Raw genomic sequence first — 118,717 nt, 5'->3', positions numbered from 1 at the left:
ACTCATTTTACCAACCTTGGAAGGATGGAAGGCTGAGTCAACCTTGAGCCGGCTGCTGGGATTGAACTCCCAGCCTCATGGGCAGGCAGCTTCAAACAGCATTTCTGCTGCCTTACCACCCTGCGCCACAAGAGTTGACTAGGAAGAGATTAACCGCCTTATCTGTGCTTTGTTAAACAAAGGCCAGGAGGAGAACTTTCGAGGGAAGGGAGAAAAATGCCGGCAAAAATGCATTATACAATTTATTTATATAACTACTATAAAATCTGCGAAAAGGAAGGGAGGGGGTGAGTGCATAAGATGAAAACATTTCGTCCCCAAAATCTTGTTTTGTGATAGCATCAGCAATTCGTGATTAGGTGCTAGCCCTTCGAGACACTGGGCAATTGTCCGGACGGGCAGAGCGAAAGGGGACAGCGGCCAGCGAAGACTCCGATCGGCTCTCCGTTCGGCTGCTCATACGATGTGGAAGGTTTTGAAGGCGGCCACGACCTGTTTCTCCCGTTCGTGTCTGTTCTGCAGAGACTCCAGAGATGAAATGGGAGGCAGATTCTCACCATTCAGAGTCCGGGCCAGAACTTTCTCATCTTTGGGCTCTTGTTCCGATGGTTTTGCTAGGACGATTTTTGGCTTAGGGATACCCCTGGCATATTCCAGGGCCTAAAAAGCAAAGACAAACAAACAAAAAAGGACAAAAGGAGGGCCGCAGGTAACAAATGGTGAACTTTCCCTGTAGAATCAGATCGACAAGGTGGTCATCTGCTCGGCCCACGTAAAGGCCGAATAACCTGATCCACCCCCCCACCATTCTTAGCTGGGACTGCCACACTGGACCTTTCCCACTTTTCCAAAACACCCTTGGGAGAAGGCCCTTTCATAGGAGGACTGATGGGCAACTTAAAATTCTCCAGGCCAGATTGGCCATAGATTGTGTGTGTGCATGTGTCTCCTTCTGGGCATAGAACAGAGGACACTGAGGGGATGGGGGGGGGGGGGTAGGTGATTGTGAATGTCCTGCCTAGTGCAGAGGGTTGGATTACATGATCCTGGGAATCTTTTCCAGCTCTAAATTCTTATGTTTCTAAACCATAGCAGCAGCAGCAAAGCCCTGTGGATTTTCATATGAGGGCTTCTGCCAATGATACCCCCACTCTGGTTATGTAGCAGCACCATTAATATGGAAAGGAGCAATCTGGGCTCATTACAGTCGCAGGGTGGTAGAAGAACTGTGTGCCATCACTGTATCTTAAGGCAGCAAGTCTTTCAAGCCAAGCACCCGTTGGGTAATATAGAGTTTCTTTTTGTCTATCTCAAAGCTCAGGTAGTGGTTAAGAGAGGTGGCCTCTAGTCTGGAGAACCGGGTTTGATTCCCCACTCCCTCTCCACAAGCAGCCAGCTAGGTTGTCTCTGGGCTAGTCACAGTTCTGTTAGAGCTGTTCTTGCAGAGCAGTTCTGTCAGAGCTCTCAGCCACACTTACCTCACAAGGTGTCTGTTACGGGGAGTGGAAGGGAAAGGTGTTTGTGAGATTTGTTGGGACTCCTTTGAGTAGTGAAAAGCAAGGTAAACAAACAACACTTCTGGTACTTAGGGAGAGGGAGAAAAGTTTCTGTCTAATTTTCGATGACCTCTGCTTCATTCTCATTTTTCTCGTTTTTGTATCCCTATTGCTTCGTTCCCGCCACCCCTTTCTGCACACATTTTCCTCCCTCTAGTGGTTGGTTTGATATTACACTGTTGTATGTCTGGCATGTAACCCTGTAAAACTGGATTTTTTTATGCTAGACGTACAGCGAGATAATGTTGGATTGGCCACCAGAGGGGGCAAAACATATGAGGAAAACTGACCCCACCGAAGCAATAGGCACACACAAGCAACAAAAACGAGACTGAGGAAGAGGCGTAATTTCCCAGGACTCTGCCAATCCCCCACCCCCTGGTTGCCTTTTCAGGGAACATCTGGCATGCCCGGCTGCCCCATACGTTGTTGTGGCATGTCCTACCTTCTGCCTGGACACCACCAACTTGTTCTCCGGTCTGGGCGGTGGTTTCCGGGCACTGATGATGTTCTTCAAGTTGTACTCCTTAATCTGCTTCGCGTATTCCTTTTGCTGCTTGATCGTCTCCGCCTGTCAGGAGAGATACTGCCATGGTTGGGGTCGGTGTGCAAGTCTGCTGTGGGGCCTGAACATCATGCAAAGGCAGCCTACACTCCGAATGTACTTAGCAAACAGAACACTCCCTCCTCAGCCTACCTTGCAAGGCTGTTGTGAGAATAACTGCTGTCTCTGTTAGCTGACTCGCCATCTCTCAGCCTAATCACCTTTGCAGAATTGTTCTGAGCTTAAACCTACGCTTCTTGAAGAACAGGCCAGGATATAAACATAAATTTGACCCATCATTTATTCCTCTGGTGCTTTGGCTAAGGGTGACTGGCAACTAATGAGCAGAATATCTGAAGAGAAGACTTTGTGGGTTTATCGTCCAAAGTAAACTGAGCTCCTTTTGGTTTCACAGTTTGCATGGGGGAGGGGGGAATGCACCTTTTACCTAGCCAGCCGTCAATTTCCCCCTCCTCCATAACTTCAAACAGGCTGCCACTGGGGTGGGGTGGGGAGCGGAAATGTTTAAATATTTGAATGTTTAAATGTCTAATTTGTATGACTGTTTAGTATTTGTTCTCAGCTGCTCTGAGCCAACCAGAGAAGGACAGGGTACAAATAAGAATGTACCACGTTAATATTTTGCCTTTTAAAAAACACCGGGACCCTTTTTAAGCCCGTCTGAAAATCATTCCAAACAGCATGGTCATGCAGAAAAGAGCAACAGTCAGTAGAACCTTCAAGGCTAACAAAATTTGTGACAGAATAGGAGCTTTCGTGCCTCACTGCTTACTTCCTCAGACTTCTTCAGTCCTGATGAAGTGAGCAGTGAGTCCAGGAAGCTCACAGCCTGCTCCAGATTCTGTTTGTCTTAGGTGCTCCTGGACATTTGCTCTTTTCTACTGCTGTAAGATGGTGACCCATCTGGATCTACAAACAGGATCTTGGAAAGAGCTGCCAAATCACAGCTGACTTATCCTGACCCCCTTAGGGGCTTCAAGGCAAGAGACTATCACTTGACTCTAAAATGTTCTATGGCAGGGGTAGTCAAACTGCGGCCCTCCAGATGTCCATGGACTACAATTCCCAGAAGCCCCTGCCAGCATTTGCTGGCAGGGGCTCCTGGGAATTGTAGTCCATGGACATCTGGAGGGCTGCAGTTCGACTACCCCTGTTCTATGGCCATTGCCCTATCAGTAGGGCAGAAGGACAGCCTGTACTACTTCGGATCACATGTCTGCTCAGAAGATCTAGGTTCGAATCCAGTAGCACCTTAGAGATTGACCAGAGTAACCGGGTCTGAACTTTTGAATATTTTCTATTACATTCTTTATTGAGGACACTGGATACCAATTTTCTAGCATCCTTCCTATGGTTTTTGCTTTCTCTGTGTAGTCCCCCCCCCTTTGGCCCCCTCTGAAAAATGCCTACTCACAGCATCTTGTGAAACCATGCCCAGTATTAAAGGGGGGGGGCAAGGGAAAGAAGCAGAGAGGGTTCTCCCCCCTAAGACCCTTTCTTGGATGATTGGTCTCATCTCTTCTTTGGTCCGGTAACACCTGATGTTTCTTAACAGGCCATAATGTGCATTCAGTTGCATTGGCGGGGCCGTGTTTACTTTCATTTCCCCTTCTGTGATAAAGCCAGGCCATCTGAATTTGCAGGGGCGGCTCAATCGCATCACAGTAATGCACACTTGAACCAGCCGGAAGAGAATAAACTTGGGTGTACTTATCTGCAATTGGAATTCTCGGCAGGTGAGCATCGACTAATGGATACCTCTGCGGAGGGACAAAGGGAACTGCGGCTGGAAAACATTATCTGCTTTGAATGCGCCGCAGGTTTCTGCGCGTCTATCTTTCCCCCATGAAGAAGAACACCGCTGGGAGAGAAAAGGTGCAGCAGGTCTTCTAGCTTGGCCCCCCTGGTCCCATGGAAGGATCCCCATTCTGACCCACAGTGACTAAGGTTGCCAGCTTTGGGTTGGGAGACACCCTGGATATTTTGGGGGTGGAGCCTGGGAGGGCGGAGTTTGGGGAGGGGAGGGACTTCACCGAGGCATAACGCCATAGCATCCACCCTCCAACGCGGCCATTTTCTCCAGGAGAACTGATCTTGGTTATCGATTGTAATACTGTGAGGCCTCATAATGCCACCTGGAGGTTAGCAACCCTAGTGATGACCCAATGAATTAATGACCTCCAAAATATCCTATCTTTAACAGCCTTGCTCAAGGTCTTGAAAACCTGAGCAAGCCTAATTCATCTCATGTTGGGTCGTCTTCTTTTCCTGCCACCTTCCACTTTTCCTTGCATTATTGTCTTTTCCAGTGATTCTTGTCTTCTCATACATTATCTGCATTTAAATGTGCATCCCCTGGGGGGGAAAACCCTTCAGAGAGGGCAGAGGACTGAATCAAAGGAGCATGGGTGAAATAACAGTGACTGGAATGGACAGCTCTTTTCGTATCAGAGAAGGTGTATTTTGTCGTCATCGTTGTACCCCCGGTTGCTTTCCACATTCTCGGATTTTATTCTAGTTTTAATATTAGTATTTTGAAAGAGGAGTTTTTTGAGAGAGGAGCATCCCCCATTTTTTCTTAATTTTCTAAACTCCTCTCAGAATCTTCCCTTTTCTACCACTCCTTTTAACTCCCAGCATTCCTTTCCAAAGTTGATGAAAAAGGCAGCGTTTTTGTCTTACTTTCTCCTTGATGGTCTCATAGTCAGCTCCGAGGCCGCCGAGCTTCACGTCCATCTTTAAGTAGCCTTTCGTCCTAGAACCCTAAACAGAGAGATGAATTATATTGAGGCGAGTAGCTGCGTAGCACTGTGTACAGAGTAGCTCTCTGTAGCAGCATAAAAGAGCAAGACTCTGGGGACACCTTAAAGACTAACAAAATTTGTAGCAAGGGATGAGCGTTCATGAGTCTTTTTCTTTCTTTTTCTCTCTCCCCCCTCCCTCCCTGCATTAATAAAAAAAACCCACCAAGGTTATTGCGTTACAACGCTGTTGCATTGTAACACAATAGACTCTACGCTTACCTTCCTGTTCTCTTTCTCCTTCCTTTCGTTTTGCTTCTCCCTCTGAAGCAGGTAGCCTTCGGAATTGCTGCGGCTCAGGCAAGGCTGGCTTTCTCTGCTGCTCTCCAAATTCAGCTGTGAGTCGCTTTCTCCCCTCTGCATCACGGGCGGGAGCATGCTGGCCAGGTGGTCATTGGCCAGCTGAGAGATCTCTTGGTGCTGCTGCTCAGCCGCCTGGATCAGCCACTCGGTTGGAGATGACAGAGCTCCTCTCAGGTTGTGGCCAAACGGCTGGGGTGGCCTCAAGAAAGGAACAGCAAACAGAGAAGGGGAGAAAGGGGGAAAAGATAACAAAGTGGAATCATTTGAGACCTACCTGGCTGGCCTAAGGGGAAACAGGGAAAGTATGCATGTGGGGGCCATACTCCTCGCAGCGTAGAGGTTGAGGAGGGGTGTCTGGTTGGACGTCACGTGATCCAGAAACTTTCCTGAAGCGCGACAGATCTGTTTCTGGCCACTGTCCAAACTGGAGGTATACTGGATGACTCCCCACAACCCATGTTCACCATCTTCTGTTCCATAATGGGTTGAACAAAATTTGAGTCTAACGGCATCTTTAAGACCACCAGAGTTTGATTCAAGGTATAAGCTTTCATGCGCAGACACACTCCTTAAGCTACTATTGCGCATGTACACAAAAGTGTGTCCCTTGAATCAAACTCTGATGGTCTTAAAGGTGCATCAGATTCCAACTTGGTTCTGCTACTTTAGACCAACACAATGACCCATCCGTGGTAGAAAGATGTTCGAAAACAAAACAAGCAGGCTTCTTCCGCTGTCTGCTGTCCACATCAGGGGTAGTCAAACTGCGGCCCTCCAGATGCCCATGGACTACAATTCCCAGAAGCCCCTGCCAGCATTCGCTGGCAGGGGCTCCTGGGAATTGTAGTCCATGGGCATCTGGAGGGCCGCAGTTTGACTACCCCTGGTCCACATGTTATGCCCTGCATGGAGATTCCACTTGGCTCACCCGGCTAATTGCCACTGATAATAAAAGCTATTGACAGACCCATCGCCATTAATCTTCAGTTTTTTAACAGGTCGTTACCTTTTTAGCCCTTTTACTGTGATATTTTGGTAGTGAAATGGCACATGCAACCTAGGGAATTCACTACCCCAAGGCAGAGTGATAGCCAGTAGCTCTGAATGGCTTGCAGGACCACTCTAAGTGGAGTCCCACGCTTCTCAGCCCACTGAAGGACTGCACTGTCAAAACGAACAAGAAGGATTAGACTGATGGGTGGAGAATAATACCGAAAGCTATTAAAATATTGTCGGTACATCAAACCTCCATGTTCAGAGGCAGTGTATCTTGGAAATCAGGGTCTGCGGAGGGGGATGAACTGCAGAATAGTTGTGTGCATAACTTGATTCAAATGTTTGGAAAGGAAAAAAATATCATAGCTTCCATTAATGGATGAGGGACACTGTGAGACTATTGTACAGAGAATCATGAACCATCTAGTTCAGGAGTGGCCAAACTGTGGCTCTCCAGAGGTCCATGGACTACAATTCCCATGAACCCCTGCCAGCATGTGGAAAGTTGCAATACCTGCAAAATGCTAACTGGGAAGACAACTTGGGAAGATGCCTGAACTGCATAAGCCACTCAAAGCAGTTTTAAGGTTGGACTCAAAAGAAAATGACCAGCTCTGACATACTGATGCTGAATCCAAGGACCCTTGGACTCTCTACTCAGCTGTCAGTGGCTCTCCAGGGTCTCAGATTGAGGTTTTTCGTATCACCTCTTGCCTGATCCGTGAATTGAACCCAGGACCCTCTGCCTGCCAAGCGGATGCTCTACCACTGAGGTACAGCCCCTTCCCCAAAGAAATCACCCTTAATTAAACACATCCTTACTCTGGGTCGCCAGAAACATGGCTGCTCCTGATGTCCTCCCTATAAATATTTCCGGAATTCCAAGATGAAAGTCCTTTGTTTACTCGCGGATGGATTCCAGGATCGCAAGCAGATGCGATCTTTTTGTCTTCTAAAGGGTTCCGATGCTTGCCATGTCCGGGGAGGGAACGGGGCTCCGAAAAGGCACACCGACGTGGGAAGCGTTGCTGGCACCCAGAAGAGTTCTGAGTATTCTGTTGGACTTCCTGGTGGTTTTCACCAGAACATGGCAAATGAAGCCCAGGGAGGTTCTGGTACGAACCCAGCAGAAGAGGATACCTAGCAAAGGTCAAGTTCATGGAAGCCTCCTTGCCATCTTGCAGCGCAAAGCTGACGCCCTTTGTGTGCGACCGGGTGTCCTGGGTCCCTGTGGCCACAGAAGGCCAGAGGAGAGCGGCAGGGAGACTGGGAGGTAACCCGCAAGGTAACAAACTTCTGATATCCTGCTCCAAATTGGGAACTCTGGACGAGCTGGAATTTGTCGGAGTGTTCTCAAATTCTAACTCATTGTGATGTCCAGCGGGCTGGTCCCTTAGTTCTACTTGAGCTCCTGCTGAGTCCTGAAGGGAGCTTTCCTTCAAGGGAGGGCCTAGACTCGGGTCCGTCCCTCTGGTCTCAGGCCCTTTGCTTTGATGAACCTAAAATAAATGGCAATTAAATTGACAGGGAAATTCAAAACAGGGAGATTATGAAAAGGGTGAGCAGAACCCACACAGCTCTTGTGATCTGACCCCAGTCTGAATGACAGCAAATGGGCAATTTTCCTTGTACCCTTTTTTGCCTCCAGTTCTCAGGGGATCAGTTGTAATTCGGAGAGAGCTAGAGCTTCCCACCTGCAGGGAGTAACCTTAGTCTCCTCCAAGGATTGGTTTGTCTTTAGACCCCTCTTTCACAGCACCAGGACTGACCCGGATAGCTTCAGAGTCAGACCTTGGAAGCTAAGCAAGGTGAACCCTGCCTAGTATTTGGATGGGAGGCCTCCAAGGGAAACCAGCGGCACGGTGCAGAGTCAGGCAATGGCAAACCAACTCTCAAGTCTCTTGCCTGCCTGTCAGACAACCCTAGGATCTCCTGCCTATATTACACACAGGCCATACGATCCACTGACTGACCGATAAATAAATAAACAAATAAATGCACAGCGTCAGTCAAGCAAGGGCATAGCGTCACAGAGGCAGGAGGCTAAGAACTGGGCCGGAGAGACATTTTTAAATTCCTGGGAGTGCTGTTTGTTTGGACAAAAAAAGCAAAACGTTCTTCATTGCTAGCCCAGTTACACGGAGAAGCTCTCTTTCAAAGCCCTACGAACGACTGCAAAACAGCTACTCTGGAAGGCTTCTGGCTTTCTGTCTCCCTAGCAACAAACCTTCCAATATGGTTAGAACTCTGCGTTTCTACCGGAGCAATAACTCTGTAGAGCGCGCGAACGGCACTGCAAATCTTCCATGCCCAACAGCTAGTGAGCGAACAGCCCTGTAGTACACTCCCATAGAATCCAAAGCAAGTCGCAGCTTTCTAAATCAACTCATGGCGCTCGATGGCTGCAGCTCCGCCGACGACTGCACTAGAATCATAGAATCATAGAGTTGGAAGGGGCCATACAGGCCATCTAGTCCAACCCCCTGATCAACGCAGGATTAGGCCTAAGCACTGTTGCAGAGAAATCCTAAGCAGGTCGACTCAGAACCTTACTGAAGTGCATCGATGGAAGGCAGGAGTCCCTAAAATGGGGCCTGTGAGCATTTGTCTGATCTTGTCATCTATATATCCATGCCATGGTTAACCTTGGGGCTAGACTACTGTAACTGACTGCACTTGGGTCCTCCCTTGAAGTCAGCTCGGAAATTCCAGTTGGTGCAGAACAGAGCAACGTGGTTTAAGGATTCACGGGGCCTGTAGCACCAGAGCTGGTTTAAGGATTCGCAGGGCCTTAGAAGAGTACAATGTTTCTGCCATGTTTGTGCCGGTTTTGTTTTATGGTTTGTCCCGTTTTTAATGGGTTTTACTGAGGTTTTATTGGACACTCTGTAACCCGCCACGAGCCGGTCTCAAGAGTGGCAGGAAAATAAATAATAATAACAACAACAACAACCACAATAATAATAAAAACCGGGCTGGGAGCAGCCAGACTAGGTGACAGAAAGGCCCCCCATAGTGGAAAGGGAGAAAGTGTCCTCCGAGTGTCCTTAAGAGGGAGAAAGGGAGAAAGGGAGAGGAGATATGCTACAGCCCTGATCCACTGTGCAGGGCCCCTAGACGCGTGGGGCCCACAGAACAGGGGTAGTCAACCTGTGGTCCTCCAGATGTCCATGGACTACAATTCCCATGAGCCCCTGCCAGCATTTGCTGGCAGGGGCTCATGGGAATTGTAGTCCATGGACATCTGGAGGACCACAGGTTGACTACCCCTGCCATAGAAGGTACTACATGGATAAACTGGCCCTGCCTTCAAAGGTCCTGTTTACATCTCCCCTGCCCCCTCTATTTTTTTTTTTAAAGATGAAGATTTAAATAAACAGGGACCAGTGCATACAGACATCCCAGCTCCATATTACCTGGAGAGGGTCGTGCATCTGCTGGCATGCAGGAAACTCCAGTTTGGATCCCCAACATCTCCAGTTAAAAGGACCAGGCGGGAAGTGATGGGAAAAACCTCCACCTGAGACTCCGCAGAGCCCCTTCCAGCCTGAGTAGCCGGTCCAGACCTTCACGGGCCAGGAGTCTGATTCAGTAGAAGGCGGCTTCGTGTGTCCGTGTGCCTGTTCATGCGCGGTGAAAGGGAGGGATGCGCACCCCGCTCTAATGCCACAGGTTAAAATATTTCCAGCCAGCAGGGTAAGTGTCTGAACGGGGTGTAAGAGTCGCCCCGGAGCCATGCCACGCTTGAAGCAGGCCTGTGTTTTGTTTAGTTAAGTCCCAGCTCCGCCGGCGTCCAGTTACGGGCTCAGGTGCCACTCCTCATGAGGTGAGACGTGGGCTCCCCAGAGGTAGCGCACAAAGCCGTTCTCCATCCATTTAATCTTTGTCAGCCGTGGGCTCCTCCATTTCACCTGCCCGTCTCACCAGGGCTTCTTTGTTAGCAACACTTCCATTTGAGGCCGAGTGTATGCACTCAGAGTAACTGCTTAATGGTAGGTATTAAGCCACACATCGAGCAGAAATGTTTTAGTGAAAGCTTTAGCGCTGGGGGACCTCGGCTCCCGGTGCCAAGATGATAACTTGTTAGCCAGACCTTTTCTGTAGTGATTAATGTTTGCATGTAGCGCGACTCGCATGTAACGGTTCTATGGTCTCGCTGCGAGCCACCACCGAGCCGCCAGCCAGCCGCTGCCTTACTTAGAGGAATTGAGTGGCAGCGGGGGGGGGGGGGGGGAGGAATAACAACCAACAACAACAAAAAAAACTTTTCCAGATGAAAACAGCCTCATTTCTTCAGCCCCGGCATAACGTTCCGCCTTGCGCCTTCTCCTCGGCTGGGAACAAAAAGCGATCTTCTCAAGAGACTCCGACTTAATTGCAAGTATAGCATCCAGCTCCAAAAGAAACAACGCTTACCAATGCAAGAGTTATCACTGTTATTGTTGCGGTTATTTTAAAGGGTCTGTGGTCCCTTTCCCCACATTGATCCTCACAATCACCCTTCTGAGGTAGATTGCAGGGGTAGTCAACCTGCGGTCCTCCAGATGTCCATGGAATACAATTCCCATGAGCCCCTGCCAGCATTTGCTGGCAGGGGCTCATGGGAATTGTAGTCCATGGACATCTGGAGGACCACAGGTTGACTACCCCTGGATTACAGGGCAAGCCTAAACTGACAATATTTGAGGCAGGTTAGGGGGAAAGTCAATTCGTTTGAACTCTGGTGCTGGAGAAGGCTTCTGTGGGTTCCGCAGACAGCAAAAGTCACAAACATGGAAACACGAGAGCACACAAAGCAAAAAACACAAAACTCCGGCTCACTTACTTTGGCCAGATCATGGGATCCAGTGCAATGAGGACAGCAATTATGCTAGGGCTGGTCGGTAGTAAAAGGAAACCAGGCCAACAGAACATGGTGGTTAGACACAATCAGAATGGACGCTGGCCAGAGCATTGCGCAACCAAAAGAAGTGGTGCAAGATCGAAAGACGTAGAGACAGTTGAGCCATAGGATGGCCAAGAGTCAGATTCAGCTTGGTGTAGGGGTTAGGAGGAGTGTGGATTTCTAATCTGGCGAGCTGGGTTTGATTCCCCGCTCCCCCACATATAGCCAGCTGGGTGACCTTGGGCTCGCCACAGCACTGATAAAGCTGCTCTCACTGAGCGGGAATATCTCTCAGTCTCACCCACCTCACAGGATGTCTGTTATGGGGAGAGGAAAGGGAAGGAGATTGTAAGCCACTTTGAGACTCCTTCGGGTAGAGCAAAGCAGCATATAAGAACCAACTCTTCTTCTGAACGGCTAATATCACCATCATAGTCTGTTTTGTCTGTTTTAACTTATGCAATCTGCTGTGTGTCTCCGGGAAAGGGCAGCATAAAAATGAATAAATCTCAGTCATTCAAAAAAGGAGAATTAAAACCCTGTCAAATAACCTGTCCTTGAACCTGAGTCCTAAAACCAAGCGATTTCTTGATTTACTTTGCTCATATCCCGCTCTTCTCTTCCGCTGGGGTCCCAAAGGTGCTTACACAGTTCTCCTGTCCTTAGTTTTATCCTCACAACAGCCCTGTGAGGTAGCTGAAGTTGAGTGTGTGTGACTGGCACAAGCTCAGCCAGCAAGGTCCCACGACACTGCTGGGATTCAAACCTGGGGTTTTCATGTTCTAGTCCAGGGGTAGTCAAACTGCGGCCCTCCAGATGTCCATGGACTACAATTCCCAGGAGCCCCTGCCAGCATTTGCTGGAAGGGGCTCCTGGGAATTGTAGTCCATGGACATCTGGAGGGCCGCAGTTTGACTACCTGTCACTTTAAGCATTACACCATGCTGGCTCTCTTTTCTTTCTCGAAATTCTTGCAAACCAAGACTTGAGGAAAGGAAGGAGGGATGAAGCAAGGCAGAAAAAGTCTTTCATTAAAAGGGGGAAAAATACTTCTTGCAGCTTTGGCTATTCTGGCTTCAGGAGGAACCGTAGCCTTAGGAAAGTGGCAACCGGACATTTCTCCTGCTCCGGTTCTCCCTTCCGGTGCTTCCCAATTCCTATCAAATGCACAAAACACCCTCAGCGAGATCCAGCTTAAGGTCAGGAAAATGTTGTGCGCACATTTGGGGAGATGTGCCAGTCCCTGGTCGCCTGGCCCTGTGTGCTTTCCCAGCCTTAACAAACTCCACGCTAAACTGGCATCGGGCATGCAGGAGGGGCCACCGCATCTGAAACTGAGCTCAACTCAAACTCATAGCCTTGAGCGAGACAGGGCTGATGTAATTAACGCTCCCACAGAGCCCCATCGATCCAAGTTCTAATTAACGACTGAGCCTATAAGCCCCCACAGAGCAAATATTAAGGAGCCCTCCCCCCCCTGAGCAAATGGAGATAGATGGATTTTCCAGCAGAAACATGCTTTGCTTTGTTTTCCCTGCTGGCGCCAGCATGGCTGCTTTTGCACTGGGCAGGTAGACCATCCTCCTGCATTATCTCTTTGAAAGAAGGACACAGGGACACAACTTCGGCCTGTTTCTTCTTCTCCTTCTTCTTCTTTTTTTTTGGTGGGGCGAACTGTTCTCTTAATGCCAATCAAATTGAGAAAATGATCAAATGAAATTGCATTTTGAGCATCGTAAGCTGTGTAATGTCTATTCTGTTAAATTGAGGCCCGTAATTGCTTCTCTGCTGAAAAGATACAACAAAGGCAGCAATCATGAGATGTCATTATCCCGGACTAGGAAACCGGCCTTTCCGGGGAAGACTTCAAAGGCTTGTGGTTCTCGAATTGCATTTGGCTGCTATTGTTGGAGCACAGGCAATCTTGATTAGGTGTTTACACGGAGGTAAGGCACGGTGCACAGAGAGCCTGAGTGCCTTGGTCTAGAGCCATTAAAAAATTGTACATTATGTTCCTCGCTTTGAAGTAAGGGGTCTGTAGGGAGGAAAGCAACTCGTATTGAGTACAGCCGAGCTAGACGGGGCCCACGGCCTCCGTCTCGTGCTCCCTTTTTCTGTCACTCTCAAAGAAACTCATCAGGTTCTTAGGGAATCAGGCAGCGCCACAAAAAAGAAGTTGATGCTTTAGAAAACCCTTTGCCAATCCATGGGGTTGTTTTGCTGCAGCCCCGGTTTGGACAGCCCCTGAGGCAGGTGGGTCCTCATTAAACCACGGAGATAACAAAGAGCATTTATGTCGCGTTTTCCTCTAAATGCCCCCCAAAAGCTTGCATGCTTGCTTTCAGGGCACTTAAGTATGCTATATATTTTGTTTTGTTTAAAGATACAGAAAGAGGGTCATCCAGCACTGGGGGTGGGGGGTGGGGATCAAAAGATCCAGGGCAGGATCCTGTTTAAAATGTCTGCGCAGGGAAGGGCTTTGGGGTAGTGCACTGCAATCTCCCCCACTCCTCAAAATATGCCCCAAATGTTGCTCTTGGGAGAATCAGGAAACCACTCCCCCCAGGTCATAGGGCTGCTAATTAAGTGCTTGGAAATTTTTGGAGATTTAGGGGCGGAGCTTGGAGAGGGCAGGGTCTTGGAAGGGCAGGAACCTCAACGGGGATATAATGCCATCGAGTCTGCCCTCCAAAGCAGCCATTTTCTCCGAGAGGAGGAAAAATAGCTGTTTTTTTGTACCTCGATTTTTACTACCCGCCTGTAAGTGGCTTACCTGATTCTGCATCTTAGCGTCCGCTGCTCTTAACCACTACACCTCATAGGATTTTACTTTTAAGAGTCTGTTCCTCAAAGCTTTTAAGGGCCTGTTTCTCCCCCACCAGCCATGTGCATGCTTGTCTGCAACCCCAGCTTTGCCCCTTGCGTGATACATGGGATCCTTTACAACAGCCCTGCGAGGTTGGCCAGTGTGGCTAGTCTCATATTATGGCTGGAGAGGCTGAGGTCAAAAAGTACAAGCTGCTGCATGAGTTCAGAAGGGCTGGTACCAAGGATTTCCGGACTCAACTCAGGGTTTCAACTGCTACAGGGCACCAGCTAGACTGTGGTTCTCCAGATGTCCATGAACTACAATTCCCAGGAGCCCCTGCTGCGCTGGCAGGGGCTCATGGGAATTGTAGTCCATGGACATCTGGAGAACCATAGTTTGGCCACTCCTGAGCTAGAGCAAGGACTTCCAATAAGGAAATTTCAATGACAAATACCTGGCAATCTTTCCTTTTTGTGTGGGTTTTGCTTAAAATAACATCATAAGCAGCAGCAGGTTTGACTAGGAAAGGTTCACAGGCTGAATAGTTTCAACACGCTGAGCTGCAATGCGCCACCAAGTCGGTGATGATGTTGTTATTGGCAGATACTGCTGGCTGATCAGCAGCTTCATTTGCTGTTTTTCTTGCTGCTCAAGTTATTTCAAACACCTGCCTAATTGCCACTTTGAATGCTGATTGCATCCGCCTGTTGTTCGCTGATCCTAATTGTCCGTAATATTTCCCCTATTTCTTTAGTGTCTTCACCTTCATTTTTTAATTGAAGCGGTTTAATCGTTAACCTTTTTCAACCTTTCAACCGTGGAGGAGCCCCTGAAATAAATTTCCAGGCTTTGAAGAGCCCCGGAAGTGATGTCAACTGGCCACGCCCCCTGCCACACCCCCAGAAGTGACATAAACACCTGCATCCTTAGCCTTCCTTTTGCTCTCTCCCCCTGCCTTTACTATTACTATGGTGGCTCTGCCTCATGTAGGATGGAAAGAACGGCAGGAGCTGAGAAGACCCCGGCCCCCCATTCCACATCATAACCGTTCCCCCCCCTTTGATTTTTACACCCATGGCCTGCCCATTGAGCCCTGTGGAGGGAGGCAGCCAGTTCCCTAGCTTGTGGCCAAGTCCACTAAGGCAGGAGGGGGAAAGGCTGCAGATCCCCTCTGGAGCTTCCACAGACTGGGAATCCCTGATTTATTGTATTGACAGATGTTTTAAAGCTGCAAAGCAGCCCTGAGTCTGACAAGGAAGAATCACAGAATCATAGAGTTGGAAGGGGCCATACAGGCCATCTAGTCCAACCCCCTGCTCAACGCAGGAGCAGCCCTAAGCATCCTTAGGGCATATAAATATAAATATAAATATAAATATATAAATATATAAATATATAAATATATAAATATATAAATATATAAATATAAATATAAATATAAATATAAATATAAATATAAATATAAATATAAATATTTTTAAAATCCTCTGATTTTATGCTTAGCCTAGCTTCAATCCCATTGGGCGATATTTATTGCTGGAATTAACTCCATATGCAAAAACGAACTTTCCTTTTCTTTCTGCTGACGGAAGATGTTGTCCCCTGATTATCGGGAAAGGCATTCGCCCGGCGCCCCCTAGCGTGTGTAGGTGTTCATACCAACAATATAATCAGAATAACTTTATGATGCTAGGAGCGGCGTCACTTAGGATAAATGGTTCATTCGAATGAGCGATGATCAAATTAGCTAGCGTCGACAGGAAATGGAATCCTTTCTGCCTTCCAGTGAGGAAGTTAATGCATGTTTATCTATGCATGCGGGGGATGCACAGAAACAGCCTCCCACATAATTTGCACTGCGCATGTTTCTGCCCACAACTCCCCCCTCCCTGCATTAGAGTACCCATTGCATTTTGGGTCCACGCCCTGACAAAAAAAGTTTCTTGTTTCTTTGCATGACTTGGCGATCTGCTCAGTGGAATCTGTTCTGTGCATCCCTACAACACTGAGAACTTGGGCTGCACTTTGTTGCTCCAAGGCAAAGTATTTCACTACTATGAGGGTGTTAAAAACACTGACCTGGGTTCAGTGACCACCTGTCAGCCCAATTAGATCTAGGTTCAATCCTAATAAGACTGTAACAATCGGAACTAAACAAGATCTGAAACATACTGCGGGGTGTAGCAGCCAGGTTATTGGACTAGGGTCCACTCTGCACATGTTGGATAATGCACTTTCAATGCACTTTAGAAGTAGATTATCCTGTTCCGCACTGGAAAATCCTACTGCAAAAGCACTTTGAAAGTCGCTATACAAGCTTTGAACAGGATGTGAAAACAGCATTTGGAGTACAAAAGGGGATGAGAAGAGATCAGGAAGCAGAGGACATAAAATTATGGGCAGAAAGGTGTTAGGGACTTCTGATGTTAGGGACCACTTGGTGGTGTTTTTTTGTTTGTTTGTTTGTTTTTTACAGTCTGAGTAGTTCAGCAGTGGAATTGGCTGCTTAAGGAGCTGGTGGATAAAGGAGCTGGTGGATCAAGCAGCAGCTGGATAAATGCTTGTCAGGGATGCTTGAGGCTGATCCAGCATTGAGTAGGGGGTTAGACTAGATTGCCTCTGGAATCCTTCCAGTTCTTTGATTTTGGGAGATGCCTGGAACTCTGTATATGAGCTCTCAGGTGTTTTCTCCCCTTTCAAAAAGGAGAGGGAGAGAAGTCCTATTCAGATAAGGCCCCTGAGACAGGATGCAGGGTGAAATTTCTGCTCCCTCTCCCCCTGTGCTGTTTCCCCAACCTGGGTGGGTTCAGGTTAAAACAAAAGTTAACCTCATGCTTGGGAATTAGTTCCTGGAACTCCCAGCATCCCGTATAGTTTGGATCTCAGGGGTTTTTGGCAACTGTTTATTGCCCGCTCTTGTGATGCACATATTGTTGCTCTGATTTCGTTGCTAAGCACTATTGCAAAAAGTGATTTATGAATATATTAAGCAAACAAAGACAGCGCTTTGAACAGTCACCGGGAGCTCTCAAAAGGCCATTTTTACATATTCTGCTTGAAGGGCGCTCGCTTACCTGTCCTGGATGGCCGTCCCTTTGCTTTTTACTATAGAGCTGCAGGTAGGAGTTGTTCTGCTGGGTTGCTAATCCCAGAGTGACTTTGTTCTTTCCTATAAAGTCTTTTTTGGATCTCTGGGGCTTGAAGTCTTTCACCTGGGTGCGACAGCCACGGGCGTTTAGACTGGAACTGCCGTTGTATCGCCAGGCAGGCTCAGCCTCCTTGTTTTCTTGCTCCCAGTTTTTAGGAGACGGACAAGATCCGTCGCTAACACTCACAGATGGCACCCAATTGTCCAGTGACTCCTTGTCCGGTACAGATGGGACAGCCTGCTGCTCTTGTGGGAGATGATGATCTGTAGCCGTGAGCCTGTCTTGGGAAGGAGCGCGGGTCAGACTGAATGGTGAGGCTCGAGCGTCCTCTGCACCTGACTTCTTTAATTCCACGATGAGGCCTTCTCCCTCGTCCTTCCCGTTGGGATGGTAGCGCAGCCCAGAGTACCGGTCTGTGGTTTCCTCTTTGCTACCAAAAAAAGAGCAAACAAAAAGGAACAATACGATCAAGATCTATTCAGAGGGGTGGCGTGGGGTAGGGGTGGCCATGTTGGTCTGAAGCAGCAGAACAAAGGTTGAATCAGGCAGCATCTTTAAGACCAACACATTTTTGTTAATAAGATATAAGCTGATATAAGCATGCTTGTGCGTGAAAGTTGGCATCTTGTTGGACTTGGTGCCCCAGGATTCAAACTTTGTTCCATTTAACCAAGAGAAATATTGTTGAACATTTTAAAGGCACTCATTTCAAAATCCCAGGCACAGGTCTGTTCCAATGTCTGAGGTCCTCCCGGTGAGACGTTCTCTAGTGCAGCGGTTCTCAACATTTTATAGCCTATATATATCACCAATCAAAGGCCCTATCCCTTGAGAATGGTTCAAGGATTCGCGGGGCCTGTAGCATTAAAACCAGTTTAAGGATTTGCGGGTACCTAGCGGAGTTCAATGCAGCCAGACTGGGGGAGGAGGGCCCATCACCATGGGAGTCACTCCAAGGATCCTTAAAGAGAGAAATGGTGGGGGGGGGGAGGAGGAGATTATGGCCCTGATTCATGGGGGGAGGCCCCATGCAGGGCCCCTGGAAGCGTGGGGCCCATAGCATGTGCTAAATGTGCTGCATGGATAAACCGACCCTGCCAGCAGCATAGAAACAAAAAGCTCACCTTACAGGCATTCTGTTACTGCACGTTACCACTCACCGGAAGGATGTAAACATTGCAGCAGCAATGTTGCAGGGAGTAAATCTTAAATTTTTGTAGCTTCGAGGGGCAATCCTCAGTGGGTAGGATGGGCAGGAAGCAGCCCGTCAAAGACACTTGCTGATGGACAGGAGGAAGGGGCGGGGACTAAAAGAAACACTGCATGTCCCAGGTTAATATTGTTTGGGGCGGAAAGTTTGGGGCTGAAGACACCTCCCCCCTGCCAAACCCCCAAAATGACAGCCGTACATCCCTCAGGCCTGGCAACAATTAAAAGACCCTTGGCTATTGCCTTATCCTAATCTGGGGACAGCAGCCTGTTTATCCTCCACATAAAGCCTGACTCACTGATTATAAAGACTCCATTAAACTTCAGTTAAGGTCCCTAACTACCTATGCCCGGGGATTCAAAACGGCAATTAATGTTTCCCAACAGGTTTGGACAACGTCACCTGCCCTCCCCCCCCAGCGGTCCTAGACCGAGCGGTGATTATTCATGAATGCAAATCATATGCATGCAGAAGTGAGTCGTGTTTTGAAGTGGCTCCAGCCCAGAAATGTGCAATAGTTGGACGCAGGACAATAGCAGTGCTCCAAAGGACAGCAGGAGGGGCTCATTGTATTGATATCCCAGAGCCAGGGCTCAACTCGATCGCGTTGTTCGAGGTCGCCAAATGGGGGCGAGGCGCTCCATCTCTGAAGCGCCGCTGGGCAGGCCAATGCAGAAAGGCTCTTAGAGAGCTCTCTGCCCCCTTCCTCCATTGAATGAGGGCTACGCGGACGGCCTGTGCACAACATGCCTCGTCGTCGGGGAGGGGGACCCAGCAGATGTAGGGGTGCCTCTTCAAATTCCTGGCTTCATAATGGAGGCAAACAGAGAACGTCATAGGTGCACAACATGATATTTTGTGGCAGCTAATGGATTCCATCTGAGCACACGCTGTGATAATTTGAAAGAACATAACATCAAATTTCCATTTAATGAAGAGCTCCACGCTCTGTTGGGAGAGGGGGGGACAGAAAAGAAAGCCCCCGTCTAAGATCAGAGTATGTTTCCTGCACAATTAACATCCTTTCCCCACTAGCGATAAAATGTTCAATAACCAGCTACTTTGCCCGTTCAGGAGGGCCGTGAAAACATGCTATTAATAAATTTTGCCTTCTTTTCTTTCACCACGTTGGTTTCTAAGTAGACAGTTAAATTGAATGTGTTTATCGTTTCCCCATTTCAGGCTTAATTTAATCCTTTTAAGCAACAATTATTTAGAATTTATGCGACGTTCAGGCTTTCTCTGCACACGGCAAATCCAATTTTCTGTTTACCCAGAACGGGGAAGTTAATGCATCACTAAAAGCAAGGCAGGGTGAGAAACAGCCGTTCTAGAATTTTTTTTTTTAATTTTGCCATTTAAGCAGTTATTGAATAAAAAAAAGGAACTATTCCATCTGCACGCCCTCAAAAAATAATAAAGTTTTCTGGCATTAGGGATGGAAGACAAAAGCCACTAGACTGAGACCGTTTCCGCACGGAAGGGTAAAAAGCGAGTGTCTTCCTGCTTACAAACGTGGGATGGTAAATCTCACGTTTGCAGCCCTCCTCACAGGGAGACCCCTTGCGCGTTTTCCCTCTGCCCCTTCGTGGCTTTTTGCCTCCTAACGCCTCGTGGACATGTCCACAGCTCTGCTTCCCAACCCTATTCTTCATGATTGTACCACTTCTGGGGGTTCTCGAAAGCCGAAGAATGTTTCAGGGTTTAAAGGTAAAGGTAAAGGTATCCCCTGTGCAAGCACCGAGTCATGTCTGACCCTTGGGGTGACGCCCTCCAGCGTTTTCATGGCAGACTCAATACGGGGTGGTTTGCCAGTGCCTTCCCCAGTCATGACCGTTTACCCCCCAGCAGCAAGCTGGGTACTCATTTTACCAACCTCGGAAGGATGGAAGGCTGAGTCAACCTTGAGCCGGCTGCTGGGATCGAACTCCCAGCCTCATGGGCAAAGCTTTCAGACGGCTGCCTTACCACTCTGCGCCACAAGAGGCTCTTGTTTCAGGGCTTACTCAACAGTAAAAAAGGAGAGGGAGTGTTGGAGATCCAGGTTTGAATCCCCACTGCCACTGAGCCTTGCTGGGCGGCCTTCGATCAGTCACATAATCCCAGTGGAACCTACCTCGCAGGGTTATTGTGAGGCTAAAATGGAGGAAAGGAGAATATTGTAAGCTTTCTTTGGCCTCTTTGGGAGAAGGACAGTTCTCTGTGTGAAAAAGGCCCATGGTTACCTTTGGTTATCACCGCAGTCTTCTTTCCCACAATTACTTCTGGTGGGAATCCGTGCCACCTCCGACTCTTCCAGGTCACTCAGGGGTTTTTCTTCCTCTAAGCTGTCCTCCTCTAAGCTGTCTTCCTCCATTTCATAGTAAGACTGGTTCAGCAGCTCTTCACTGTTACGGATCCGCTGCTGAAGTTCCAACTGATACTGCTGTTCTCGAGCAAGGCTTTCCGCATCAGACTCCAGAGAGTCACGTGTGCCGGAGTGGAAATCTTCCTCGGTCAGAAACAGCCCTTCAGAGGCGGTTTTCAAGAATGTGTACGGAACATGGGGCTGAGTCAGTCCGTTTTGTGACGGGCGGCTCCTGTCCATGTTGCAAGAAGTTCACCGCAGGCAGTAAAATTCTCTCTGGAGAGGAGGTAGAAACCGCCTTGCTTCTGGAAAGCAGAAGACAACAGCCCTATCAAAACAGTTCATAACAAAAATCGAGTCCAGTGGCACCTTTAAGACCAGCAAAGGTTTATTCAAGGTGTGAGCTTTCGAGTGCAAGCACTCTTCCTCAGACGAAATGGAACAAGGATCATAAGCGTACAGATATAAGGCAAACGTAAACAGTGGCAAATTAGTATGTGTCATAATATCCAAATTAAGCCATATTATCTGTATCTGTTTCCTGTTCCGTGTAAACCGCCCTGAGCCTTCGGGGGAGGGCGGTATATAAATAAAAATAAATAAAATAAATAAATAAATATGATGTCATATGATTATTCTTTGCTAAAACAGCTAATCAGCCCTTTTGAGTTCAGTTTTATTTCTCCAGTGTTTTATGAACAACAACTGAACTCAAAGGGGCTGATTAGCTGTTTTAGCAAAGAATAATCATACAGCATCATATGGCTTAATTTGGATATTACGACACGGTTTACTAATTTGGCAAAATTTATTTTTGCTTATATCTGTATGCTTATGATCCTTGTTCCATTTAGTCTGAGGAAGAGTCCCTGCACTCAAAAGCTCATGCCTTGAATACATGTTTGCTGGTCTTAAAGGTCCTATTGGACTCAATTTTTGTTGCGCTCCTTCAGACCAACACGGCTACCCACTTGAATCTATCTTTATGGGAAAAAGTTCATAGTCAGAGAGCCTATAATCCCAAACCTGAGAAGCTACCTGGAAACGTACAATAAAAAAAGACCTACTGATTTTTTAAAATCTTGTTTAATTTGGAAAGTATGAGTATTACTGGTGGAGAGGGAAATGAAGCTGTTAAACAAAACCTCCTAAATATTTTTAAATTATCCATCTCTCTTTAATCAGCTCATGTCACAGTACATTCGGGGCCTGGAGATCAAGACCTAGGAGGAAAGGCTGAAGGACTCGTGAATGTTCAATCCAGAGAAGAGGAGATTGAGAGGGGAAATGATTGTTCTCTTTAAGTATTTGAAAGGTTGCCACTCAGAGGAGGGCAGGCAGTGGTTCCTATTGGCAACAAAGGATAGGATTCACCATCTAAATTTTAAATTACAGGCAGAAAAGTACCAGCTGGATATTAGTTTTATTATTTTTTTTACAATAAGAGGAGTTCAGCAGAACAAACATCTGCCTAGGGAGATGGTGAACTGGTGGTCTTTAAGCAGCGGCTGGACAGATACTTCTCATGGATGCTCCTGCATTGAGGGGGTTGGACTAGATGTCCTCTATGGTCCTTCCATGCCTCCAATTTTCATGAAGGTCGGTGAGCCATTAACACTATTGATCTCATCTTATTCCCACATGACTCTTTAGCAATCTCTTGACCCTGGGCAATACCCTGTTAAAAATGAAGCCAATCTTTCATTTGAGTGTGTATATGAATGTACATTTCCTTTGCTTGAAGGAAGAAGGGCTGTTAAGATTATAAAACATTAGAAGTTATGAATTAAAAAGCAGCATTAAAAAAAAACAATACCCACAGAAGATTGACCCCATGATCCCGAAGAGGGTTTGGAAGCAGATGATGGAAATAACAATGCATAATCCATCTATTCCAGGGGTAGTCAAACTGCGGCCCTCCAGATGTCCATGGACTACAATTCCCAGGAGCCCCTGCCAGCGTTTGCTGGCAGGGGCTCCTGGGAATTGTAGTCCATGGACATCTGGAGGGCCGCAGTTTGACTACCCCTGATCTATTCTGTTGCTGGAGACAGCTGGAAGAGACTTTGAGGGAGGCAGAAGCACCTTCTCACACAGGATGGACGCTCTTCCTGTGATCACTAAAACAAAGGTTGAATCCAGGGGCATCTTTAAGACCAGTGCTGTTTAATTTTGGGTCAAAGCTTTGTGTGCATGTACATGAAAGGTCATACCTTGAATGAAACTTGGTTGGTCTTAAAGGTGCCCCTGGGCTCAAACTTTGCTCTATGGCTTCCAACCAGCATGGCTACCCATAAAATCATAGGATCATGGAATTGGAAGGGACCTCCTGGGTCATCTAGTCCAACCCCCTGCACTATGCAGGACGCTTCCAACCCTCTCGCTCATCCACTGTCACCTGCCACCCCCTTGAGCCTGCACAGAATCAGCCTCCCCGTCAGATGGCTAACTACCCCCCCCCCCCGAAAAAGCGTGCATGCACACTGAGCTCATACCTGGAACTAAACTTGGTCGGTCTTAAAGGTGTCCCTGGACTCTGCTGCTTCCGACCAACAAGGTGACCCCCCCTCCCCCTGAATCTATCCCCACCAGAGAACCACTGATGCACCATACGCAACCATTGCCTGCGTGCGCTATGGATCTATGGTTTTTATCAGCTGTGTGCGACGGGCAGAAATCCAACAGGTGAAGCACCTTTCAGCACGACCCCTGGATGCTGGGGCGGGGGGAGCCACACCTGTTGCCTTGCCGCCTTTCCAGCAGTTGCTGCGGGGCGGCATGGTGCTCCGGCCGGTGTGAAGAAAGCGTCAGCCCCCCAAAATGCCCCTCCGCCGCCCCCGCCTGAGACCCCCTCCGTGGTCACCTTTTCCAAAGCTGGAGCGACAGGAGCGCCGCCCGGGCGATTCACAGAACGGCTTCCCGCCGCCGCCTCCACGCCAATAGCGCTGCGTCGCCCTGGCAACGGTACACAGTTACGCGCGCTCTAGTCCCGCCCCTCCTCCTTTTCTTTTTTAATTCTCGGCCCCTACCAAGTGGAGGGGAGGGGAGGGGCGATTCTCTGCGCTTCTCCCTGCAGCCGGCGGGAATGGTCCTTGCCGCTGCCCTAGGTGATTAAAGAGCTCGCAGGTGGCGCGCGAAAGCAGCTGCGCGCGGGCGTGGGCAGGTGCTCGCTCTTTGAGGCGCCTTTCAGGCCCACAGACTTGCATTCAAGATACGTAGCTGCAGGTGGGTCGTCGCTCTGGTCAGAAGTAGCAGGACGAAATGGGAGCCCAGGGGCACCTTGCAGAACCAAAAAGGTTTATTCAAGGTGTGAGCTTTAGTGTGCATGCAGGCTTCTTCAGGTGGGTGGCCTCTTGGTCAGAAGCAGCAGGACAAAATTTGAACCCAGAGGCAACCTGCAGACCCAAAAAGTTTCATTCAAGGTGTGAGCTTGGTGTGCATGCAGGCTTCTTCAGGTGGGTGGCCTCTTGGTCAGAAGTAGCAGGACAAAATTTGAGCCCAGGGACACCTTGCAGAACATGCCTTGAGCTTTCATGCCTTTGGACCCAAATTTTGTCTCATTCAAGATGTAAGCACACCACACTTTGTGGTCCCAGAGGGGTGGATGCCCTGTTCCAAACCTAAACCGGAGGATGAACACCTGCCTGGTAATACTTAGCTATCTTACAAGGCTGCTGTGAAGATGTGTTGTAGGCCATAGAGTGTGTGTAGAATTCTTTCTTCTGAATTCTTTCTTCTCCATTCTTAGGTACCACGCAGTTCTGATGGGTCTCCCCTTGTTTGGAGAAATACACACAGCGCAAGGTCAGATGTGACCTTCCATATCTGGATAAACCGAAAGAAATTTCCAAGCTGGCGATGGCAAAAAGCTTTATTCCGAACGAGTTCCTAGGTATAAAACCTCATTTTTGTATTTTACTTCCTCAGTAAACTTATTTCTTAATTGTTTTTTTTCAGGGATATAAACAAAGTCTTCAACCCACTACCTAATTCTTATATTTTAGATACCTTATACTTTATATTTAAACCATATTTGGAGGCACATGCACAGTGCAGGTAAAGATAGTGCCGTATAGGGAAAGATCACATGAAGGGAAGGAGCCAATCAAAAACTGCTGAGGCACTGTAGAAACTCACACAAGCGCACTGAATTTCATCCTGCGCCATTTCTTGCAACCAATCACAGAGTGACCCGGGTAGAACGTACTAAATATGGAAAAAGCTGATAAAAGGTGTGTATATGGAAACTGCCACCTTCGCAGCATTGAAGAGAATAATTTGTCTGATTCTGTCAACCTTAGCTCCTTTCTGCAAGCAGGAAAAAAATGCATTTTTCTCTTTGCTACAACGTGATTTCAATTTTCCTTTCTCATGTTTGGTAGAGGGACGAGGAGGCCCCTTTTGCGTGCAACAGCCTGAAAATGCTGTCTTAAAGTATTAGAAACTGGCTAAACAATAACACCCACTAGAAACAGATTTTCAACAGTATTAGTTTTTTTAAAAATTTATTATGCTGGTCAACATTAGGATCGAGGTGCAGACTGCTCATTTCATGAGTTACTCCAGTTTCTTTTAAATCCTGTTGGGAATTCAATTCTGGGCAAATATTTGCATGACAGCACGTGGCAGAATAAATAAAAGGGATGAAGCCCAGCTCTACTGTCTTGGCACCCAGTCCAGAACTGTCAGTAGTTACAAATCTGTCTCTCTTATGTAGGGCAGCTGTTTCTCAAAGACTGATCCATTTGACTCTTCTGAATTTTTCGATGAGGTCCGCCAGGATCCTTCCGCTGCTCGCTTCATGCTGGACTTCCAACCGATTACTGGGGGGGGGATGACAATGATTTAAATGTCACTCTTTCGTACTTGCGCTTTAAAAATTCGAATTCTTACACATGCATCGTCGACACACTGATGCATTGTGTTACGTCTCCGTAGACTTACGTACCATGTCTGTTCTCCTGCTTGGGATTGTCTTCGTTAGGCCTGACTTTGTAGCTCTCCAGGGTCAAGTCGGAAGAATCGTTTTCTGTGCAGGTGACATTCAGAAAGAAAATTTAATTTTTATATCCCACCCTTCCCTCATCAGCTCAGCACTGGGGTCTAAAAATATTCAATTTCAAATAAATTACCAGTATCCAATAGAAAAATTAAGCTGACTGTTCAACAGAAAGTCTGTGCTTATTCTTTTTCTAGTGTGTCTGTTCAAGCAGCAAATAGTTGTGTTTGCAAGTGCTGAAAGCTGACTCAGTGGATGAGTGATAGGATTGTGAGTGTCCTGCATGGTACAGGGGGTTGGACTGGATGACTAGGAGGTCCCTTCCAATTCTATGTTTCTAAATTCCATCTAAACCTCCGGAAGAAGTTCCTGACAGTTAGAGCGGTTTCTCAGTGGAACAGGCTTCCTCAGGAGGTGGTGGGTTCTCCATCTTTGGAGATTTTTAAACAGGCTGGGTAGCCATCTGACGGAGAGGCTGATTCTGTGAAGGTTCAAGGGGGTGGCAGGTAACAGTGGATGAGCGGGAGGGTTGTGAGTGTCCTGCATGGTGCAGAGGGTTGGACTAGATGACCCAGGAGGTCCCTTCCAACTCTATGATTCTACTTAACATTTAATTCATAATTGAACTTTCAGTTTATTGCTCTGATATGTCAGATACCAGCTCTCTCCACATGAGGGTGCATTCAAACCTATCATATGAAACTGAGTTAGTTAAAATAAGCTTATGGAGAGTTTCACCTGTGGGAAAGTTACTTAAGGGCTGGATATGAGCTCCATGGTCTGCTTGGTCTGAACAGCTTTATCAGTGCTGTGGTGAGCCCAAGGTCACCCATCTGGTTGCATGTGGGGGAGCAGGGAATCAAACCCAGCTTGCCAGATTAGAAGCCTAACTACTACACCAAGCTGGCGACAAGAAAGATGGAAAGACGTATTTCTTCAGATTGCCTTACCTCTCTTCCACTCTCTGTGTGCTTTCCACAGTTTTACTGAGAAGAGCAAGACTGCAACAAACAGAACTGAAAGGAGCGCGGCCACGAGGATCGGTAATAACTTGCTCGTCGTCTCCACAATTCTTTCACGGGTAAGGTTGGTTCCTGTTTTTCAAAAGTACTGTGTTTTAATGCCTCTGAAGTACCATTTCCTAATAACAAATCTTCATTATTTGGCTTTTATTTCTTATTTGGCTTGTATACCAACCCGTTCCACAAGCAGGCTGGAATGGAGAAATGTGATGCTTCAGAGCAGCAGGGTTTGCTCGGGCCAGGAGTGGGCGGGATTTAGGACAGGGAGGGGCCTCAGTGGAGTATAATGCTACTGGTTGCCCGGAGATGAGCTATAATTCCAGGGGATCCCCAGGACCCACCTTGGGATTGGCATCTACACATGGAAAGCTCTCGTTTGACCTTGTGTTTGGAGTAAGTCAAATACAGATCTTCATTTCCTGCTTGGGAAATACTTAGATATTCCAGGGGAGGAGCCTGGGAAGGGCAGGGTTTGGAGAGGTGAGTGACCTCAGCAGGGTATAATTCCACAGAGTCCATCCTTTGACGCTGCCATTTTCTTCAGGGAACTCATTGCTGTTCTGTGAAGCTCAGTTGTCATCCTGGGAGATCTCCAGACCCCACCTGGAGGCTGGCAACCCTCATTGTTGTGGATATGGTCAGCTGTTTGAGCATGCTCCTGTGCTTTCATTTGGAATTCCTTTCCAAGGGAGCTGTGTCTGACAACCTCATTGCAGGATTTGGAAGACAGAGAGAATTTCGTTCTTCTAGATCAGGCAATTATGATACCGTGGTAATGAATTTAGCGAAGTATTCGGGGGATATTTCGGGCCTGCAAGTAGAGCAAGGAGGTGAGGAAGTCACACTCCGCTAACATTTCATCTCTCTATGGACCCGATGGCAGGGTTGTGCCAGAAAAAAACCATTTTTACATTGATAGATAATTGTTCAGTTGTTCTAGCTTACCACTGGTCATGTTGAAATTCAGAGTAGCTGCCGCTTCAGGGCTTGGGGATGGTGTTTGTGTACTTGAGTTTCTGTCTGTTACGTTTAATATTTTGTCAGGATCTGTTGAAAGAGAAAAAGCTTATTTCTTGTAATTCCCGAGGGAAATGAATCACTGAGCGACTTGCAGGAAGCTGCACATGTCAGATTATGAACAGAAATTGATTTCATTTTTTGCCCGGAAATTATGGTTTAAATTGCTTTTGCGTACTGTTGGTGGCGGTGAAATTCAGAGCTCCTGCTTTGTCACTGGTGGGGGAAGCTGCTGTGCTGGAGTTTCCTTGCGTTATATTGAATCCATTGCCTGATCCTGTTGAAATGAAAAAAGAGAAGATTATTCCCAGGAGGGAGGGGGATTGCTATGTCTGTCTAATCATTCAGTCATGCTTTTCATACACCCTCCCCTTCTATTCCTTAGGCCCAGGGAAACTGACAGCTATTTCATCAATATTTCAATACAATCCATTCAGCAATCAGTACAATCCATTTAGCAGCTTCATTCAGAATTGAGCTCGGTCCCCTTAATTTTATTTTCCTTTTATTCTTTGCAGTTTGCTTGTCAATGTGGCTGTATTTTGCTGATTCCCCTTAGTTTGTCGTTTATTTGTATTATTCCTTTATTGTTCATGGTTTACAATTATACTGTTAGCCACCATGAATTACGTTTTAATGTAAAAAGTGCAGGACGTAAATACGGTAAAGAAAAAAGATTAAGTTTAGAATGAGGCAAAACTGAAACAATACACTACTGGCTGGCACATTCTATTGCTTCCAAAAAAGCTCTTCTTTAATACATACTTTGTTTTCCTTCTGTTATCTTTAATAATTACAGACCCCCAGAGACATGGCTAAAGAATAAGTAACCTTACAATAATTAACCTTTCACACGCTGCTTCCTCCCATATTCATTTTAAAGGACTGGGTTAAATATCCTGCAATGAAAGGAACCTAGTTGATGGAAAATCCACAGCCAATTGGCATACAATAGACGGGTGGGGAGTTAATTGATTTTTAATATATTTTTAATTTGTTAACCATTTATTGAATGATGTGATGATATATGGCCATGTCAACGCCCCCCTCCCAAAATGACCAATGAAAGTTTGGAGGGAGAGCCATGGGTGGCCATGTACACAGCTATGCTTCTCGACCACATTCTGCACAATCACGCCACTTCTGCACAATCACGCCACTTTATTATTTATGCCACTTCTGGGGTTTCTCAAAGCCTGAAGAATGTTTCAGGGGTTTCTCAACTGTAAAAAAAAGTTGAGAAAGGCTGCAATAGGCATACAGGGAAGCTTCACCAACACCATCATCCCACACATGTTGCATAATGTACTTTCAATGTGCTTTTGCAGTAGGGTTTTCCTCTGCAAAACAGGCAAATGTACTTCTAAAGTGCATTGAAAGTGCATTATTCAGTGTGTGCGGAATGATGAAGTTAGCGAAGATTCACCTGTATGATGGTTTAAATTTTTCTAAAAATATATATAGTTTCATGTTAAAGTGGCTTTGTAAACCGCATGCATCATGTTACAATCACCCTAAACATTGATCCCATCAATTTTTCATTCTACATTCGGAAATTATTGGTATTTAAACATACCAGTGGTGGAATTAGGATTCTGAGTCATGGTTTCATTGCTTGCAGATGTCTCGTGAGCCCCAAAGTTTTGTTCTGTTGTATTAAATACACTGTCTGACTTTGCTGAAATAAAAAAGGGGTTATTCCTTTCATTAGAAGTGTAAGTTGTAGTATTGATATTGTACAGTGACTAGCTTGAAGGAAGTTGTACGGGTCAAATTATCGGCAGAAATAAATTCCATTTTACATTTAGAACTTATTACTTACATGACATACCACTGTTGTTGGTAGAATTTGGAGTGTCCAGTTCACTGTTTGGGGACAGCCTTTGCGTCCTGAAGTTTCCTTCTGTTATATTTAATATGTTGCCTGGTAATGTCGGAATGAAAGAGAAATGTTATTCCTTTCATGTCCCTGCAGAAATGTGTATTACAGAACTGATATTACGGTGAATGGCTTGAAAGAAGCTGTATTAATCAAAGTAGTTACGGAAATTAATTTCAGTGGAACTGGGCTGACTAATATTGGCTGAGAGCAATAGAAAGCATTCTTTTATTCCGTTTTGCAGCAGAAATTGCTGTATGTTGAGAAATATCACACATTTCACCTGTTCCTGGAATATATGCAGGGCTCTTGATATGAGAGACAGAGACAGAGACAGAGAAAGAGAGAGAGTGTGAAGTGCTGTCAAATCACAGCTGATGTAGATATAAAAAGGTAAAGGTATCCCCTGTGCAAGCACCGGGTCATGTCTGACCCTTGGGTTGACGCCCTCTAGCGTTTTCATGGCAGACTCAATACGGGGTGGTTTGCCAGTGCCTTCCCCAGTCGTTACCGTTTACCCCCCAGCAAGCTGGGTACTCATTTTACCGACCTCGGAAGGATGGACGGCTGAGTCAACCTTGAGCCGGCTGCCGGGATCGAAATCCCAGCCTCATGGGCAGAGCTTTCAGACTGCACGTCTGCTGCCTTACCACTCTGTGCCACAAGAGGCTCATGTGATGTAGATATAGATCACATCTAACCTTCATTCCACACAGTCTGGATAATGCACTTCCAATGCACTGTAGAAGTAGGTTTTCCTATTTTGCAAGACAATACAGCTGCAGAAGCAGATTGGAAGTGCATTAGTCAATGTACTATTTCAGACTGCATGTCAGAATGTTTCCCCACACTAAAAGAAATCAATGCACAAAGAAATCTTTCAGGTTTCTCCGTGAGTCCAGCGGCTCCTTTTAAGACCAACAAAGTTTAATATTTTTAACAAGTGCAACTTACTGTTTTTAGGATTGTGATTATGTTTTGTTATTTATGCTGTAAACCAAGCTGAGCCCATGAGGAAAGAATGGTATAAAAATCAAATCAATAAATAAATAATAAATAAAAATAGTTCTAGTCATAAGCTTTCGTGTGCACGATCAAGAAAGCTTATACCTTGAATTTGTTGGTCTTAATTGAAGAGTTGTTGATTTATCACAGTAAACTAGAGAATTTCCTTTGTTAAAAATTGCTGTTGGCACATCGTCTTTTGTATTTCACCTGTGTAATGCCAAGGATTCTTTAAAGTTGTCGTACCAAATTCAGATGTAGTTGGAACAATGTCTGCAGTAGACTCTGGAAAAAAAAATTTAAGTTGTGAGAATCAGGTTGTCATATAAGATGTACGTAAAAACATCAAATGTTAAAACTCTGTATTTTTAATTATTTAAAAAAATTTCAATCAATCATATGACAAATTAAAGATCTCAATGAGACAAAACTTGGTTTTTAAAGTTTTGAAATCATCCAAAAAATAACGGAAAGATCATGATGCGACTCTGGAGAGTACACTTGCTGCCTGTGGCCATATCACACAGAGTATATACCTCGTGCCCTGTCTCCTGAATTCTTACAGTTCGTGTCTCCGTGCCCTCTAAATTTTGACAATCAACAATTACTTCCATAATGGATTTCTGTTGCATTTTCTGTTGGATATCTTAAAGATTTTCCCTGTGGCTGGTGCCTAAGATGTTTCCACATCAAAAACACACAAAAAAAACATTTAACTAAATTCTCTAGTTCAGGGGTAGTCAAACTGCGGCCCTCCAGATGTCCATGGACTACAATTCCCAGGAGCCCCCTGCCAGCGCTGGCAGGGGGCTCCTAGGAATTGTAGTCCATGGACATCTGGAGGGCCGCAGTTTGACTACCCCTGCTCTAGTTCTTCCCCATAAATCTGCATTCCATTTAGCCATCCACTTAATCTCCAGTGACACAGGACACAGAATAAGGCCTGGCCTGCCAGTCTTAATAAATGAGTAGGCATAGCACAGGAGTTGGGGAAAAAAAAACACATGGAGGCCATCCTGAATCACCTTGATTTCTGCACTATGTATTTTCTGCCTGGCTGACATCCGTTCTGCCGCCCATCTGCTTTAGTCCGTGTTTGATGAGAAGACAGGCTCTCCTGTTCCTTTCCCCCCCCTACTATCAACGTTATGCTGTAAAATGTCACCCGGATACAACTGCTGCACTTACGGGTATGGCTGAGGTAGACAGTTGCCGTTAAATTTCCACTTCCCAGAGCTTTGTGGCGAATGACACAGGTCATAGTGGACTTCTGGTTGAAGGTGTGGACTGTCAGGGTGCTTGTTGAGTTGTATTTCTTCCCATTGCCTTCACACTGGTGTCGGGTATCACCTACAATATATTTGGGGAGGCAGGGGTGTGTATAGTCTTTAGTAAAGTGCTTTCACACATGCTCAATAGTGCCCTTTCAAGGCACTTTCAACGCTCTTTACTCATTGTTTGTTCAAATGCTGATTTTGTTGGAAATACCGATAGATATAATTTTATCGATAATTTACATTTTTATTCCTATGAGTGGTTGCATAAGTAGGACCCCAGGGCACCTCTTTGTCCTATGATGCTGTTAAATATGGCCCTGGGCGAAGGGGCAGGCTGCTAGATCCAGGTTAGAAAGTTTAGGTAGTTTTGAAAATGGACAGAGACCTCAGTGGGGTATAATGACCTAAGAGACCACCCTCCAAAGCATCCATTTTCTCCAGGGAACTCTCAGTTGTCTGGAAATCAGATCTAATTTCAGGAGGATCCCCAGGGTCCACCTGGAGGTTGGCATCTCTAGTTGGTGATGCTGATGTAAGAGAAGTTATTAACAAGCAAGGAGCGATTTAAAGCATACCAAAGAGTTCTATCCCATTGTCAAGCAGCCATGTTATCTGAGGAGGGGGCTTGCTGCCCCAAGTAGAGCATTTTAAGATGATGTTTTCTTCTCCACCATGGACTCTAATTGGAAATTCTTCCAGCAGAGGTTTGGAAGGAGCAGCTGTAATGAGAAAACAAAGGACAGGATTAGGAGACTGAATTCTTCCTGCTTCAGGTTCATCGCAGCAAGGGGTGAAGAGCTGGTCATGGATGCTTATAAGTCCACGTGCAAAAGATCTCATTCTTTCTCAGGGAAAAGATGCAGCTGTCTCATGTTCATGATCCTTCCAATGCAGAAATTGTTGACTGCAATGGATTTAGAAGGTTGTAACTCTTTGGGATTTCACCTTTACTTCTCTTTCTATGCTGGTCATCCAAAAGCTAGGAATGGATATTTTGCATGAGTTTCCAATAGGCTATGCAGTTGGGGTACCACCGGATACCCACTGGTATCGGATAGTTGGGCAAACAGAACTTGGTCAGCCTATCTAGAACAGTCCTGCAGGGCCCATAAGACTGAGCTCTTCTGCCAGGCCTATGGTTGAGGCCGGGATAATGACATCTAAAATACTGGCCTCCCTGCTTGAGAACCTGCCAAATCCCTCAACATCTGGTAGCCCCCCTTTGTAAGGGTATACTGGAAATAGGAATTGACATTTTATCATATAAATTAATGGGTTGTTTTTTATTTGTTGTGAGCTGCCCTGAACAAAATGGGGAAGGGCAGCATACAATAATGAAGATTATAATTATTACATCTCTCCACTTGCTTTCATGTAGTCAAAGCCAGGAGTTTAGGAACTCACCTAAAACAATGACGTTCACAAGCTTGGTTGTGGCTGCTGCAGTGTAATGGTGACAGGTGTATACTCCTTCATCGTCTGTTGTGGTGTTGGCGAGGCGAATGGACAAGCGATCCTTTGAAGAATTAAGAAGCTTATACCTATTATCCTTTAAGCCTGAGAAAAGAGCATTGCAAAAATGAGAAAGATATGAAAAGCTCATTATTCAAAACCGCAAACCGGGGCATGCTGTATTCCTAGGGAGCAAGACCAGAAATGGGCTGCATTGCAGAAATCACAGAGTCATAGAATCATAGAGTTGGAAGGGGCCATACAGGCCATCTAGTCCAACCCCCTGCTCAACGCAGGATCAACCCAAAACATAAAGCATCCAAGAAAAGTGTGTATGGGAAGAAAATGGGAAGAAAATGGGAAGAGCCACTTTCTCCATTCATTCATTCATTCATTCATTCATTCATTCATTCATTCATTCATTCATTCATTCATTCATTCATTCATTCATTCATTCATTCATTCATTCATTCATTCATTCATTCATTCATTCATTCATTCATTCATGTCATATATCTGGGAGATCCTAAGATTGTCTGGCAGCCAGGGAAGAACCCTTCAGAGGCGATTTGCCATTGCCTGACCCCAAGTCACGGCCCTGGTATTCCTTGGAGGTACCCTTCTGTCGTCTATGTGGACTAAATGGTGCGAATCTCAAACACTATGCAAATGAAGGATCGTAACTGAACCAATGGCTGACGCTTGTTCTTAGGACTCATGGACCTATGGGTGGCCTGGGATAAGGACCAATCAGGTTCTTTGGTTGCTAGCCAAGCTGTATATAAGTTCGCGTTGTGCCTGTGTTCCTTTTTCGGTGTTCTGGTAGGAGCCGGAGTTACTGTATTTGCCGGCGTATAAGACGACTGGGCGTATAAGACGACCCCCCAACATTTCCACTCAAAATATAGAATTTGTTACATTACATTACAGGACTATGGGCCACTATGGGCAGCCCTGTCTATCCCAACTGAAGGGCACCCGGCGTATAGGACGACCCCCCCCCCCATTTGGAGGCATGTTTTTCAGGGGGGGAAAGTAGTCTTGTACGCCAGCAAATACTGTAATAAAGAGCTGACTGTTTTCAGAGAGTTGTGTCTGCGTCTACTGAACTCGCAGACATATCTTTCAAGTGTTGGCCAGAGCTGGCCCCTCCAGTGGTGGCTGGAGGTCACCTGTTATTACAGCTGATGTTCAGAAGAATAAGATCTATTCTCCTGAAGAACATGAGTGTTTGGATGGTGGGTGCTGCAGAGTGCTTTGCGCTTCCCTGCTCAAGATCTGTGCATCATCCAGCCTTTACTGGAGAAGAGGAAAGGGTGCTTTGCTCTTGCTGGACAGCGTAGTGCAGGGGTAGTCAAACTGCGGCCCTCCAGATGTCCATGGACTACAATTCCCAGGAGCCCCTGCCAGCGAATGCTGGCAGGGGCTCCTGGGAATTGTAGTCCATGGACATCTGGAGGGCCGCAGTTTGACTACCCCTGGTGTAGTGGTCTTTTGAGTAGTGGAAGTAATGATGAACCCGCTGGAGGGAATTTCTGCCTTCTCACTTTTCAACCACAACAAGGGGGCTTCTGCCCCATCGACTTCCTGCCCTGAAGCGTCTAACGGGCTACGCTGGAACGAAATGGCAGTGGTGTAGATGACTCAGACCTGTGAAGCAAGAAAGCCCACCTCCTCTCCTCAGTGCAGTGGAAAAATAGCGAGGGCCCCTGCTCCCATCGGCACTCACCTTTTTGGTGGTCGTGAAAAAGCACAGAATAGCGAGGGTCGGTCCACTGCAGAGAGGATGTGTTGTCTCCAGCCACCACACAATGCAAGTCCAGATCCTGGCCCTCTACCACTGTCTGGTTTTCGATGGGAGCGTCTAGCGAAGCCTCTGCCAGAGAAAGTGAAGCTGTTAAATGTCTTTCTGGGACAGCCGCAGAGAAACATAGACATGCAAAGCTGCTTAGTACTGAGTCAGAACATTGGCCCCTGCGAGGCCCTGGGTGTGCTCTCCAGGCCTTTGGGAAGCGCTCCCTCTCCCCCACCCTACCCCCCACGGCCAGGCCTCTCACCCGGGGCCCTGCAAGTGGAGCGGCAGAGTCACAGATGTGCCTGACTCTAACAGTCAGGCACAGATGTGCCTGACAGATGTGCCTGACTCTAAAGGCACGGGGTGAGGGCTTGGTGAGGGAGGGCGGGAGCTGTAGGGGCAGGGCCAATCAGGGTGCAGCTGGCCGGACCGTTTGTCCCCCAAGGCTGTTCCACAATTATTAAGAGGTGCCAAATGGATAAGATATTGCCTTTTTTGCTGTGTCTTTGCCTTTTGGATCTTTTATCTTGTCTGAAAATCATTAAAAATTAATAAAATATTATTTAAAAAAGCAAAGCAAATCTATTTCAGAACATGGCTTTATCTGGTTTGTGGGAATTCGGGTTTTGCAGCACAGACATCATTTCAACCCACAGCTTCCACATCATGTCCGAACCAAGCCTATCTCCTAGCACAGGAGTGGCCAAACCAGGGGTAGTCAAACTGCGGCTCTCCAGATGTCCATGGACTACAATTCCCAGCTGGCAAGGGCTCATGGGAATCAGTTTGGCCACCCCTGTACCTCGAGTCACTTCTTGTTGCAAATGTTAACATGAAATAGCCCATCTTGGCTGCCTTGAGATTACGATATGGAATTAAACAGAGGCCTGGCAGTGTTTGGAAGTCCCAGAACTGAAATTGAGCAGCACCGAGCTAGCTCTGTCTGGGGCTTGCTGTGGGAATGGTGTTTGTGGTTTTCCACGGGACCTTTCTCAGCTTCGTGGCTTCCTGCCGCTCCTGTGCGTCGAGACCGAGATACGTCAGCTTATAAGCTTTGAACTCGGAGAGAAAGGAAACACACGGGGGCCAGATCACACCCAGCGGCCCCGGAACCATTTTGTGCATAATGTTTCTGTGTGAAGGCTATAGGGAAGCAGTAGGCCTGTTAATCAGTGCTTGTGTAATGCTATTCCTCCTCCTGCCCAGTGTGCAGAATCGTGGTTCCTCCCACACGTGGCCCACAGAGCTAGGTAGAAAAAAGCAGCGTAGTCTTTTCACAGTGCCGAGGGCCCCTTTGCACCTTGTGTTTTTCCTCCATGCAAACAATCCTCCCACCAGTCAAAGAAGATGACCTGTTGGGCACATGAGAGAGGGCCTTTTTGGTGGCGGCCCCTTGGTTATAGGACAGACCTCCCCAGGGAGGCTTGTGCCCTCATTTGCAATCTTTAGGCAGCCGTTGAAGACAGTTTTATACCGCAGTGGTCCCCAACCTTTTTATCACCGGGGACCACTCAACGCTTGACAATTTTACTGAGGCCCACTGCCCTAACGCTCTCTGACTCTGGTCGCTATGGTAATGTTTAAACATCCCTTCAAAATAAGATGCAGACACGCCACAACAATGAACCTAAGGAACATTTTATGTTCATGGAAATATTAACTCATGAAAATGACAAATAAATGAGAACCCTGAGCTTGTTTCTCTGCAACGAGATAGTCCCATGTGCGTCTGCCAGATCGTGGATGAAGTAAAGGGCCGGGGAGAGGGGAGAAGGCGTCCTTCGTGGCCCACCTCCAGTTAGTCGACGGACCAGATGTGGTCCGCAGCCCACAGGTTGGGGATCGCTATTATACAGGACTGCATTTGACTTATTTATTGGCAGTCCTGATTGATTTTTTTTTTAACATTACCTGGATGGCCCAAACTTGGCTGATCTAATCTTGTCAGGTCTCGAAAGAGAAGCAGGGATGGCCCTGATCAGTATTTGGATGGGAGGCCCCGTGGAAGGAAATCCGGGGCATAGTCTGCACACAATAGATAATGTAGTTTCAATGCACTTTAGAAGTAGATTTTCCTGTTCTGCACAGGAAAGTCCAGCTGCCAAAGCACATTGAAAGTGCATTATCCTGTGTGTGCAGAATGGGCCCCAGGGTTGCTATACAGAGGCAGGCAAGGGCAAACCACCTCTCACCTCTTGCCTTGAAATCCCCAAGGGGCTGCCGTAAATTGGCTGTGAATCAACGGTGCTGCCCACCCTCTCCAGTTGTGATCTTAAATTGTGGAGTTTCCTGATGGTTGTTTTAGCGACCATCCTAGCCCCTCCCTCGTACCACTGCAGGCTCCACCTGGGAGAAACGAGGTTTTCAGACTCGAGGACTGGACTCAAATGCTAGGCAACGGGGTAATCTTTTCATTCGATTAGCCATGAGCAGCTTTGCCCTTTGAACAGGGGGACGTCTCCTGGAAGCTTATGGTTCTCAACGGGACACCAGCCTAATTTTCTGCTCCCTCTTACCAGACTGTGGGCTTAAAGGAACTTATCTGGCAAGCGTCCCTCCCATCAGGAGGTTCGATGTCTCCATAGAGGTATTTGGGGTGTAATGCAGAGGCTAGAACTGGTTTTCTCAGCCAGGGTTTTCTGAAACCCTGGGGCTTCTTGACAGCCCTGGAAGAGTTTGCCGAATGAGTGGGAGTCAATTTTTAATATATATTTTTAAATGAGTTAAACATTTATTGGGTGATATGACTATATATGGTCACTAGGGGCCAAGCCTGTTGCTTTCAGGAATACAACGGGCGCTAGATTAGGGGGGTGGGGGTGTAAGAACTCTGTAGACAGCCTCCCCCAAGACCTAGGGCAGGACAGCTGCCCTGAGTGGGTGTCAAGTGCTGGGTGGCACTTAAGACATGAGGTCATGCTCCTCCTCCAAGGCCTTACCAGAATTATTATGTGGAACAGATGTTGTTCTGTCCCTCCCCTGCTAAAATGGCCAATGATGGGCCTGAAGGGGGTGGGAAGGGGAGGGGCCCAAGGTGTGAATTCCCTGCTTCCCTGCTTCCCATTTCCAATCATATTCTGCACGATTGCGTCATTTTGGGGGTTTCTCGAAGCCTGAAGAATGTTTCAGGGGTTTCTCAGTAGTCAAAAAGTTGAGAAAGGCTGGACTACAGCGATGGACCTGGGAAACAGCAGTTCGATTACTTATCCTGGATACTTGAGGCTGATTCTTCTTTGAGCAGGGGGTTGGACTAGATGGCCTAGATGACCCCTTCCCACTCTATGATTCTATGAGTCCAGTTCAGCCGTGGGATGGGCTGCCTAAGGAGGTGGGGAGCTCCCCCTCACTGGCCGTCTTCAAGCAGCGGCTGGACAGATCCTTCTCCTGGATGCTTGAGGCTGATCCTGCATTGAGCAGGGGGTGGGACTAGATGGCCTCTATGGCCCTTTCCAAATCTCTATCGTCTGTGCCTATTTTAAAAACTCCTTCAGGGCTTTCAAATTTCGTGCCAGGGGGTCTCAGGGGGTCCCTGCCCAATGGCAGATGAACTTCTCTGCAAAAGACCGCAATCTCCTCAATTATTTCCTTTCTAATGAGCCGGCCCAACTAATTGCCCGTCGGAACAGAGTTTGCACCCAAGTCCAATCCCTTAAACTTCCTGCCATACAGAGGGCTCCTCAGCAGACAAATCAGCGCAGAAAAAGTTCCCCAGAACTTTGCAAAGGACTGCAACAAAACCCATCTCTTCGGGCTTACCTTGTAGCAGCAGCAAAGCCAAGACCCAGAAGAGCGCGGAAGAGACGGGCATGTCGGGGAGTCTGCTTTTCTGCTCTGGAGAGAAGACTTCCTCTCTGCTGCTGAAGTGTGGGGACTGTCGCTGGCTCCTACTTTTCAACCGGGGAGGGTTAGGGGAGTTCATGTGCCATGACTTCATCAGCCGCTGCATCGCCCCCCTTCTTCTCTGGCTGCTCCCACCTGCCTTCACACCTCTGAGCTGGGAGGACACTTTCCTCTGCGCAGCGACCACTTTGTCGCCTCTAAAATTAACTCTGTGCGTTGGCCAGACCTGGGCCGCCTGCTGTCGGCAGACAGAAGATGAAAGGGCAGTGTGTACTTTCCCCTCTCTTGCAAATGTGGGAGGTCTCTTGCCGGCAATGCCCGTGTCTTGGGTATGCAGCAAACGTTTTGTAGAAGTCACAAACGCACACCTTGGCTGCTGCTTCACTCTGGAAGATCCAGCAGGCCCAGCAAGGATAGATTCAAATGGGTCACCGTGTTGGTCTGAAGGAGCACAATAAAATCAGAGTCCAGTGGCACCTTTAAGAGCAACCAAGATTTATTCAAGGCGTGAGCTTTCGAGTGCAAGCACTCGAAAGCTCATGCCTTGAATAAATCTTGGTTGCTCTTAAAGGTGCTACTGGACGGAGCAGATCCAGCAGTTCAGTTTGTGTGCAAGTTCTGCCATGCTGCCCTCCTGAAAACTAGTCATGCAGGCATTCATCATATCACGCTTGCTTTGCTGCTCCTTGGGATTTTTCAAAGTACAGCTGTTCAGAGATTGCTGGCGATTGATAGTTTCGGGCGTCAGCAGAGGTCGCTGGCCTGGGGAATCTGGGTGCCCAACATGAAGTAGTAAACGTGCAGCCAAGGGATTTTGGGGAAGGGGCCGTGGCTCTGGGGCAGAGGGCATGCTTTGCGTGCAAGAAGTCGCTCGGTAATGCAAATGAAAGAGATGGAGGTGGGAATGGGATGCTACACACGCTGTCCCAACTCCACTTCTCTGGTTTGGAGCTCCATCTTGTGGCTTTCTCATGCTCTGCCTGGACAGGCCAGGCCTGCCTCATCTTATCAGATCTTGGACGTGAAACAGGGTGGACCCTTCTGATGGCCCCTGGGTTCTGGCCACTGGGTAACACAGAGTGTTGGACTGGGTGGCCCAATGGCCTGATCCAGCATGGATTCTCTTATGCTCTTATGACTGGGACAGGGATGCGCTGTCTTCTTGGTGCTTGGAGGGGCATGGTGGGAGTGCTTCTGGAGTTCTGGCCCTGCTGGGGGACCTCCTGATGGCCCCTGGGTTTTGGCCCCTGTGTGACAGAGTGCTGGAATAGATGGGCCTTTGGTTTATGGTCTTACGCTGCTTTTCAGTACAGAGAACTGCCCTTTTGCTGTTATTGGTTGGGAGGAAGGGGTCTCCTTATCAACTCGCACTAGAACTGATGCAGTCCTCTGATTTCCTTGAAGCCGGAAACAATATTTGATATTCTATCCTCCCTGCTCAAAACATCAGACTATCTACCTGTGTTTTACATCACTCTTCTGACTAGGGGAGAGGCAGCGTGTAATACCTAAAAGGTTGCAAGGTGCAGAGCCCCATCATTCCTGGCATACAGATCGTGGCTCAATAATGAGGGCACATTTGGTAGCTTTCAGTTGTTTTGTATATTGGATGCTACTCAAGACATACTGTACACCAGTGGTCCCCAACCCCTGGACCGGGACTGGTCCGTGGATCATTCGGTACCGGGCCTGAGCTCCTCCTCATCCTCCTTCCTGGCTGCTGCCTCGGGGGCTGCCCTGCCACTCTGCCGCCGGCTCACCTTTGGTGCTCTCCAGTGGCCGCCATGGCTCGGGTTCCCCCTCGGTGTGGCACTGCGCAGCTGCTACTGGCAGCACCTCCCAGTGGGTGGCAGAACGTCAGGGGCACCGGTGGGAAAGCAAGCGGAGCAGGGGCTCAGGCGGAGGCAACGTCCCTCAGCAAAAGACTAGTCCCCCCCCCCCCCCCGGGCCTCAGTAAAATTGTCAAGCTTTGACTGGTCCTTGGTAATAAAAAGGTTGGGGACCACTGCTGTACACTGTTCACAACTTGCAGACTGTTCAGTGCAAAAAGAAAAAAAAAGAAAAAGAAAGAACCTCCCTCTCCCTGCAAGCGATCCACACACACACACACGCAATTAAATGCACTATTAACAAACATTTTGGTTTGATTGTCATTCATTGTTTTAAGGATCATTAAAAACTCTTCGGCGGAGAGTAGACATAGAGAAGCCATAAACTAACTGTTCTTCCTAATGTCTGTACATAGCAAAAAAAAAGTTTAAATTACATATATATATATATATATATTTCCCCAAAAATACCAGCAGCATTGACAACTGCAAAATATCATGATGCAGGACTTTTTTTTCTTTTCCTTTTTGCCCCTGCTATCACGTAACTTTTATCTCCCTGACTTTGCACTGTACATTTCTGGTAAAAATAATGCATTTGAGAATGTCCTATTTGTGTTTTATATGAAACAGGGTACTCGTTATGACGTATACATATTGCACACACACACACAAAAAATAACATTCTGACTCTGCTTAGGTTTAGCGCGTCCTGTAAGCTCTGAGAAAGCTCCAACCAAGAGCTGGTGGGGACTCCTCCGCATGAGACGAAATGCTCGTTTGAAATGAATTCTTATGCGGACTGGTCACCTGGCGGAACTGTGGCCCGATCGCTCTGCCGTTTGCCCGGATTACACGTTAGCATACATCAAGATTAAAAAAAAAAAGAAATCAGCGAAGACCCTATTGTGCATAGATGAATAAGCTCAGGGAATGCAGATTCCGTCAAGGAGGGAGAGGATCGAGTCAGTCGGTGTGCAGCAGGGGTGGTCAGAATCAGTCGTTAAGAATCTAGGGTGCTTTTAACTATCAGGAAATCTTCTCTAAGTCATTCAAAGAGTTGACTTTCTGCTGCGTTGAACAGGCAAAGTGGCAAGAAGACCAAAAGCTGAAGCTGCCCAGAAGACTCCACTGTGAATCTGACCACCATCCTCCCATTGCATTGCTTAACCTTACTTGTGGAAGGAGGTCCCATCCTGGCCGATTTATCATAAGGGGGCTGTTTCATGATACAGGGACGGTTGAAACTTCAACCTGGCATAGACAAGAAAGAGTTTCCCCTGGCACCTCTCCCCCTCCAGAAGGATTTGCAAAGTCTGGCTTTGTCAACAGTAAAGGCCAAGTTCTTAAGCCACTTGAATGAATGAATGCTTTGCTACAGATAAATGGAAAATGTAGAGGTTTGCTCAACAAATCTCTGCTTCTCTCCCTTTTTTTTGGCAATTCCGAGCAAGCTAGCATTTCGCATGTATTTAAAAGCGTTTCTTGCATCTGTAATACAGAGAACAGCTAGATACAAATCTAGCAGCATCTTAGAAACCAACAAGATTGGGGGGTGGGGGGGGGGGAGTAGGCTTTTGAGCATCAAAGCGTCCTTTGTCAGATACCATTGTCTGGTTGGTCACTAATGTGCTATTGCAGACCGACACGGCTACCCTCTGAAAGAGAGACCTTTTGCTCTATGAACCTCTGAAGTTTACAATTCCTTGCATGCCTGAATTCACTTGGTCTGTTCCAGGTATGCCCATCACAGTAGAACCTCATACAAACAAGCATTCATGTTCCCCCAAATTCCTGATGCTCACCATATTTGGCGTGCTTTTTACAAATCACGTTTACTTAGCAATAAACCCAGCTAATTTCCGTGGCCTTAACATCTGAGAAAGTCTCTTTGGCTCGGTTCAGACACCATACAAAACCAGGGTAAGTTATACCGTGGCTGCTATGACTGTCTAAACCAGGGGTGGGCAAACTGTGGCCCTCCAGATGTCCATGGACTACAATTCCCATGAGCCCCTGGTCCAAACAGAGACAACTTTGCCATGCTTAGTTACGGTGCATTGAACTGGGAACTGAAACCATGAAGTTGGCTTATTAACCGCAGTTATTTTCACAACAGACTCACTTGGTCAGTGACCATGGTTCAGTTCCCCTGTGGTGTCCCTTGTTGCAATGCAGGCTGGGATATTATTTGGCTCTTGGGGTGAAGGTCATGAAACTGGCCTTGGCTACAACCAACCGGGAATTCAATGACTGTGCCTAAGTGGAACCCTGGTTTCATAACCTAAATGTACTGTAAATAAAGCATGGTTTCACATTATGTCTGAACCAAGCCAGCATGGAAAGGATTGCTCAACATGGCAAGTGGCAGAGATTGGTGTGGCCAGGTATGCCCAGGCCTGTGAAGGGACATTCTGGCCTAGCTGGCCTCTTGCCTCTCACTTGTTCTTGGGATGGGCCTGGTCAGAGGGGGTGATCACATGTGGCCAAGGCTGCCAGCTATCGAGTGGGAAATTCCTGGAGATTTGGGGGAAGAGTTTGAGGAGGGAGGGGCTTCAGTGGGGTGTAATGCCATAAAGGCCACCTTCCAAAGTAGCAATTTTCTCCTGGAGGACCTGATCTATGCAGTCTAGAGATCAGTTGTAATCCCAAGAGATGAGCAGCTGGCAACTCTGTTTATGCCCCAACACAACCACCGTGCTCTCTCCTTAGACGCTGACTGCAGCATCAAATGGCACCTAGCACGTGGGAATGAGTCTCCACGATGCCCCAAAAAACCCCAGTGAAAGTTCAGACCAAGTGGCTGAGAGTCATCAGCGGTTGGAAGACTCAGCCCCTTGACAACCAGCCCTTCCTGTTCTGAGTTTTGTTCCCGCCAAGGCCCTTTTTGCTTGTTCTGGAGGATTTTATGCTGCTGTCAAAGGGAATTTTGAGACTCTCAAGCTTATCCCCTGGAAATCCTGTTGGCCTTCATGGTGCTGCTGGACTCAAGTCTAGGTTTTCCATAATTCCCATGCTTGAACCATGGCAGGAGACAAGCCATGAAGCTCTGCGCTCATTTGGATAAGGTGTGAATGCTGGTTCTGGTGGGATTTCGGGGCTGTGTGGCCATGGCCTGGTACTTTTGGTCCCTGCTGTTTCACCAGTAACTGTGGCTGGCATTTTGGCACACAGAGATACCCATCTTGCCATGTCCTCCTTCTGAAGATGCCAGCCAGAGTTACTGGCAAAACATTAGGGACTAAGACTACCAGACCACATTGGCCACACAGCCTGGAATACCCAGAACAACCTGGCCGTGAAAGCCTTCAACAATGTCTTTGAGGAAGGGGCAAAAATGTCTTTGAGGAAGGGGCAAAAATCCTAAATATACCAGGGTTTTTTTTGACACAGACTTGACAAAGACACCCTTCTACCTAGTTAGCAAGAAGTCTACTGTGATCTCTATGTGACCCCCCCACCTCTACTTATTTCTGCAGACATCAAAGGAGTCCTGCCCTTTTCAAATGTAGCCGTTTGTGAATAAGAACGCTATTGCAGCATGAAAGTAAGTCTGCGTACGATAAACCTTGAGCCGAAGGCGGCACAAGTGGGCTCTATCCAAAATGGCTCGGAAGGCAATGCAAAGACTGATGAAAGTAACAAACAAAACAGAGAAAGTCCACAACTCTGAACGTGGTCCTAGTGGTTGCTAGCATCATACATTGTACAGAAGGCAGTGAAGACTGGTTCTCCCCCCCGGGCTCTTCATTCAAGATTGGTTAAGGATTGTTTTTTAAAGCTCAGTAGCTTACATCACAAAGACATTTCTGCAGGACAGAAGGCTGAAGAGAGTTGTGTGTACACATATATTTTTTCCATGATCCAAGCATACGTCTAATTTTGTAGCTATTTTTTTTCTAGACGCACGAATGCCACTCTGAGGAAGCTATGCTAGAGTGTTGTTTATAAATCCATCTAAAAGGTTATGAGGGACTTTTTCCGTCTGTACTTTGGGGGGAGAGGGATCAATAAATGCTGAGCTCTAGAAAGGCCATATCTTCAACTCCTCCTCCTCTTCCTCCTCCTCTTGCTTATTCTTGTAGCAGAGTTTCTCTCCAGTTAAAGCCACCAGTTGGTCCGTGGGTGAGAGGGAGGATGGGTGGATCGGTGAGTTGCCACAGACCCATGTCTCCGACTTCTTCGCAGCAACAGAACCCCAAGTATGGAATCTGCAATTGATGAGAAAGGAGAACATCAGAAAAGCACTGCTGGATGAGACCCATGGTCCACCTAGACACCAATAGCTTGGTTCACATAGTAGCCAACCAGTTCCTCTGGAGAGCCAGCAACAGGGCAGAGAAGCCGAGGCCTTCATAAGAACATGAGAAGAGCCCTGCTGGATCAGACCAGTGGTTCATCTAGTCCCAACATCCTGTCTCACAGAGGGGCCAACCAGTTCCTCTGGAGGGCCAACTACATGACATAGAAGCTGAGGCCTTCCCCTGATAAGAACCTAAGAAGACTCCGGCTGGATCTGAACAGTGGTCCATCTCGTCCGACATCGTGGCTTACACAGTGGCCGAGACTTTTCCCCCAACGTCACTTTTATTCAGAGGTTTACTGCTTCCGAATGTGGGGGTGTGTGTGTGTGTGTATAAAATGACTTCCAAAAACCAAAAGTAATGTTCCAGGCATGCAGAAGGAGCTTCGTTTTGGTTTCCTCTGAAATGGCTGCCTATCACTTTCACGGGCTGACCTCAAGTCCTAGCAGTTAAAGAGGGGAGAGGAAGGGGGAAGCTGGATACCCTTTTATCTGTTCAATTCCCCGTATCATTCCTACAGGGTTTACACTTAAAACCAAAACAGAACTACCAAATTAGGAAGTGCTTAAGATTGTAACTTTGGGGGATTTTATGATTGTTTTATGGAGTATTTAATAAATTAATTTATTTTAAGATTTATATCCCGCCTCTCCCGGTACCAAGTACCGGCTCGAGGCGGCTCACAATAAAACAGTAAAACATTAAAACATACCAATGGTTACACAGTAACCAGGCCCCATTAAAATACAACACATCTAGCCCAAAACCACAATTAAACAAGATGGTGGAAAAATACAAAATTACAAACATCCCCCAACTCCACCACTCCAGCCACATTTTAAACTGTTACAATGTTTTATTGTTAACTGCCGTGAACCAGCTTGCTGAGAGCAGCAGCCTATAAATCAAATAAATAAATAAACGTATGGTAAAAAGTGTCTGCTTGAGAGGCACACGGTTCCCGAGAGGCCTATGGCAGCTTCGATGCTTTGCTCTTTAGGTATGACTGGGCAGTCCCATGTCGTTCGCTACCAAAAGTGACATAGAAGTTAATCCTCTTATAAAACAATCGTCTCTCTTCTCACATGATTTGGAAGCCTTCTGAAACTCAAAACAACGGTCCTCATGGATTATGCGCTAGTGAACAAAGCCTCTCCTGGCCCAGGAGGCGATTTTCCACCTGGGGGAGGCACGGCCCCCCTCCCCCGGTACATCTAAGAAGCTTTATAGGGACGGCGGAGGTTAATTACCTTTCTGACCATCTGCACAAAGTCCTTGGAATTCTGCGGAGACAGGCCTTGCAGCTGGCATGTGCAGGCCTCGAGGGAGGAGGCATGCGCCACTATCAAAATGTTATTTCCTGTATAGAGAGAACAGATGAGCTCAGATTGCCTGCTGGAAAGGATATGGGGCAGATCAGAAGCCTTCCAAAAAATAAAAGGAAAGCAGCCTAGGTAAAGGTAAAGGTAAAGGTATCCCCTGTGCAAGCACCGGGTCATGTCTGACCCTTGGGGTGACGCCCTCTAGCGTTTTCATGGCAGACTCAATACGGGGTGGTTTGCTAGTGCCTTCCCCAGTCATTACCGTTTACCCCCCAGCAAGCTGGGTACTCATTTTACCAACCTCGGAAGGATGGAAGGCTGAGTCGACCTTGAGCCGGCTGCTGGGATTGAACTCCCAGCCTCATGGGCAAAGCTTTCAGACGGCTGCCTTACCACTCTGCGCCACAAGAGCAGCCTAAGGAGGGTGCAATTTGGAATTCTACTGGGCAAAAGCCCCCCCCCCCACTTTCTAAATGTACTTGGTGGGTGTGGGCAGGCCCCCTGGTGCTCTTGGGCACCACCTTGGGGACCCCAGTGCTGGAGGCCGAAGGCAAGGAGGCAGGCATGCTCTTTGCCAGGTGGCTGCAAAAATACTTTGGGGATGATCTTCACTCCACTGTGGGGGGAATGCTTTCTGCATGGGAACGTCATTAGCCACCCCCCCCCCGACCCGCTTTATCTCCCTTAACTGTGCAGAGAGCAGACGGGCTCTTGTGAGCTGCCACCCCCCTCCTCCCTGCCAAGCGTGACCATACTTGCCTTTTGTTTTACATTCGCTTAGGATCTCTTTCGTCACTTGGTAGCTTCTGCTGATGTACGTCTCGTACGACTCCGACATGACTAATTTGCTCACAGGTATATGAGGTCTGTGGAGATTAAAAATAAATAAATAAAAATAACCCAGCTGAGATATCCCCTGAAGAGGAAAACGGCCCAGCTAAAAATGGGGGAGGGGGGGGGGGAAGAGGGCTGAAGCTGGCCCAGTGTGGTGCAGTGGTCACTGCCTTGCACTTGGCAGTCCTGGGTTCAAATCCCCACTCGCTCCAATCCCTGCAAATGAGATTACTGTCGTGCACTCAGTGAATCTGAAAAGGGTCCAAGTCAGCCCAAAATGTGGTGGTCAGGCTATTGCCAGCGGTTAGTTGCAGGGATCGTATCAGATCTGCACTGATTACTCATTGTTCTGGGAACAATTAAGTGCTGTTTTTTCTTCTTAAGGCCTTTAAGGGCTCCAGAGCACTGGAAGAGCAGTCTACTCCCATCTTGTCCAGCCCACCTGATAAGATCTGCCTCTCCAGCCTTGCTCTTTGCGCCTCCCCCTTCAAAGGTGAGATAGATGGGACCTAGGGACAGGGCCCTTTCTGTGGTGGCCCCTCTTGACGTTCCTTCCTCTTGACGCTCTCCTGGTATCTACGTTCCTGCCTTTTAAGTGCCAGGCCAAATCAGAGCTTTCCAGCTAACCTTTTAAATTAGGGGTTTTATTGTTTCACCTGTCTTAGTGGCCCATTTTATGGATCGTTCTATGCTGCTGCTTTCCCAAGGCTTGCTTTGTTGTTTTCATATCGTCAGCCACCTTCGGCAGGACTGGGCTGAGGCAGCAGAGGAAAGTTCCTTAGCAAATGAATGAGAAGCCAGTTGTTCTCTCTTGCAGCCTAACCTACCTCACAGGGTGGTTGTTGGGAGAGATGCGGAAGCAGGGGAGATAATCCTGTACGCTGCCTTAAGCATCTTGCAGGATGGGCAAGAAAGAAATATACTGAATGACTGTAACAAAGAGGCCCCAACCGTTGGCTGCCTCCTGAGCCCTTTATCTTCTTGTGGTGAGGGGTGGGCAAACTGTGGCCCTCCAGATGTCCATGGACTCCAGTTACCATGAGCCCCTGCCACCTCCCATCAACGAAACCGCTCAACATGAAGTGGACAATATCCCCAAGGCTCTCTACCTATATGTTGTATCCACACTCAAACTGGCTGCAGCTAAATCCACTGGAACGATCCATGCAGGGAGCGAATTCCCAGAGACCCACTTTGTCCACTCAAACAGGCCCGGCTCTACTCGGATCTTCAAGTTATTTTCCTGTTGCAAACCTGGAAATTGAGCAAGGAAGGAAGGAAAATACATCCATGAACAGGCTACAGACCCTTGGGGTGACGCCCTCTAGCGTTTTCTTGGCAGACTTAATACAGGGTGGGTTGGCTTTCCCTTCCCCAGTCATTACTGTTTACCCCCCAGCAAGCTGGGTACTCATTTTACCGACCTCGGAAGGATGGAAGGCTGAGTCAACCTTGAGCCGGCTGCCAGGATCGAACTCCCGGCCTTATGGTCAGAGCTTCAGACAGCATGTCGGCTGCCTTACCACCCTGCGCCACCAGAGGCTCTTCAATATAATGTAAACAAGTTCAAAACAGTCCTTGTATATATTATATAATTTAGGTTTTAAATTTTTCTAAAGGCAGCTTATCTGGAAATAAAATTTACATCCTGAGGGTGTCAACATGCTGATAAGAGATTTTCCACTTCTGGTAGATGGGTTTCCCGGTGAGGTTTCCAGGTAGGTAGGCAGGCAGGCAGGCCTGATCTGATTTCTGGCCCCAGGGATGAGCCTAGCAGAACAGTTCTGTCTTGCAGGCCCTCCGGAACTATTTAAGGTCCCGCAGGGCCCTGATCCGACCAGGGAGAATATCCCACCAGGACGGGGCTAGAGTCAAAAAGAACCCAGGCCCTGGCTGAGGCCAATTTTACTAATCAGACGGAGGCTTCGAAAAATGGAAATGTTACATAGCGAAGACTCCACTCCCCAGCCTCTCCCGGAAACAGACTACGTTAGGAAATCCAGGCCTACTGAGACCATCTTCTTACCTTTCAAAATATAGTGTGCCGTCTGGACGCAGCGCAGGGAGGGCGAACAGTAGATGTGGTGTATGACAGTGTTGCTCTCAAGTAAGGCTTCCCCTGTGGGAGACACAATTTGCTGTGAGCAACATAGCATTATGGCAGGAAAGAGGGGCCCGGCAGGAGCACACAAGGCCCTATAACCCCCAGTGGGTTGGACTAGACGGCCTGCATGGCACCTTCCATAATTACTCCACAGCTGAAAGGTTGAAGGGTGTTTTACACGTAACTGGTTCAATTTAAAAGCCAGATGTGAAAATGCTGTTGGCAACAAGGCAGTACCCAACATCCGACTGTAGGTGGCAGTCATGCCACATGAAAAAAAATTTAGCAAGTGAATGGTCGCTTTTTTTTTCAATGGGTTTTTAAAAATAAATAAATATTTTGAAGCAGGGGTAGTCAACCTGTGGTCCTCCAGATGTCCATGGACTACAATTCCCATGAGCCCCTGCCAGCGTTTGCTGGCAGGGGCTCATGGGAATTGTAGTCCATGGACATCTGGAGGACCACAGGTTGACTACCCCTGCTTTAAAGCATATCTGGTAAGGCTGTGTTTTTTTGGTTAACGCCTCTGCAGATCCATTTTGCAACAAGAGTTGTGGACATTGCTGGCTGCATTTCCTCCGGCTTATTTTAGAAGAAAGGCGTAGGCTGCTGGTCTCCCACCAGGTCCCAATTTTTGCGTATGTTTGGAGAACTTGAAACATTTGTTGTGGACAGTGTTGTTGTGAGGCGTTTCTCGTGAGGCAGAAAAGAAAAAGCCCAGTAAAAATCTCTTTCTTCTTTGAGATCTGCTGTGGTAGAATGTTCTGCTAGGCCTAGAAATAAAAAACTGGGAATGCAGGGCTCCCTATCTAAAACCCATCCAGCCAAAGCAAACCCTCTAAGAACTGAGCCCCCCACATAATTCAACAGAGTAATTTTTCACGGAGATGAATGAGCTGCAGTGGGATGGATGAGGCAGGGAAATTCCATTTCACCATCTAACCATTTTATCACTGTGTTTCTGGCAATGATCTAAAGGAACAAGAAGAAGAACTGGTTTTATTTACCCCACTTTCACTCTCTAAGGCGTGCCAAAGCAGCTTATAAACACCTTTCCCTTCCTCTCTGCAGAGCAACAATGGGTGCGTGGGGCTGAGAGAGCTCTAAGAGAACTCCCCCATGAGAACTAAGATAACTGTGACTAGCCCAAGAGCAGAGGGAAAGCCTCTGCCCCCGCAAAGGGCGACTTACCAACGAGCCTCGCTTGCGTGCATCCAAACACAGTGATGGGGGCATCCTTTTCGTAATCCCTGAAACCACCGCTCCGTTGAGGTAGGCTGTGAGGCATATTCAGGTTTGTGCGCACATACCTTCCTGCGGGGGAGGCAGAGAGCAAGGAGCCTGAATCCCAAGAACGACACCAGGGATTCTCAAACGGGGTTGTGGACCCCCGAGGGTCCGTGGGAGTGGCATGGTATTGGGGAGGGGGGGTCAAGTCTATCTTCTCAGTTTCTACTCTTCTCTCCAGTCTACATGAGGCAGAGCTGCCAGGAGGGCTAAGGGATGCAGGTAGTGATGTCACTTCCAGTGGGTGTGGCCAGCTGGCATCACTTCCGGGGCTCCTTGAAGACTGAAAAATTATTTCAGGGGCTCCTCCATGGTGAAAAGGTTGAGAAAGGCTGAACTACACCATAGCACAGGGGTGGGAAAATGTCCATGGACTACAATTACCATGAGCCCAGGTAATTGTAGTCCATGGACATCTGCAGAGCCACAGTTAGGCAACCCCTGTCACAACACTTTCCTAAGGCTGGGGGCGATCAGGGGTATGCAGTGGACTAATCTGAGCATGAAAAATCCTGAAAAGCTCACCTTTGGCATCAAAACACTGGGAGAGCCAGTACTTTCCGAACACCACGTCCATCCTCTCTCCATGGCGGCAAACGAAAAGGCATCTCTTTTGAGGGCCCGGGGGATTGGCGATTCTTAAGGGCTGAGAAGAGAAAGCGAAATTTGGGGTGTGTAAAAAAAACAACAAAAACCCCTCCTGCCTTTTGCCCCTTGCAATCCAGGCCGTCTGGGGCAGGTTGAGCCGTCTTCACACCTGTGGATCTATTTTACCTGCACACTCTGACAGAAGATAGTCAGTGGCCCCGTATCCCCCGGTCCTTGATCTTCCTGTAGCCTCCGCTCCATCACTCCGTCCGTGAACATGAGAAGGGGCGGGGAAAAAGTGGCATTCAGAATTGAGTAGGACCTGTCAAAACAGAGATGGCTGGTTCATACACACCCTGGTGGACACTTGGCATGTGGTAGTTCTGTTTGACTCCAGACTCCTTTGTAAATCATCGTATTTGGAAATGATGTGAGGAGTTACAGATAGCCTGCTTGCACACGCCTGTTACCACAACTGTTGAGTTGTGTACATGCATGCATGAACCACTGACAGCCAGCATGAAGATAGTGGTCGTAGTGTGGGAACCTGGGTCTAGATAGACAAGGATTCAAGGCTCTGGACAGCCATTACGAAGAATAGTCGGTTTTTCTACCCTGCTTGTCACTGCCCAAAGGAGTCTCAAAGCAGCTTTCAATTACCTTCCCTTCCTCTCCCCACAGCAGACAACCTGTGAGGTAGGTAAGGCTGAGAGAGCTCTGACAGAACTGCTCTGTGAGGACAAATCTAACAGGACTCTGACTAGCCCCAAGTCACCCAATATGTTTCTATGTTTCTCAGGGTTGCTGGACAGCTCCATTCATATACACCCCCTGGAGCTTCATGGGTGAAGGGAAAAGGGAAATATGACGCATGACCTGCTTCTTCATCTCCTCGCGTGGATTTTGCATGTCCAGAATTACTGTAATGCCCACAAATGGCTCGGTCCATGAGGATCAAAATCATGTTGTTGCATAAACCCATGAAACTACCTGCTACTGAATAAGACTGTTGGTCCATCCAGGCCACCGTTGAGTCCTCAGACTGGCAGCGGTGATGCCTGGCCTCCGGCAGAGGTCTTCCACATCACCCCCTACTTCACCCCTTACACCGGAGGTCTCAGGGACTGAATCAGGGACCCCTTGGCCCCTCTCCAAGTCGTGGCTTCGAAGCCGACAACCAACGCCTCGTTTCCCCTCTCGCTGGGTGGGCTTGCCTTCCAGAGCTGCCGCGTGCACCCGTGAGAGCAACAGAGATCTGGTGTGTTTGGGGACTGCAGCCGCCGGAAAGCCACGTACCCGTGGAATACCCAAGTGCCACACTCGTCTGCTTTGGTGATGTAATTCTCCGGCAGCAGCCCGGAACAGCCGGTGGCGAGAGACGTCCCATAAATCCAGCCTTCGCTGGTGGTGATTTGCTCCACCGGAGACATGAAGACGAAATCCCCCGGCGTGAGCTCCAGTTCGTCATCGTTCTGTGGGGTGTACGGGTAGATCACCTGCAGCGTCTGCGAGAGGGAGAGGGCAAGGGGGAAGCCTTCAGCAGACAAGTAACAACACATCTCTTCTCGGTTTATTGACTTACTATTTGGCGTGTCGATCACCCCTCTCTGCAAGGAGGTTCGGGGCCGTTTACAGCAATAGATTATAACAAACATAGACAATACATCACAAAAGTTAAAAGCGAGTTAAATCCCCACCACTTTCAATCTGGCCTGCAGGATTGGCAAGAAAAGAAGAAGAGTTGGGGTTTTATAATCTCCTTTTCACTACCCGAAGGAGTCTCAAAGTGGCTTGCCGATCTCCTTCCCTTCCTCTCCCCACAACAGACACCCTGTGAGGTAAGAGGGGCTGAAAGAGCTCTAACAGGACCATGACTAGCACAAAGTCACCCAGCCCAAGGCGGCATGTGGTGGAGTGGGGAATCAAACCCGGCTCTTCAGATTAGAGGCCACCCACCCCTAAACATTACACTAAAATTGTGTGTGTGTGTGTGTGTGTCTGGGGGGGGGGGAGTCTGAGAGAAGAGAAGGGAGGCCCTTTTGATATTAAGCTGCCATGGCCTCAACCATAGGCCTGGCCGAAGAACAGCATCTTACACCTTCGGCTGAAAAACTATGATAGTTCCGTCAGAGTCCTCATCTCTGCCAGCATCTCATTCCAGCAGGCCAGGGCCAAGGATAAGACAACCCTGGTTCTAGTCAAGGCAGGGAGGGGAGGGGGAGAATGTCCTTGGGACTAGAAATCTCCAACAGATTAGCACTTGAAGAACAAAGCCAAACCATAAACCCAATCTGTAATGGGGACAAGTCAATGGCTTCGTGTGTTACCCAGGCTGACTCAACAACTGTACCCACACGGAAATGACTACACTGTCTGTGGACTTCCATGATCAATTCAAGATGCACTTTAACTTATTCAGCCCTGAATAGACTAGGACAGACATCTTGGTGCGTACTTCCTCCGCAAAGTTTAAGGTCCACTACTGTAGGAGCCTGCGTCATTTTCCTTCTCTCGGGGTCACCAGTTTGGGTCTCCACAAGCAACAGGCCCTTCTCAGCTGCTGCCCCCGGAGCTAAGTGAATAAACCGAATAAATAAACCGACCCACTGATATTCCCCCACAGTTTTCTTTCAGTAGACCTGCAGCCCGACCTTACCTCGTGGTTGGCAAATCTAATATCTCGGGAGAATATCGTGGCCACCCAATCACAGCCCAGCTTGATGTCGATGCTCTGAGCTAACTTTTCAAGCGTGGGCAAATGGCTCGCTTGGAAGTGGTAAGCCAGGGTCACGTGGAGCTGCTTCTTGTGGGGTTCCACGTGTACATCTGCAAAGAAGGGGGAGTTTGTGGTTAGCAGGAAGACATGCAAACCGAAACAAGAGAGTACATAAAATGCGCTGCCACTTTCCTTGATGGCAGAGGCCAAATAAGGCTCTCAAGGTGTTCTGAAGGAGAGAGAAGGGGTCATCAGCCTCCTTGGCTTCTTCTTGACCATCTTGCCTGAATTCTGGCTGACTGGTCCTTTGTAGAAGTCTCCTTTTAAGGTCTGTTTCTCTGCCCGTCCTGATGTTCTTATCAGGGGAAGGCCTTGGCCTCTCTGTCCTGTTGTTGGCCCTCCAGAGGAACTGGTTGGTCAAAGACCATAGAGATGGGCTCCCCTGGAGAAAATTGCTGCTTTGAACGATAGAGTCAGTGGCCTGATGGTCCACTGTGGTCTCTCCCCTGCAAAACCCACCTTCCCCAGGTATTTCCCCAAATCTAATGTTAGCAGATGCCATCTTTTTAGAGGACCTGCCCTCTTTTTTTTTTTTTTGGTGTCCGTCCTCTTTGGAGCCCTTTTAAAAAAGCGAATGGGAATGTCCTTTTTTGGGAGGTTGGAATACTAGGAATATTCCTGGTTAGGAGCAATTATCACAGTGTAAATATTGGTATTTAAAATAAGATTTGCCGTAGGGATCACTTGTTTGAAGTAATCAGTTGGGGAGCAGGTCTTGCTTTTTGCTTTTCCAAATATGGCAACCCTACTCAATCCGGCGCTGCCACATTTAGCTGCACCTGGGGAAAACATGACATTAATAGAAAAAAATGTGAGCAGGCAAGAGATGAGTGTCAAAAGGTTGGTTTACGGGCACCTTGAGAGAGCTGGCAGATGCGGGGAAACGGTAGCCGTGGCCAACCTGGGCACGGAGGCACAGGAAGGAAAAACAAATAACAAAACCCAACCTCAGAAAGGTTAAAGGACTGCCAAAATGTCAGCTTCCCTTTTAGGCAATAATGATTCACAGGAAGCCCGATGCTGCTTTTTTCCTTTTTGGCCGATAAGGATGGAAAAGCTGAAGGCCCCCACCACAGGTGGTCTTCTTCCGAGCTTGGAACTGAAAGGTTAGATCTCCATGAACATAACAGAGAGAAGTTTGAGCTGGGCTGATTGCCCCACTTATTCTGTGCCTGGTCACGCTCCCCAACCCGTTTCTGAATAAAAGGGCTATTATGGGATGTGTTTAGCTGGGGAACAGGTGGCTCGTTTGGTCTCCCCCCCCCCCCATTAAGTTCAGGCATTTCTGTAGCTGGAGAGAGCGTGAAGATGGTGCCAGGGAGCAATGGAGGTGAAGCCAAGCTGTCCACATCCATGCAGAAGACATCCCAGTCTTGGTGGGAGAGAGAAGTGGTAATATGCTCGGACCTTGAGTACCAGAATGCAAGTTGCGTTTTTTCTGCCTCTCTACAGCCACGACACTGGACAAGGAAGAGCCTTGGTCATCCAGAGAGCAAATGCAGTGTCAAAAAGCGAGGAAACAGCTGCAAGAGACTTCAGTACAGGGGGCCCCTGCAGGGACTTTTGGAATTCAGCCACAATATGGTGGGGGCATCCACCAAAAGCCTGCCACAAAATGGCTGCCTGAAGGGGCGGGGCCAGGTACAAAATGGCTGACACAGCGTACCTTCGGTCACACCGTGCGGATCCTTGCGCTTGGTGGCAGGAGCTGCCAAAGCAATGTTTATTAAAATTCTGCACAGCCCGTCAAATCTTCAGGGGCCAATCCGAAGGCCCACCTGGAACCATCTGCTTTCTAAAAACCCTTAGAGAGCACCAGCAGGCATCAGGTGTGCCCTCTCGGATACCCCTGACCTAGCAAGTAAGCCTTTCTACATACTTTAAAAGTCCTGGAAGCCCTTGTGAGGCTAAGCCAAACCAACGAGTCTCGAGCCCTTGGGCATATCAGAAGGAAGGCCATATCGAATTTCGGATTTACACCGCCGCGCCCTGCAGACTCACCAGCTTTGGAAGCAGCCTCTGCTGCAAAGTCCGCCGCAAACTTCTTGAGGACTTCGGCGCTGTCCTCCTTGACGAAGAGCCCGATGAAATTGGACGACGTATAGAGCTCCAGGGGCAAAGGGGCCGAGAACTTGCACCTCCACCGTGTCACCGTGGCATGCAGAGCTTCACAGAGCACCTCCACCTTGCTGTCTTCGCACTGCAAAGGAGCAGACGCAGGGTTCAGCAGATAAGGCAAAGCGCCTGACACTTTTGGCACCACCTCAAAGAAAGCTTCACTTTTGAACCCGGAATGAGCCAATCTTAAAGGGAGGCCAGAACGATCGTATGGATCAGGGTTTCGTGAAACCCTGGGGTTTCTTGATGGCCTTGGAAGGGTTTCCCGAATGGGTGGGAGTCAATTAATTTTTTTACATATTTTTAAAATTTGTTAAACATTTATTGGGTGATATGACCATGTACGGTCACGTTGAACCCCCCTCCTCCCAAAGTGGCCAATGATGGGCCTGCAGCGGGGGAAGGGAGGCGAGGGGCCCTTGGTGGGCGGGTCCACAGCTCTGCTTCCTCACTATATTCTGCAACAACAAGCCACTCCTGGTGTTCCTTGAAGTCTGAAGAATGTTTCAGGGGTTTTTGATGGTTAAAAAGTTGGTTACAAAGCTCTTTGTAAGAGCTGTTACAACGCATAGAATCATAGAATCCTAGAGTTGGAAGGGACCTCCTGGGTCATCTAGTCCAACCCCTTGCACTACGCAGGACACTCACAACCCTATTGCTCATCCACTGTCACCTGCCACCCCCTTGAGCCTGCACAGAATCAGCCTCTCCGTCAGATGGCTATCCAGCCTCTGTTTAAACATCTCCAAAGATGGAGAACCCACCACCTCCCGAGGAAGCCTGTTCCACTGAGAGACCGCTCTGACTGTCAAGAACTTCTTCTGGATGTTGAGATGCAATTTAGACTCGTAGAATCCTAGAGTTGGAAGGGACCTCCTGGGTCATCTAGTCCAACCCCCTGCACGATGCAGGACACTCACACTCCTTTCGCTCACCCACTGTCACCTGCCACCCCCTTAAAACTTCACAGAATCAGCCTGTCCGTCAGATGGCTCTCCAGCCTCTGTTTAAACATCTCCAAAGATGGAGAACCCACCACCTCCCGAGGAAGCCTGATCCACCGAGGAACCGCTCTGTTAGTTATTAGTCCGACTAACAACTTGCTCCGATGGATCACTCAGCAAATTCACAAACACGTTCAGACCTGGGCTAAGGTCTCCCAAGCCCCGCAGTTAACGCTCATGGGATGCTGGAGATGCACAAGTCTGCTTGCCTCACTTCTCTACGCAGGAAGGAGTGAAATGCACGGACTCACCATAAAGAACTGGCAGAGCGTGATGTGTGGGAAGATGTTGTGTGCTTTGTTCTTCCCGCACAGCTGCTTCGACTGCTGCCAGAAGTCCGAGAGCTTCTGGGCCAAGGGGCCCGTGGGACGCAGGTAGAGGACGTACTCTCTTGGCAAGGGGTCGTCGAGGAAAGGGTCGCAGACGTGGGAAAAGAGCCTACAAGAGAAGACAGTGGGGGAAACGGCCATAAGGGAGCAGCAGAAGTCCGACAGCAAGTTTGACTAATAGCTGCAACAGAAGCCATCACAAAACAGAGTCTCGAATACCCCTCGTGCTAGAAGTCTTTTAAACAAAGCTGGTAAGAGAGTGGTTGCAGACAGTGGGGAGAAAGCAACTTACGACTCTAAGATCAGACCCACCACTGAAAGATTTGATGTCTGCTCCCCTAACAAGCAATCTAAACATATGGAGACAGTGACTATTTCAGTGGCTGGGCTGGCTGGCTGGTTATGGGCTCTGTCTCCCACTGTTTTCTCAATATGGCCCTCAGATAAAATTTATTGCTGATCACGGTCCACCCTTGATGTCCACCCAAGCAGCAGATGAGGATGAGAAGATGGTGATCTTCTCATCTTATCCGTTTCAGATCACAAGAGAAAGTTATCACTTGTCTGAATGCCCCCTATTTGAAACAAGCAACCAAACTCCCTGCCAGTTGAAAAATAGCTCAAGCCCTTTGCCTATCGCCCTGGTTTTCTGCCTGCAAGGAATTCAGCGCACAACAAAGCACCCAAACACGTCCTTCACCAGCTCCAGTTAGAAGTCGTGCTGTCCTCATTTGGCTGCATGTCTAGACTAAACCCCAGTCATGCGCACACACAACATTACCAGCAATGCTTTCCCGCATGACAAATGCACCAATTATCTAACTCTTCTGCAGGAAATGCTGCTCGTCCCAAGAGCTCTGCCTCATGTGTAGAGGGACTGTTTAGATCTTTTGCGCTCTGTGAAACTCCTTGTGCCACATCAGAAGCTGCAGTGGAGACCCATCCTTTCCATGTTTTTTAGAGGAGCTTTTAAGGAGGCGCAAGGGGCGATACCAGAAACAGGAAGGAGGGGGAGAGAAACACTTCAGGGGCCCCCCGAGCGTGGGTGGACGCTCCCCAGTGCAGACGGAAGCGCTGCCCACAGCTGTTTAGATCCTGCCCTTGATGTGGTAACACACCGCTCACTTCAGACTATGGGGACTGAGACAGTCACCAGACCAAATTCTAGAAAAGGGGTAGTCAAACTGCGGCCCTCCAGATGTCCATGGACTACAATTCCCATGAGCCCCTGCCAGCATTTGGAGGGCCGCATCTGGAGGGCCGCAGTTTGACTACCCCTGTTCTAGAAGGACAAGCCATCTTAAACCTAGTCGCGGAGAAAACCCAACTGGGGCTGCGACATGCTGAAGGCGGACATTTTTGTTTACACACATGCTTTTGTGCAAGAATACTGCTTTTTAAAAAGATGCTTGATCGAGAAAGGCTTTTTACTTTAGGGGGTGGGAGGTTTCATTGCACACGGGAAGAAAATATGCTGCAAATGATACACTTGTCCCTTTTAAAAATGCCTTATTTCATACCAACCAGTCACATGCCGCCTGGACACTTCGGCCGCCCGTGGACGCCAGAGCCTTCTGCCTGCAGGGAGGGGAGAAAAGAAAGTCCACTTTAAGTGTCATTCTGGGTGCTGTATCGATCAGGGCTGCTTCGGATGCTTCTAGTTCTTTTTACAAGTGGTTCTGTTTTTAAAAAAAGCCACGGAAGTGTTTGCCACCAGAAACCTTCTTCCACAACGCCCCTATGATGCATTAAAAAAAAACCCAAACAAATCCCCACCTGAATCCCGCCTCCCCCCTGCCAGGCATGGAGCAGTCTATTTTCAACGCAACTATTGGGAAAATATCTCTGCGAGGGAAGAGTTGGTGGAGTGGAGCTAAGAAACTGGAATCTCCATGGAGACGACATAACATAAAATCTGTGTCTTAAGTAAATAGCCATCCCTTTGTGAGCCCCTGAACTCTCTCCCTTGTTCTCTCTTTCTGTAATCCATTTCCCCCTTTGACTTCCCCCACCCCAACGTTCCTTGGGAGAATCCAGTCTTTCTACATGGAAAAGCAGCTCCCACAGTAGACGGCAGCTGCCATTCCTACGGGCAGCCTGGGAGTTTTTCAGAAGCCGTTTTCCCTTAGACCAGGGGTAGTCAAACTGCAGTACTCCAGATGTCCGTGGACTACAATTCCCAGGAGCCCCTGCCAGCGAAAGCTGGCAGGGACTCCTGGGAATTGTAGTCCACGGACATCTGGAGGGCCGCAGTTTGACTACCCCTGCCTTAGACCTTCCGGGAACTCTCTGTGGGAGGGGGCGCTCTGGGGGAGAGGTCTGAGGCCAGTTAAGCAGCCAGTTCTGACTTCTGTCTAAACAACTGCCTTTGCTTTCTCCAGTGGACGCTCAAGTTGCTTTCAGAAAGATGCTCTTGATTGGTTATACCAGGGATAGTCAACCTGTGGTCCTCCAGATATTCATGGACTACAATTCCCATGAGCCCCTGCCAGCAAATGCTGGCAGGGGCTTATGGGAATTGTAGTCCATGGACATCTGGAGGACCACCGGTTGACTACCCCTGGGTTATGCTGCACAGGCTATCGTACAATTTACGGGAACAACGAAAGAGGCATCCACTGTCTCACTCCTGAGGGCCTCCTCTGAGAGAGGACTCGGGGGGGGGGGGGGTCAAACAGGATTGTCAACTCTGGCCTGGGAAACATCTGGAAATGTAGGGGGTGGAGCCTAGGGATGGATGGGAGGGATATAGTGTGCCAGAGTGTCCCCCCCTCCCAAGCAGCCGTTTTCTCCATGGGAACTGATCTCTGTTGTCTGGAGATCAGATGCAATTCCAGATCTCCAGGCCATGACTGGAGGTTGGCAATTCCAGGATATCTCCAGGCTCCATCAGGAAGTTTGCAAACAAATCAAGATTTCCGGCAGAAGGGGGGGGGGAAGGAGACAAAAAGCTGCACGTCAACAGCATAAAGGCACAAAAGGTGGGGAAGGAATTTTTGCACATCTGTTTGCAATCCTTCCTTTTTTCCTCCTACTCAGACCTGCCTAAACTACTCGGCCACCCCCCCCCCCCACTTATCTTCCTTTCATAGCTTATAAATAGGCATCCTGGAACCCAAAAGCTCTCTTCCCTGGGTTATCTGTGGCACCAAGCATCTATTTGCATTAAAAATTCATTTCCACCGAAGGCCTGGCTGGTGTTCCTGCCTAAGTAATTTCAGCAAGCAAGGGCCTACTTGTTATCCAGGCACACTCAATTCCCGCACTGTCACAGGAGAAAACCTCTGCTCCAGTCCTTACTGCACCTTTTCTCAACTTTTGTACCATTGAGAACCCCCTGAAAAATTCTTCAGGCTTTGAGAAACCCCAGAAGCGGCGCAATCCTGCAGAATATGGTTGGGAAGCAGAGCTGTGGACACGCCCACCCAGGGCCCCTCTCCTCCCATCCCACCCAGCCCGTCACTGGCCATTTTGGGAGGGGTGGCTGCTGGCAGGAGCTCATGGTAATTGTAGTCCATGGGCATCTGGAGAGCTACAGTTTGGCCAACCCTGTCCTAGAAGGATGCCTGCATTTCTCTGTACGGTGTCCACACTTCTCTCACTCTTCCAGCGGGAGTGCAAGAAGGACATAAGAGACAAGATATCCGGGAAGTTGTGTGTCCAAAAATCATCACCACATTTCAATTGCAATCCCCCACTCCCCGAGTCATAATTAATACAAGGGAGGGAACAAAAAGCCACAAGCAAAACGAGGCAAGGACGGAAATGGTTAACAGCTGCAAATTCATGGGTGGAACAATTAAGTTTTCTCTTTGCTGCAGCATAAGAGGATGGTCATGTGGTTTTGCAAAAGGCAAGGAAAGAAAGAACAGATATGGGTGGGTAATGGCTCGCATGGCCTTTGCTGCATACGCGATATCTCGGTTACATAACCTCTTTGCCAGCTGAGGAGTCACTGTGCCTGCTGTAAAGGCCACGCATCGCTTGAACACATGGGGGCCAGCCAGCCTTTAAGCTGCTGCTTTGCTGGCTCCTGAAATCAAAGGAAGGGCAGGGAGAAGAACAATTCTCTCTCTTTCTAATTAAAAGTATGCTTCGGAAGGATAAACAGAAAAACGTGCTGGCCAATTTGTGTTCTTACAGTTAACCCAGCACGAGGGGAGGGGACATCTGAGGAATGCAGATAATCAGAAGTCTGGCTTAAGCAGAAGGGCCCTTTGCAGAGAGCTACAGAAAGGAAGTGCTGTGGCTCAGTGGTGGAGCACCTACGTGACACAGAGAAGGTCCCAAGTTCAATCCCCGGCATCCCCAAGTGGAAAGGGCTGGACAGGTGATGCGAAAGACCTTTGCTTGAGACCTTGGAGAGCGGTTTCCAGTAGACAATGCTGATGGACAGACGGTCTGATTCATAACAAGGCAGCTTCATGCAGAAGAGGGCAGCTTCAAGCCCCAACACTGCCAGTTAAAAAGGCCTGGTAGGAGGCGAAGTGAAAGATCTCCACCTGTAACGTCAGAGAGCGGCTACCAGCCGGAGTCGAGAGTACTGTCTTTGATGGACTGAGGGTCCGAATCAGAACAATGCCGTATGAGGCAGCTTCATGCGTTCTGGGAAGGGGCGTGGCTCTGCGGTTGAGCATCTACACCAAGCTGGCTCTCAATAAGTGGAATATGAGCCAACAGTGTGATGCAGCAGCTAAGAAGGCTAATGCAATATTGCTAGGAGCCCCAAACAGAGGAAGGGAAGTTATAACGCTGCTCTATTCCACACTGGTCAGACCTCATTTGCAACGTTGTGCCCAGTTCTGGGCGCTGCAGTTCAAGAAGGATACGGACAACTTGGAGCGTGTTTAGAGAAGGGAGACTAGGATGGCTGAGAGGCTGGGATGCGTGCCTTGCGAGGAGAGGAGGAGAGAGCTGGGTGGGTGCAGCTTGGAGAAGAGGGGATGGTAGGATAGCTGCGTTGAACTACATAAAAGGTTGAATGTTGCTAGTTTCCGGCAGCTTTAGAAACAAGGACTAGGAGCCACGGGTTCAAATTACCGGAAAGGAGGTCCCACTTAACCCTTGGAAAGCGCTTCCTGACTCTGAGGGCAGTTCGAGGATGGAATCTGCTGCCTGGGAGGGTGGTGGGGTCTCCTTTGTTGGACGTTTTTAGGAGGAGAGTGGATGAGAACTTGAGTGTGTGTTTTTTAAGTCCCTGAGAAGGTGTGTGTGTGTGTGTGGGGGGGGGGCTAGTGGATGGTCCTCTTCCGGCTCTGTGTGATTCCGATTCCATCGGGATTCTGGCAGGCGGAGATTGCGCGAAACGCACATCTTGCAAACACACATTTGTTGCCTTCGCCTTGTAGGGTTTTTTTTTAGTTAAGAAAATGATGCCGTGTGAAGAGACCCCTTGCTGGAGAAGCAGGGATGCAGCTTGGAGGGAGCCATAGGGGAAGGAGGCTTTTGTGAAGAGGTAGCCATTAAGGGGCTTCCAGCGTCCGTCAGCGCAACATCTGGAGCGACGGCGATAGCCAGCAAAGGAAGTGGCTGTCATGTTGATCGGCAATAAATAAGTTTCTCTGGAGACTTTGCAAGGCAAGGAGGATTGCGCGCCCTCCCTCCCTGCTTCTACTTGAAAGGGAAAAACTGGAATCCGGGCCTGGATCTTATTTTCGGGAGCATCTCACAGTTAGAATGGGAGGCTTCACAGAGACCAATAGATTATGCGGCTGGGGTCTTCGGGTACATGGAGGGGGCACTAGCTCCAGGCCTTGTGCATTGAGGAATGCTCACTTTGAAGTCAAAGATGGGTTGTTTTCATCTACAGCAGGGGTAGTCAACCTGTGGTCCTCCAGATGTCCATGGACTCCAATTCCCATGAGCCCCTCATGGGGCTCATGGGAATTGGAGTCCATGAACATCTGGAGGACCACAGGTTGACTACCCCTGGTCTACAGAATACTGGCAGGGGCACCACCTGCACCAAACGCAGAGGAATTAAAAAACTGTGAATAAAATCTTGCAAGGGATGGTGGGTGTGGACAGAGAGAAGCCCCCCCCCTTCTCATAAGACCTAAAACTCGGAAGTTGATGGGCAGCAGATTCCCGAAGTCTTTCAGCTCCAACCTTGGTGGGTTTTTTTAAAAAGCCAGGGAACTGGATGCAATCCAAATTGGGAAGCAGAGATAAGTCACTGTTTATATTTAAAACTAATTCTGACAACCGGAGGCTTGTAAAGCTTATTTCCAGCCTGAGAGCTTTATCTTGCTCCGCAAAGTAAGTATTTAAGTACTAACAGATCCTCCGACTTGCTCTGCTCTGGCTGTCAGTTCCAAAGTTTAATGAATTCATCCTAATGCCGATTTCTGCACAAATGTGGGACCCGCCTTTTTTTGCTGGTGAACAAGGCCTGCCACTTAACTGCTGTGACGGCCAAATTCATAGAAGTGCTGGGGGGAGGCGAGATTGTACCCTGCTTTTTACTACCCAAAGGAGTTTCAAAGTGCTCATAATTGCCTTTCCTTCCTCTCCCGCCAACCAATGAGGTAGGGGGGGTCTGAGAAAGCTCTGAGAGAACTGTGACTAGCCGAACTGTGACATGAGGTGGAGTGGGGAATGCAGGCAGCTTCATGTAGTGGTTAAGAACAGCGGCCCCTAATCTGGACAGCCAGGTTTGATTTCAGGCTCTTCCACATACAGCCAGCTGGGTGACCTTGGGCTGGTCACCGTTTGTTATAGCTGCTCTCACACAGCAGTTCTATCAGAGCTCTCTCAGCCTCACCTACCTCAGAAGGTATCTGTTAGGGGAGAGGCAGGGAAGGGAATTGTAAGCTGCTTTGTGATTCCTTTGGGTAATGAAAAGCAGGGTATAAAAAACAGCTCTTCTGATCTACACTGTGTAAGCACTGAGCACCAAGCAGTCCCTCTGTATTCAGAACTATAGAGACAGAACAATGTCCGTAAAATCCTTCTTTGTACTATCTTAAGATAAAATGGTTACCCCCAAGGTAAACTGAGGCTGACAGCAAGGATACGTGATTTGCTCAGAGCACAATTTGGAGTTGCATTATTTTATCCTGCCCTTCCTCCAAAGAGAGTGTGTGTGGGGGGTGGGAATAGCAAAAACTCTCCTCCACTGCATCTCTGCGAACAGCCCTGCAAGGTAGGTTAGGTTGAGAAAGACAGATCCCTGCATCTCTGCGAACAGCCCTGCAAGGTAGGTTAGGTTGAGAAAGACAGATCCCTGCATCTCTGTGAACAGCCCTGCAAGGTAGGTTAGGTTGAGAAAGACAGATCCCCGCAAGTTTCATGGCTGGGCAGAGATCTGAACCTGTCTCTCTCTGGCCTGTTGGAGCACTGACAGAGCATGGTCGGTGTTTGTTCCCTGATCTACGCATTTATGCTCCGGCGAAAGCTGGAAGCTCTGAAGGCAGAATGACCCCTGAATACACTCTTTGAAAGGCATATGTGGTTTGTTTTCCTGAACAATTTCTCTGGGTTGACTCCAGTTTCTCAAGTCAGGATTGCATCAGGAAACTCTTTTCAGAAAGAACAAACATTCAGCTAGGAGTGTCTTAAAAAAATGTAAATGAAACCATGATGGTGTTAAGATGTCCCAGCCCCTTATGGTTTCAAAGCCGGAAGCTTGGGGGTGGTTACAGGTTGCTCAATTTGTTCCAGGTCTTCCGGGGAACAGGTCGGCACAAAGGAGCAGTTAACTATGGAAGCAGCTTGACTTCCTGGAGTGGATTTTCCAGGCAGAAAGGGGGTATTCTGACAGGCCGGGTGAATGCATCTGCCGGCAGCAACCATATGGCTTCAATGAACTCCACGCTGTCCATTTCTTCCAGAGAATCCACCTTTGTTATGTATCCCGGGGAAGTGACGCTGCAGACAGGGCAGAAGAACAGATGTCCTCAGAGGCTGAAGGGAAGATTCCCACGTTAAGAGTCGACAAGGCAAAACATGCCGATGGGGAAGCTGATTGTGCATTTCTTTCGTTTATATCCTGCTTTCAGAGCGGCCAGCCTGGCGTGGCGGTTAAGAGCGGTGGCCTCTAATCTGGAGAACCGGGTTTGACTCCCCACTCCTCGTTCCCAGCCAGCCAGCTGGGTGACCTTGGGCCAGTCACAGTTCTCTCAGAGCTCTCTCGGCCTCACCTCCCTCAGAAGGTGTCTGTTGTGGGGAGAGGAAGGGAAGGCGAGAATAAGTCGTTTTGAGACTCCTTCGGGTAGTAAAAATCAGGATACAAAACAAAACAAAAAAAACAACCCACCGGATTTTATTTATTTATATTTATATTTATATAACTCGACAGGCCTGCTGTGCCTTGCTGGCATTTTCCTGCTCAAATCCCCAGGACTTCTTGAACATCCTAGCCATGACCCTGCATGCTGGGTGACACAGGTGCATGTAAGTCAGGGGTAGTCAAACTGCGGCCCTCCAGATGTCCATGGACTACAATTCCCACGAGCCCCTGCCAGCGGATGCTGGCAGGGGCTCGTGGGAATTGTAGTCCATGCACATCTGGAGGGCCGCAGTTTGACTACCAAGTGGTCGGTTCTTTCTGCAAACCCACACGAGGGACGGTCTGATCCTTGAGTTCAGAACATTTGCATCCTGCCTCGTCAGGCTCTTGGAAACGCCGTACACAACCTGATTGCCATTCATAAAATCAAAGCCAATCAGAGGGGGGGGGGAACGTTAAAAGAAGCCATTTACAGCTGCAGTTTGGATTCCCGATTGCCAGCTTTAAATGAGGCTGACCTAAATAGAGCACCAGATTGCACGGAAGTGGAGTTCAGGGTGCACCTTTCCTCAACATATTTCTTTTCCTTTTTTAAAAAAATGAAATGCAGTCCCTGAAGCCTGCATTCAGGAAAGAGGGAACGTTATGCCTATGGGGTTGGGGGAATGGGAGGTTGGCTTAACCGTTACCCTGCCAATTCTTAAAATTACCTTCCAACCAGTTTTTCCCACTCTGCAAAAGATGATTGTGCAGTTTCTCCATATCTAGCCTCCCCGGATTTAGGGATGGGGGGGGGGGAATAGCAAGCAGGGAAAAAAAATTAAACTCCTCCTCTTTTATTGTTCCTCTTGATTATAGGTTCTGGGGGCCAAATGTCAATGGGGTACAAAACCCAGCTCTTCTTCTTATATTGACTCCTGAATTGACGCATGGCTACACCCTTTCTGGAAACTCATTCCAAAGTGTAAGAGCTATCACCGAAAAGACCCTGTTCCTCCCAGAATCGTTCTAAATCTTCTGGGATTCTAGTGGATTCCAATCACCTGATCCGTAATTGTTGTAGGGAAAACTGATGTGAGCTTGCTCATGCATTCCCTTCAGATTGCATGTTTGTTCTGTCACTGAAGCCCAACCTCCTTTTAACCGAATGAGTGCAGACAAGACCAGGGTGGTAATAAAGCTGGAGTAACAAACATCTCAGAACAAAGGGCTGGCTTACTCCACCTGGAAACAGAAGAGGAGATTGGGATTTGGCTCAGAGATAATCCTTTTTTTAAAAAACCCTCGAAATCTCATCAACCTTATCCCAGTCCTCCGTGTCAATGTACATTCAGAGTGACTCACAGGGACTCTGAAGGGGGAAAAAATGCTGAAAAAGCAAGGTCAAGGGACAAGAAAAAACGGGAACTATGGCAGCAGAAAGGAACTGCAAAACACCCAAGGAAGGAGGAAGGAAGATGATTGGACAAATCTGCAGAAGCTGACATTATTATACGTCTGGTTCCCTTTTAGCTGCTCAGGGGGGAACTTATGCGGTCTCTCCCCCCTCCTCCCCCCTGCAGCAATGTCTCCACCTAGAGAGCCAGTGTTGTGCTGTGGTTAAAAGCAGCAGCTGGAGAACTGGGCTTGAGTCCCCGCTCCTCCACACGCAGACTTGGACCAGACTTCCAGTGACATGTCACTTCCAGGGGTGTGGCAGGGAGGAGGTGACCATCTGACATCACTTCTGGAGTTCCTCGAAACCTGAAAAACTATTTCAGGGGCTCCTCCGTGGTCAGAAAGTTGCTGGATAGGAAGCATATTCAGGATTGCAGCTGTGTCTTCTCGCTTCTGGCATCGCAGTTAGGTTGCTGGGCCCCATTGCATGTTGATTTAAACGTTCCCTGACAGGCACGCAGGGATGCCAGACTCCTGGTGGGACCTGGGGATCGCCTGGAATTTCAGCTCACCTCCGGAGATCAGTTCTCCTGGAGGAAATGGAAGCTTTGGTGGGTGGAATTGATGGCATTTTGCCCTGTTGAGGATCCCTCTACAGCAGGGGTAGTCAACCTGTGGTCCTCGAGATGTCCATGGACTACAATTCCCATGAGCCCCTGCCAGCAAATGCTGGCAGGGGCTCATGGGAATTGTAGTCCATGGACATCTCGAGGACCACAGGTTGACTACCCCTGCTCTACAACACAATCCCAAAATCTCCAGGTATTTCCCAATTGGAGCACGGTAGGTTCTTGGTAGTGACTCAGCAATCCCTGGGCATTCACGCAGTTTTTAAAATACCGAAAATCACTGGGGCTGTCTAAGACTATATCGCTGGAATGGAGTAAAAGCACATGACGGCATTTTCTTAGAAATATAATTCGGAGGAATAAGGAGTTGGCAGGCCTGGAAACCCCTTGCCCGAAATGCCTCCATGCCGATCGCATCGTCTTTTTCTTTTTGAAATGTGGTACCTTTCGGGAAACAGAGACAGGGGATGGGACCTGGTTGTCATAGCACACTTCCTCACGGCTGCGGAGCCCAGAGCGACGGCAGGGAGTTATTTGCTAAAATTATTCGCGGCGCAGAAGTCTTTATGGTGGCAGATCAGAATCTGCTTCGCATGAAGCTCTGACATCTCTCTCTCTCTCTCTCTCTCTCTCTCTCTCTTGCTTTCTCTTGCTTTCTCTCTAAGAAGTGCAAATTATTTCTGGTGTCGAAATGCAGGGGACGGATCAAAGAGCACGGGAGCCTTACATGAATCCGACTCTTCTCTGGCACGCACGAACTGCTGTTTCTCATCCGCCCGCACTCCAGCACCAAAGACAGGCCAGACAAATACTTGCACAGGATAAAGGGAGAAGGATTTTGTATATCTCTCTTACTAGGATGGGTTGTGTATTCTGCCTTTTGTGAGAGGGGAATATCAACAATTTATGCCGATATAATCTGCATCTGTTCCAAAGGGAGTAAAATCTTGACCATTTACGGGGCTGGGCCTAAGCAGGCTTCATTGGACTTAGAAGGGGATAATTCTGCTTAAGACGGCAATGTTTCCATCATGTAATTTACTCTGTTCTCTTAGCTACGGATTGCAGAGTGGGTCAGGAGAAGATGAACAGGAGCAGGTTTTGACGCCCCAGGTTTCTCTACCTTAAGAAGCCTCAAAGTGGTAGGCAATTGCCTTTCCCTCTCTCAACGGACACCTTGTGAGGAAAGTGGGGTTGGGAGAGGCTTGAGAGAATTGGGACCAGCCCAAGGTCACCCATCAGCTTCCAATTCCCTTCACCCCGCATCCCTTATGGCTGGCAAGTAGCTTTTCCTTGGTCTCCAGCCCTCACACCCACCATCTGGGGCAGGTGGTTGGCCATAGGTGCTGCGCTGGGCTCCCTGGGGCTGGCCTGTGACCCAGCCTCTGCCACCCTCCCACCCACTCTCTGCCCAGATTACCTTTCGCAGGTAACCAGCAGAGCAGACCAGCTGTTCTTCCGGCTGGAAGGAGGAGGAGGGGGAGGCGGCAGGGCATGGGGCAGATTCACTGTTGGCCGTCCGAGGGACAGTGGAGGCTCCCTATTGTGGGCCTATGCCTATGGAAGGCCAGTCAGATAGGAAGTGAGTCGTCTGCCTACATTTGCCTTTTACTATATTGGGGAAAGACTGTGAGCCACCTTGTGTTCCTGGGAGGTAGAAAGGAGGCTACTAAATATTTTCATAATAAATACACTCATGGCAGCTTAAATTTTGCGGCCCAGAGCCCACCATCAGACGCAAGCAGGCCTTGTACCATGAAAACCAGTGTCCCCATGCTTCTAGTGCCCAAAGGTTCTTGGAGCGCAGGGTGGTAAGGCAGCAGACATGCTGTCTGAAGCTCTGCCCATGAGGCTGGGAGTTCGATCCCAGCAGCCGGCTCAAGGTTGACTCAGCCTTCCATCCTTCCAAGGTCGGTAAAATGAGTACCCAGCTTGCTGGGGGGTAAACAGTAATGACTGGGGAAAGCACTGGCAAACCACCCTGTATGGAGTCTGCCCTGAAAACGCTAGAGGGCGTCACCCCAAGGGTCAGACATGACTCGGTGCTTGCCCAGGGGATACCTTTACCTTTGCCTTTACCTGAAGGAGCCAAGAGGGTTCTTTTTCAGTGACTGACAGGGCCATTCTTCTGGAAACAGAAAAGCAACTCCAAAAAACTCCACAAACAACGTTGCATCAGATGCCAAAGGGGGGGTGGGGTGGGGGGAGAAGTCCACAACGGAGAAAGCGGGGGCCCTGCATTCTTTGCACAGGAACTTGTCAACCCGGGTGGAAACCTGGAGAGAATTGTGTTGCGCCGGGAGGGCCGTAAATTTTGAGGCCAGCCTCCAATTTGGCGTGAAGCAGCGAGGCAATTGGGAGGGAGCGAGAGGAGACAAGGGACCCCATTCAGGCTGCTCTTTAACGACGTCTCTTTAACAAGATTTATGCTCTTCCCAAACATTCCAGCCACAAGCCCATCTATTCTTTCGGTGGCCGTTAATCTACTCGGAGCACACAGGTGGTCACAGGGGAAGGCATTGGGAAGCCAGCCCAGCTAATTCCGGCCCACCTTGCTGGCACTTGGGGCCCACGCGTGGGTGCTCATCTGTGCCAGCGGTGGGGAGCCACGGGCTGATCCACGGGGATGAACTTTTAAAAAATACAGCTCTGTCACTCAGGAAAAGGAAATGATGCTCTGCTGGACTCAGGCTGCAGGACTTTGTGGGAGATGGGGTGGGGGTACAATCTAGTCTTATATGGCAGGGGTAGTCAACCTGTGGTCCTCCAGATGTCCATGGACTACAATTCCCATGAGCCCCTGCCAGCAAACGCTAACATCCTAAGCAATACTAGGGGCATGACCTGGAGGCAGGTCTTGCTTTGACCCCCCCCCCCCCCGGGGACACTGTGTGTTAGCTGTGACTTGGCTGCATCCCCCCCCCCCGCACACACACACACAGACACACAACTACAGTTGACCAGTAAGCAAGGGGTCTAAAGGGAGCTCTTTGTTTGCTGGGCCACAGAGAAAACTTCCGAGAACCATCAAAATGTGCGGCCGCAGCTGAAGCCGTGTGAACAAAGCGAGGGAGAGGGAGAGGCTAGGAAAAATGCAGGGAGTTGTGCACCCAGATGCTTTTGTCGATTCAGAGCAGGGCCCCGGCACGAGGGAGATTTCACTCTTCTCCCCGCACTGTCTGTCCTAAAGCTGAAATGGCCAGCTGGACTCGCTTCGTGCCCCATTCGGGCAAACATGCAGAGGGTCTCTACGTTGACCCGAGAGGCCCAGCTTCAGACCTTGCGGGAAGCACGGGTCCAAGAGGATCCAGCGGCCACGGCTTGGTCCAGACGCAGAACCCGGCAAAGCGAGGTGCTCAGTTCTCACAGCCTTAGGCCCGAAGTTCCTAACCGTGTGACGCTCTTGTTCTTTGCCGGTCCCTCCTCCCCCCGACCCGGAGGCGCACGGGGGCATGATTCGCTTTGGGCCATTTTCCCCAACCCAGCCAACGCACCCTCAAGGGACATAACATTATGCTGTTGAATAAATACCACATTGGCTCTGCTGCCGCTCTGCATACCACACTCCGCTGAGGAAATAAGGGGGGGGGGCTAAAGGAACGAGCCGGCTCCTGCAATTTGCATCAGTTCCGTAATAAAGCAAAACATGATTCCCTTCCAAGCTCCCCGAGTATGCCAAGTCCTGCTTTTGGAACACAATAACGCATTGTTTGGCAGCCTGGCAGCCTAGCATGCATTTTGGTTATCGCCCATTTGCATTGTACCCTTCCCGGATGACAGTGACGCCAGATTATTATCAATTCTTTACGAATGCAGCCCATCCCCCCCAGCTGCTAGATCCCTGGGTGAATCAAGAGCATGAATCCAAAGCGGAGTAAAATTTGACTCATCGCTTGACAAGGTGATAAAAGCAACCAGCTTAAATGTTTGTTTGCGTGCACCTCGGCAAGATAAGAAGAAGAGCTGGGTTTTATACCCCACTCTTCACTGCCCAAAGGAGTCTCAAAGTGGCTTACAATTGCCTTCCCTTCATTTCCCCACAACAGGCACCCTGTAAGGTGGGTGAGGCTGAGAGAGCACTGAGAACAGCACCATCAGGACTGTGACAATTAAACTCTCCAAGGACTGATCAGCACCTCTCAGCAACTTCTTAATACTGGGAAGAAGAGGCAGCTTTTGATTCTAAATCTTGGCGTTGTGGTTAAGAATGGCGGTTTCTAATCTGGAGAGCAGGGTTTGATTCCCTACTCTTCCTCCACGCATAGCCAGCTGGGTGACCTTGGGCTAGTCACAGTCCTGACAGAGCTTTCTCCGCCCCAATGACCTTACAGGATATCTGTTGCAGGGACACAAAGGGGAAGGCAACTGTAACCCACTCTGAGACACCTCCGGGAAGTGAAAAGCAAGGTATAAAAGCCAACTCTTCTTCTTGGATTATATTTTTATTTAAATGTTTGATTTACATATAGAGTTGGAAGGGGCCATGCAGGCCATCTAGTCCAACCCCCTGTTCAGTGCAGCGTCAGTGTAAAACATCCATGCTAACTATCTGTCCAGCTGCTGCTTGAAGACTGCCAGCGTGGGGGAGCTCCTTAGGCAGCCAATTCCCCTGCTGAACTACTCAGTGAAATTTATGCCCCCTCCTGTTATCTGGCTGATACTGTTCTACATGTAGTTGAAGCCCATTCCTGTGGGTCCCCTCTTCTGCTGCCAACAGGAACCTTTCCCTGTCTTCCTCCAACAACTTTTCACATACTTAAAGACAGTACTTCTGTCCCTTATCGGCCTCCTCTTCTATGTTTATCTGTATCTTAACACTGTTCAGATCTGACGTGATCTTCCCTGAGCCCTCAAAGGAAGGGTGGAATACAAGTGTAATAATCAATCAGTCAATCAATCTGTTAGATTGTTCCTCCGGAGACCAACATGGCTAATCCTCTGAACCTTTCCTAGAAGCTGAGGCCACTGCTACAGGCCTTCTGGAGAAAAGGCGTCTTTGAACTTTAAATGTTTGAGGTTTTTAATGATCAATATTTTTTAAAGATGTTGTTTGGCTGCATCGGGGTGACGAGATAGAGCAAAGAACATTTTGGAGATCTTTAATTCATAAATCTGAAACAAAACAACTTTCCAGCAATTCTCTCTCTCTCTCTCTCTCTCTCTCTCTCTCTCTCTCTCTCACACACACACACACACACACACACACACACACACACTTCAAAAAACCAACTTGAATTGTTTCCTAACATTGAAGTTATCCTCTCAAGCCCTATTTGATTTCTGCCCCTGCTAACCATGCGGAGAAGATTTTATTATTAGTTCAGATATTCTTATATTCTAAGAGATTCTTTGTTGTTGTTAGGTGCAGAGTCGTGTCCGACCCATCGCGACCCCATGGAAAATGATCCTCCAGGCCTTCCTGTCCTCTTCCATTCCCCGGAGTCCATTTAAGTTCGCAAGAGATTCTACCATATTGTAAAAGCAATTTCTCACTCCCTGACTCATGAGAAGTGCCCTGATTCATTGCTGTACTTGGAAATGTGACATTTCTGTTACTTCAAGGAAACTCTGTGATGAGTTTCCACCGCTTTGTTTATTCCTCGCCACAAACTCCCCCACTCATTTGTGAAATGTGAAGGCCAATCCCCAGCAGAATTAGCTCCTCTTTATTCCTTCAGTTGAATGTGCATCATGGAGTGAAGAAGGTATCGTCTGAAGTCCTCTAGTTGAATAATGTTTTCTTCTTTCTAAGAGAAATTGACTAAAGCAAAGAAAGGAATAGTCAATTTCACTGGGACTAGTCAATTTCACTGAAAGGGGTAGTCAATTTCACTGAACAGGCTCCCCTGCAATGTAATTGACCATATGGCCAATAATTAACTACCATGGCAAATATGGCCCCAGCAAAGAAGGCATGCTTAAATGGCAGTTGTGATTTTTGTGAAAATCTCAGCCTCCCTGCTTCAAGACTGCAGGTGGAAGTTTATGGAAGGTCACATGTGGGGGATCACATCTCCTGGCAAATAGGAAACTATCACAGCAAGCAGAGGACAGAATCCTGCCCCTTTCTGAGCACAGACCACTTGGATTTGCATGGATTGTTTGATGCAATGGGGCATTAAAGCTGGGATCTACCTACCATGTGCTGCCGGAAATGACCCAGTCCTTGCATGTATGAATCACGCTTGCTCAGGACCTGATGTGTTAACGACCACCTTCCCTAGGGTTACCATCTCTGGGTCAGGAAATTCCAGGAGGTTTGGGGGTGGAGCCTAGGAAGGATGGGACTTTAGGAGGGGAGGCATATGCCATACATTTTATGGTGCAAAGCAACCATTTTTCTCCAGGGGAACTGATCTCTGTAGTCTGGAGATCAGTTACAATTCCAGGACGTCTCCTCCTGGAGATTGGCAACCCAAACCTCACCCAACAGGAAGCCCACTCTGAAACATGCCCCAAAAACTTTTGCTACATATAGAGGCGCCATGGCAGATGCACACACATGAATGAGAACAGACATTTCCAAGGTGGGCGCAACAGCAAGGAAGCTTTTAAATTCTCACGTGGTCCTCGATCTGTTCAGAAGGGATCAATCACAGGTGACTCATGCGCCTGTATCTAAGAGTCTGAAGTGTGTTTGTGTATTTGAGAGAAAGAGAATGAATGAGTAACAGGAGAGGACTCACTAGTTTAAAAAAAAAAAACCAGAGAAAGAAATCTCCCCCCCACACACGCACACTTTGGCTCCTTCTCCACCTTCCCCATGTGCAGCTGGCAAAAAACTCCCTTTTAAATAATTTACCCAAATGGATTGCAGGAGAACAAACTGTAAAGAGGGCAGCGTTCCAGAAACTCAGGGCAGCTTGTCAACACTTTCTCATTCCCGTCAGCCTGACGGGTAAATCGTAGCAGTTTTCTCCGTTTGTTGCACCTCTCTCGTCATGGTATTTGTCAAGAGTGTGTTTAAACGAGAGAGAGGGAGAGAGCGAGGGAGAGAGAGAGAGTCCAGAGAATCAGGAAAGGTGCTCTCTAGCAGGCACAATCCATCTGGCCTCACCAGGTTGTCCATCTGGATCTTTGGCTCTGCCTGACCTTGGAAGAAAGCAGCAGAGGCCGTAGACTTTTCCGCATTTCTTTCACATAGAGGGCGACCAGTTCTCGTTACCTAGACGAAACCAGCAGCTTGCAAAATGCGTAGCAGACAACAAAATGGCCTCCCGTTCCAGGCTTACCTGAGCTGCAGATTCACTAGGTGGCCTCGCGTAAGCCTGTTTTCTAGCATCGCCCCCCTCCCCTAATATGCAGTATGTGATAATTGGTCCTACTTTACAAAGACAGCAAGGTGACTGCAAAAAGGCCCCCGTGTTCATCTGGTGTAGCAAAACAAAACGGAAGTCCGGGATAACAGAAGAAGTAAAAAAAGGAGGAGGAGGAGTTGGGTTTGATACCCCGCTTTTCACTACCCGAAGGAGTCCCAAAGTGGCTTACAATTGCCTCCCATTCTTCTCCCCACAAGAGGAACCCTCTGAGGGAGGTGGGGCTGAAAGTGCTCTGACAGAAATGCTCTACAAGAACAGCTCAGGGACTAACCCAAGGTGCCTCTGCTGGCTGCATGTGGAGGACTGGGGAATCAAACTGTGTTCTCCGCTTTGAACAGTCGAAGTGCTATATAAATTCCATGTCGCCTTATCATTTGGAAAACAGTGTCCCGTTGGTGACGCTGCGTGTCTATTCGAAATGGTGGCTTCCCAGTCCCCCTGAACCGGAAGTCACCCAACACCTTTTGAGAACAAGGCCTGAGAGAAAAGGTCATCAAGAGGCAGCTATGCACACAAGCCACGCACCATCCGTTCTGGCAATTTAGTTAAACAACGTCGGCAGCACAATCTCTTAAAGACCATTTTCCCTCTTTACTAAACATACAGCCCAGAAAGGCTAATTATAGCTTCCTTCCCTTCGGGCTGACGATTACCAATGACACAAAATAATGCCCCCCCCCAACTGCTGCTACTCATTATCAAGAGGTTAATGGCCACGATTCTGTCTTTCTTCCCTGCTCTGTTGGCCAGAATATCTTGCTGTGGTTGAATTGGTTCATTTCTAAAGGGTCACTGCTCCGCTTGTTTTCCTCCAGATCTCTGGATACCTACTGTTTCCTTTGCTCTTGCCTGTACTACGACATGGGTTTGAATTCTTACTCAGTTAGTAAAGATAGCTAAATGGAACCTTTGTGATTAAAAGTAGCATATCGCTGGATATCAGTTGCCGGGGTGGGGAGGACCAACAGGGAGAGAATTTGGGCTTGAATCTAGCTCTGGTAACACAAGCCAACACATCTCTCCTCCAAAAACATTGATCTCCAAGTCCTACTTGTAGGACTTCCAAGGCATATGGCTTTCCACGATGGGCTGCAGGACGATGGACAAGATGGACCACCTATCCAATGTAGCCTGGCTTCCCTTCTGAGAACATTTAACTTGTCCATTGACCTCTGTTCCAACCCTGCCACCATCTTACATTCCCATTACCATAAGGTCCTCTTCTAGCCAATACTGGGACGAAGCAAGTACAAGCTATCAAAGGCAATGCAAGAACATTCATGGTTTCCGTGTTGTTTCAGAACACCCCGTTCTAAGTTTGAGGCCCAAGTAATTCATTTCACAACCAAGTTCGTCAAGCACAGGATTCCTTGGAAGCCATTTTGCAACCTTAAACAGCCAGATTCTGGTCCAGCGGTGCCTTAAAGACCAACAAAAGTTTAGGGGTGGGGAGGGGGTGTCGAACCTTTCCAGAGTCTAAGCTCCTTGCATCCAACAAAGTGTATTTGACATAGAGGCCCCCCAAGTCTTGTGGGTCTATATCATAGGTGGCCAAACTGTGACTCTCCAGATGTTCATGGACTACAATTCTCATGAGCCCCTGCCAATGGGCCATGCTGGCAGGGGCTCATGGGAGTCGTAGTCCATGAACATCTGAAGATTGGGTACCTCTGATCTGTAAGGTGCCGGACTCGAATCGGTAGACCAACGCAGCAACCCACCCGAAACTCATTTCACACAGTGGTGGGGTGGTGTGAATGGCCTACATAAATAGGACATTAGAATTCAGCCTTGGTTTGGTTGCTTGTTTTTCTCTGCGAGAGTTTTCCTTTTCGTGAATCAGTCTTGTCTCTGAGGCAATGCAGCCGTTTCGACTCCCTCTTCCCTTCCCTTCCCTTCCCCACCTACACTGCTTACACAACCCTTGGCCTGCACACCGGAGTGTCCAACTTCATGACAAGACAGCCAGGATATTAACGCTGATTCTGAATCATTTGCATGGCAGATACAAAGAGGTCTAAGGATGAGCTGGAAAGCTCCAATCAGCAGAGATGGGAAGGTAAACCTCCCTGGCGGCAAGATAAGGTCATGTCGGCTTCCTGTCAAACAAGGTTCCACATAGTGCATTACACGGATGTATTGGTATAATTAAGCTCTGCCTAATTGGGGTATGAGAGATAAATCCGCTTCCCCTTCTGTAGCTCTAGCATCCGCTTGCATGGCACAGATCACCACGTCTACAGAAACAGCCATGACAATTCAACAAACCCGTCATATTAGGACTACCAATTAGGGTGGCCGGCTCTGAGTGGAGAAATACCTGGAGACTGGGGGGCTGGAGCCTTGGTAGACTGGGGTTTAGGGAAGGGAGGGGTCTCGGTAAGGCATGGTGCCATGAAGGTCAACCTGCAAAACAGTCGTTTTCTCCAGGGAAACTTGAACTTTGTTGTCCAATTGCAATAGCAGAAGATCTCCAGGTGCCACCTGGAGGGTGGCAACCCTACTACAAAATGATCAAAGGGCTTTAAGGATTGGCCTTTAAACGAGCAAATTTAAGTGGGCCTCTTGTCCATCTTGAGATAGGTACCTTTTTGAGACACGGAAGGTGGTGGGAGTGACATTTTAAATGATAACTACATGCCCCCCCCTTATTAGAAGGAAAGGGTCAACTTTAGTGTTTTTTCTTCCACGCAACTGGATTTTATTCATTTTATACTTTGCAGGACTCAGACTTATATGAAGAATGCCCTGAAGGGGACATCAGAGGAGATGCATATTTAGTATACTTAGATCAGGAATTTCCTGACGTTTTCCGGATGCCCTTCCCCTGGGGTCTGGCTGACCGTAAATAAACCTGTGTCCAGATTGGCTTGATAGGAGACTTCCTGCTTCTCTGAGGAGGCCTCCTTCCTGCGTGGCTCAGCAGAAGAAGAATGGATGCAGACAACAGTTAGATTGTTAGGAATTTCTCTCCTTTCCTCTTTCCATGCAGAGTTATTTCTCTCCTGTTTTCATCATTATGCAGTGCGGTGCTCTGCCTCTTTGCAAATTTAAACTCTGCTACCAAGGACAACCATCAATGTGACCTTAAGAAAGAACTCCTCCCTGGGAGTAAGCCTCATCAAACAGGACACTGAGGAGACCTGCTTTTACCCCTTGTGGCTCTCTTCGTTGTGAAACTAAGGAGCGCTCAATCAAGTTTACTCCTGTCCCCAACGGCCAACCACAGAATTGGTCACCAGCTCACTGGCAAACTTGAGTCTAAAATGGGAGGGGGGGGGGTGCTAGACATAGCTGACTGTAGCCCTCCTGGCCAGGAAAGGAAGTGTCATGATAAAGAGTCAGCCAAGTTAAAACCTCGACTTTCAGCTGCTGGAGACAAACCATCACCACCTCATGTCCCCATGACACCATGGCTACCAGCCGTCCAGGGTCATGTGGCTGGCCACCCTATTGCTCTTTGTAAAAGGTTCTTAAAGACAGAATGCTTGTCTGAGCAGAAGGGCCTTGCTCTATCAAACCAGCGGTCCATCTACTCCAGGGGTAGTCAAACTGTGGCCCTGCAGATGCCCATGGACGACAATTCCCAGGAGCCCCTGCCCAACAACAGGGCATTCCCCTGATGTTGCCTCTTGGCTCGGGGATTCTGTGAAGGCTCAAGGGGGTGGCAGGTGACAGTGGAGGAGCAACAGGGTTGTGAGTGTCCTGCAAAGTGCAGGGGGTTGGACTAGATGACCCAGGAGGGCCCTTCCAACTCTATCATTCTATGATTCAGAGGCTTAGCGCCTCAGTCACCAGGGCTGGGAGGTATTGGCTTATCCTCTGTGGAGCTATCTAATCTCCCTTTCAAGCTGTTTATTCCTGTGGCCATCACAAAGTCCTCCGGCAGCAAGGAGGCAATCCTCCTGTTCTTAAGCACCTCTCCCTTCCCGCCTAGCCATAGGAGAGAAAGCTGGAAGAACAAGTTCCACTTGAAGAGCAAAACAGCCATTGCTGCAGCTTGCCTCGGTGTCTCCTAGACCGCACAGCAGAGCTGCAACTCACAGAGCGGAAGGCCCCAGTAGCAAGAAGCTCACAGAAACAATGTGGCAAGGAGCACGTAACGCATGCTGCAGCACGGTGTCAATATAGTGTTCGTGCAAAAGAGCTCAGCTGAGACCTTGGGGAGCATCTGCCAGTCTGAGCAGACAATACGACCTTGATGGACACATGATCTCATTCAGCGCAAGGCTGCTTTGGGAGTTCAACAGAGGAAGCTAAGATTAGAACAGCCATTCTCAAATTTTTTTCCCCAGTGAGAACCCCCAGGAACATTTTCCAGGCTTCGAGAAACCCCAGAAGTGGTACATCTGTGCAGCACGTGGTGGGGAAGCAGAACTGTGGACACGCCCACCTGGGGCCTCTCACCTCCCTCCCCCCCCCCAGCAACATCAGTGGCCATTTGGGGAGGGATGGGTGGACTCCCACTCATTCAGGAAACCCTTCCAGGGCCGTCAAGGAACCCCAGGGTTTTACAAATCCCAGGTTGAGAAGCCTGGAATAGAGACAGTTGTTTAGGGACAGTGTGGCATTGTGGCACAATGGTTAGGGATGGACTAAAAAGGCCTTGGTTCAAAACCCGCAACTTCCCTAGATGATCTCGGCCTAGCTCCTTTCTCACTACCTAGCCTATGGCACAGGGTTGCTGTGAGGTTAAAAAGGTAAAGGTATCCCCTGTGCAAGCATCGAGTCATGTCTGACCCTTGGGGTGATGCCCTCTAGCGTTTTCATGGCAGACTCAATACAGGGTGGTTTGCCAGTGCCTTCCCCAGTCATTACCGTTTACCCCCCAGCAAGCTGGGTACTCATTTTACCGACCTCGGAAGGATGGAAGGCTGAGTCAACCTTGAGCTGGCTCCCAGCCTCATGGGCAGAGCTTTCAGACTGCACGTCTGCTGCCTTACCACTCTGCGCCACAAGAGGCTGTGGGCCACCTAGGAGAAAAGTCAGGATATGGAGGTAATAAATTATTGCTAAATGTGCACTAGATCAGGGGTAGTCAACCTGTGGCAGAGGCTCATGGGAATTGTAGTCTATGAACATCTGGAGGACCACAGGTTGACTACCCCTGCCCTAGATTATTTTCATCCTTTGCCCCAACTTAATCGCAGAAAAGTTCAGCCTTGGATGTAAAGTGAAAGTAAGGAACAGAGTGTTTCAGAGCATGGGCAGATATATTTCCTTCACTTTTGAGGCTGACCCAGGGTATCCTTCCAATATATTGACAAAGAGGGAGGACAGAGACTGGGTTCCCTTTGCAATGCTACACAAAATTTGCTACAACGTGTGGGTTTGTATCTTGGTCTGTATATACCATCTCCCCTCTTGGCTCCCTAAACATTGTTGTCCTCCCCAGAGAAATATTCACATAATGAAGGACTTTTTGAAAAGAGTCCAATAAAATCAGAGTCCAGTAGCACCTTGAAGACCAACAAAGATTGATTCAAGGCGTGGGTTTTCGAGTGCAAGCACTCTTCCCCAGACTAAGAACTCCCTATGTGACAGTGGGAATATATAGCAAAAATTAATTCTGGAGTTCATCCGGAAGGGTGCCATTGCTTGAATTCACAACTTATAGCTTGTGCTAGTGCAGCAACATGCAGTCTGAAGCTCTGCCCATGAGGCTGGGAGTTCGATCCCAGCAGCCGGCTCAAGGTTGACTTAGCCTTCTATCCTTCCGAGGTCGGTAAAATGAGTACCCAGCTTGCTGGGGGGGGGGGTAAACGGTCATGACTGGGGAAGGGAATGGCAAACCACCCCGTATTGAGTCTGCCATGAAAACGCTAGAGGGTGTCACCCCAAGGGTCAGACATGACCCGGTGCTTGCACAGGGGATACCTTTACCTTTTACCTTTAGTAACAAACACCACTAGCATACGCGTGTGGGGTCAGTGTGGAGGGGAAATGGGATCTATTTAGTGGGGTACAGGGTTTGAGAGGAACCTGAATGACTCCTTTCATCCTCCCAGTGGTCAACTGTTATATTTTACATCAGCCAACATTGTACATTTTCCGCAGACTTGCATTTTTTTAAAACACAAGTGTTCTTTTGAAGCTGCACATTTTTGTTTTTCCCATCCCAGAATGGTTTATTCTGTGCCTGGTGGCACACGAAAAACAAATCCCCTCCTAGAGCTAACATCTGCAGAGGGCACGGAGGTTGCGGGGAGGACGGGCGCTCATCTTCTCCCCCCAGACGAAGCCAGCTGTCGGAATGGCGTCCTTCCACCACATTCATTTTGAGGCTTCATCAGCCACCTCTGCCGACAGCGGCTTCAGGCAGCCCACAAGGTAAAGTAATAGAATCAAATCGGAAGGATCAACAACTTGCTGCCATAAACATCTCACCTCACCTGCAATGATAAAGGGGGAAAGGGACCACAGCAATTTCGGTTTCTGTCTCAGCTGTGCCATTTCTGGAAGCATCTAGAACAGGGTTGCAGGTTGTACCTGGTATTATTATGTGATTTATTCCCCGCCACTCCCGAACCTGGCTTGTGGTGGGTTACAACAGTCCATCATAAAACCCCATTAAAAACAGGACATCCATCAATCAATAAAACAAGAAAACCGCAGATGGCAAAACCTAACCTGACCCTCCTACCAATATCTAGTCACGTGGGCTAGTTACCCTACGTGGGTAACTCGTAGGAAGCTTGGGGGCAAAGAAGAGAAGTTGGTTCTTATACTCTGACTTTCACTACCTGAAAGACTCTCAAAGCAGCTCTGAAAGAACTGCAACTGGCTCCATGTGGAGGACTGGGGAATCGAATGGGATTCCCCAGATTAGAGGCCACCACTCTCAAGGGGAGGCACAAGGGGGCATTGCAATGTCCCCTGTGCTGCTATGTCACTTCTGGGAAAACACAGGGTTGCTATGAGTTTTCTTCCCCTGTACCATTCTCCCATTTTCAAATGTAAAAATGACCTGTGTGTTAAGGGGATGGGGGCGGGGATCAGTTCAAGCCCTCCCTTTCCAGCTTTGCAGCCCTGCAGATGTGTATTTCCTCCATGATTATCCTCAGTAGGTCTATCCACAAACACATGAAGCTGCCTTCTACTGGATTCGACCATAGGTGCATCGAAGCCTCCTTAGACCAGGAATGGCTCTCCAAAGTCTCAGGCGGAGGTTTTTGACATCACCTGTGGCCAGATCCTTCCTGGAGATGCCAGGGATTGAACCTGGGGCCTTTACTTAACATCCATAATGGTCTGGCCAGGTGTGGGTATCAGATTCCCGCAACCTCCACCCAAAGAACCAAAACCAAGGGAGGAGACAAGATACAAAATCTTCTCAGTCCTTTTTTGTGTGTGTGTGTCCACTTTCAACTTTGTACACGGTAAGTTTCCTGGGTGACACACTATCGGAAAGCGATTTAGAGATTCAAAGAATGGGTGTGTGGGGGGGAGGGGAGGCTATAATTTTTAAGTATCTGAACTTGGACGATCAGTTGACAACTGTCAGGGAGGGCACCTTTCGACCAGGGGCTGCACTTTAAAGGCACGCTGGCTGCTCTGCCTTCTGTTTCATCGTACCCAAGAATGGAAAGGGAAATTTCAAACATAGAATCATAGAGTTGGAAGGGGCCACACAGGCCATCTAGTCCAACCCCCTGCTCAACGCAGGATCAGCCCTAAGCATCCTAAAGCATCCAAGAAAAGTGTGTATCCAACCTTTGCTTGAAGACTGCCAGTCCCATCCTTCTCTTACCGTGGGGGCTTTGTCCATTCAAAACGCGAAATTCTCCCCCCCCCCCTCCCCCAAAGGTGTCTGTGCTGTGGCCTTGGTACTCTGTGAATGTAATCAATGGCCTAATTGATTTAAATCAGGAGACAGATGATCGACCGGCCAAGTGTTACTTAATTCATTGACTTTTAAAAGCATGATACACAGAGAGGCATCGCTTGTGCTAGCGGGGAGCAGCAGGAGAGCGCCGTCTGTCCTTTGAACGCCTGCCTTCCATGGCAAAGCAAGCTGCAGTCGGAATAGCTAAAATAAAAAATTCATCGGGAAAAAAAAAAGAAAAAAGCAGCCGGCAGCTATGAGCCGTTTGTGACGGTCTGGAAAAAGGAGCCGGGCCTTAAATGATACATCAATAAATGCATTTCCAAAAATCACCCAAGTCAGTGACAACACACCTTCCAGAGTGACCTTCGTAAGAATCGTCTCCTTCCAATCTACACTGACAGAACGGCAGGGGCACGATCACTGCTTCCGCTGGCCTGCTCACCACCATTGTAAAGGAGGCTAAATTTGGACGGCTGCTAGACTCGAGACTCTTTAATTCCGTTTCCGCTCCTTTTATTACACAACAAGGGACTGCTTTGGCATCTCCCCTGCATCCTGTTCTTTAGGAAATTCTGCCCGAATTCTGATTATTTGTTGCTTAACAGCCCCCTCCCCCCAGTAATATGCTCACAGGCAGCGGCCTCTCCGTTTTTGTACAGCCTGACAGGAAAGGCCAATGAGAGAATCTCCTTTGACAAAGAGGCTAGGACCTAGGGGTGATGTTGTCTATCCTTCTGCAAGATGGCATGCTGGATATCTTAGGTGCCTGGCCAAGATCTTTATTGGGTTAAATGGGGGGGGGGGAGCAATTGCCTTGGAGGGACAAATGCTTTACACCAGGGGTAGTCAACCTGTGGTCCTCCAGATGTCCATGGGCTACAATTCCCATGAGCCCCTGCCAGCAGGGGCTCATGGGAATTGTAGTCCATGGACATCTGGAGGACCACTGGTTGACTACTCCTGCTTTACACAGTATCCCCTGGTCCTCCACATTTCATTGTTTACTGAATGTCCCTTCCAGTTGACCTTATCAGTTCTCTCTGAGTAATCCCTCTTTGAGTCCCAGTGAGAAACACAGACTTTAAATAAGCAATAAGAAGAAGAATTGATTTTTACACCCTACTTTTCTCTACCCGAAGGAGTCTCAAAATGGCTTACAATCGCCTCCCCTTTCCTCTCCCCACAACAGACACCCTGTTAGGGAGAGAGCCCTGATATTACTGAAGAAAATGAAGAGCTGGTTCTTATATGCCGCTTTTCTGTACCCGAAAGATTCTCAAAGCGGCTTACAGTTGCCTTCCCTTTCCTCTCCGCAGAACAGACACCCTGTGAGGCAGATAAGGCTGAGAGAGCCCTGATATTCCAGCTTTAACAGTGCTGTGGTAAGCTGAAGGTCACCCAAGCTGGCTGCATGTGGGGGAGCAGGGAATCAAACCTGGCTCGGTGGATTAGAAGCCGCCACTCTTAACCCCTACACCGAGCTAAGGCAGTATAGTCTAAAAAATGAGACATTCAATAAATAATGCATTTAGATTTTAGAAGTGTGGAACCATCAGAAAGACATGAAGCCTGGCAGGAGAAGTCACATCACACAGGAAGGTAGAGATATTACATAAACAGGATTCCAGCTTGCAATGAGCTCAACACAGCCAATATAGATCACAGTTAAAAACCAGCCTGTATATATATTTTTTAAAAAATCAACATGAAGTCAATCAGGAAAAAGCTGGCAAGCTCCAAAAGCCTCCTTGAAAAGCCAGGTTTACCCAGGAAGATCTCCTCAGCAGGCCTACTCAGAAGTAAGACCCACTTCATGCAATGACACTCCCAGGAGAAGGGTTCTTTTGGATTACTCTGCCCAGCACCCAGAGATGGAACAAGCTGTTGTGGATCCAGGCTGGCAGAAAGGTTTTGTGAACAACATAGCCGCCCCGAGGACAAGATGAAGTCATTACACGCAACAAGAAGACAAACAGAAGCAAGGAAAAGGCATCAAACTGGGACTAAGCTGTGCAGGTCTGGCCACAAGGACTCTAGGCTCATTAAAAAAAGACGAAGACGACCCACCTCATCCGTCTTAATGGCTCCCTGAATCTTATCTCACTAATGCGAGTGCCCGGAATCTCATCAACCAATTTTGCCAGCGAGAAAGATCAGCCACTCAAACCCATTTGAAAAAGAAATCATTTTAAAGAAAGTAGATTGCATTAGAAGTACAATATTCGGCCGAAGCTGTTCATTTTTGCTATCGGCTCTAACGGGAAAGCTCTCCTAATACTCTACTCCCCCCCCCCCCCCCGCTCCTTGTCTAATCAGTGTCACCACTAAAAGAAAAAGTCTGGCCAATTCTATGACTCCACGGGGCAGCTGCCTCCTGCAGTCTGCAATTCAAATTAGGAACAAAACACGGCAAAAGAACAGCCAATTATTCCTACACGCTCCCAATTATTCTAAACGGTGGCTTTTTCACTTTTTTTAAAAAAGGCAATTGAATATTGTAATATTGTTGGAGTGCTGTATTTCAAGTTCTCTGAATTCCCAATTTTCTTTTATTTTCTTCTTAAGTAAGACTCTAGCCTTTTTCATTGTGGAGATAGAAGGAGAAAGGCATACCCTCAGCATGAAAGAGACTTACTTATAGCCTCTAGCTCTCATAAAGCTTTCCACCTCTATGCACAACTTTATTGAGACATAAAACAAAATTAACAACAATTTCAGGTTGGTTCGGCCTCCACTTAAAGGCCGGGGGTTAGAACGTGAGAGCCCTGCTGGACCGGACCAGTGTCGGGTTCTCAGGCCATCGGACCACCCAGCAGGGGATGCGGGGGGGGGGGGGGGAGGACTTACCAGGAGCCTGAAGAGGCCTGAAAAAAATTGCAATATTTCTACATCTCCTAGAAGTGATGTAGAGATGTTGGTGGCAACACTCTGGTTTTAGGGCAAAACTATGGTAGAACTAGCTTCTTGCCATTGAATTTTGGCCAAAAATCAGAGCGTTACCAATATCCCTACAGCACATCCAGGTGGCGTAGAAGTGTTGCATTTCCCCCCCAGGCTTCTTGCTAGGAGAAAATTCCCTCCAGTCCTTTAAACCGCAGAAACAGGGAGAAAGGCACCAAACTGGAGGATTCCCCCAGACTGGCAACCCAAGACAAACAGCCCATTTAACCCCACACATAGTTCCACTGGATAGCCAATAACAGGGCATGGAGGCCAAGAGCTTCCCCTGACGTTGCCTCCTGGCTCTGGGATCCAGAGGCTTAGTGCCCCTGAAGGTGGAGGTTCCCCTCAGTCCCCATGGCTCAGGAGCCACTGACAGATTCATGGAGGGCGTGTCTATCTAGTGCCCTTTTAATGAGGTTGTTGGCAAGTTGGAAAGTAAGGTACTTGGCAGGGGGAGGGGGTGACCTTGACATAACAGGCTGCATTGCTGTCCCGGCGGAAGCCAATCAGAGAACGGGAACTTCCGCCAAGCCCCGCAGATGGACTCAAGAAGCAGCCCCGCAGCAGGAGGGCGGAAACTGAGATCAAGAGGGCGAGGATTCAAGCGTCAAGGAGCGGGACGGCTAATGAAAACATCATTGGGTTGCTAAATTTGGCAGGAGGGGCCGCTGTTCCAGCTGGGACTGAGTTCCCTCTCAGCAGCCCTAGAGATGCCGGAAGTCACTTCTGGAACAACAACAGACGGCTTTGCCCGTCTTAACCGGAGAATGACAACGCCTTTGGCCGGAGCATGAAGCTGGAGGAGCCGTTCCAGTTTGTCTCTGTCCACATTTCAGCCTCTTTATGAATGAATGTGTCCCGCTGCCATCTGCTCCTGCCTCCATATTGTCAAGGGTGAAGATTAGGCATGCCAGTCACGTTGATTGATTGGTGATTCGGTGCTGCGGTTGCCAGATCCATCCGCACAGCCTTTGGGGGATGGGCACGTGTGCTATCTGGGAGCTTTCAGACACGCTGACATCACCTGAAAGTGACGCTGGCGGGTCGGAGATGCTGGAGGGTGTCGCTCTGGCTTTTGGGCAAGACTCTATGGTAGAATTTGCTTCAAACCACAGAGTTTTGCCCCAAAACCAGAGCACCACTTCCCCCCCAGCTTCCAGTGATGTCACGTTCGTGAGTCTCTTTTTGGACTCCTTCGGGTAGTGAAAAGCGGAATATAGAAACCAGATTTTCTTCTTTTTCTCTTCCTCCTCTGTGACAATTATGTTGGTCGAATTTTTTAAAAAAGGTATTCCATTGCTCTTTTGAGGAACAGTAACACAACGCCTTCCTCAGCACATGTTGCATCCATTATAAATGATGCTCCGTTGCCATGAGTGACAAGCCAAAGAGATCTGCCGGATAGAAGGAGGACGCTGAGACATCTGGCCAGGTTCTTGGGAGCTTCCTTCGTTGTGACACTCACTCAAGAAGGTCGGTGGGGGGAAAGCGTCAGCTCAAACAGGAAGCTGCTTTGTCAAGCCCCCCCCCCCCTGCCTCCCTAGGCAATCACAAGTCTTTCTTTCCTCCAACAGCCAGGTGGTTCCAAGCCGAAACCAGATGACCCCCAGTTTGCAATTGAGGAAAACAAACTCCAGCCTCCCCTCCCCTCTGAGCAAGTGTCTCTCCTCAGCAAGGAGCTTGCCAAGGAAAACCCAATGCTTATCGACAGGACGTGGCCCAGCTCTGGAGGCGCTGGGCCACGCTCCGTTTAGTTTCATTTTTGTAATTGACTGCACTTTTACCCTCCCTATCTCCCCAAGAGGAGACCCCAAAGCAGCTTACATTGCTCTCCTCTCCTCCATTTCACCCTCACAACGACCCTGCGAGGTGGGTTAGGCTGAGAAGGTGCGACCGACCCAACGGCACCCAGCAAGATTCCATGGCAATGTATTAATTAGCCTGAACACTCCCTAAAAGCCAGAATGACTAAACTGAGGCCATCGTACTTCGGTCACGAGACTGAGAGACAAGAATCGCTGGAAAAGACAGATTCAAGTGTGTGGTTGGGTCGATGGGAAGCAGCACAGAAAAGTTGAGAAAAGCTGACCTAAAGCATCCAAATTAAGGAAAATGTTGCCGGTCAGAGGGACGGAAGCGACATGTATTAAAAGATACCCGAGAAGAGCCCGCTAAAGTCGGGGTAGGAAGGAGACCAGGAGTACATTCAGAACTCTTTTTACATATCCCAGACGCGGTTACTTGAAAGCAATTCCCACTGAGATAAGTAGGAAAATGCTTCCTGGTAAAAAGTAATGGCTGTCATTAATCGGCATTTAAGCAGTCCAAAGCACTTCTGCGCATTCTCTCGATAAAATAGGCCAGAGCGATTATCCCCATTTTGCAGACAGGAGGCAGAGATGTAATGAAGGTCTCCGAGAGGGGTCATGGCAGAAGCAGCATTCAAATCCAGATCTTCCCGCTTCCAAACTCTATAGTGCACAGCATGGTCCTAAGTAGGCTCCATGGGAATTATGCATCTGTCCACACGGAGAGGACAGAAGGCGCATATCTCAGTTCTCACCCACTTCCTTGGAGCCAAGCAAGACCACGATGCACCCTGATTTCCAAGAAAGCGTGCCCCCTGCTGCACCCTTTAATTTTAAACAATTTTAAGCTCCCATAAACACTCAAGTGCAGGAAAAAGTTTTAAATGCATTTATATAATAAAGCGCAAAGGCAAGGAAAACAACAGAAAGTTATTGGAGCAACCAAGGATTGAAGGAAGGAGAGTTTTTCAGGCAAATCCTTCCAGAGCTGCTGGGAAACCAATATTAACATAACTAGAAGCAGGATGGTCTTCGTGCCTTGACAAAGAAAACAGGGACGGGGCCAAACTTGCATCACAGGAAGGGGACTTCCAGAATCTTGGTGTCACCACCAAGAAGACCCTGTCCCACAGGGCTGCTCACTGTGCTTCTTGTGGGGTTGGAAAACCAAACAGAGCCTCTCCAACTGACCTCGACATGTGGGCAGGTTCACGTTGGCAAAGATAAGTCGCCAACACTAGGGTCAGCTCTTACCAGATAGGCCAATAGGCCAGCTCTTACCAGAACACAGAAGCTAAGAAGCCAAGGTGGTGGGTTCTCCACCTTTGGAAATTTTTAAACACAGGCTGGATAGCCATCTGACGGAGAGGCTGATTCTGTGAAGGTTCAAGGGAATGGCAGGTTACAGTGGGCGAGCAATAGGGTTGTGAGTGTCCTGCATGGTGTAGGGGTTGGACTAGATGACCAAGAGGACCCTTCCAACTCTATTATTCTATGATTCTAGGAAGAGTATGTGCTTGGGTGGGAGACCACCAAGGAAGGCCAGTGTCGCTACGTAGAGGAACCACCTCTGCTCCTCTCTTGCCTTGAAAACTCTATGAACTGCATGGGAGTCACTATGAATCAATGACAATTCGATTGGGACCGGTTTAGATTAACCCAGCCCTGCACACTCCAGAAGAATGCAAGCCAACTCGCTCTTGGTGGAACCTGGTGGAGAGGAAGGAATAATGATAATTTTAAAGTTGCATTCTTACTCCCGCCCCCAATTGAATAACCTCATTTCTAAGTGCAAAATCTGTCATGGCAGTTATTCCCAGTTTGCAAGAGGAACAGATAAACAACAGGGAAGTCAAGGACAGTCTCCACAAACTTATAAACACCATAAAACTAAAGGGCCAATCCCCATAGCAGCATCAGATGGCAGAGTCAACAAGTTAGCAAAGTAGCGTGGCATTCAAAAACAACAACAGCCCCTCAAATATTTATTGCAAGCTACTTGGGAGAGCCAAGATGTCTTCTAATAACAAATGGTCCAAAGAGCCACTCTCAGCCCCAGTTCAGTTTTTCTTAATCGTGGGGTTTTAATCCTGCCGTTTGTTTGCAGACGCCTCCGGGGGCTGTGGCCAAACAAGAGGACTTTGTGTGTTTCAGGGGCTGGCTGTTCCTCCTTGCACTATCGCCAGTCTCCTAGGAGAACACCTGACAAAGGCATGTTTGGTCTGTCCCAGCTGCCCGCCTTCGTCCTTCCGCTCCAAACATTCCCTGGGTTTCCTTATCAAAGAGGGAAAAACACCCGCCCTTCGATTTTCCCAAGGCCAGGAACGACCAGTTGTAAAAGGAGCTTGTGTGCTTTTTCTGCAATGCAGATAACTGGTCAAGGTTTGGCTGGAGGATGGCATCTCACCACCTTGCTTTCATGAATGTCCCCCCCCCCCCCCTCCACAGACATCTCACCACTTTGCTTTCATGAATTTCACACTGCCTGCAACAGGATTCTTGCACTTCATCAGCCACTAAATGGCTGCCAGAAGTTTGAGCAGTAGTGATGGGGCCAGTTGTGGATTACAGAAGCCCGATCAGAAAACTGTGCCAAGATGGTGACCAAAGGCCAATCAACTTGGGGAGAAAGGCAGGGGACAAGGGAAGTATATAAAAATATAACGCTAAATGGTTGCTCAGTTGCGTAAAAGAAATCAAAACAGAAAGTCATAAAAATGAACCAATTTCATAACTTGCTGCGCTTCTGCTGAAAGTGGAAAAGAAATAGGAAGTGGAGGATATCTATGCAGAGAAGAAATGAGGAATTAAGAGACAGGCCGGAGAATGTCAAAGGTTGTCTCTATCAGCAGGAACTAGAAGGCTGCTGGCTCAAACCAGGATTTAAGGCTGAACCCACAAATCCCTTTTCCACACAGAATATCTACCCTGAGTTTATTGCTGTGGGGAAGTGTGTGTTTTGTTTTTCTGCTTCCCCACAGCAATGTGGTCCATCCAGATACCTCCTGGGTTTCCCCCATTTTTCTCGGAGATCTCCCAAAGCTGCTTTGCTTTGAAGTTTTGGGAAAGACTGCAGTAAAACATGGGTGGGCTTGCTACATGGGTGCAAAAGCTTGAATTGCCCTAACCCTACCCATGCAGTTGCCATCTTCTCTGTCCCTGTGATGGCCATTCCATTGGCTTACTGGGAATCTGAATACTGTCATAGTGGTCTAGCAATCCGTGTATCAGGTCGCCTGAATTCCCAACTCTCTCTCTTTGTTTTTAAGTATCACTTTTCATTCTGAAGATATAAGGGGGGAAAACCTATATCTGCTGATTAAAGGGAGTCAGGGACTGATTTTTGAGGGGGGGGATATCATTAAAGCTGGGAATCCAGAAAACTTGATAACATATATTATCAGCTGAATATGCTATAATGTCCTGTGGGTCAGGTTCTGTGAATTCCCAGCTTCCAAGTTTTTAAAAAGAAGTCTCTGTCTCTTTTCATTGCAGAGATATGCCTTTCCTATTATATCTCCACAATGAAAGAGGCAAGAGAAGGAAGGGAGGGAGGGAGGGAGGGAGGGAGGGAGGGAGGGAGGGAGGAAGGAAGGAAGGCTCAGAAAACCTAGATAGCAAACAAAACTATATTACAAATTTTAACTTGCATAACTGAGCGACTGCACGGGCTACAGCATGCAAAGGCGTTCTTTGTAACAAGGAATGGCTGAAGAACTATGGCTATCTCAACCTGGGGTTCCCAGCTTCCGAGGGGTGGCTGGAGTTGCTATTACAACTGATCTTCAGGCCAAAGAAATCCATTCCCTTGGAGAAAATGGCAGCTTTGGAAGGTGCTCTTTGGTATTATACCCCACTGGAGTCCCTCCCCTCTCCAAAGCTGCCTTCCCTCAGACTCAACCCTAATAATCTCCAGGTGTTTCCCAACCCAGAGCTGTCTGCCCTAATCTTGACCAAGACCTGAAATTCCCCCCACCCCTTTTTACCGTTCACTCTGTTAAATAATAGTTGAAAAATATGTAAACAGTTGTTCTACAAGGTGTGTTTTTGGATTTTCTTTGGATGAGTGTGGCACATGGCACCCTTGGCTGTGTGGAAAGAGATTATCTCACAACAACAACTCAGCTGTCGTAACCTCCAGTTCCTACCTGTATAGACAAGCTCTGAACAGACAAGTTTGATCACACCGTTCTTAGCATACTGATCTCAAGGGACTAACTCAGTATTAGGACTGTGGACTGTATTCATTTCCGTTTTCCTTAATTGATAGTCAGCCAGTGCCCAAAGGGGACTCACAGCAGCGTCCGGCGCTGTCCTACTTCCCATTTTATCCTTTCAACAACCCTGTATGGTGGGTAAGGCCCAAGGTCACATGGCAGAATAGAGATTCGAACCTGGGTCTTCCTAGATCCCCATCCTTCTAACCCAGGCTTTCTCAACCAGGGTTTCATGAAACCCTGGGGTTTCTTGAAAGCCCTGGAAGGTTTTACCGAAGGGGCGGTAGTTAGTAAATTAATTTTATATATATAAATGCGATCCGAAAATAACAAAGAAAAGCACATTCTCCAAGGTTGTAAGAGGTAAAGAGAAGATTCCTATTCTAATCTAAATAGCTGGATGGGGAGAGATGCTAGGGACATCTCTGTACCCACCATGTTGGAAGCTTGAGGACTGGAGAAGATGAGAGAGAAGACTCAGGAAGCATGAAATTACCCTCTAGGGACAGGTCAATGAGCTAAGAAAGGTGAGGGGTCCCATCTATCTCACTAACTCTATGGTGAAGAGAGTTCCTGTTAAGAGTCAAAGTCAGGAGACATCATAACACCAACACCCCCTCTCGATGACTCCTTGACTTAGTATACAAGGTTCATTTGCTTCTATGTTGTCTGAATTTGGGTTGCAGAAGTGGCTTGGTCTTCAGGTCCCACTAGCATTTCTTCCGATGTGCCGTGAATCACTTCAATGGTTCCAGCCTTTTGCATGTGAGTAGATGATACTTCACGTCAATGTGTTTAGAGCATCTTTCTGTGCATCCTCTCACTTTGACATATGCATCCAGCTTCTACTGTCTTTGCACAGCGGTTTGGGCAGTGGTACGCCTGTGCCCAAGTCTTTTGAAAGTTGGCAAGTCGTTGGGTGGCAGACACATATTCAACATCTGATGTAGATGTTACCACAGTCTCTTGCTTGGCGCTGGCCCAGCTTATGATGCCATTGCCATAAAAGATCAGATAACCACTAGCTGACTTCCTGTCTGAAAGGCCATCTCTCTCACTGTGGGGAGGAAGGTTCCTGTTAGAGTCAAAGTCAGGAGACATTGCAGAGAGTTGTAATCCAACAGAATTAAAACCTGCCTGGAGAAGGTCTCCACGCTAGGTTATTTATCTTATGGTGTGGGCGATGTAGCCAGGAGATCTGGGGACCGCCTGGCAGCCGGGCAAGGGACATTCAGAGATTGCTTGGGGAACTACCATCCAAATCCTTCGAGGTCTCCCATCCAAATACTAGCCCAAATTAGTTTCCAAGATCTGATGGGCTTCAGCTTGCCTGGGCTATCCAGGTCAGGGCAGTAATTTGCACTGAGCATGTCCAAGCCAGTGAATTTCCATTCGCACCTCGGGCTCCGTGACTCCTTTTCCCAGCCACCCAGCCTGCAAGTGCAGCGTTTCAGCAGCAGGCCTCGGCATCTAAATATGGCTCCAGATAATTGACACACATAAAGAAATGTAATTTTCCATTGTCCTACTTAACATCAAAGCCTAAGTGAACACAATCGACGGAGGTTTGCCACTGGGGCCGAGTGGGAAGGAGACAGTGTGGCTGGAAAGCCGTGACTCTCGAAAGCTCAAACCCCGAAAAAGCTTTTGGGTCCGGAAGGTGCTCCTGGAATCAAATCTAGCTGTTTTATTACAGACCCCTGAAACAAGCATGTTAAATGCCTTATTCGTTCTTCTCTGTGGCCAACTTCTAAAAAAACCGACAGTGGAACCTAAGTAATTCGAAGGCCCCTGAATCCACGGGAGGTTTAAAAATACGTCGTTCAGAGAAATGAGGCTGTTGCCGGAAATAATTTGTTGTTCTGGGGGTCCCGACAGATCAACTACAAAGAGAAGTAGAGCTACTCTAACCACCTCTCGGCTGCTCCCCGGCTTAATTGGCGTCGTAGATCACGTAACCGCCTGTCAGATATAATAGACTGAGGCTTTTCTTTCCTATAATTATCTTAATGCTGTAGGAAGGAAAGAGGGGGAAAGAATCGAATTACTTTCTAATGCGGGGCCCCAAAAGAATTTGAAACCTAATGGGCCCGCATGAGCCAAACCACATACACACCCATCCATATTGGTTCAGGGAAAGCATGCACGGCCTCTTAAGACTCGTGGTTTACAAACAGCACCCAAAGAATTTGCCTGGGATCGGGAGAACCAGTTGACCAGGGGTAGTCAACCTGTGGTCCTCCAGATGTCCATGGACTACAATTCCCATGAGCCCCTGCCAGCAAATGCTGGCAGGGGCTCATGGGAATTGTAGTCCATGGACATCTGGAGGACCACAGGTTGACTACCCCTGCGGTTGACAATGTGTGAAGCACAGGTCTAACTCTATATAAAATATCTCCTAGACATTCATTGCCAAGAAATATGGTTTCCAGATTCTCACCAGCCACCGGTGGGGTGTGTAGAGGAGGGGTGTCAGATCCAGGTTGAGAAACTCCTGGAGATTTTGGGGTGGGGAACAGGGACCTCAGTGGGACACAAAGCCATAGAGTGTCCCCTCCCCCAAGCAACCATTTTCTCCAGCTGAACTGATCTCTGTAGTCTGGAGATGAGCTGGTATTCCAGGGAATCGCCAGGTCCCACCTGGAGATTGGCATCCCTCAGTCCCTGCCCCCCCCCAGCCATTTCCTCCAGGGGAACTGACCTCTGTAGTCAGTTGATGGGCTGTAATTCCAAGGGATACCCAGGCCCCACCTGGAGGTTGTGATCATCACCTAGAACAGCTTCCAAGTTTTCAGCCTGTCTTTCTCGGTCTAGATGAGACGTTTGGGCCTACCACTTGAAACCATTATTAGATGGGGAGCTGTTCTAGAAAATGCAATCACGGCAGAAGGAATGATTGTTGTAAGAATATCTGAAGAGCCCTGTGGGATCAGACCAGGGGTCCAGCTAGTCCAGCATTCTTCCCACACAAGGGCCAACCAGCTCCTCTGGAGGGCCATCAACAGAGCACAGAGGCCGCAGCCCTCCTGAGAACATACGAAGAGCCCTGCTGGATCAGACCAGGGGTCCATCTAGTCCAGCATCTTGTCCCACCATGTCCTCTGGAAGTGCAACAACAGAGCACAGAGGCTGAAGCCTTCCCCCTGATCTTGCCTCTTGGCTCTGGGATGCCTAGTGACCTGCACTAAGCATTCTGCAGCCCCTTCCCTCCAGCCCGAGAAATTCACCTTGGGGAGAGACAGCTCCCGGCCCATGGCTGCAAGAGAGCTCCCACCACCACTCACTGCAGCCTGGGCCCATCTCCCTGGAGATGCTCCGCTTTGAACCCGCAGCCGTGGAAATGAAACAAAGCAACCTACGCTACCAGTGAGCCGAGCCCCACCGCTCAGCCTAGAGAGGACCGCGTTAGGCCTGGAGGTCTGATGACATTTGTCTCCTGCAAACAGGCTGCGGGATGGCTGACGGAGCAGCGCACCTAGGAGCAAAGCACAGCACAGCATCGCTCCCCCCTTTCCCCAAAGGACGATAAACGGAACCGCAGCGGCAGCTTGATGCAAAGCCCCCCTCCCCTCCAACACACACCCTTTGCTTTCAGCATGTGTGAGACCCGCAGGGCTCCGGAAGGCCCCCCAAGCCTGCCCCAGCCGAGCGCCTAGCAGCTCCACTGCCTTCATGAGCGCGCAATGCACAAGGCGAGGAGGCGCTGCAGCGCGATCCATCTTTGCCTCCTCTCCGACAGCACCGCACCTCGGAGGTCGAGCTAAGAAGGGGGGTGATGGGTGGGGATCAGCAAGATGCCGCCGACCCGGGATCCACAGGCCCTCCCCGCTCAGCTGGAGGGCAATAACGCCACAGCCGGGCTAGCAAACGGCGAATGCGAACGATGCTCCAAATCCAGGGGTAGTCAAACTGCGGTCCCTCCAGATGTCCATGGACTACAATTACCATGAGCCCCTGCCAGCGTTCGCTGGCAGGGGCTCATGGGAATTGTAGTCCATGGACATCTGGAGGGCCGCAGTTTGACTACCTCTGTCCTAATCATTGCACCAGGAGGCAGGCAGATCCGACTTTTTTGGGGGGAGGGGGAGACTCTTGCTTTTCAAATTATCATTATTCCCTCCACGGGGGGGGATGGATGACTCATGAGCCCCCCCCCAGCGCCCCCGGGTGCCAACCTCCCGCCCGGCCCCCATCCCACCCCACTCACGCTCTGGCCTTGGGGAAGCCCATGGAGAGGAGGATGTCCAGCGAGGAGCCGTGCTTGACGGTGCCGGCGCGGGGCTGCCGGGTCCTCCGCGGCGTGACTTTGCCGTACAGGTCTTCCTTGGCAGCCATGGCGGAGGAGGAGGAGAAGGGGCTGCGCGCCGCGGTCATCCGGCCATGCCCCCCGCAGCCTGCCGAGGGAGGCGGCGAGAGGGGACAGCCCAGGGGGGAGCCGGCCCGCCCGGCCTCAGTCCTGCTCCGGCAGCGGCTCCGGCTGCCGGCCTCGCCTCGGCCCGCACGGGGGTTGCTGCTGCTGCTGCTGCTGGCCAGAGCCCGGCGCCGCTCCCTCGGCCGCACGTGGGGCCCCGGCCGGAGCCATCCAATCGCCGCGCTCCCCCCGCAGACTGCTCCTCCGGGCGCTCGCCCCCGCCCCCTTCGCCGGCGACCGGGAATTTCTGAATGGATCAAAGCGGAGCGCCAACGGGAGAAAGAGAAAGGGAAGATGTCAGGCTGGGCTGGGCCGGGCCGGCGCGCGCGCTCTCCTGTCTCCCTCCCTCTCCCCCCTCCCTGCCCGATAAGAGCCCCGCCCCCTGGCTTAAAGAGACAGAGGAAGGAGAAGGAGAAAAAGAGTGAGGGGTTTTGCACCCCGCTTTTCACGACCGAAGCATCTGACAAGCGCCTTCCCTTTCCTCTCCCCACAACAGACACCCTGGGAGGCAGGGGGGCCTGAGATTGCTCTGAGGGAACTGCTCTATGACAACAGCTCTAAGAGAACTGTGCCTGGCCCAAGGTCACCCCACTGGCTGCGTGTGGAGGAGAAGCGGGGAATCGAACCCAGTTCTCCAGACTTGAGTTTGCTGCTTTTATGCACCACGCCGGCTCTCAGGAGCTGCTTCTCCCCTTCCCTCCACCCAGGGGCGGAAAGGAAAATAGAAATCCAAGAGCACCTTTGGGTGCCCAGCTGGGATAAGAGTCCCCAGGAGCACCTTCATGACTTGCACGATTTGGGGCAGAAGAGGAGCTTTTGGCCGCTGCAGCTCCCGGCTTCACGTTGATTCAGATGCTGCTGGGTCTGGCTCCTTCCTCCTGCTACACAAGGGAGCTGCCTTCATCTATTCCAGTGGGGAGTCCAAGAGAGGAGTCTGATGGGTTTCTGGCACTGGGTTGGGGAATAATCTGAATATTTGGGAGGTGGAGCCTTGGGAGAGGGGGGGTTTGGTAGGGGTGCTAACCTCCAGGTGGCACCTGGAAATCTCTCTGTGATTCCACTGATCTCCAGAGGACCAAGATCAGTTCTCTCAAAGCAAGTAGCTCCTTTGATGGGTGGACATTATGGCATTAGACCAGATGACCATGGACTACAATTACCATGCACCCCTGCCAGCATGGTGGTGGCAGGGGAACATGGTAATTGTAATCCATTGATATCTGGAGAGCTGCAGTTTGGTGCACCTCTGCTTAGGCCCCGCTGAGGTCCCTCCCAAAACCACACCCTTCCCAGGATCCACCCCCAAAACCTCCAGGTATCTCCCAACACAGATCTGGCAACCCTAGGGTTTGGGAAGTTCAGATGGGTATAATGCAATAGAATCCATCCTCCAAAGTAGCCATTTTCTCCATGGGAGATCTCCGGGTCCCACCTGGAGGTTGGCAACCCCGGGTCATCCAGATTCCCTGGCCCAGCCAGTCCCAAAACCTCTTCAAGCACTGCCACTCCCCCAGAAGAAACAAACAAAACCCCGCAAGATCCCCAGGGTACACATCTGGGCTCTCAAAAGCTTATACCCTGAAATGTTGGACTCTAAGGTGTGAGTGGACTCGAACCCAGTTCTTCTACAGCAGACCAACAGGACTACCCCACCTTTGTTTATGTGTTTTGTTTATGCATTTTGTGCTTTTATCGAGGGTTTTATCTGCTGTAACTCACCTCGAGCCTCCGGGGAGAGGCGAGTAACAAATCTAATAATAACAATAACAACAACAACAAGGTAGGAGATGCTGCCTCATGTGGAGTAGGACTGAGGTAGGGTAAGCTTATCCAAACACGGATCTTTCCATCTCTGTAGGGTGTGCAGCCGGAGGTGCTAGCCGGGTTGCTCTCGCCTGCAGTGAAATTTTATTCAGAATTATAAAACAATCAAAATAAGAATTCAGGGGGAAAATATAGAAATAAAAAGACTCCAGATATATTTAAACAACTGGACACTCCGTAAAAGGCTTTCTCAACCAGGGTTTCTTGCCAGTCCTGGGTTTCCTGAATGGGTGGGAATTAATATATTAATTTTTATATATATTTTTAAAAATTGTTAAATATTTATTGGGTGATATGACCATATATGGTCATGTCAATCCACACATGACCCCTACTCCCAATAGCCAACGATGGGCCTGGAGGGGGTGGGAGGGGGAGGGGCCCCAGGTGGGCGTGACCCAGCTCTGCTTCCCAACCATATTCTGCACAATCGCATCACTTCTGGGGGCTCTCAAAGCCTAATGAATGTTTCAAGGGTTTCTCAACAGTAAAGTTGAGAAAGGCTGCTCCATAACCATGGGGGCAGGGGCAAACTGTCCTGGAACCCCCCCCCAGGGTTGAAGCCCCCCCCCACTAGTTGGTTCACACTGCCTGAGGTTAATGGGCAAACCAAGCGCCTCCCTTACCTTTTACCTTCCGGCAGCGGCTTGTTGAGGCCATCCAGGAATTAATTTGCTTATCTGGTGAATCAGCTCTCAGGCTTATTAAGTCTGTCAATCATTAAACGCAGCAAACGCAACCATCAAATGTATTTATTATGCTGCTATTCCGTAAGAGGTGCACATGCCATATGATCTACTGACAGGTGAAGTAGGTGACTCCATGTTTCGCCCCCAGTCACCCCTCCATAGCCCTGTACATGACCTGCTCCAAAGGAAAGTATTTTTGGCGCACAGCAGCCTGCCAAATGGCTCTTTGTTATATATTTGCTAAAGAACCATCCAGGTTGACAGACGGCACAATAGGGAGATAGGGAAGTAGAACTCAATGGCAGCTGCTGAGGAGGTATCCAGAGGGCCACAATCTACATAGCCACACCCCTTCATTTGCATAGCCCCGCCCTGTTATCTATCCCTATATTCTCCATGCAAGTGGGGTTCTGCAGCGCATGGGGGTTATGGGTGAGGCCAACTCTTCCCCCCCACCCCAAACACATATGCATTTGTTTCCATGCTGGTGAAGGAGTTGTGAAAGGCAGAATCCAAGCTCAAATGCACCTGGGCCTGGTTTTAAATCAATCCATGCAAGGAGGAGAATGTACAATTGCCGTTCAGCCTTGCCTGTGGTTTGCTGTATGTGTGAATCCATGAACACATGAAACGGCCTTATACTCAATCAAACCATCAAGGTCAGTATTTTCAACTCAGACCTGGGTGGCGGCTTTTCGGGCAGAGGTCTTTCACAACCCCCTTTGCCAGACCCTTTAATTGGAGATGCTGGGGATTGAACCTGGGACCTTCTCCTTGCCACGCCGAGGCTCTGCCATTGAGCCACAGTTGTTGTTGTTATGTGCGAAATCGTGTCCGACCCATCGCGACCCCATGGACAATGATCCTCCAGGCCTTCCTGTCCTCTCCCATTCCCCGGAGTCCATTTAAGTTTGCACCGACTGCTTTAGTAACTCCATCCAGCCACCTCATTCTCTGTCGTCCCCTTCTTCTTTTGCCCTCGATCGCTCCCAGCATTAGGCTCTTCTCCAGGGAGTCCTTCCTTCTCATGAGGTGGCCAAAGTATTTGAGTTTGATCTTCAAGCTCTGGCCTTCTAAGGAGCAGTCAGGGCTGATCTCCACTAGGACTGACCGGTTTGTTCACTTTGCAGTCCAAGGGACTCGCAAGAGTCTTCTCCAGCACCAGAATTCAAAAGCTTCAATTCTTTGACGCTCGGCCTTCCTTATGGTCCAACTTTCGCAGCCATACATTGCAACTGGGCCACAGACCCTTCCCCAAATGTGGTCTGTCTGAATCATGATGCTTACTCCTCTGACTCCTCCACATAGTGCACATTTGCAAAATAATAACACTACTAATAATCGAAACATTTATATGCTCTCTTTCCACTCAATTTCCACTTCACGGATCTGGCAACTCTACCCCCCCCTTCCCTCATGTGTGGCCAGGGCAGACCTATAACCAGGACTTTTACCAGCAACCCTAAGGCCAACTCTACCCCTCGCATGTACCTGTTGTAGACAAAACACAAATGGCTCCTTGCCAAGTGTGTTTAGCCATAGTGGGGCTGGGGGCACAGGTGGGTGGAGCTGCCCTTCCTGCCAACGGGAGAGGCACAAGCCCTAAAGCCACAAGCCACATTCGGTTTTACACCTGGATGCTCCCCTTCGCAAATTGGTTTTTGAAGAGTGTTTTCCTCTCTTGGTCCTCCAGTTCCCTCTTGGTGCTGAATGTGGGTACTGCTGGTGGCCTATTAGATCAAAGCACTTCCAGCCTAAGATGCAAAGCATAACTAGTTTCCGTTTCGGTGGAAACCTGGAGCTGAAAAAGAGCAGGTTACAGAGGAGCAGGGATTTGCAACTGGGTGGCTCAGGGTCCTTCTGCTGCCAGAAGCCCAGTCACATCGGAAAGGTCTCACCTACTACGGAGGGTTCCTGCCCAAATAATTTGATGGAGAAGCGGGGGAAAGTGGGAGCATGCCGTCTCCAATTGCTTTTTGCCCTGCAGCCAGGTAATCTTAGGATTTCCTGCCTCTATTACACACATGCTGTGGGATAAATAAATAAAATCTGAACTAAAGCTGGAAGATCTGGGTGACTTTATATCTCTTTCCTTCTTGCCCCCTCCTCCCAGGGGGCAACATACGAAATTGCCAAATTCTGTTTACAGGCATATGAAATATGGGACTGGCTGACTAAGCCCTAGTCATTTTGCTTATCTGTTTGAGGAGGGTATTTCCTTTCTCTCCCTCCCTCCTAAATTTGCCTATATTGTTTTGCTCTTGTTGCATGGTATGTGTCCCCCCCGCCCTTTGTTATTTGCTGATTTGTGGAGCTGATTTTCCATTGAAATAAAGTTTTATTTGGATTTTGAGATACCAACAAGATTTTTTTTGGGGGGGGGTGTTATCAGCTTTGGAGAGTCAAAGCTCCCTTTGTCAGGTAGTTTGTGAGATGTGTCCAAGAATTTTTGGGAACTTGGTGAATTCCTCCCAAAGACAATTGCTGGGCACCGTGGCCATCTTGTAGGGCAGGGGCAGGTTCTGTCCACAATGATAAAAAATGAGGAAACCCAACTGGACTGGGCCGAACTCTGCATGACCCACTAATGCACTCCTTACTAGAATCTTCTTTCATGCGCAAGCATTCTGTGGCAGAGATTCCTCAGCAGACAGAGCACAAGAGTTCGCAGTCTCTACTTCCCCCAGGGCTAAATAAGGATACAGGATTATAAGGATCTCACTACAGATGCTAATTATCTGCCCATAAGCATTTCCCCTCTGCTCTCATCAAGCTGACGGCAATATATATCACACATTTACAAAATGCACAAGCATTCTTGAAAAACAGTCTGTCACTTTCAGACTAGGATAAAAGGACTCAGGCATCCATTCCTGTTGCTATCTGAAGAAGGGAGCTTTGACTCTTGAAGCTCTTGTTGACCTCTGAGGTCCCATGGCCTGAAGTTTACCTTCTTTAACCTTGGATTCAAATGAGTAGACGTGTTGGTCTGAAGTAGCACAATACAATCAGAGTCCAGTAGCACCTTTAAGACCAACAAAGATTTATTCAAGGCGTGAGCTTTTGAGGGCAAGCACTCTTCCTCTGTTTTAACCTTATGCAGCATCCTTCAGAGGCAGTGATAGAATTCTGCTGCCATCTGGTGGGGAGAAGGATTTACATCCTTGGCACCGCTTCTAGGTGAAGGGGAGAAGAGGAGACAAAGAAGAGACTTCCAGAGAGAGTAGCTGTCTTACAGCAGAAGGCTTTTTTCAGAGTAGACCCCGTTGAATAGCCTTCAGCAGGAGTCTGAGGAGGCCTGCCTGAGGTTTGCACAACTGCAGCAAGAACAATGCGTTCAAGTCCTGCAGAATCATTAAAACCAAGAAGGTTTTAGTCAAGATCTGAGCTTCCGTGTGCGTGCGTCTGGCCAAAGCCTTGAATAATACTTGGCTGGTTTTAGAGGAGCCCCTGGACTCAAATGTTGTCCTGCTGCTTCAGACCAACCTGGCGGCCCACCTGAACAAGGAGCCAGGGACCACCATATAGACAAAAGACATCTGCAGTTCAATCCTAAACAGAGTTGCGCCCTTCCTAAATTCACTGCAACCAATGCCTTTGGGAGGGTTCAAACAGGCTTAGGATGGCATTGAGGGAGGGTGATGTAGGCAGAAGAAACAAAAGTAAACAGCCAAAACAAAAGACCAAACAACGCAAGGACAACTGTTTGGGATCGTCCTGTTTCTTTTTTGACAGAAATGCTGATTCTGTGAACTTGGGCAGATGGTAAGTGGATGGGCAGAAGGGACTCTGTCTGAGTTTGGCTCCTGTGGCTTTTTTTTTTTTTTTTTTTGCATGCCCAGAGAAATTCCGATCAGGAAGTGAATTTCTTCCAGGCCAGACTGGTTCAGGCTTTTGGCCTAATACAGCAGTCTGGAAAAAGGGGGCTGCCAGATCCCCCCTAGCCACTGGTAGCAGATGGGATGGACAGATAGGGTTGCCAGCTCCAGGTTGGGAAATTGCTGGAGATCTGGGGCTGGAGCTTGGGAAGGGCAGGGACCTCAGTGGGGCGCAATACCACAGAGAACACCCTCCAAAGCAAGGGTAGGCAAACTGTGGCCTTCCAGATGTCCATGGACTACAACTCCCATGAGGCCCTGCCAGCAAATGCTGGCAGGGTCTCATGGGAATTGTAGTCCATGGACATCTGAAGGGCAACAGTTTGCCTACCCCTGCTCCAAAGCATCCATTCCTTCCACAGAAACCAATCTCTGTATTCTGGAGGCAAATTATAATTCTGGGGACTCCCCAGATCCCACCCTGGAGCCTGCATCTCCTACCTGGTAGAGAGGCCTTACAAAAAAAAAACAAAAATCCTTCCTTTGAAACAAAGCAAGCTGTTAGAAGTTATGAAGAGCTGGAGGCAGCCCAGCTGCCAGTCATTCCATGAAGCTGGGTCACTCCAAAGGCATGAGAGAGGGGAGGGTATATAACTCTTGCTAGATCGTGGGTGGGGAAAAGGGGCTTGTCCAGCGGGATTATGGTCAGCAGCCTATCACAATGACCAACACAACAGCTTAAATTGAGGTCTCCCCTTGATTGGTGTTGGCCTGATTCTAATTAGCCAGCCAGGTGTAAGGAGCCAATCTAACCAGCCCTACACCTGGCTGGCTAATTAGAATCAGGCCAACACCGGTCAAGGGAAAGGCCTCAATTCAAGCTGTTGTGCTGGTCATTGTGGCAAGCTGCTGCCTATGTGCCACAGCACACCTGTGCTTGGACGAACCTGGGTGTCGTCTTGCTTGGTGGGTCTCACCAACAGAAGCCTCATCTTGGGTTTGGAAGGAGTTTGGAAGGAACTGGGAAGGCCTCTGTCTGCTGTTAGGTAGGAAAAATCAAATGCATCATTATTGGTATTTCTAGGCCCTGCGTACTTTCTATAAATTCTGGGGAGATGCCAGGAAGGTGCTGGCCGGCACCCTTAATAATTTCCTGGTAATGGGCAGGGAAGGCGACAGTCAGCCGCTTTGAGACTTCTGCAGGCGAGGGAAAGCAGGGTATAAAAACCAAAACAGGGCTGGAGCCTGGTAAAAAAGAACGCTTGGAGGTATACGATCTAAAGCAGGGGTAGTCAAACTGCGGCCCTCCAGATGTCCATGGACTACAATTCACAGGAGCCCCTGCCAGCATTCGCTGGCAGGGGCTCCTGGGAATTGTAGTCCATGGACATCTGGAGGGCCCCAGTTTGACTACCCCTGATCTAAAGGCAGCTGGGATGCTGTAGCTCCCTCCCCTCTGGTCTTCAATTAATTTGAGGCAACCTTGACACTCACACTAGCATTGGGAAAAGGGTATTTGTGGAATGGCGGCCATTTTAAGTTCACATTTCACCTGAGGAAATGGGCCATCCTGGAGGACCGGGGGGAGGGGGGGGACCTGCTCAAGACCCTCGCTGCGACCAAGGCAGGGGCTCTGTGGGCCTGCAATAATTGCCCGTCTCCATGGCGCAGGGTGACTCTTTGAAGCCTGCGCCGCCTCAGCCCTTCGACACGGAAAACATAAGGCCGGCCTGATAAAGGGCCCTTTGTGAGCGCCAAATTCTTATGCCCCGATGAAAAAGAAACAAGATGTTCCCGCCACCGCCTGGGGAGGGGGAGCATCTGACGGAACGAGGGCCATACAGTCACTTCCTCAGGGGGCACCATGAAAAGGGCTTCTGTTTGGGCAATAGGGGAGGGGGTCTTGTAGGTTTCAAGCATTTATTTTTGTTACAATTCACTTGCTTGCTGGGGGTGGGCTTGCAGAGGGAACCGGATCATCAAAAAACCCCTCTCAGGTGAGATGCATTGAGTTATCATGAAGTTATTTAGTTATCAGATAACGTTTATTGTTTATACTCAAAATCAGTTGCAATACGCACACACACATACACAATATATAGACAGTTAAATCAATATCTGATAAGACAATGAAGCAGTATAAACAAAGGTATGGAAATAAATCAGATTTCTGTAAAGACCAAGCACGAAAAGGTAAAAAATATTCTCTCTGATGGGCTCAAATGTTCCTTGCGGCCGATGCAAACAATTATAAGTAACCAAAGGAATAGTATTTGATAATAGACCCGTTTATCTGTGTCACTATACAAATGTTGTCCCAGTAGAAATCGAGATATGAATATAGTCCTTGCCTCCAAACACAGTCTAAAAGGGCATCAACAGCCATCTCTCCAACAACCCAGAAGCCGAGGGCAAATGGGCAAAAGCCACTGGGAGGTTTTGTGATGAGATGGTAATGGAATAACCAGATGCGAGATGAACTTCTGGAGAGGTATTTAAAACAACGCAGTGCTGCTTTTCTGAAAGACTTGGGGGCTGTATTCAATGAGGTTAAATTAAATCAACTAAATATTCATTTCATTGATTAATTCTGGGTTGTGGCCAGAGCGTGGGGAGTGTGAGGTTTGGGGAAGGAATAGGTTTTTTTTTGGTTTCAGTGTAAATTTTGGCAGTGATTGATATGCTAGATGCATTTAATGGTCAAAGGTTATTAAAGAGTTCAGGGTTTCAGTGTTACAAAATTCAGCGGCAATCACCAAACGTACTGGTAGTTGCACCTATCTGGGCCTGCATGAGGTCATTTCTGTCCAATGGCATCCTTTTGTTTACTGTGGGATTTGTTTTCCACCCTCAATGCTTATTTTCGTTTACCTCTTGGATGGTAAATAGAAAGTTACCTGTGCGAAGGTAGCAAAAGGGTCAGCGGTCTGCAAAGTCCATTCTGCACACATAGGATAATGCACTTTCAGTGTGCTTTTGCAGCTGAATTTTGCTGTGCAGAACAGGAAAATCTACTTTTAAAGTGTCTTGAAAGTGCATTATCCAATGTGTGCAGAATGGGCCCAACTAGTTCTCTAGTCATTGTCCCGCTGTGTACCACACTGATAAGCCTTCCAGGACTGTGTGCAGTTGTGAAAGCCTCATTTCTAAAAGGCTGTGGGGAGGATACAGAGGCGAGTGACCAGGATGATCCAGGGCCTGGGAGCCAAGCCCTATGAGGAAAGGCTGAGGGACTTGGGAATGTTCAATCTGGAGAAGAGAAACTGCAGAGGGGACAGGATGGCTCTCTTGAAGTCTTTGGAAGGTGGTCACTTGGAGGAGGGCAGGGAAAGGTTCCTGTTGGCAGCAGAGGAGAGGACCTGCAGCTTTAAACTGCGTTGAATGCTACCGGCTAGATATCACAACAAAAATTGTTCACAGAGTAGTTCAGCAATGGATTCAGCTGCCTAAGGGGGGGTAGGGAGGTCCCCCATAAGAAGAGCCCTGCTGGATGAGACCAGTGGTCCATCTAGTCCAGCATCTTATCTCACACAGGGGACAACCAGTTCCTGGAGGGTCAACAATAGAGCAGAGAGGCCGAGGCTTTCCCCAATGTTGCCAGAGGATTAGTGCCTCTGGATGTGGAGTTTCCTCTCAGACGCTGTGGCTAGTAGCAACTGATAGACATCCTCCATGGATCTATTTAATCTCTCTTTAATGATTCCTTTGGCTATCACTGCCTCCTCTGGCCGTGAACTCCACATTTTAATCCCTCTCTGCGTAAAGTGGTCTTTCCTTTTGTCCATCCCGAACCTCCTGCCCGTCAGCTTCCTGGGATGCCCCTGAGCTCTATCTAGCCCTTTAAGAAAGGGAGAGAAAAGGTTCTCTTGGTCAACTCTCTTCACCCCACCCCCGATTTTATAAACTCTTTTCCCTTGGTTCCTTTTGCCTGCAAAGGAAAGCCCCCTGCGTGCTTGACACACGGTATTTGAGAACAGGGGGGCGGCTTTCGAGGCGTTTCTGACAGCCCCTGTCAGGGTACAGGAACAAAGTTATGATTCCTTAATGATAGCGTGTCATCGCGTGCCTTCGCTCTTCGCTTTTCTAATCTGTCGTTTGACGCACACATTTCCCCACACGAATTCCTGTGTTTCACCACGTGTGCAATTATACTTGTACGGGAAATGTAAGCACAGCTTGTGTTAAGGACGGAACTGGTAATAAAGTGCAAAGCCCGCTTCTGATAGGTGTGTCGCAGGTGAGGAAGGGCTTTCTTCGATGAGTGCTCCGATTCAGTTACTTCCCTTTGAGAAAACTTTATTTACTAGGGGCAAAGCCCAACTGCACCCTAAAAGGCAATGGGTGAGTTTTGTGGAGCGAGGTTTGGAGCTTGGAATGGGCAGTGCCATAGGCCAGGGATAGTCAACCTGTGGTCCTCCAGATGTCCATGGACTACAATTCCCATGAGCCCCTGCCAGCAAATGCTGGCAGGGGCTCATGGGAATTGTAGCCCATGGACATCTGGAGGACCACAGGTTGACTACCCCTGCCTTAGGAGGCCCACAACCAGCCTCCAACAGCTGTACTGGCTCCTGGTTGAATTCCAGGTCAAGCTTAAGGTTTTGGTACTGACCTACAAGGCCATTTGCAGACTGACCCCCTCTCTGTCTGTAGCCGCCGAAGGCCACTTTGCTCTGCTCATACCAACCAGTTGGTGGTCCCTGGCCTCAAGGAAGTACACCTGGGCTCAACCAGGGATGGGACATTTTCTGTCTTGGCCCCTACCTGGGGAATGAGCTCCCAGAGCACATCTGGGCCCTGATGGAGCGGGCACAGTTCTTACAGTTCCTGTAAGACAGAGCTCTTCTGCCAGGCTGTTGGGGCCAGTGAAACATCAGCATCTGCTAGACCCTGTCATCAAAGATGGGAAAAGAAGAGGAAGAAGAGTTGGTTCTTAGATGCCGCTTTTCTCTACCCAAAGGAGTCTCCAAGTGTCTTACAGTTGCCTTCCCTTTCCTCTTCCCACAACAGACACCCTGTGAGGGAGGTCAGACTGAGAGAGCTCTGATAGAACTGCTCTGTGAGAGCAGCTTTATCAGTGCCCTAGCGAGCCCAGTTGGTTTCATGTGGAGGAGCGGGGAATCAAAACCAGCTTGCCAGGTTAGAAGTCTGAACTCCTAACCACCACACCAAGCTGGCTACTTCCAGGTGATCTGATACCAATCCAATACAGAGATTGCTGACATCTGATCGGCTTATATGCTGATTGTCATATACTGATGGCTTTAATATTTCATTTTAGATTTTTTAAACTGATCATATTATTCTATGTTTTTGTGCTGGTTCTCCTGGGAGGGTGGAATATAAATTAATTAAGTATAATAATAACAATAATCAGATCAGTCCCCCTGGAGAAAATGGCTATTTTGCAGGGAAGACTCCATAGCATCAGACTCCACCCAAGTCATTCCCTGCCCCAAATTCCGCCCACTCATGGCTCCACCCCCAAAGTCTAGAGGTCTTTCCCATCCCAAAGTTGGCAACCCTACTCAGGTCCCACCGCAGCTGAATTGGGTGCTTCATTTTCAGGGTGAAGAAATTCAGGCTATTACCAAGGCAAGGTGCTTAATATAGACTAGACCAGAGGTAGTCAACCTGTGGTCCTCCAGATGTTCATGGACTACAATTCCCATGAGCCCCTGCAGCAAATGCTGGCAGGGGCTCATGGGAATTGTAGTCCACGAACATCTGGAGGACCACAGGTTGACTACCCCTGGAGTAGACTGGAACCCACGCTTAAGAGTGATGGTGGCTTCTAATCAGGCGAGCCGGGTTTGATTCCCCACTCCTCCACATGCAGCCAGCTGGGCGAGCTTGGGCTAGTCGCAGTCCTCTCAGAGCTCTCTCAGCCTCCCCTGGGGGATCTGTCAGCCTAACTGGGAAGATGAGCAAATGGGAACAAGACTTCAACTCCCTCCTCTGCGGCACCTTTGCATTATGGCCTCCAGAGGTCACTGTTGCTTCATGCTAGGAGTGCTGGGGGTTTTTTTGTACCAGGAGAGGAACCCTTGAATTTGCAAGATGCTACTTCTAGCTACTGCTCTGTCAAGGTCAGTCTCGTCTGCGCCGACTGGCTGTGGCTCTCCAGGGTGTCTGACAGAGATCTTTCTCGTGGTACATGGCTGAATCCTTCACACTGGAGATGCCGGGGATTGTATCTGGAACGTTCTCCATACTGGAGGCGATTAGTAAAGGGATTGCGAATAAAACCAGCCAACACCCTCCATGGATCACATCGTGCAGCCTCATGTAGGGTAAAAAGGTAAAGGTAAAGGTATCCCCTGTGCAAGCACCGAGTCATGTCTGACCCTTGGGGTGACGCCCTCTAGCGTTTTCATGGCAGACTCAATACGGGGTGGTTTGCCAGTGCCTTCCCCGGTCATTACCGTTTACCCCCCAGCAAGCTGGGTACTCATTTTACCGACCTCGGAAGGATGGAAGGCCGAGTCAACCTTGAGCCGGCTGCTGGGATTGAACTCCCAGCCTCATGGGCAAAGCTTTCAGACGGCTGCCTTACCACTCTGCGCCACAAGAGGCTCTATTCATGTAGGGTACAGTGTACCATTCTGGCCACCAGAGAATCATAGAGTTGGAAGGGCAATCTAGTCTGACCCCCTGCAGAATGCAGAACATTCACAACTGCCTGCCCACCCACAGTGACCCCAATTCCATGCCCAGATTTGCAGATGATCTGAAAAAGGGCATGGCAGGGCTGGAAAAGGTACAGAAGAGGGGAACTGAGACAGCTGAAGCACCTTCCTTAGTTTTGCTGGGCTGCTCACTGTGGGTGGGCAGGTAGTTGTGAGCTCCTGCATAGCCAGTGGAGTAGAATGCTCTATGGAGTCCTCCCTCCGAAGCTGCCATTTTACTCCAGGTTTCTCTTGCCTGGAGATGAGCTATAAGTCCAGGGGATCCTTTGGTAGGTTTCCCTCCTTTTCCAGTATGTCTTTTGGGAGAGGTGTGGAGACCTGATTGTGTTTGGAATTGGGGGGGGGAAGTGCGCTTGGAGCCACAGTGAGGGGAGCTTACTGCTGCTGATGTGTTCGGCATTACTAAAAGTTTGGACTGCAAGTGGATTCCCCCCCCTTTTTTGGGGGGGGGGTCTAGAACACAGGTGCCTTTGCTATCTGGTTCCAAGAAGCACCCAAAAAGGTTTTTCTTGGGAGGGTGTTTTTAACCAAGGGGGAACCTAAGCACTGACCCTTCCCAAATTATCTAGCCCGTGCACCGTGATTAGTAAGAGACGGGGAGTTAAAAATAACCCGTGGAGAAGGCCCGTTAATGAGCAATTATCATTCCTTTCCACTGACTTCTGCAGCCGGGATCTCTCTGTGTGTTTAGGCTTCTTTAAGAAAAAAAAAGGGGGGGCTGGGGGGGGAGGAAAGAACCCCCCAACTTGCCAGATGTTAGAGCCAGCGACTCGTTAGGTTCCGGAATATTCTTCCGACTGGTGCACTGAACCATTGTCGACTATTGAAATAATTGGGCCTCTCCATATTCTGACCTGATAATGCGCAAGGATCTTGGCAAGCTTTCTAAGGCTTGTGATTGTCGGGAGAGGAGGAGGAGGAGGAGGAGGTGTGGAGCGGGTTGCCGGGAACAAAGAAAAACGGGATTCTGTATGCAAAAGCGCACCTCTAACTTAATCTAAAGAGGGAATCATTTCGCCTTAGAAACAGGGCCTCTTGCAAAAGGGGGAGAAGGAGGAGGAGGAGGAGAGAGAAAATCTGACTTTTGCATTTTCAGGTTCTGTACCTTTCCTTTTCAAGGCAGGTTTTTGTGCTTTCCGGCTACGCAGGCTTTTTCCTCCAAAGAAACGGCTCCGTTGGAAGCATTTGGCAAGAAGGCCAATTGTTTGAAAGGGGAGAAAGATTTTTTTTTTCTTTTTAAAGTTGTGCAGGCTCCCCAATGTTCATTTCGATGGTGGGGGGTTATACTGCTTAAGAGGAACCTTTAATTGGATTAAAATGCGAATCAGGGTGCTGGGGCTTTCTGTGGTGTGGATCCCCCCCCACACACACACACCCTTGTGGGTGGTTGTGTGTTGCGCGTCATTGCATTGATCCGACGCAATGAACTGCATCACCTCTGTTTTGGCGTTGTCTTTTCGGTGCCCCTCTGCTGGAGCTCATTAAACCTGGCGGAGCCCTGTTTGGGGGAATTACAAGTCCGGGACTTGAACTTTGATCCGCGAAGCTGCAGAAGAATAGAACGGAAATTGTTGCAGACAATTGTTGCAGAGCGGCTGTGTTAGGTGGCCCAAACTGATAAACTTTCCTGCTCACTTTGGATTGGCCGGTGCAGCAGACAGGCCATTTTTCTCATCCCTTTCCCGTGGGTCTCTCTCACCCCCTCCCCTCATTATTATCTTGCTTGCACCACGGAGATGAACCTTGAACCCCAATCCAGGTTGAGAAGGACAGAGAGGCCTGAGAAGTTAAAAAACGCATTTGCAAAGCGTTCAGTTTTTCCATGCTCGCCTTAACCAGTTACGCTGACATGTTCCTTCCCATGTAACCTTTTGCCGCTCCCTCCCTGGTGTTGTTGTGGAGTGCTACGAAGAGCTTGTTCTGCTCACACAGTGACTGCAACACAGCCTGGACGGTCTCAGATTGCAAGAGCTCCAAGTAGGGTGATGGTGATCTCTCGGGGCAGTCTTCAGACTTCGAGAAATCCCAGAAGTGTCGTGATCATGTAGCTCATAGTCTTGAAGCATAGCTATGTACATGCTCATCCAGGGTCCCTCCCCATCCTAGCCCTTCCCCATCATTGGCTGTTTTGGGAGGGAGTGGGTGGGTTGAAATGACCATATGAAGAAGAAGAGTTGGTTCTTGGATGCTGCTTTTTCTCTACTAGAAGGAGTCTCAAAGCAGCATACTGTCGCCTTCCTTTTCCTCTCCCCACAACAGACACCTTGTCAGATTAGAAGTCCTCATTCCTAACCACCACACCAAGCTGGCTCTTCTCCCAATAAATGATCAACAAATTATATATAGAGAAGATATAAAGGGTCTCATCACACAATATTCCTTGCCCCATGTCTCAAAATGGATTTTTTCCAAACTGGGGCAAAGCAAACAAGACAATGAAGGGGTCAGAACTCCTTCCCTACGAGGAAAGGCTGAGGAGTCTGAGAATTCTCAGTTTAGAAAAGGTCCCAAATTCCACCCCAAAATCACTAGAAATTTCTGAACCTGCAGTTGGCAATCACACCAGGGTTAGATCCTGGGATCCTCTGCATACTAAGAGGAGGGAGAGGAGGAGAAGAGCTGTAATTTTGTACCCCACTATTTACTACCGAAAGGAGTCTCAAAGCAGCATACAATGGCCTTTCTTTTCACTCCCCACAACAGACACCAGATAAGGGGCGAGAATCTTTGTCAGTAGATTTTATTTAACCTAGTGCTTGCCATTTTGTTTAATGGCTAAACCAAGAAAGTATCATTTCCAGGAGGCAGTTGACTGCTCCATGCCATCCCACCCCTGGCTGAGCTTCTAGACCCAAAGGAAAACTCAAAAATAAATAAATATCACCCTTCATATTTCCCCAGGAGTGGGTAAGACTCCTCCTGGTTAAAGGAGAGGGTCTTACTGGTGGCAGCAACCAGGGAACCACAGGACGGGGGGGGGGGGGAGTGTGGGGTGGACCAAAGGTGGCAACCAGTGGACTGCACTCTTCCCCCAGTTCACCACACCTGGTTTCTGTTGCCTTAATATTCTTGCAGATTTTCTTCCTCTCTCCATAGGCTCCACCCCAAAATCTCCAGGAGATACTCAATCTGTAGTTGGCAACTGTACCTGAGGCGCAAGCCAGAAATGTGGGGTGCCCCTGTTTGAACTAAGTAGCTTGCACCAAGAGAGAGCTCCGCACCCCTGAATCAGAGCCCTTTGGGGGAACGAGTCATTCTATCGAAATACTTTCTGCATCGTTTATCTCTCCCCTCCCCGCGTTCTTCCCTTGCTAAAACCGTTTCCGCCATTGTTCTGGGGGTTAGAAGTGGGTTTCCTGTGATACGGAGAGATTCCCAAATAGGAAACATATGGGCACAGTGCCTCATGAAAGGTGCTGATCTGTTGGTCTGCTGGCCTGCAACAGGAAGCTTCCCAGATCGACGTGTCCTCGACAAAATCTGAGCGAAAGTGAAACAGGCGTTTATGCGGGTGGGGTGGGGTGGGGTGGGGGGCCCTCTGAGTTAACCTGCACAGATTGCATTTACCTTTGCAGGTCTTGATGGGTTTTAAAAATTAATTCTGCTGGTTGAATTGATTTGACCGAGCAAGCAATAAATTAGAGGGGGGAAACTTGCTCTGTGGAAGATTAAGATTTATGCATGTGAACACACATCACACCAGAGCTGCAGCACCTGTACTGTTTTTTTTTGTCAGGGGGCCCAATTTGAATTGTAAAGCGTGGGGTTGCCACCTTTGACTTGGGAGAATCCTGGAAATTTGACGACAGAACCAGGGGAGGGAAGAGACCTCAGTGGGGTTTAAGGTCATCTAGTCTGCCCTCCAAAGCAGCTGTTTTCTCCAGGGGAACTGATCTCTGTAGTCTGGAGATCGGTTGGAATCTCAGGAGATCTCCAGGCCCCACCTGGAGATGGGAAACCTAGGACTAGTTTCTCCCATATGAACTGAACTGAACTGAGCTTAGAATCCCTCTAGCATCATAGAATCATAGAGTTGGAAGGGACTTCATGGTCATCTAGTCCAACCCCCTGCACTTTACAGGACACTCACAACCCTATCACTCATCATAGATACAGACCATCTAGTCAAGTCTTTCTCAACTTTTTTTCCAGTTGAGAACCCCCTGAAGAAGAAGAAGTGTTGGTTCTTATATGCTGTTTTTCCCTACCCGAAGGAGGCTCAAAGCGGCCTTCCCTTTCCTCTCCCCACAGCAGACACCATGTGAGGTGGGTGAGGTTGAGAAAGCCCTAATATTCCTGCTCGGTCAGAACAGTTTTATCAGTGCTGTGGTGAGCCCAAGATCACCCAGCTGGCTGCATGTGGTGGAGCGCAGAATCAAATCTGGCTTGCCAGATTAGAAGTCCGCACTCCTAACCATTACACCAAACTGGCCTCTTCAGGTTTCGAGAACCCCCAGAAATGGTACAATCCTGCAGAATATGGTTGGGAAGCAGAGCTTTGGACACGCCCACCCTGGGCGCCTCTCCTCCATCCCTTCTCCAGGCCTATCATTGGACATTTGGGGACGGGAGGGTGGGTCAACAACCCTATATGGTCATATTGCCTGATAAGTGTTAAATAATTTTTTAAAAATGTATTAAAATTAATTAACCCCCATCCATTCGGGAAGCCCTTCCAGGGCCATCAAGAAACCCTAGGCTTTTGCAAAACCCTGGTGGAGAAAGTGCAATCTAGTCCATCTGCCTGCTCAGTGCAGGATCAGCCTCAAGCATCCAAGATCTTCCTTGGAACTTCTGCGAAATGTTCCTTTAATAGATGATGCTCATGTGGCAGTTTTAGGAAGAAAAGGAGCAATTGGTCATGCTTTTGGGGAAACGGTTATTGCTTCCATCACACCTGGACCCAAACACATTCTCAGGCATATAGTCTTTAAGCGAAAGCCCTCCCCCTCCCCGGAGGCCTCCCCAGCTCAAGGACGGCGTGCAAATTCCTGCGCCCGTTATCACAAAGACAGCTGCACTGAACCCAATTTCTGTCCCACTTCTTGCTAAGTTGAGTGATCAAGGCAGCTATATATAGCGAGCGGGGAAATCAGGGCATTGTGGAAATGTAAAAGTGGGCCAGCGGGTGGCTGGAAATAATATATTTTCTAGAAAGGCACCAGAGTGTCATGTGGTAGGGGAGCCACCAGGAGGATATCCAAGCCTGTGGAATACTCTTTTCCCTCTCTGGAGCGCAAAGGCTGGGCCTGATCAGATTCCACCCAGCCCCTGGTGCAGTGCTGTGGAAAAAGACCGGCTAATTATGCTCTGCGGTGTTTTTACTAGGGCCGTAAGCTTTAACCGATTAATTGGGGCAATAAATCAATGGAGGCCTGCGTTGCTTTAAAAAGCCGGCTGGTTAATGGAGCCTATAGCTTACTGGGTGCTGCCCGCCTTCCTTGGAAGGGGAATGGAGAGCACCAGCATTGGTCGCCTACGGTTGGCGTTAGCATGTGTTGAATGTTAAGAGCAGGGGTAGTCAAACTGCGGCCCTCCAGATGTCCAGGGGCTGGCAAGGGCTCATGGTAATTGTAGTTTGACTACCCCTGGTTAAGAGCATTGGCCTCTCAAGGAAGACCTGGGTTCTAATCCCGTTGCCTGCAGAACACTGCGTGTCTCCTACTGTGTGTGTTCTTCTTAATGTAAGAGAGCTAATAGATAAAGAACTGGACTTAAGCCTAGGTCTGATCTCTGAAGGCTTATGGTCACTCTTCTGCCCTTGCTGGTAGACCTCCTGATGGCCCCTGGGTTCTGGCCACTGGGTAACAATGAGTGTTGGACTGGATGGTATTTCTATGTATTTCATAGTGAAAGCTGTTAGGTGGATCTTTCTCAAAAGGTATATAACCAATTGCCCCTGTGGACCTTCAAATGCCCAGCAGTTCCCTGGCAGGTTCAGAGTTTTTGGCCAGCCGGTCTGGAAGTCTCCGATGGCTATGAAGCACCACTCATGGTCTTCAAGTATGTTTGGTTCAGGAGTGGATTCCTGCAGGATCTGCTCCACCATGACTCAGAGCTCTGCCACTGTCTTGCTCTGGCCATCCAGGTGAGTGATCCCACACTGGATGGCCTGCAGGTGGAGATGGATCCGGCTGTATTCCACATTGAGACAATGCAACCGCGCTGTCAGAACAGTGACTCTCTTCTGCAGGGAAGCTGTGTGGTTTGCATCAAAAAATTTGTGGCCAGGCCAAACAGTGTCAGGCCAGTCCTGCCTGGAGTTGTCCCACTGGTTGGCCCTGTCGGCAGCAAGGAAAGGTCAGCCTCTGCTCTCCAAAACCTTAATCCTCGCAACATGGAGGGAGGGAGGGAGGATGCATAAGAATATCTTGTGAAGATTCGGAAGGCATCAGAATGGATATCACGGAGGGAAGTTGGAGGCCTCCAGTCTCCAGCAATCTCCTGGTGCCCGAGGCAGCCTTCCAGAATTCTCCATGCTCAGCTGGTGGTCCTCCCTGAGATTTCTTTTGCCATACGAATCGAAATAAGCTGAAGGCCTGTTTTGAATGAGCTGCAGAGATCCCCGGGCCTCTTTCCAGCCCTTGGGGCAGGGGGACCACTCATTCCATTGCATTTCCAGAGGCTGCTTTGGAATTATGTGGGCGGCCTAATATCGGCTGTGCTTTCAGAGAAAAAAAAATGGGCGCTTCATTTTGGACACTTTATTGCAGGCAAGTTATAGTTAAAAAAAAAAAAACAAATCCAGGGAAGTTTCTTGTTTGCAACAGATCACCATGAGCAGCCAGGCCATTCTGGTGAGGAAAGGTGAGGGTGAATTCAGGCCCTGGGTTTTGGCCACTGGATGACAACAGAGTGTTGGAGAGGATGGGCTGCTGGCCTGATCCAATATGGCTTCTCTCGTGTTCTTTTGAGGACCAAAGGGAGTTAATCCCATATATACCGCATGGCACTTTGGGCAAAGGGTGAAGTCAAATAAGAACAGGAGAAAAAGAAAATTCTTTGGACTGGGATCCTGAAGTGGGCGGGACCAGGTAGGGCTTCTGATCAAGGAATGGCAATCTGATTGGCTGTACAGATTCTTTTTTAATGTTGCTCCGGCAGCGGGTTCCACCCCTGTATAACTGAAGTTAAGCTGGGGCGATAATTTCGGGCTAGCTCCGCCTCCCGCTGCAGGCCCCAGGGGCTCGTGGGAATTGCAGTCGGCCTTTGGAGAGCCACAGTTTGGCAACCCCTGCCTCAAAGTGTTTTCATGGAGCGTTAACGCTCTGTGGTCCCCATGGCTTTTCTTCCCTTTTTGGCTTGCCTTGCTTTCTGCCCGGCAGAGATTCATGTGAGCAGCCAGCTTGCATGACCTCATGATTTTATGCTCTTAAACACACCCACCCTCTCCTTCCTGTGCTTAACAGCATGCTGCAGTCTGCCCCATCAGCTTTTCTCCCTGGCTCTTTTGTCGGCCGTCCCCCCTCCCCTCCCTGCAGCCAACAAGGGCCAGTCCTTCCCTCCCCAAGGCTCTCATTGGGCAAGGGGAGAGGTGGGTGAAAAGAGGAGCCGCCATCCCGGATTGGCTTAGAGGAGCTTTGTCCAGAGGGGTTGGCTGACTGTCGATCTCATCAAAGAGCAGTTGGCAGGTAGTTTTAAGGAGCTGCTTTCTGTTCGGGATAAATCACCTTCTCCCTCCCTCCCTCCCTCCCTTTCTCTGTGCTGCTAACAAAGAAAAAAGAACCAGCCAGGTCCTGTAGAGAAGTTCACACCCCAAATCTCTAAGAAATCAACTTGCACAGAAGCATGCAACAGGGGTCCAAGAGGAAGTTAGGAGTATTAATGTGTTGGTCGTACATTTATCTGTTTTGTCAGATGGTTATTGGCTGCTCTTTCAGCACAGGGTGGTAAGGCAGCCAACATGCTGTCTGAAGCTGTCTGTCCATGAGGCTGGGAGTTCGATCCCAGCAGTCGGCTCAAGGTTGACTCAGCCTTCCATCCTTCCGAGGTCGGTAAAATGAGGAGGGGTAAACAGTAATGACTACTGGGGGGGTAAACAGTAATGACTGGGGAAGGCACTGGCAAACCACCCCGTATTGAGTCTGCCAGGAAAACGCTGGAGGGCGTCACCCCAAGGGTCAGACATGACCCGGTGCTTGCACAGGGGATACCTTTACCTTTACGTAAAATCTTGTCCGAAGTGCTGAAGGTTCCGAAGCCTCCTATTGGTAGAAGCGCCTCCCCTCAGGGCCAATTGGTGCTTTTGCTCAGAATTCGCAACACCCCCCCCCCCCCCCGATCCCTTCAGGCCTGCTGAGAAGGGACCCTCTAGCAGCCCCTGACAGGCAAGGATGAGGTTCGGAGAGCAACGCAGGAGAGTCCGTGGGCAAGGAAGTGCTTTCCTTTTGAGGGGGAAAAGCTTTCCCCTTCCGCCTAAACGCTGGCTGACAGGGAGGCCACAGAAAAGCCCCTTCTCACCTCAAATACTGCTGTGGCCGGCCTTGCTGTTGGAGGGAAGAGGCGGCCAAGCCATGTGTGTGCCTCTTGGCCTACCGCGCAAGGTTGTTGTGCAGATGAAACTGGATGCTGTTGCGGAGGTTCTTTTGCTTCTTCTTTCATCTGCACAACAACCCTGTGCAGTAGGCCTCAAGGGTTTCATCTGCACAATAATCTGTGTTGGAGGCCTCAAAAGTTTCTTTTTCACAACAGCCCTGTCCACCCTCCAAAGTAGCCATTTCTGCCTGGAGAACTGATCTTTATTGTCCTGGCCTATTTCAGGTCAAGAAAACATTGTGGAGAGGAGGAAGTGGCCAGCAGGCCCCCTGAAGCTTTCCTGCTCAGTTAGCAGGCCTGTCCCTTAACCCCCTGGCATCGGACACCCCACGGCCACTCTTTCACAGTCTAGCAGGTTGAAGAGAGTCCAGCGAGAGGCTCTGTTCTTCTGTTGTGTTCTGTTTCTTATTCAATCTGATCTACAATTGTGGTGGAGAAGCCAAGGAAAAAGGGGTCGTGCTAAACAAAAGAGGAAGAAGAAGAAGAAGGAACCAGAAGAAGAGTCGGCTTTCATACCATGCTTCCCTTCACCAGAAGGCATCTCAAAGCAGCTTACAGACATCTTCCCTGCATCTCCCCACAACAGACATCCTGTCAGGGAGGTAGGGCTGAGAGAGCTCTGAGAGAACTGAAGTGGGCCCAAGGTCACCAGCTGGCTGCATGTGGAGGAGCGGGGAATCAAACCCTGTTCTCCGCCACTCTTAACCACTACACCTTGCTGGCTCTCCAGGTGATTTAGGGGTGCCAGTTTCCTGGGGGTGGCTGGAGTTCCACCTGGTCTCCAGGTAAAACAGGTCAGTTTCCCTGTAGAAAATGGCCTCTTTGGAAGGCAGACTCTGATACCCCCACTTGAAGTCCTATCCTATCCCCGGTCCCTGCCCTCTCCAGACTCATCTCTGGGAATTTCGTACCCCAGAGCTGGCAGGGCCTCCTGTCCTGAGTGCTTCGTTCCCACCCGCTTGCGATTGTAACGCTCCTGGCAAACCAAGCAGCGA

At 48.7% G+C, this 118,717-nt stretch overlaps 3 protein-coding genes across 3 annotated transcripts; all 3 read right to left on the bottom strand.

Moving 5' to 3' along the window:
* Nucleotides 1-229: 229 nt before the first annotated feature.
* On the bottom strand, nucleotides 230-23,623 carry JHY (junctional cadherin complex regulator). Its single transcript, XM_077306378.1, has 8 exons — nucleotides 23,485-23,623; nucleotides 20,500-20,926; nucleotides 16,990-17,494; nucleotides 7,044-7,720; nucleotides 5,145-5,424; nucleotides 4,804-4,884; nucleotides 2,002-2,127; nucleotides 230-660 (listed from the first exon to the last, which is right to left on the bottom strand). The coding sequence occupies exons 2-8, from the start codon at nucleotides 20,859-20,861 to the stop codon at nucleotides 457-459; spliced, it is 2,235 nt and encodes a 744-aa protein (XP_077162493.1). The 5' UTR covers nucleotides 20,862-20,926; nucleotides 23,485-23,623; the 3' UTR covers nucleotides 230-456.
* A 1,515-nt stretch (nucleotides 23,624-25,138) lies between these two features.
* On the bottom strand, nucleotides 25,139-39,013 carry CRTAM (cytotoxic and regulatory T cell molecule). Its single transcript, XM_077306588.1, has 12 exons — nucleotides 38,824-39,013; nucleotides 35,002-35,148; nucleotides 33,225-33,377; nucleotides 32,396-32,539; nucleotides 31,732-31,893; nucleotides 29,482-29,583; nucleotides 29,236-29,337; nucleotides 27,838-27,936; nucleotides 27,588-27,689; nucleotides 26,571-26,714; nucleotides 25,570-25,650; nucleotides 25,139-25,444 (listed from the first exon to the last, which is right to left on the bottom strand). Exons 1-12 carry the CDS (start codon nucleotides 39,011-39,013, stop codon nucleotides 25,314-25,316), a joined length of 1,557 nt encoding a protein of 518 aa, XP_077162703.1. The 3' UTR covers nucleotides 25,139-25,313.
* Nucleotides 39,014-41,043: 2,030 nt separating this feature from the next.
* UBASH3B (ubiquitin associated and SH3 domain containing B) lies at nucleotides 41,044-96,500 on the bottom strand. The gene is made up of 14 exons (XM_077305385.1): nucleotides 95,964-96,500; nucleotides 58,927-58,980; nucleotides 57,325-57,511; nucleotides 55,953-56,151; nucleotides 53,832-54,001; nucleotides 52,472-52,680; nucleotides 51,362-51,497; nucleotides 51,113-51,233; nucleotides 50,492-50,614; nucleotides 49,223-49,315; nucleotides 48,306-48,450; nucleotides 47,122-47,228; nucleotides 46,291-46,400; nucleotides 41,044-44,947 (listed from the first exon to the last, which is right to left on the bottom strand). Exons 1-14 carry the CDS (start codon nucleotides 96,128-96,130, stop codon nucleotides 44,810-44,812), a joined length of 1,959 nt encoding a protein of 652 aa, XP_077161500.1. The 5' UTR covers nucleotides 96,131-96,500; the 3' UTR covers nucleotides 41,044-44,809.
* Between the last annotated feature and the right edge of the window lie 22,217 nt (nucleotides 96,501-118,717).

Source organism: Paroedura picta, chromosome 12 (genome assembly GCF_049243985.1).
Source record: "Paroedura picta isolate Pp20150507F chromosome 12, Ppicta_v3.0, whole genome shotgun sequence".
In the NCBI taxonomy this organism is placed as follows: Eukaryota; Metazoa; Chordata; class Lepidosauria; order Squamata; family Gekkonidae; genus Paroedura; species Paroedura picta.
Note: the sequence above shows the minus strand (reverse complement) of the source record. Positions and strands in the feature narration are given on the sequence as shown.

Excerpts from the sequence above, each read along its gene's own strand:
- CRTAM (XM_077306588.1), bottom strand. The coding sequence starts at position 39,013 with ATGCAGCGGCTGATGAAGTCATGGCACATGAACTCCCCTAACCCTCCC. Across the intron at positions 29,584-31,731 it reads TGTCTACCTCAGCCATACCC|GCAACATATTAAATATAACA; the intron begins GTAAGTGCAGCA and ends CGACATTACCAG. Across the intron at positions 27,937-29,235 it reads GAATCCTAATTCCACCACTG|GATCAGGCAATGGATTCAAT; the intron begins GTATGTTTAAAT and ends TCATTTCAACAG.
- UBASH3B (XM_077305385.1), bottom strand. The coding sequence starts at position 96,130 with ATGACCGCGGCGCGCAGCCCCTTCTCCTCCTCCTCCGCCATGGCTGCC. Across the intron at positions 56,152-57,324 it reads CGCTCTGCCAGTTCTTTATG|TGCGAAGACAGCAAGGTGGA; the intron begins GTGAGTCCGTGC and ends GCTCCTTTGCAG. Across the intron at positions 54,002-55,952 it reads AGAGGCTGCTTCCAAAGCTG|ATGTACACGTGGAACCCCAC; the intron begins GTGAGTCTGCAG and ends CCTTCTTTGCAG.
- JHY (XM_077306378.1), bottom strand. The coding sequence starts at position 20,861 with ATGGACAGGAGCCGCCCGTCACAAAACGGACTGACTCAGCCCCATGTT. Across the intron at positions 7,721-16,989 it reads GGGACGGCCATCCAGGACAG|GTTCATCAAAGCAAAGGGCC; the intron begins GTAAGCGAGCGC and ends CATTTATTTTAG. Across the intron at positions 4,885-5,144 it reads AGGAGAAAGAGAACAGGAAG|GGTTCTAGGACGAAAGGCTA; the intron begins GTAAGCGTAGAG and ends CTCTCTGTTTAG.